The 144179-nt window shown below is 36.2% G+C and overlaps 2 protein-coding genes, 1 long non-coding RNA gene and 1 pseudogene across 30 annotated transcripts; 3 read left to right on the forward strand and 1 right to left on the reverse strand.

Moving 5' to 3' along the window:
- The first annotated feature begins 17471 nt into the window (after positions 1-17471).
- On the forward strand, positions 17472-49770 carry Uqcc1 (Ubiquinol-cytochrome c reductase complex assembly factor 1). Of its 28 annotated transcripts, none has more exons than XR_010852131.1 (8): positions 21685-21771; positions 32913-33209; positions 33941-34013; positions 34412-34578; positions 35865-36059; positions 41275-41401; positions 41539-41587; positions 47750-47886. XR_010852131.1 is itself a non-coding variant. In XM_067098943.1 (7 exons), exons 2-6 carry the CDS (start codon positions 32919-32921, stop codon positions 41365-41367), a joined length of 819 nt encoding a protein of 272 aa, XP_066955044.1. In that variant the 5' UTR covers positions 21393-21474; positions 32913-32918; the 3' UTR covers positions 41368-41401; positions 47175-49770. The 28 variants fall into 28 exon arrangements, 14 of the variants coding, with proteins under 14 accessions (XP_066955044.1, XP_066955036.1, XP_066955031.1 ...); XR_010852142.1 differs by lacking the exon at positions 21685-21771 and adding an exon at positions 21936-22063 and having other exon boundaries at positions 47175-49770; XR_010852138.1 differs by lacking the exon at positions 21685-21771 and adding an exon at positions 17472-17493 and having other exon boundaries at positions 41275-41587; positions 47175-49770.
- LOC136835423 (uncharacterized) lies at positions 34132-71075 on the reverse strand. Its single transcript, XR_010852143.1, has 3 exons — positions 70860-71075; positions 52885-53053; positions 34132-36153 (listed from the first exon to the last, which is right to left on the reverse strand). It is a non-coding gene; the product is annotated as an uncharacterized lncRNA (long non-coding RNA).
- LOC136835974 (5S ribosomal RNA) lies at positions 44511-44626 on the forward strand (annotated as a pseudogene).
- On the forward strand, positions 58424-114174 carry LOC136835419 (clumping factor B-like). The gene is made up of 2 exons (XM_067098928.1): positions 58424-58563; positions 112553-114174. Exon 2 carries the CDS (start codon positions 112561-112563, stop codon positions 114034-114036), a length of 1476 nt encoding a protein of 491 aa, XP_066955029.1. The 5' UTR covers positions 58424-58563; positions 112553-112560; the 3' UTR covers positions 114037-114174.
- The last annotated feature ends 30005 nt before the right edge of the window (positions 114175-144179 follow it).

The following is a 144179-nucleotide window of genomic DNA, read 5'->3' on the forward strand; positions in this document are numbered from 1 at the left end:
GGTCACCGAAGTTGGACTTCACCTCGAGGAGATGCGATTACCAGGATGAAGCAAGTGGTGCCTGAGGTAGTGAAGTCTGCCCGAGAGCGAAGGAGGTACTAAATCGGTTAGTTGCTTGAAGGCAGATAAAAGAAACCAAAAACATAGAAATGTCATGTATGTGAAAGACAAGAAATTATACCCCATCTTTTTCTGGTTTACGTTTGGGTATTACGGAAATCTCGGCGATAATTGCCTACCGTTTGTGATACAGCGCAAGGCAGGACCTCGACCAAGTAAATCACCGTTAATCTTCCCTGTCGGAGAAGAAAGGCCGATTCCAGCAGTGAGCTTCTGGTAAGTATCGATCAGTGACTTTTTAAATGTTAATTTGTCGTAGCCGTAGATAAAGTATGAACCCTTAAAACGATTTTTTAGGAACTGAAAAAACTGCGGCCAATTGTGTTAAGTGACCTAAACTTGACATTGTGTAGTGATCTATTTGGGTCTCATTGGGAAGTAACGGATTGTACAGATTTGTTTCATTTGAAGTAGGAATCGTGAGGTTTACCATCCAGATCAGTGCTTAATTCAGTAAAAATTTTTCATTAAACTTGCGCTTATATATATATACATATATATATAATATTTATATTATATAGCTTAAGTATACATGTATGCGCAATTGAAAGGAAGGCCTTTTATTTCGTGTTTTAATTTAAATTGTTAGTGTTCCGTACCGGTTATTGCCGTGGCTGTATTATTTTCGAGTGATCCTTAGTTTTAAAATGTAAAATATACTGTATTCAGCTCTTTTGAGCACATCTAGCCAATGGCATAAAAAGAGGCTTGGAAATTATTTTTTCTCGGGTTTATCACATTATTGATAGGTATTATGTTGCCTAATAATGATGCACTTGAAGAAAGTAATTTTTTAGATTCGAAACTTTTTCTCAACTAAAATTTAAGTAAATGAGTTAAAATTAATTCGCGAATTGACGACGGTATACTGTACAAACTGCAAAAGTCCTTTCCTCAAACCTATTTTCTTAAACTTTGTACACACCAGGTAATGCATGTAAGTCATAATAGTTGAAAACACCCACACAGGGAGAGTCAGAACAATCCTTGCGCAAGGGAAAAAAAAATTAGGACTTTCATCGATGTCTTTGCACCCTGCCAATCAAGTTGAAAGAAGGTTATATGGGGGGGGGGAGGGTTAGAGGGGGAGAGGTGAGTGTGGGCGTTTGTGTAAGCATGATATCCGAAGAACGAGTGATATATGCCCTGGTTAAAATAAGCAGATATATTCATGAGGGGATGTTCTGCGGTAATGTATCCTTTTCTTAATATGTTTCTCAAAATTCTCGTATTGAATAGCAAGCGTTCGTTTACTGCTAATTGGCCTTAGCAGATGTCGCTGTATTGAGTGGTCTTGTTGTCTGTTTCTGATCCATGTATGTATGACTAACGTAATGAAAGCAAAGGTGGTGGTTTCACCTTTAGGAAGAATGGATAGCCCTTGGCAACCACTGGTTTCCATAGGCTTTGCCAAGGTTTGCGTGCTAAAGCCGTCAGCGTAATGGTCGGTGGTTGTGAGGACAGACGGTAGTAACAGTTCGATCCCGCTGAGGTAATTCTTGTAAACCGCCACCGTATTTACGCTACTCAGCGATCACTTTTGTAAAGCATATTTTGAAAGTGGGCACCTATCACTTTAAACGAGCTTTTGTTAAAAGCTCCCCAATACAAAAAGTGGGAACCCCTGAAGATTTACCATTACAGTGATTATATATATATATATATATATATATATAGTGATATATATATATATATATATATATATATATGTGTGTAATGTGTAATGTGTGTGTGTGTGTGTGAATACCTGCGATAAGAGGGTTGTAGCATGACTAGTGATCAGTATTAGGTTCCGGCAATCGCAGGTAAAGCTGCCTTGGTTATCTGACGAATTGACTTGCATCTGGGTTGTTCAGGAGAGATATGCATGACTGATAAAAATACGAAGCGGTGGTCCGTGACAATACACGCTCGTATGATTACCCCAGAGTAGCAGGTTGAAAGTGAAGCTGTTTGAATATCGCATGGATGAGGAAAAGGGGTATAATTAGCTCGCACGAAAGGTGGTTATCTGACTCGAATAATTATAAGCCATGATGATTGCGCAAGCATTCATTTGACAAGGTTTGGTTGACTAATGGGACTCCGGTACATCAGTATTAATGTTTGCCGGGCGTTCATGGTGGTGTCTATGTGTAATGGGACTCCGGTACATCAGTATTAATGTTTGCCGGCCGTTCATGGTGGTGTCTATGTGGCGCTGATAAAAATTAACAGCATCTTAAATGAGAAATTTGCCATTTAAATTATTAATCACGAGTAGGTATGTTTTAACAGGGATTGTCATATCCTTATCAACCGGCGAGTTGTAAGGGAAACTTTCGCGTGCAAACAAGGCTCGGCAAATAGAAAGGGTTTTAGGAAATTCATAAATTAGAAAAATTCTGTCAACTCCGTAATCCGAAGTCAGCCAGATCATACGCCTATAACGATAGTTAAATACTTCGGATAGACTTTTCTGGTCATCATCCGTAATGGATATTAAAAATGTGAAAGCTCTAGGTTTTTAAGTTTTCCTAAACGTTATTCTGCAGCTTAAATTTCACTTTGCAAACGCAATGTAATCAGACTACTTCTGTTGAAGAAGGGTGGCTTTAGCATTCAAGTTCCCTGTCGACAGAGTCGGGGAACAACCGTTTTCCCTCCGCTTGTGCAATTGCCACGCTTACCTTCTTTATTATTACAGGTATAAAAGTAGTTTACACAACTACAAAGGCACATTGTAAACTCCCATAGGACCCTTGATCAGGAATTTACTGTATTCGTATATGACAAAAAAAATTATGAAACATGGACGGTTAAGAGACTTAGCAAAGGCCCTTTTAATGCTGGCTACGGTAGTCGTTTAAGGCACACCATAAGCAACAACCTGTGTAAGGAAAGAAGGGAGGGTTATAAAAAGGTAACATCAATGGGGCATTACATAAAATGTTGGAAAAATTAACATTTTGAGTATAAGCAGACAAACACGAGACCCCGATGAGGCGTTCTGTTGGTTTAAAGCATCTTCCAAGAAGGAAGTAAAGACCGTATCTTTAAATATTTAGTTAACGTCCCCGAAAGGAAGTTCAGACAACGAGAAGACTAATCATACCTAGAAAATAATCAGCCGGCGGTAAGAAAACAAGCCTTTGAAATTGACAAAAGGATATTTGCCTTTTATTTGGAGAAGAGCCCCGTGACGGCTTCAAACCTTTAAGGCCGCGGACGCACGAAGCCTAAACATCACCCCACAGTGTTAAATTATAGTAGCATGTCAGAAACATGCATCAAAACATGCCGCAAGCAAGTTCGTAAACTTGCCTTAAAAACGGCTTCGCTTACGTTCGAAATATAGTCATCACAGTTCACACTTCACTTATCTCTGGAAAAATGCTTATTCCCACTAATGTTCCCGCCCAGGAAATTTCCACACCAGTCATTCAAGTACGTTGACAGGTTTTGACGTCCAACGGACTTGCTTAGAACAATTACGTAAACATGTCCGGAGCAGTGTTCCGAGCATGATTGAACAAGGCTCAAGTCTCGTGTACTGTACATGAGGCTTGCTTCTCATTACGTAAATAATGTACACTACAAGACGATAATATATCATCTTTATGTAAAACATTTTAGTTATCATTATAAGTATGTGTTTTTTAGAAACTTTAGTTTTTATAGCTGCTAAGTATTTATATTTGTTTTATTCTATCCGTGGAAGGAAAACAGGCGGGGAACGGAGCCCACAAATTGCGAAGCCCTCATCGTGGTCTTCCAGCAATTCACGTGAAAGGTGTCACCCATGGAATGTTTCAGCTCCGCTCATTGACGTCCGTTCAACCGTTATATTGACATCGTTAAACACGTTTGAAACAAAAATCTCCGTAACGGAGAAAATGGAAGGGAGCGATAAAAAAAAAACGTGAAATTAGTGGCATCGGTGGACTTTGCTTCTTCGGTAGCAACCAACTTCATCGAATAATCTGTCAAGGAACACACAGAGTCAGATAACTGCAGATTTTGGAAATTAACACACGCACACACACACACACACACACACACACACACACACACACATATATATATATATATATATATATATATATATATATATATATATATAATAGTCGCATACACTCGTGACATTTTATTTATATATATTCTCGAATATTAAGCCACAATTACTGTTTAATGTCGAAGGCACTGCTGTACCTTAGGAATAACTTGCATGCGAGGGTAATAATTGACGAGTGCTTCTACGCCAGCCAGGAATCGAACCAAGGCCTGGTTTTAGAAACCACGATCGACAGTGACTTTGACCACTTCGCTGGCAAGCGCGGAAGTATTCATAAATAATAATTCTCTTTGGATTGTAAGTTATTCCCAAGGTAAAGTAAACGGTATTTGTGGCGTAATATTTGGGGATTTATAGCTACATGCGCATGTGCTTAGATCTAAGGTAGTTTTCACGGAGATCTTGTAGAATATGAATTATATCTACTGCAACTCTTTCGGTGAGCAATGTTCTTAAGCATTCCGTGCGTGTTGCTGGAATTAGCGGTACCGTGAATGTTGTAAAATCCAGCAAGAAAAAACCCACCATATTTGTAGGTATACCACAGAACCGATGATTCCCACAGGATTGTGTTAGAACACAAAATATTTCGTTGGTTAACGAATGTTCAGTATTTTCGTTTCGGTTTTCCTGTTTTCAGAGGTGGTGTCCTCACGCCTCTATTTGGGCCTCAAGATCATGTTTTTTTCCGAATATCCCCTTTTTATTTATTTTTTAATTCTCGCCATGACGTCCGTTGACGTAGTTAATAAGAATGAAATAACATTCTCTCTCTCTCTCTCTCTCTCTCTCTCTCTCTCTCTCTTTGTTGGTAGCGGAGAGACCTGTTTATTCCCGTTGTTGATTTGGGTTTAGGGATCAGCTTGTGGTTCAGATCCGGGTGTAGGCGTCAGCGCGACAAAAGAATACTTGTTTTTACTGGTTGAATTTAATCAGTTTGGAACCAACGCGTCTCAACCACTGTTTCAGTATATTAATGTCTGCCAAATAAATAGAAATGGTATTATCTACCCGCAAGTAGAAATGTAGTAATTTGTTCCCGCTCGTTGAAGCATTTTCGCACTGATAGGAATGTTTTTATTTCACTTTGGTAAATATTCGTCATAATTGGTGATAGTGAAATGAATTAAAGCAACATACTTTAGTTATCAGTAGTGTTGGTCAGTGAATTGAATTAAAGCAATATACTTTAGTTATCAGTAGAGTTGGTCAGTGTTAGCATGTCCAATATCTTGCCAGCATCCTTGAAGGAGGACGATAGACGAGAACTGAATTTGAAACACTTGACATATGCGAATGATTGGGTATTAACCCAGTATGATCCACCTTTGGCCTATCTACGCGTCACCTACTCCGAGGTGATAGTACTAAACATGGCAGAAGCTCCTTGGGACGCCGTGTTTAGTACTAGCCCCTCGGGGATCAAGTATTATATGCACCCATTTCTATATTGTGTGGTGGACAAATTCTATTAATGAACGATAGCCTCGTGTGGTGGCCGTCTACTTTACTTAGCGTGAGTTTACCCTGGGCATTGACAAAGGTGGATACATACCGGGTTGATTGTATACATATATATATATATATATATATATATATATATATATATATATATATATATATATATATATATATATACAGTATATATATATACAGTATATATATATACAGTATATACAGGTCTATATAATAATAATAATAATACGCGTTTGTTCACTTGTCTGCAAATAGAAAGTCACCGAAAATTACGATTTCAAACGCTGAACATCACTTAACAGTATTTTAGAACTTCGTAAACACCATCCTTAAAGTTTATAATAGCATTAAGAATAGTAAACTAAAAGTCTGCGCGATAGAATAATATCGATTTAAACGTAGGAGCTTCTCAAAATGCTGCAAAGCAATATTGTAGACAACCTCGTGTATCACAGAATTTTAATGTTGCATCGACATTATAGGGATAACTTTTGCAACAGTTAATCAAAGTCTTGTGGAAAAGCCAGTGAATGTATCCCTTAGAGAAAAGGATAGTACACGTATTTGTAAATTGCCCATTAACGACTTTTGACAGAGTGAAAAATTCTATTTGATATTTTATAAGGACAGTATTTCCTTCATCGAAGAAGGAAAATTACTCTTAAAAATTATATCAGATTTTTAAGACCACTTAAAAGTTTACGCACTCCAAACAAAGTTATATATATATATATATATATATATATATATATATATATATATATATATATATATATATATATATATATAATATATAATATATATGTATGTATGTATGTATAAATTATATAGTATATATTTTATATATATATATACATATATATATATATATATATATATATATATATATATATATATATATATATATATATATATATATATATATATATATATATATATATATATATATATATATAAATTATGCCTATGGATATGGCAAAGTAAATTACGACTCTTCAAATTAATATAATCTTGATTTGCGCAGTTAAACAAAATTTCAATCTAGAAGTTCAGAAATCTAATAAAACTAACAATGTCGTAGCAGTAAGATGATTTTTTGTCAAAGGTCTTTTCTTAGAGACCAACAGCCTCACGGTAGGTAAAAAAAAAAAAAAAACAACACTCTGATCGATTTAAAACATACTTTTCCTGGTAGATGTAAACAAGTAAATAATGCGCCGAGGTCTCCTCGGCGCAATCGAGTTTTCTGTACAGCCTCCTAAGCGTATAAACAAGGCCACCGAAAATAGATCTATCTTTCGGTAGTCTCGGTATAATGCTGTATGAGCCGCGGCCCGTGAAACTTTAACCACGGCCCGGTAGTGGCCTATTCTATATCGTTGCCAGAAGGACGATTATAGCAAAATTTAACCTTAAATAAAATAAAAACTACTGAGGCTAGAGATCTGCAATTTGGTGTGTTTGATGATTGGAGGGTGGATGATCAACATAGCAATTTGCAGCTGTCTAGCCTCAGTAGTTTTTAAGGTCTGAGGCGGACAGAAAAAGTGCGGACGGACAGACAAAGCCGGCACAATAGTTTCCTTTTACAGAAAACTAAAACTCATCAGAGGACTAAAACGGTACTTGCGTGCCCGATTCCACGACCTTTTCTCTAAGCCATACCCGAATAAAACTTCATATATTGATATAATCCTGAAGCATGCGATATTACAAGGGATCTGCATGACATGGGTAATAAAGGTATATACAGAATTGAAGAGAATCAGTTGGTACACCAAAGGAAAAGAGAACGAGGTAGACATAAGGCCGTAAATTTTGGCCGATTCAGAGTAGTTACCGCGGAATCTAGCTGCAAAGACCTTACGTAAGGCCAGAGTACGGCTTATAAGTATGCCGGTCGGTCCTTAGGTCTGATTATAAAATGCCTTTTGAGAAATCGGTGAATATTAAAAAAGTTACTAATTAAGGCGAGCAGCAGGAGCGGAACTAGAGGGTTATTTGAATGATTATCCTTTGTAGTGCGGCGTCATTGGCCTCTGTATTTGAGACGAAAGTTTTGAATGTCAAATCCGTGATTATTTGTGGTCGACGAAGGTGAAAGATGCCGCATCGTAAAAAATGCGATGTCAAGGCTGTTGTTGTACCTTCTTTTACCCACCTTGAACGAATCATTATAAGCTCCATATTCGTCAGTTTCACTTGGCTTTATTTTTTCCGAAAGCTCATTTTTATTGATTGATTTATTTTTTAGACTTTGATACACCTCAGTATAACAGCTTTTGCTTGAGCAGATGCAGCCTTGCCATTCCTCGGTCTCCCTTTCCCCTTAGGGAGGGTAGTGTCGTCAGTGCACCTCATGCGGTGCAGTGTAGGCATTACTTAAAGGTTCTTTGCAGCGTGCCTTTGGCCCCTAGCTGCAACCCCTTTCATTCCTTTTACCGTACCTCCGTTCATATTCTCTTTCTTCCATCTGACTGTCCACCCTCTCCTAACAATTGATTCATAGTGCAACTGCGAGGTTTTCCTCCTGTTACACCTTTCAAACCTTTTCACTGTCAATTTCCGTTTCAGCGCCGAATGGCCTTAGTTGCTCCAGTGTTTGGCATTTATGCCTAAAATCTATAAATCAGTCAGTCAATCCATCGGTCTCCCTTAAGACTTAAAAAAGTCTCCTTCGAGCAATACTGCTTCCAGTGTGCTTGAAAGCTGTGTCATCTGACAAGCCTCTCCCTGTACCTCCATTATATCACAACACCACCACAACCACCACCATAACCACAGCCCCCTCTGACCTTCTGTTGGTGTCCTTCTGGCACTGTTTCGAAGGGAAGACTAATTTCGATGTCAAGAGTTGAGCCAATGCTCTACCTGCTGCCATTAGTGTAGCGCTTGCTGCTTACCTTGACGTGTTTGACTTTCAATTTCTCTAATTGCTCCCTAAGTACGCGAACGTAAGAAAAAAAAAATCGGAGAAAATGGGAGTGCTCAACTAATTTCTATATTCTATATATAGTAATATATATATATATATATATATATATATATATATATATATATATATATATATATATATATATATATATATATATATATATATATATATATATATATATATATATATATGTGTGTATATATATGTGTGTGTGTGTGTGTGTTGTGTGTGTATCATGAATTTGTTTGATTCATCGTTGCATATTGAAAATCCAGATGAAATTAGGTGATATGAATCAAGGAAAATTCAGATGTCTGAGTAAAATGTAAGAAAACTCAAACGAGGAGGCAGATTTCTTCGTTAACAGATTTGTTGCATATTTTAGAAAAACCCCATTCTTTATTTATAGAAGTTAATTAAAGTAAACTTTATAGTATGACATGATGAAAGTTTTCCGAAGCGTAAATGATGTGATCATTACACATAAAGGCCCCGTAGGCGGATAGTGCCGTCAGTGCACCTCGTGGTGCACTGTAGGCATTACCTAAGGGTCTTTGCAGCGTCCCTTCGGCCCCTAGCTGCAACTGCTTTCATTCCTTTTACCATACCTGCGTTCATATTCTCTTTCTTCCATCTTGCTGTCCACCCTCCCCTAACAATTAATTCATAGTGCAACTGCGAAGTTTTTCTACTGTTACGCCTTTCGAACTTTTACTGTCAGTTTCCGTTTCAGCGCTGAATGGCCTTAGTTGCCCAAGTGCTTAGTATGTATGCCTAAAATCTCTGCAATCAATCAATCAGTCAATCAATCAATCTATAATCATTACACATAAAGAGAAGCGTGTTTATTTAAAAAAATGTAACAAATGGTTGCCCTTAGAATTCAGCAGAAAACTTGCCCCGGTCAGCTTCTCCCGAAGGTGCATAATAATTAACGCCTTGGAGGGATTCGGTCGTAAGGAGGATACCAACTTGCTAACAGACTTTGGGGAGTGTTGGTACTGGAACCATTTATTTAGTTTCTTGACGTTTTCGCTTGTTAGATATCATGAAGCACCTCGGATAATCTATTCAAGCTGGATGAATTTTATGACGAATTAACTTTTGTATGTCGTACGACAGTTTCATTATACGACTTTCTGTGTTGCCCAAACCCCTTACTGGGTCTGCAGTGAATAACAATCTTTTCCAAAGGGATTCGTCGTTATGCCCAACGCATGGCTCTGTGTAAGTAGGCGTTAGATCAGGAATGCAACTAAGTCTTTGTAATAGATACGTTGTGTTTCTTTGGTCGCAGGGAAATCCCAGATTATACATTTTTTTAGTTGTCGGGCAGTTCCCGCATATGCGTTGTCTGTTGCAGTTGTTGAATTGAACCCTTTTCTATCTACTATATCTCTCGCGACTCTGTACTGTATTTCTAAAGTAGTTGGGTTATTGCCACAAGGGTGGTGTTGGCCTCTGAGGAAAGACACGTAAATGGCGGAGAAATATTCCTTCTTGTAGACAAGAAAGGGACTTGGGATGGGATGTAAAAAGTAATTATTAGTCTAGTTCAGACGATAGGTCGTAGTATCTCTAGACTCAAAGGACATGCGTCGTAGTCTCTCTAGACTCAAAGGACATGCGTCGTAGTATCTCTAGACTCAAAGGACATGCTCTGCAGAAGTTTTTGTTCTTAGTGTGTGGGGCTGGGAGCGATTGGAGAATGGTAGAGCCTAAGAAGATAACACAGCAGAAGGAAGTCGGGAACGAATGAAAAGGAAACAGAAAGCCACGCAACTACAGTAGGGCTGAGGGAACGCTGCATTACAAAGAACCTTCATTACAGTCATCTACAGTACAGCATGCCCATGCAAGTTACAAACCCCCGGGCAACCCCTCTCCCATCCCCTACTACAGGGAGACCATGTGGAGTGAATGGTTATTAGTTTCTGTAGAGCTCTAGTGGGAGAACATTCTCTTTAAATGTGAGGAAGAGTCATGGTAGCATATGACACTGAATAACTGCAGAAGTTAAAGAGAGAAATGATGATGGAGTAGCATAGATTATTGTTAATTCATTTTGAATAGTAATGAAATCGATAACATACAAGTTAATATTTCCTTTTTCACGCCACGTTTTCTTTGGTCTTGCACGTTAGACATACTGACTTACTACTGCTACTTGATGTCATGATCCTGCGAACAGTGTACCAGACAGGACAGTGGTGAATTTAAGAACGGTAACCATTTATATACATCTATTGCAAAAATGAAAATACCTGGTTCGCTCAAGTATATCTAAAAAGGCACAATTTTGTATCGCCGAGTTTCTGTTGATTTGCAAATCAGTTGATTATTCATTGTAAAAATATAGTGAAAAACATCATGAATCATGCTCAGTCTGGTCTGGTATATTTTTTATTACGATTTTCAGATTGAGATTCACTGTTAATAGCAGACAGATTTTGCTTTTTAGATTTTTTTCAAGGTTGAGACAGTTTCGGCAGGGAGGGGGTTGGAGGTGACGTAGAGGTAGTAGTAGTAGTGGTAGTAGTGGGTGGGGGAGGAGGGACTTACCTTTGAAACGGCTCCATCATTGCTGTAAAGTCTGGTTACTTGTTACCACAGTAAAGCAAGTAGTAAAAGTTGCTCGCAGACAGTGGCCAGTTATGTCGAAGTAGGAAATTTAAATGGAATGACCGGTTTTCGGTGAATAGGTAGATTAGAACAATTTTTTTTATCGGTGCAAATGATATATTTTAAACATGGCGCTTGAGATAAAAACTAGAATTAGCAACTTTCTGTAGAATGAGTGAGAATAATGTGTTTTAATTTGAATACTGGGGTATGTCTTCACGTAATCGGATTCAATATCATTTAGCCCTGAAAGATTTTTATTTCCACTAAGTGTTGTAGCCATTAATCATTGCCGTAAGTCGGCCCAGATACAGAAAAAGTTAAGTCGTTGTTCTTAAGACACATCCGTATTAAGAATTATTAGTATGGTATCATCAAAGACTCAGGGGACAAGTAGAAACCAGAATCAAGCTCTCCGTAGGGGGGTAGCGTCGTCAGTGCACCTCATGCGGTGCACTGTAGGCATTACTTAAAGTTCTTTGGGGCGTGCCTTCGGCCCCTAGCTGTAACCCCTTTCGTTCCTTTTACTGTACCTCCTTTCATATTCTCTTCCATCTTACTTTCCATAGTGCAACTGCGAGGTTTTCCTCCTGTTACACCTTTCAAACCTTTTACTGTCAATTTCCGTTTCAACGCTGAATGACCTTATAGGTCCCAGTGCTTGGACTTTGGCATGAATTCTATATTCCGTTCAGAATCAAACTGTACTTTCATTTATTTTTAAAATTAAATAGATATGTATAAAAACTATGCAAATATATCTGCCTTATTGCGCATGGTGGACAGAATTTTTCACATTTCCACTGAAAGCTTTTGTGTGTCTTATAAGTAGGCCTACTCTGACCACAATATAAGTATCATACTCATATAAGGTAAACGAAAACACCCAGTATTCTTTAGCGCACGAACAACCAGACAAACATTTCAGTAATGCCTACTGTAAGAACAAAGTGAAATACGTTTGCGTTTCAGCTGCAATTTGCCCAAAATTCTGATAGAAATATTCATACACTGCGCACCGTTGTGCAAGTAAATCCGGGTCACCGAAAATGCCACTTCATTGTGTATGAAAAGAAAAACTCAGACCCGGTCACGGAGTGTCTTTACCTTTCAGCAGCCCACTTAAAACGCCTCCTTTTACTTGACAGGAAATCGTCAGAAGTACCGTTGCATCTACACCAGAAATTCCAGGGCAGGAGCTCAGCCCTGGGGCCTGTTTACTGACCTCCTGACTTCCACGTTCCCACACATCTTCCCACGCCTCCACAAAGGCTCCCATGCACCGGATATACCGTAAATACTTTGTCGTTCCTATTCTCAGGGGCTTCTCGGCTATGCTCAGATGTCCCGGTAATCTGTCTAAGTGGGTAAGTATGCACGAGGGTAAGGTGGGAGTCTGGGCTTTTGTCTGCGAGTAGTAGGTTCTGTCAGTAATAAGCCATTGCTTAAAGAAAATTAGATTTAGAGACTGTAGCGTTATCTTCGTAACAGTCATCGCAGTTAAATGAAATACTATGAACAAAACAGACACATTAACAAAATTTACTATCATTATTATTTTCCAGAAAGAAGGAAGTTGTTTACACAGGCATTGAGTGGAGTAACCGAGCCGTATTCAGGAAAAAAAAAAATAGAACGACGATGACCGTTAACCATGAAATGTGTTTTTTTTTATGGCGAGGAAATGTTTTGTTTTGATATGACTGAAGTATCACACTATTAAATGTGTAGTGAAGTTTTAGGCCCAAACTGCTACTGAACGTGAAGAGGATCTCTTTAGATTTGCTGTATAAAAAAAGCTTGTAAATAGATATGATAATGCCGTGGTAATAACCTGAAACCAGAGCAGACGAAATTTATAAGACCTTTTGTTACTTTAATTTGCAAATATTTCTCAAGGGTAATTTTTCTTAGATTATTTTGATCAGTACTAGTTAGAAATAATTTGAATTGTTTTATTTTCAAACCGATTCCTTGAGTGATGACTTGCCTTTTGACAGACCAAATTAACCATCAAACTTGAAAGTCTGGCGAAGTTCACTTCTGATAATTCAGCTGATTTAGGACACACCGGTGCGATTTCATTCCCAAGTACGTGACGTTACGGGTTCCCCACATTAACTGCTCGGTATATCATCAACGTCGCCTCCAACGCCGTGTGACGCGAAGGGTCTCTTTAAAATTCCACCACTCGTGTGTTTCCCGTGCTTTGTCTTTACCGTTGAGTAAATAAGCAAATAAAATCTTAAGGAATTGACACCTTGTCTTAAGACTCCTCTGTCATGAGGGGAATTCGATGGACATTTTCGCCGATTTATAAATGACCGTCGCGAATACAGTAGTTTTTCACTCAAAGATTTGCTTGTTAATAATGATTAAATTGTCACCACTGAATTCCGTTGCAAATTTATTTATATGTCTGCAATCATAAATTAAAAAAAAAAAAATTTTCATTAACTGGAAAGCATGACTTAATTCTCCAAGAATAAGCCTTCACCGCAAAGCAAATGAACATTTTGGGAAGCGTCCAATCGTAAAACTTCTTGACGGGGCCTGTCCAGTCGAGTTGAGTCGAACATGATTGTAGCTGTAATTCGTGTTACAGCTCCTGGTAACTTTATGGTCTTATTATTTTCTTGCATTACTTCAAAGTGCTTTTATTTTGTTATTAAAGATAAGTTTTCTAAATGTTTTCGACACTAAGTTGTAGCATTTAATATATTGATTATTATATCGTTGTATGGTGAAAGTTCAGTTTTGTTTCAAATAACGGGTTTAAACCAGTTTCACACTGGGGCACACTCCACTACCATTTCAAGATTTGCATTACCAAGTATCATCTAGCGAGCTAGTTATTGTATGTTGTTCCTCGCGTTGTATTTTGCCTTAATGCGGTTTTGTAAAATACACCAGTAACAATAAGAGAAACGTTTGTCTTCACGCTTAACCCCAATATAAGTCATCCGAATTTCAGAATTACTGAACTATTTATATGATTAAGTGTGGTTTGCTTTGTTCTATAAGTGAAAGAGCTAGATTTTCATAGAACAGTATTTCTGTACGTTGAACCGTCAATTCCCTTGTCAGTTTTTACGTAAGACGTCTTAATTATCACCATGTTAAGGTGTAAAAGAAAAAAAAATTCCGAAGATTTGTATTATCATCATCATCATGCTGCGCTAGTGTGGGTGCAGCTCTTGTCAATACAACTGCAGGGTTGAACTTGGTACCGTTGTCAGCCGAGCTCAAGGCGGTTAGTTCTGAATGCTAATACAAAACCTCAGTTGAACTTAGCGGCAACCTGCCCGTGGCTGAACTGCAAGATCACACGTTCTGAATCTAATCCATCTTCAGCATTTCATTAAATCCTTTCTTGCTTACTCTGTATTTCTGGAGGGTATACGACCATATTTTAAACCGGAATATATTCTAGGCAATAGTAAATATACATTTTTCTTATAACAAAAATGTAGCTAATTTCAAATGTTTAACGTTTAAGTGTGTGGCTTATTTTGAGCAACCCAGTTTCCACTGTTTGAAGGTTTCGGTATTATAATTCCATATTACGCGGCAACCTTAGTTTTTCCTTGCAGGACTGGCCAGTTAAATAACATCATCTTCCATGTAAGTTTTGGAAGCCTGGAATGCATGGACAAATTTTTTTTTTTTCAAAAACCTAAGAATTTGTAGATGGTTTGAACAAAATTTTGCATGTATAATTTACAATAGTTTTGCATATTACTGTAATTCAGTACCTCAAGTCATTTAAACAAATTTGCTGTTATATACAGCTTTCAGCTATATGAACTATAAACTTAATTATAAAAGTATACTTTGTATTTTCTCGACACTTTCTGTATAAATACTTGTAACTTGCCTATTTTTCAGGTCCGAATCTTAGCCTTCAGGTACAGCAAGGCAAAGTTAAGACTGCCGTTCGTTTCAGCACTTGCATCTTTAAACAAAAAAAGTAACTGCTGTGTTTGGAAGCTTTTCTGCCGAATGTGGATTCATGAAGCAATTCAAGTACACATCAGACGTCCTCTGAAGCCGTATAGACAAGTTGTTCGTCTGTGTGCCCGGGACCTCGTTCCGCCAACCTAGTTGAGGAACTGATGGACAATCCTGGGCTGGCGCTGATTTTCTCTTTGGTTATCTAGCTGTATGAGAGTGTTTGGCATCATAAAGCTAGGTTACCAAAGTTAAGAACAGCACCTCTTCTACAGAGAAAAAGACCGAAGGAGCTGCTCTGCAGACAACTGCATCGTCTGGCCTTCTCAATGCTAATGAAAAAATAATGGAGTATACTACGTTGTATTACGTGTTGTAGATTGACCAAAGATTTGGATTATATCTGATATAGTTGTAAATTCCATTTGTTCTTCATCCCACAGCATGAATTACTGTTTTAAGCTTGCACGATCTATAAAAATCTGTTGCATATAAGATGTATCTGTTATACTGCATTATATATTGATTGAAAAATTGAGATTATCTGGAAATGAATGATTAAATATGACATATTAGTGTTAAGATTTTTTTAATATGTTTTGCTACAAACACCTGGAATATTGTTACAAGACGTGAATTATATAATAAAAGCATAATGTTATTTTCTTGATTTGTTTTTATGAGTTTACAGTATGCTGGGTATGATAACGTTAATGTGCATACTCCTGTTAAATTGATTTTTTATAAGTTCACTTCAACAAAACACATAAATTCTCTTAAAAGTCATTTATTGAGAGGTCTTGATGCAGTGCCTTATAGGACAGGCAACCGAACGAAAAAAAAAAAAAAAAAAAACTACTTCGGCTCATCAGGATCGAATGATTGTTACTGCGGCCGACGACCATCACACTGTGAGGCCTTTCGGGTCGCACGCCTAGGCAAGAGTGGAACTAAATGCGAAGGAAATAACTAAACCAGTTATTGAAAGAGGCAGTCGCCGAATTGAGCATTCTGTGGACTTTCGTTCCCCACAAGAAAATGGGAAATGCGAAGGTTTGGCCATGAGCTGCAAGTCTACCTAATTGGGACTTGCTTCATCGTCCCAGGAGAAATACAAACTGAATAATAAACAAGTACTGGAAATGCATACGACAGTGGTGGATCATTTAGAGAAAATGAAGTCTGGGCATGCATCAGAAGACTGAGGATGGGATTAGTCACAGCAGATCGGTTTAACGGAAGGCCGGAAAGCCAAAGGAAGAGCACGACTATCGCAATTTCAGGAAAATACAACCCACCGAAAATTTCTTAGTCATGACAACTGTCAGGTGAAAGTGAATAGGTAAAATTCTGCCAGACGAACTGGGTTAGGCCAAGTCCGAGATCGAGTTTTACAATTACGAAAGTTTAAATGAGCAGAGGAAAAAATGTAGCTGGTGATGTAGAAATACAGCCGCCTCTTTGACCCACTGCTGTTTCATAAGGCGGCAGATGGAAGACAAATAGCCTGGAGTTGGGCTTGCTTAGATACCGGACTAAACACAAGTCTGCACGATAAGACTAAAAGAGAAATTTAGCGAAACTTGCGTTCCGAGCAGTTAGGCAGTGATTACCGTTTGCGGTGAACAAACAACTATGATAGCATAAATGAAACTAATAAACAATACAGCCAAAACGTGAACAAATGTCACGGTACAAGGGAGTAAGGCCTGCTTGATGAGTTAAAAATACCTTGAAATGGAATGAGCAAAATGCTGTAACGTTGACCTTTTTAGGAGGAATAATTTTTGATAAGTGAGAGTAGATTTTCTCAATGGCCCACTAAACAATACTGGAACCAGACCAAGTCAGGGGACAAAGATTTCCAGTAACTTCAATGCTCATAAGTCATATAACTGAAAAGGCTTTGAGAGAAAAAAAAAAAAAAACTCAACTGTCCATGGAAGGGACTACAGAACAACCTTTCGTATCGACATTAAACCCTGTAATGAGGTCATTAAACGTAGTTATTCTGGTTAATCTTAAGCGAAAAAAAAATTTACAGCAATGACTACTATTTGTCAGTAATAATGCAGAGGAACACCAAAAAGATTCAGAAAAAAATCTACCGAACGGATGTCAATTTCTCAGAGACCAATATAAAAAAATATCCTCTAATTCTAGTTAGATTGAAATTTTTAGGGCGCAGAGTGAAAGAGAAAGTAAAAAGAAGCCAACCACAACTGCTGTGTTATTGTGAGATTTAGCGAGTGCGCTTAACCAGTTACAATAGGGATTAGTGAAAACGAAAGAGTGAATATCTGAACAGAAGGAATTCAGATAGCGGAAATAAAAGGTAAGGTACTGTTGTGTATACAGATGTGACATCCGGTGTAGGCAGGTAGGCTAAGCAAAGACATGGCGGACAGTGGTAAACAAGCTATTACTAAACTTGAGTCATAACTACTTCAAAAGGAAGACTGGTCAAACTTTCAGAAAGGCAAAAGAAATATCTTATAGAAAAAGTGTTGACTAATCAAATTTCACCGATAGATATAAGAATATTCAAAGATATGCGAAAGGGAAGACGAAACTAGGCTAGTAGACTTAGATTACCCAAGTCACACGAGTCAACAGGCAAGCAAAGAAGGGTTTGTGGAATAGGAATCAATAAGCCACGTTCACCCCAGAGAACATAGACATTAATGAGACACGTCTGTGTGAAATATGCCATGCTCAGTTAGGCCCAAAGCACGACAGTGCAGGGAGTTTTTTTTGTTCAATGCCTAAATGCAAAACCAGGAATGAATAAGGCATAAATGAAAGAACCATGAAACTATCTGAAAAAAAACATTAAAGGTGAAAAGTGCTATATTGGTTTTTCAGTAGATGATCTGAGGAGGTAAAAGAGAAATTTTAGAGAGTAAAAGTTAATGGTCACAACCAAAATGTAGCATAGAAAAATCAGGAGGATGTATGGAGGATGTAAATACAATAAAAAAGCAGCTTATAGGAAAGTCCAAGATCATCCAGAACCTAGAAAGGACGGTTGCTGATGGTATAAACGCTGGCATATGGCAGATTAAAACAAGGAAAAAAAAAACACTTTGCAGATGTACTGAAAATATCGGAGGTAGTCTACAGATCCTGCAGGGAAAAACATTAGAGGGTATAACTCAATACCTGATCGCAAGAGGTCAGCAGGTAACCATTTGAGTATCATAGATTATTTAAAAGCTTTAAATTAAAAACCCAGTTGTCGAAATGGGAGCAGAACTTTGGAAAAAATTAAGAAAGAAAAAAAGAGCCCATGGAGTTACCAAAAATCAAACCCTGTAGATGACGAAATGGCAGACAGCTCAACCTTGAACAAAACAAGGGTGAGGTTAGTAATACCAGAACGAACCAGAGTCCCAGACAAGAGGATACAAATATTAGAGATTCTATCGCGAAGGAAAGGTCAGGAAAGGAATTTTTTTTATTAAGAATGACTATAACTATACAAGAATTTAATAGTCATGGCAAAAGATTGGTAAAATTAGTCTATGTACTTCTACGAGAGATTATGTAAATTTGGCAAGTATTGTAGACAGAATCACAGAATTAGGTACCAACAAAGAGAATATATAAGGAAAAGAATGGGGCACGGATGTGGAAAACTGGAAGCTGGGTTTGAGAGGCGAATGGAGTAGATACACTAATGAGTCATGAGGAGAAGAAAGACCATCTTATAAATCCATGAGCCAAAATAGAATGAGGAGTGGAAGTGAGGAAAACTGTGTGAAGGTCTACAAAAATAGGAAAGCGTGCCCATTTATTCCTACCGCCTGACGTATCTGGCGTTGCAAAAGAACACAAAACTGGACAGTTATAAGCGCGAGAAGAAAATACTATTAGAAGTGGAACTGATATTTAGGAAAAAGAACATTGAAAGTATTACACCGACAATGAGGAAAAAGGGTTAGCAGTATTAAGAAGAAAAAACCGAATGTTAACTGTGTAATATATTATATAAATGCTAAAGGAATGAAGTCCACATTGGAATCACTGGAACAAATCACTGAAAATATGGACCCAGCAATAATAAACCAGACAGATAATGGAAGTGAATACCTACATCTAGAAATAAACTTGTACAGTGTTTTCCATGATGAAAATGTGAAGATGGAGGAGTATTAATAGGCATTCAAAACAATCAACAAGCTTTTCAGTAAAAATAAAAATAGAACGGGGACATCATGAGTCTTTGGGTCAATACTAACAATGGCAAGAGCAAGGTAAAATTTAAGGTTATATGTGCCCCACAGGAAGTGTAAGTGTAAAAACGAACTAATAAAAATGTAGCCTACTCAATAAAAGGAGAAATGTACAAAGCTGAGGGCAGTGAGGAGAAAGTCATGTCTGTGGGGTACTCTAACTGTAAAGTTGGCAAAGTTATCAGCCACAATGAGGATGAGGTTTCAGTGGGGGGAAAAGCACTATTGAAATCGATCAGGCATAATAAATCAAACTTATCAAAAAATCAAAGAAAGTGTATTGGCACATGCACTAGATTCCAAAATAACGAGTGAGTGAAGAAAGCATAATATAAGGAAGCGTTCTCAATGCTGAAAAAAAAAACAAACAAACAACCTGAAGACCAAACGCACCCTAGACCGACAACATGTAAACAATGTTAATTAAGAGCATGGGTAAAGAAATGGCTGAGAGCTTGGTACTCCTAGTAAGTGACACTCAAAAAGAGCTAAACGACGTTGAAGAATGGAAGATGAGAATGATGTCTGTATAAAAAAGATAACCAATTAGACCTTGAAAACGAAATACGAATATTCGTAACTATCATTGTAAGCAGATTAATTGAAAAGTGAGAATGGATATAACAAAGGAGAAAGCAGATTCCAGTGTGATGGACTGGATGGAAGGCCTACAGTAGATCACATGCTAACTCTCAATGCTTTATTTGATGATAAATGCTGTCTTAGGCACTTCAACATATATACTGTATATGGTTCGGAGGTACATATAAAGGCTTCGATAAACTGGATTTGCAATACTGTTTCAAAGAAATAGGAAAAATGATAGTGTGGAAATATGTGTGGCTTATTTAAAAGATAAAGAAAATGGCAAAGCAGTGACGAAGTGTTCAGCCGGCGAAACAGAAACGTAGGACAGGGAACGATATAATTTTCAAAGACCCGGGGCATATTTACAGACAGTGTGAACGGAATATCCAGAAAGAGCGTAACACTAATAAGAAAGATAGATAGAGAGTTCCTGATGTTTGTTGGTGACATGTTTCGCTACAGCAGAACGGGAGGAATAAACACTGCAGTCGGTAATTGTTGCAGTGCTCGTATAAGATAGAAGGAAGAGAACAGATCACATACGAACAAAAGTAGAAGCCTTTGAATAAGCATTGTAAAAGAATACGTATATCTAGGATAATTGTAGACAGAAAATGGCACAAAGGAAATGACTGTTAAGAAAAGAACTTGAAATGTATAGTGCATGTTTAAGAGAAACTAGAGGGCACGTAGACGTAAAGAAGTAGGAGTCATAGCATTAGAAGTAAGATAAAAGATATATGAAACATTTATGGTCCCAACATTATATTCTAACATGAGTAACATCTCTGAAAAAGACATGGAAAATTTAGAGAAAATACATCGTATTGGGACTTCCAACGGAATCTGGTATATGGCCCGAGGCCTACAGAAATATGTTTTTTTTTCATAACATAAAAAACTCTGAAGAGAAAAGATTAATAAAAGGAGTAATAGGGAATCCACTAAGAGCCCCCTACGGACAGTGTTGGGTAAAAAGCACTGTACCAATATACAGTAAATACAATATAGACATATAAGAAATGACACGATACAACAAAAAAGCATTGGAAATGGAATTAGCAAAGAAAATTAATGATGAAATTGAAATGACTTAGGAACAGAGGAGGAAAAAAATTGCAGAAGCTGAGATCAGTAGAAATTTTTAATAAGTATCAGTATATTAATTAAAGAACTGAAGAAAGGATGCTGGTATTATGATGAAGGCTAGACTTAATATGTTGGACCAGACGGCAAACTTTACTGGAAAATACAAGGATGAGGTGTGTGATCTCTGTGGAGCCGAGGAAAACAACACTAAACATGATTGTCTTGTAATTAATTAAAGAAAATAAAGAATCAGGACATAACCTTCGAGAGCCTAGAATCTCCCAACCGAAAAACTGGTGAATAAACAAGACTAGCAATGAGCGTAAAAAATGATGTTAGCTTAGGAAGTGCTGGCTGTTCAAACTAAGGGCATGGAAGAACCTTAGTAAAAGGGAGGTAAAAAGGTAAACATTATATGGTAAAGTATATACGAATTCGATAGACATACGCACGTAAGAGCTGAAAAACTTCATTCTTCATCCTGATTTTTCAGGGATACAGTTTAATTCAGGAGTCAAACTTAGTTTTTGTGTACCACATTAGTCTTGAGACTCCTTGGTTATACGGGAGCAGGTCGGCTCTTGGTCATCATTACTCCACATAACTCCAGTTAAGTTTGTGGCGGCTGCAGAATACCTCCGTTATTACTTCGTAGATAAAGTTTCTTCGAATGGCATCGACCTTCTGTCTATTTAATGGCTGTAGATAGTTGACTTTGTATTAGATAATTAGTTCGGATTTTTTTGTGTAGTGTTTTGAGCCTGTGTATATTATGTACATCAAGAATCTTTCTTGAGGTTAGGTTCAAAACAAAGTAAAAATAGCCTGTGGTAAGGTTGGTGTTGGTGGTTATCTAATGTTTATATTTTGATTCAACATCCACGACCTGGAGTCAGGATTGCGTAAAGTGTTGGTTGGATAAGTTAGGCCACTTAAATTGGACTTCCTCGAAACAGCGGGTGTTTGTAATACTATCCCTAACAGGTTGGACAGGTATTTATGGTATTTTAAATAGCCAAATTACGTTGTTGGCTGCATACACAAAAGTTTATCAAGAAATAACCCAGGTCTTAGGCTACCGGGATTGAATGCAGAGTAAAGTGTCAGAGCTAGTGTAGGCTTAGAGGGCATTTCTGTAGTAAGCATTTCAGAGGGAATATGACGAAAGGAATAGGCGAGGTCTAGGGAGGTATGGGTTGATTGGCCCGGGGAAGATCACATGGAATCTATGGCCCCTGGGGATATTAGTGGAAGGTAAATGATCAGGCTGTGGCACATTGCGTAATTCCCCCACGCGCTGAACACTTCCAGAAAATGCTTTTGAATGCGCCCCTGTCAGCATCAGTGAGACTTTGTGCCCCCTCTACTCAGCACGCCAAGACCTCTACGATCCTATCAAAGTAACTGTTTTCCGATTAATCTGAGGTTCATTAAGGTTTAGCCATGCACGGTGCTAACTTACCGGCCATGACGCTGTCGAATGTTTTACTTAAAACACCTTAAATGTAGACCAAGTGATGCTGTCTTGATATTTGCTGAGTCACTTGTGTAAACAAACTGCCTACTTCCTGTGTTAAATCTGCATAAAATTTGTACCCATAGACACTGATACCATTTCCTTTACTTCGGTGGTAAACGCTGGTGGCCTTCGGGCCGTGGATGGGGAACTCCAGCAAATTTTCGGGACGCCAGAGTGCTAGACATTTAAATAGTTAGGTAGCTAAACACCAGAATAAGGATATAAAGTTAGTAAATGTATTATGCGTTCATTATAATTCATCTGGAAATATTCGCTGTTGTTGGAACAAACCAGATTCCTGAGACATATTTCAACACTTTTGCTGTGAACATTACAATGTAGCTATTTTTCACGTTTTCCTATCATATTTTCTATTTATTAATATATAGTACATGCAGTGTAATATATATATTACACACATAGTGTAAGTTTTGTCAAATATAATGGAGTTTTAAGTAATAATTTTGGATGTAAAACCTTTACTGTATTTCAGTCCTGTATTTTGACATCATGGCAACTTGACTCTCATACAAATTCTAGATGAGTTGTCATACTCAACTTTCTTGCATTTTTGCCATAGTGGTTATATTCATATGCACACATTACATGTGTGAGAACTTTACATAGTAATATGGACTTAAATCAATGAGAAGTCCTAACAACAAAATACTACATTTTTATCATGAACAATTCACTAATGCGTTGTCCGTCCTCGGATGTTTGTGGCAGCCAGATGTACAATGAGGCTGGAAAATTGTTCCCGCCATAGTTTTGCTACTTTGATGGAGAAAAGTGCTGTAAACAACCATTCTCATATATTTTAAGTGGTATTTTGAGTAAATTAAGAACAAAATTTGTATAATTACGATCAAGTAAGCACTGTGGAGCTTCAGTTGTGATGTCAGTAAGGATTTAAGGTAAAAATGCATTTCAGTTCAACCACATGACAGATGGGGATTCTATGTCTCATACTTTCACTAGTATAGGCAACAAAATGTTGTTTTATCGTGCTGATTACAACTAAAATCATGAGTGATATCGATAAACATTACATATATACGTAATTAGTGTTCAGTACACCATTAAATGAGCGCTGGGAAGGAAGTGTCCAAGTGCCTTTCAGGGTACATCAGCTTTTGGGGGGATGCCATATTGGATTCAAAATTGCTATGAACACTTATTTTATGAGCACTTTACATGCTTATTTTAGTTCATATGGCAGTTTCCTATAACTCATTTTGAACAATATTGAGAAGGGTTTAGGCTATATGATGCAGTGCAGGTGAGACAACCTGAAAAATTTACTGAAATTTGAGAAATTTACAATTTTTGTTTGTTTTTACACAAAATATCCATGGGATGCCTTGTTCAGTACCAACCCCTCGAGGATGAATGTAAAAACAAAGTATGTAAATTTCTCAAGTTATCTCACCTTTACTGCATCATATACACCATTTCTTTATTGTTTAGTCAAAAAATTTCCTAAATAAACAATAATTCCATGCAGAGCTCTCCCATACAATTACCGCACAAGTTATATTACCTGCTCATTTATTCAGTCAGAATTTGGTTACCTTTTGTGTAATTTTTCCAGTCATCACTGATTTCAATGTTATCCAGGGATTGCTTTGTTTTTTAGTTCTATGTATGCCTGCAAAACTGGCTGGCTTGCCGATCACTAAGGGTGTGGTTTAGCTCTTCACAGAGATACGTTAGCCTTGGCTTTCACTGCAGTCCTCAAATGGATATTTCAACGGGTAGGTTACAGCCCCTTCCCCCTGCCAAGTCAGGGCACAGTGCTGTAGGATAGAGCCAATTAGGCTATTGGAAGGTTAGGTTAGGATGCATCCATGTTGAAATAAGCTTTTGATCTAATTTTAAGCAGGTCATGTTATCACACTGGGGGGTCAAGGGAACTGAAGACCCCCTGGTAGCCTCTGCCCCCCAGCCAGTTCAGGTTATGATGCTTTAGGATAGGTTGCAATACATCTTTGAGGTTAATATCGTGTTGAATGAGATTGAAGCCACTGCTGATGCTGGTGTTCAAATGAGCTGGAGTAAGGTTGCATAGTACAATGACAGGTTAGTGTGTGATCTTCCTTGCAGATTGTTGGACAAGTATTTTTTTTTTTTGCGGGTACTTTTTGGTATATATCCATTTCTGTTTTAGCTCATAACTTAAAAAGCAAAGGTATTACTGTTTTTTGTTAAATTTTCATATCTAAACAATACAAAATGATGATTTAACAGTTACTACTCTATTATCTTCTTCAAGCAACACCTGTCTGCTTATTGACATTCATGCCTCAACAGGCAACAGCTTAGGTCTGGGCTAGGCTAGCTTCCAGCAGGAGGAAGGGAAGGTAGTCTATTATAGGCTACATTTCACCAGAACAACTGCAAACAATCTAGGCCATATCTTTCTGTTATGTTCAGTGGTTCATTCTGACTTTTATACTAAATGGTGCACTATTTGAAAATGAGGTGATAGATATGATTTCAGATTCATTATCACCATTGCCTCCAGTGCTGCATGACACTAAGGGTGCCTGTGAAATTCTGTTGCTTGGTCTTTCTGTATGCCATCTTCCAATTCTTCTTGTGCCTACAGGAGCCCAGTTGACAGTGTCATGTGCTGTTCTACTAGGGGTTGTGAGAATAAAATGTCCAAGCCATCTCAGTCTCATTTCATCATTATTTTAAAAATGTCTGAATATAATTTCCCTTCTATAATTTCCCTTATGGTATAATCTCAACTCTCTTTAAATTCCCTTATGGTACCATCTTTAACTTATGTTAATTTTCCTTTTGGTATTATCTGTAACTCAGTTTTGCTATCTGACTCATAGTATTCTTAAGTTTCATTTTCTAGTCGATATAATCTTTTAGATACAGTATAGCCTAGTTTCATTATCATGCCATGATTCATGTCCATATGAAAATATGTCTAAAGATCATATGAGACCCTTGTATGCAGATTGTTAGTTTGATTTCCAAATCTTATTCATCCTGAAAATTGTATTTGCCCCTTTTTGGTCTTTCACAAAATTTTAGCTCATGAGAACTTGTACTGAATATTTTTTTAACTTGAACATATTTGAAAGATTCAGCCTCAACAATTATTTCTCCATATAATGTTATTTTGTCCCTTTGTGCATATCAATCTGCATATTTAAAATCTGTAAACTTCCTATCATTACTCCAATCTAAGTTATCTCTTCCATCACTGACCACAATTTTCATAATAAAATCTATGAGAAGGGCAAAAGACAAAGTTTAAATAACATTGTCTTTTAGCACACCAGTATTTACTGCAAATTCACTTGACAAGATTCCATTGTTGTTAATTTGCATGTATTTACTCATGGATAAGTTCAGTTAACTTTATATTTTTAATAGGATTGTCATAGAGATGGAAGGCCATGTATAAAATTGGTCAGTGGACACTATCAAATACTGTACCTTCTTTTAGTCATCAGTAAAGCTATCAGAAGGGAATTTTTTTTATATTACAGTGCTGTGCATTGTCTTAATGTAAGTAGGCTATTTGATCTTTGCAACTCCTGGCTTTTCTAAAACCAGCTTGTTCATCTCTTATGTTTTTATCAGTTTCTTTCTCCAGCCTATTTAGAGTAAGCCTACTAAATATTTTCTTTTCAACTGATGTAAATGCATTGCCTGTATAGTTACCACATTCTGTCAGGTCACCTTTCTTTGGTACCTTTGCAGTGACTTGCAGTTCCATATCATCAGACGTTTCTTCATTCCATATTTTGCAAAACGGTCTGGTTAGTGTATGAGGTGTCATTTCAGCTTCAACTAAAATCATCTTTGTAATGATTCTGTCATAACTTGATGTTTTCTATCACCAAAATTTCTTTGTTACTGACTCCACCTCAGGTTTCCTTCAATTCCTAGTATGCATATCTATCATATTATCCCCATCACTTTTATCCATGACCTCCTAAAAATGTTCTGTTCAGTATTGCTGTTCTTCTTCTGTTGTCATTATTAATCCATTTCCTCATTTTGACAGGTATTTTCATCTTTTTCTTTTCACCAATAGATGTTTCATCAATGATTATGTAGGCTACTTTAACACCAGTGCCACTCCCTGAATACATGGCTTTGTCAACATCATAAGCCCTTTTATTCAACTATCCACTCTTGTCTCAAGAATGTTTGTCCAGGTATTCTCTCTTGCCTCTTCTTGACCTATAAGTTCACTAAAACATCTAGACATAGCACTTCACATGTTCTACATTGATTCACCTCTTCCCTGAAATTTGTCTTTATGTAACTTTTGCTTATTCTATCTTTTATTGTATCTTAGGTCTCATTCAATATCCAAGGTTTCTCTCTTGTTACCTCTTATCCCAGTACTTTTCCAGTAGATTAATATACATTCTTGATGCCAAACCAATACTCACTCATTGTCTTCTCATCAGGTGTGTTTTCTAGGACTGCAAATCTGTTTTGACATTCAGCTGCAAAAGCTTCCCAACTTTCTTCAAAGTTTTACTGCATTAGACCTAGATACTTTGTTATTTTCGTTTGGTGCTTTTAATTTCATCTTCAGGTGTGGCAAAGACAAGCTGGTGGTCACGGCCAACATGTGCTCTTCTGTATCTCCTAACATTCCTCAATGCTCTTTTTCTCTCTGTTTATGGCTGTGATCTATCTGGTTTCTTTGACTGCCATCATGAGATGTCCAGGTGTATTTGTAGATGTCTTTGTTTTAAGTACCAAATTATTTGTAGTACAAAAATTTACTAATTGCACCCCATTTTTGTTTTTAGTCTCTCCCAGACCTCTTTCTCCCCATAGCATTCCTCCATACCTTTGTTGTTACTGCCAACTTTCACATTCCATATCACCAACAACAGTTCTTATATCTATTTCTAGTAATTCATACATAACATTCTGCACTTCTTGACAAAGTTCAGCTTTTATTTTGCCATAGACATCATTCGTTCCATGTGTTCTTTCTGAGTATACACATTACCTCCATCCATTCCCTTTTCCTATTCCTTCGCACTGTTTCACAAACAGCTAGGAAGTTCAGTCCATTTCTTTCTGAGTTCATTTTTACCATTTTCTATCATTCCAGTTTGATTCAAGGTTCTTAACTTCCAGTATCATATTTTCAGCTTATCCTTAGTTTTTTTTAAACTGAGGTCTTTAGCATCCCCTTATGCTTGGACTGGGCTGTTTTTAAATTGTTCTTTGTAGTTTGCACTTCTAGCTAGCTCAGGCCAGTGACCCCTGCCATTGCCTAAGGGCTTTTAACGAAGGTCATCTGTCAGGTGTTCTGAGTAATACAAAAAGACAAAGCACTCAATGCCTTAGTCCTATCCATCATTCTGCTGCCAATAATTTCTGGTGTTGCTCTTGAGCAAGTCCATACTTTTTGACTATGGTTCTAGCTGTTACCTTAAGAGGTGTTAACTTACAGGGCAGCAAGTACTCATACCCTGAGATCAGGGCCCTAATCCTGGTACTAACAGTTGGGCCAACTGATCATTTATATTCATATTTGCAACAGATTTGTAGGTAATGTAGGAATCATGGAATTTTTCTTTTTTTACTGGTTACTTTGTGCTTTATACATTTATAACTATTATTGTAGGTGCAAACCAACCATTTTTATGTTTTCCCCTTACCCTGTTTCTAACAGTTAAGAGTGACCTTAGTTAGAAACCAAGGTTTTTGGTTGGGGGAAAACCAGATGCCAATGCAATGCATAAGTTGGGAGGGTAGGATACTCATAAATCACATAGGTCATACATGTCAACAGTACCATTCAGCAAGAAGGGTATAAAGCATCAAAATGTAATAAGGACAGGTTCAGGGATGCATCTAACCCCAGCCTTCCTTAACCTAACCACCTAAAGAGGCCAGGTCCTTACCTGGTTGGGGATGCTTCACCCCCTTAGATCCCTTCCACCCCCAAGCCCAACCTGACCTAGAGCACTGTAAAAGTCATAGAATAAAGTATAACTGTGAATCCTATCCTAACCTTCCCTTTGGTGCTGAATCCTTCTTGGCAGGGCTGTGGATCCTCCCATCCAAATCTGACCAAGAGCACCATAATTCATGGCATAGGGCATATTCCTTACCTGGAGTTTGAGATTGCCAGGTAAGCTAGTTTTAGGATTGTTTTCCTACTTAATTGAATTAGCTTAGCCAAAGTAAGTAATTACAGTGCTTATATCTATGCTTGCATAGCTATTAAAACTGTTGCACATAGCCTCACTAGACATAAGCCTTTTATCTAGAAGTGCTTTGATACCAGCACATTCAAGGCTCTTGCCAGGCTGGGAGGGACCAACATAACAGGCAGGTACAACTACTTCATTTGTGAATTCATGAGTACAAACAGTACTTTAGATCAAGAAATCCACTAATCAAGGAATTTGGTGTGAGGATTATACAACAAATAAACCAATTACTGTATACAGTATATTTATAGAATAATATTGCAAAGCACAATCTGTACTGTACTAGACTGTTCTTATAAAAGAATGCATAATATAATTCTTGATTAGGTATGCTGATTGGTGTGCCCCTAGTAGATGAATTGTCTCCCTCTGCATTTTTGCTACATTTCCTGCATCGCAGTGCTGAAAAATGCACTTACTCCACAGTTTGAGAGAAGACGGCACTTAATTATGTGAGACACAGTAAACAGTGAATATGTGGGGGTGTCAAAGTAGAGGAATAACTAAATACGAAAAGAGTGGTTTCAGAATGGTGGGAGATCCTCCTTAACTTTTTGTAAAATCCAAAAACACATTCTTTTAATGTGAAGTGTCACTAATTAGCTTCCATCTAGCCCAGAAATTTGCAGTATTACATAAATTCAGCGGCTATCAAGAAATACAGGGTTTGATGGCAAATTTGGGTCATATTTTGCAAACTATGAATAGTATGAACTTTTCAAGAGGTGAATACAAATAATTTTCATTTTACTGTTTACTGAATTTTTTATGGTTACATTCTTACTAGTAACACACTATGCTTTGTTGTACCCAGATATGAAATATGGTACATAGATTAATGCGGCAAAATGTTAATTAGAAGTATATTGGCTAAAGGCATTAGTTAAAAAGATTTTGCTTCTTAAATAGGTCTAGGTAAAATCTTATTTCTAAAGAAGTCAAGGTAGTTTATTTAATTTTAGATTAGGTAACATTTTTTTAGCATAACTGATAATGTTTTAGCATGTTTATGTATGTTGAAATTATAGCATTGATGGTATCATGAATAGATCACTGTGGCTTTTGATTAGTAAAGAGAAATTCAGTGTTGCAGGATGATTTACAAGGTAACTAGCTGGAATTTGGCAAATGCAGTTAGTCATGGAAGCAGTAAAAAAAAAAAAAAAAAAAAAATAGATCATGGTAAAGCTCTGGGAGCCAGTTGGGATATGCATGAGAGGATTCAGTCATGGTGATAGTCAAGAAAGCAGAATTATGACATAATACGAGCTACATATGTTTAGGGAATGATGCAGCCACAAAAAAGCAGCACTTGATTCATTAGTAATGCAGACAGAGGGCATGCATAACAGGTCACCACTGTACAGTACTAGTGTGTTTTGTGGCAAGCTGTATGCCTGTGATTGTGCACATATTCAAGATGTTCTTGGTTCTTACAAGATTCCAGATGTGTGTGTGTGTGTGTTTGTGTGTGTGTGTGTTCAATATAACACGTGAGCATTTGTCTGTCGCCCTATCAGTTTGACTTTAGCCAACCGTCTGAGAGTCTGCAGGAAAGTTGACCATGGTTTGGAAAGTGCGTGTTCCTCTCACAAATCAACTTTGGCTTGTGGTTCTCTGTTGTCCAGCAGATTGAGCAAGTTACTTTCCTTCTGTTGACACACACAAGTAGTTTTACATACCAAAGGACACAAAGACTACTGTATTACCCTTTGGACTACAGTACTTGTCTGTATGTGGAATGACAAATGACCTCCCTAGGAGAGACTTAAAGAGCTTCAGATGTTAGCAAACTTTCTTACTTGTGGTTCAAGATTTATCAGGTACAGTGACTTAGGCTCCTTCAATCTTGCTTGCATCCCTATGCCAGATTGTATTGGAGGTCACAAGGAGTCATTGATACCATGTTTATTAACGTGGCTGACCCCATTGCATTTCTGAGTGGAGATTCAACTTGCCAATTAGTTGTGGCACTATCCTCCTACCTAAGAAGTGAGACATAAAAGGTGATGGGTCCTATTTCTGTAAGAAAAAATATCAAGTTTTAAAAGTAAATATATTTTTCATAGGTATACAAGCCCAAGATTTTTATCATAATCCCACCTCAGTTACCCCACATAGTCTTTAAAGCTTAAGAAAAAAACGCTGGTTTATGGCAGGTAAGTGGCGAACTCCCTCACTTACCTGCCTACCACCAATTATCCACCATGATTACAATATTTAAGGATCATTTCCAGCTCGTGCAGTCTCTGGCAAGGTCCTGTATGATATTTTTTCTACTCTGGACTTTGTTGCCAAGATTCAGCTCACCTCCTAGGTGATGGTGATCTCTGTCTGGTAAGGGCAAGGTTTAGGCACATGAAATCAGGGCACTGATTACTATGTTACTTTCATCATCCACTGGGCATAGATTTTCCTAGGCAATGTTAATGTTATGCCATGAATTATGTGGTAGCATACCTCCATACTTTTCAGATATTGACATAATACAAAGCTAAATCTCCTTTTCACAAACAGGATTGCAGTCCATCACTCGACTTCTTGTTGATCCTTGGAATAGTGTTTATGACACCTCTGTCATCATTGGCACTTCTCAGTTCTTCCAGGTTGCACAGTGGTGTCTGTGGAGGTACTGGTTCTGCTTCCTCCTGCCTAAGTTGCTGTGTAGAATATGTAGAAGTACTGAGTTTGAAAAGAAACAAATTAAACTCATAACTTTACAATTACTGCACCTTTTGAGCCATACATTTCTGTTACATGGTTTTTGGACAATACAGGTGAGGTGGGTTTTTCTGTAGGACCTTGGAGAGTTTCTGTTTTCTTCTTGGATTGGAGTGCACTAATAGGTTATGTGAAATTAATGGTTTTGTATTGAAGGAAAAATTTATTTTATAAAAAATCAAATTTGGACTTTCATTTCTCTTCTCTCCATTTCACTCTTCCACTTTTAAACATTTCTTGATTTTTACATTCTTCTGCAGTTAATAATAGGTTATCTGTTTATAGCAGCTCTTAGGACCTTCCTTTGTGCCCTCCTTTTTTAGCTTCTTCTATTGCTGTGATGAACAGCAAAGAGCTAAGCAGATCTTTAATGGTTGCCAGCATTAATCTCAAGTTTTTCTGGGACACATGCCACCGTTTTCATTCTAGGGTATTTGATATAATACAGTAATGCCAGTGGCTCTCTGGAGTCTTTCTGGTACCCTCCTCCAACAGTATTTTGTCTAATGTGTTCTCAAGATCCACAAACATATGGTATAATCTCTTCCTCTTCACATATTTTTCCTGCAGTTGCAACTCTGATAAGAACTATGGGTGTTGTAAAGCCAGACTGACAGTTATTCAGTTTAAACTTTTTTTAAGCATTTTCTCAAGCACCTCCTTCAGTATTTTCATAGCAAACTCAAGCAGTCTTGTTCCTGTATTATTTTCACATGGATCATTCCCTTTTCATTACAGTTTGTTCTTATCCCCTTATTTGTGAGGTTTTCATAGTCTGGTCAGCTCGTCAGTAGCCAGTTGTCAGCTGTCCACCTACATATTGAGTGCCTTTTTAATACCGTCAGATGCTATAATCCCTATTGTTCCCTGTTATGATAACAGCCTTTAGCTGGCATTCATAATTGAGATTTTCAAAGTACTGTGTCAGTCATTTTGGTATATATATTTCTTTTCAACTTTGTCATTTCTATCTTTTTTATACTTTGTTCCTATTATCTTTTGTATCTTTTTTTTGTAGCCCTTTTTGCTAACCTTAACAGTCTTTCTTTTTTTTTTCTTTTTGCTGAGTTGAGATTCTTCACATTTTACTGGTACTAAAATTATACTATGGCATTCTTCAAACTTAACTGCTGCCAAATAATCCATTGTAATTCATTTCATAATTTATACATTGCAAAATATTTGGCCAGCAGATGTAATGTTTTCATATTTCTAAGCATATGAAATTGCTGCGAATTTGTTTTAAAATTCATTTTAAAGACAACTTATTCAATTTCATAGCCACTCTTGGCTTATTTATTCAATTTGCAAAATGGATAAAAATTATGGTAAGTTTAATAAATTCTGTATGGTATTTTATATCTTGGTGTTTCTCTTTCAGAAAAGGATGAGCTTCAGCTACGTGAATCGCTTGATAAGGTCCACATATTCACATAATGGGAATTTTAAGAGGCTGTATATTACAAGACAAAAGGAAACCCCATTTAGAAGTCTACATGCTAACAGCATAACAAAGAATTTTAATGAGCAAGAACATAAAAATTTCTTTAATTGCCAAGCAGGCACACCATCATGTCTCTTGAAGAGAAACATAACTACTGTTGTGAATAATGCTGAAGAACCAGGATTTCTTAGACGTATGGTAAAGAAAATGGGATGGCTGGATCATTCTAGAAGTGTAAGTACTTTGTGCAGATATCAAGCAAATTAGCTTATGTTTGTAGTAATGATTGTACTGTGCAAGTTAATCAACACAAGTGGTCAATTTTTAGTGCTGAAAATTATCAGTTTTGTATGTGAAGTTGTCAATACTTTTTCTTACAATTTTCATTTAGCACACTTACGATACAGTATATATTTTCTACATAATATTTATTAAAATGTTTTTGTGTGTGGATGTGGGGTGTTATTTTTTGTGTAGGATCCCATACACTTAATTAACTGTTTCCTGTTGGCATTTATGATCAACAATGAGCCACCATGTGGAAGGATAAGTGTGGTCACCCAGCTCTCCATTGCTTATGGTAGTCCGTCAGAGTCCTTGGTTGTAGTACTGTCTTTTCTGCATGAAAGCAGCAGGCAAAATTGTTATGAATGCATGTGTTGGTGAAGGTGAGTGCTCAGAAGGTTTTAACTCACAACCTGGTCCTAAGTTCAGGTACATGTGAATTTGTGACAGTTTTGACAGTTTCACCCCCTTGCTAACTGTAATTTTGCACTCTGCCTTTTCTGTATCCCTTTTGTATGCTTTAGTAGATTTTAGTTGTTACTAAATTTTAGATTTTAGTTGTTACTAAATTTTTCTTATTTTCTTGTCATTGTCTTATTTTACATGGTTTTACTGTTGGGAGTTAGTGTCTTATATAATTTTTCAAAAGCTATAAATAAAATAGTTTTCTACTTTTGCAGAAACTTAGAAGATCAGGGTTTGTTCTATATGAAACATATGGAGAAAAAGTGTCTGCATTGGAATTCATTAAAGGTAAAGTATTACAATTGGTTTTGCTTTAAAGTTTCTGTAATTAATAGCCACAATCTTTGCTAATATTACTATATGCTCATGTAATTAATTAAAGTTTATGGAAGACTTGAGAAATGAGAAAATGCTCATCACTTTATTTTCCAAATAAAAGGTAGATATTTATTCTTAATTGACAATCAAGATCAGTGACTGAAGTTTAGGTTTTCCTTGTGTGATATGAGACACTGTAATTTAAAAATCAAGTAACATATTATCTATTTGTCTGGTAACGCAGCACCATCTGTTTGCACTAACTGCAAGTTGTGGTTTTTAGTTGTGTTTTTTGTTCTAGCCTTTATTATGAACTAACTGATGTATGTTACACATACAAGCACTTATTGAAAAAATTTTTTTTTCAGTGTGTGACCTCCCCGACACATTCTTCTCTTGGTTTTTGGTAACAGAGTTACACATGTGGATGTTAATGACACGACTTATGGCTGAAGGCGAAGAAGGAAGATATGTACGCAACTGTATGATTGAAGCCTTGTGGGAAGATGTTCAAATGAGAGCCAAAAAACTTGGTGTAAGTTTATATGTATCCTGTACACCAAAATTCCAATCATTTAGCAACTGATTCTTTAGGGAATCTGGTTATTAGGTGGATTTCAGAAACAGTTTTTTCCAAACATGTTGATTGTTGAGAATGAATTCCAGACTGTTTGAATTTACAATAATATATTACAGTACATTATTGAACCCCTTATAGGTAACTAGCAAAACATATTAGGTATTAGTTTGTGGATGAAATGGTCGTGGTGTCCTTTGCAATGCTTGTAATATTAGTTATGCTGGCAATGATATTTACAATAAGAATTGCATATAGTTGACAAATAAAACTTGTTAGGAACTGAGAGATAAAGTACCCTGATTTAAAATGGGTTCAGTGTAGAAAACATAACTGATTGGATATCAATGCAATTTAGCCTTTAACTTCTTTTATATTTAATATTAATATTTGTAATGATTCTTCTTGGTACTTTATTACATAACTTGAATGTCTAAGTGTTATGATAGTATTATTGAGCCTCTTATTGTTACCTAGCTAAACATTGTAAGAACTGGTAGTGTAGGTGTAATGGTTGTGTGTTCTTTTGAATGTTTGTAGTGTTAGTGGTGCTATAAGAATTGCTTATAGGTGACAAATGAAATTTGTTAGGCCCTGAGAAGTTAAGTAACCTGATTTGAAATGGGTTCAGTATAGGAAAAACAAAATTATTGGATTTCAGTATGATTTAGCCCTTAACTTTTTATTTATTAATAATAATGTTTGTGATAGTGCTTCTTGGTACTGTATTACATGAATGAAATGTCTGAGTGTTTCATATAGTCAAACAGTAGTCATATAGAAATAAGGAATGCTATTTTAGCAAATTATAAGTTTTAGAAATTTAAATCTGAACTATAAGCATTCATTAGGAAGAGTACAAATGGCAAAAAGTATTATTTTTAAATGTTGTATTTGGTACAATATTCTTTAGTACCAGTCACAAGCATGGACAAATTTCAGTAATTTTGGAGATTATAAACATTGTGTTCCATGGTTGGTATTTGTTGTTCCATAAGCTTTAATTTAATATATATAGTTAAATCATATGCACTGAAACCCACATCAGGCGGTATCTGATTATTTTTTTTTTTAGTATGAAAATCTTGAATTACCCATTTTAATTTTGAACTTCAAATATACATTAGTATTTATAATTTTTTTTTTTTTGCCTTTTTTTTACAGGTATCACAAAAGTGTTTATAATGGTTGTTAAGTCACCTGAATACTGTACACAAAGTCATGCTTCATATTCACATTTTCAGGATTCATCACCTACTGCCCGCAATGAACAAATTCAAGAGCTTGTATCATCGTTTCAATCTGCATTATTTTCTTATGATGAAGGATTAATGAGTGATGACAAGGTTTTAGCTTCTGCATTGTGGAGACGGCTGTTTTGCAAAGAGTGCAGCGATCCTGAGCGCCTTGAGTGCATAGTGCAGTATGTTAGAAGACAGGTAAAGTTGATTTTTATTGACGTATATCGTATTTTTTTCAATTATTAGTTTTATTTGCTTGTCCCAGAATTTATTTAATTATTCGTGGCTGCACCTGCAAAGTAAACTGCAATTAGAGTGGGTTTAAATGGTGAATGTTAGCAAGTTAGAATAAACTTTTAAACAGTTCTGAAGAATTTTAAACAGTTCCGAAGAATTTTAAGTAAATCAGAGGTAAACTTTTATTTACTACAAAAGTCAGCAAATAAGTATAAAATTCACTCCAGTAATAGAACTACCTTCTCCTTGGAATATGCATAAAATTGTAAACATTTGAAATATGTGTGAAAACTGTATGTATGTAACTCCAGAACATCTTAAACATCATATGAAGTGGATTTGCTGCACTGTCACCTAACAAAACTTACAAATTTTCCTTGCTTAACAGTGCTTCTGTTTTCAAGGTAGCATTATGTGCAGTAGATTGGCCATTTCAATAATTAAATATATACTATCAGAGAAATGTACAATTTTCAGTGTTTCTAGTTACATGTATAATCCAAAAAATGCCCTTGCACAAATTAACTTTCATTTCACATATTATTATGAAGATAATAAAAATGTAGGAATGTATGGGATTCATGCTTATGTAGACGTTAAAATAAAAATTATTTTAATGCCAAAAAGCAGCCAAAGATGCAACTACCATGACAAGATCACAGGTCTTCCCTGCAGTGGGAGAAGTTTCAAGGAGGGATAGCACTCCAACTGAGAAGCCTAGTCATGCCCTCCCCTTGTAGGATGAGGTAGTTGCTGGTATTGATGCACTACTAACTGCTGTCTCGCCTACCAATTCATCTGACCTTCATGTTCCAGGTACCAAGTAGTCTTTGGAGTATGAATAATGTGATGCTTCACATCTTTGATAGTCCCTCTTTTGAAAAGTTTCTGGACAATCTGGTCGGCATGAAGGCACAGTCTATGGATGCTGCTGTTTTTCGCAGCTTCTTTGACTACTGTGCAGGAGGGGGATATCCTGTCACCTTAGTCCTTCTAGTGGCAGATCCTTTGGTTGGTACATTGCCTTCAGTTCCAGCCTTGACCTTCCCTTTGGTGTTGAAGACTGACAAGACTCAGGAGAGGAAAGGGAAGAACCCCTCGTGGCATTCTTCCTCATTGAGTTTGTCTTTGTCGTCCTCGTCTGTGAGTTTTCCACCATGTAGGTGGCAGAGGAAGGGGAAGTCTGAGGCCTTGAGAAAGAAGGGGAGAGTCAACAGGATGTAGCTGTTACCTGAAGGGATAGGATGGGTGCTGACAGACCCACTCTTTCGGAACCCTTACAAGCTGAGCTGGCTCACCATATCCATGAGATTATTGTGCTCATTCATGAGTGTAATAGTCTCCAAGAGGCCACCTTAGCCTCTCATCTGCTGACAATCTTATCAATGCAGTTTTCTGTAAGGAAAGTTTCTAATATGAGACTATGGTCAGTTGCCTTGGTCCCAGCTAGTTCATGGGGTCTTGAACAAAGTAAACAGCCTGATCTGTGGATTAGGGAGTTCCTTAGTATCTAGCAGATTTTGCAAGCTCCCCACTGCTCGTGCATCAGAGTAGGTAATATACACTGGAAAATGCAGAGGTCACTCCTTGGCAGTTGGACTTATCAGTTGATAGTGATGAATGCCATACAGTCCTTGTCCATGGCATCTCTCCAGAATGTCTTCTGGCTCAAACTATAGTTGAATAAAGTCTTGGGATGAGAGGGTGAGTTTCAGGAGGTTGCTGGTGTCAGGATGGAAGATTTTGACGCACTTCAAGCACCAACTTGCCAGCATATGGACTAAACTGGTTTTCAGAAGGAGAGACATGGTTGTCTTTCTCTTCTTTCAGTAGATGTATCGCAAGAGTAGCGTGGAGGTGGCAGTTGAGTTGTAAAGATTGGAGTCCCAAGATTATCTTATCACCCACATGGTATCTTTCAAATCCACTGGGGGGCAAAAGCATCTACAGATAAACTTTTGGGTATATTTTAATCTTCAACGTTTGGGGTTGCAAGGAAGCCTCCTTTCAAGTTCCCGTGCATCAGGATTCTTGGTAGTTCTTGTGCTTTGTATGCAATGGAACCATATTTCAGTTCAAAAAGTTATACTTTGACTGATGGTGGCTTCTCAGGTGTTCACTTGGGTGTTTACCTTTGTGTCAGCTCGGGCCGTCACAAGAGGCATTTGCATACTGTGGTATGTGGATGCTTGGCTTACAGTATCCTGGGGCTTCATAGGCACAGTTGCTCCGGGACAAAGATTGCCTTCTCACCTTTTGCCACAAGTTTGGGATCTGGGTTGGTAAAGACTGATTGATCTCATTTCTAAGCCACAGGTGGAGTATCCAGACATGTTCATAGATTCAGCAATGGTGACAGCCTTCCCAATGAACTCTTAAATGAGCAGTTTCAGAGAGTTTATGGCACAGTTCCTGATGTGGCAGGAACAACCAGCTTGGCTTTGGCAGGCGGTCCTTTGTCATCTGTCATCCTTGGATATGCTTATGGGTGAAGCCAGCTACGCTCTCATCACTGGCAACAGAAGCTCCAATTGTCAGCTTGTCAAGATTCTCCTTCTCAACATGTGCCCTTTGAGTCGAGACATCAGAGAGGATCTAGCATGGTCGAAGGATGGAAGGAGCTTCTTGATGGGGAATACCTTGAAATACCTTCCTCCAGAAATGCTTCTGATTTTAGGCACATCAAAGGAGGGCCGGCCTGGATGTCTGAAAGAAGAGTTTCAGATGCGTGGTTGAAGGACTCATCTTGGATGCACATCAAAGTTCTGAAGATGCAAGCAGTGTGGGTAGTATTGCAAGCATTTCTGGAGCAGTTGATAAGATATTCAGTAGTAGCAGTGGGGGTGTGCATAGTAGAGCTTATTTTGAACCCTTTGCTTGGTAATAGCCAGAATGAGCTGTGTTCCAACACGAGATCCTCGTGGGATGTTGTGGTTCTCCGAGGATTTAACTTATTGAGTACCTCCAGTTTAGTAGGGTTACTCCAGTCCAGGGCCCTTTAGCCATGGTAACCCATTTACTAGACCTGACAGGATGTTATCTACAGAATGTTATATATGTCATGAAATCCCCTGCATGGCATTTCTGGGTAGATTCAACTCGAGTCAGTTGCCAAGGCAACCTGCACCTAAGGAGAAAGTCTCATATAAAAGGTGATGGTTTGTTTATTCATAGGAACAAATAATAAATTTTTGAAAGTAATTGGTATTTTTTATAGGTAGACAGACCAGAGCTTTATATAGATTAAACCCACCTTAACTGCCCTGCTTTCTATCTGCACCAGAAGTGAGTGGTGATGGAGATGAGTAAGGGGTATTCTCCCACTCACTTAGTCTCCACCAATTAACAACCTTGTTACCAAGCTTAACGACCATCCCAGCTTACAGTGAAGAATGCTCTGGTTTGTATATCTGGGAAGATCCAATTACTTTAAAAAATATATATCTCTTCATTCTTTCTGTTTTACAGATATTCATTCCTTTTCCTTTTTCCTTTAAATATTTTCCTGTTTTCCTTTCTACTAAATTATATAATCTGAGAACTAAATCAGTATTACCATAAAGAGAGTAACCTCTTGATTATTTGCACTCCCCCTAACCATACTATGACCTTTTGACACCTTTCTTAAGGCAACCATTTGAGTTTCAAATTGCACTAAATAACAAAATTGTGCATTAACTTGCACAGGTGCAAAAGGATGTGCAGACTTAAGATCAGGTGTGTATCACTACACATTCAAACTGTGTACCACTAGCCAGATGATATACTATCTTACAGTACAGGTGTGTATCACTACCACATTCAAACTGTGTACCACTAGCCAGATGATATACTATCTTACAGTAAGCAAACAGGTGTCCAGTTTTATAAGTCTGAAAGTTACTTTCTTATGGGACTGCCCTGAAAGCCATTAAGGAGCAAGAGAGAGATGAATGTTGTATGGTCCAATCATTTTAGTTTTAAGGTATGTACTCTTGTCTTGTTGCAGGTTTGCTGTTTTTCAACCATTATTCAAGGATAAATTGTGTGGTTGTGGTATTCACCAGCATTGTACTTAGATATGTACGGTACTACCATTCAGATTACTGGTAATCTGGTCTTTTTTGTCATTTTCTTGTTGCATTTAAACATGCAGCATTCATATACTGTACAGTTACATGATTATAGTAGAGCGGTTACTTGATAGTGAATACCTATTTTCAGTTGGGTTCTTGAGTGACTCATTTTGTTTGCTGAGGTGTCAAACCTTTTGGTGATTGTGTGATTATAATACATTTATAAAGAGATTAATAATTCATATTTCTTTTGATACTGTACAATTTTTGGTTAATATTTAGGTAGCCTATAGGTGGTATCCTAACCTATTTACTGTTTCTTTTCTGCACTTTGAATTAGTGCAAGGTGCAAAATGATCAAGGAGTTACTGTATACACCATTTCAGCCACCTCACCATAACACCATTCTAGCAAATGACCATATGCACTGTATGTACATGCTTGGTACAGCACTGTATACTGCAGTAGTGTGTCAAATGTCAAAAGACCTACATTAGTTCTTGGGTAAATAGTAATAAGATGTTTTAAAAATCATTATATGAGCTCTTAAAATGACTTTCTTGTAACAGAAGTAATTAAAATTAATTAAAAGCTGTATTTCATATGAAAGTTAAACTTGTGAATAGAATATGACTTTAGTAAATAGAATATGACTTCATAAAAAAGTGTTTTAAAACCAAGTAGGAAATCAATTATGAAGTATAGTATGCTAGTTAAAAACAAGATTGTCGTTTTGAGGTAATTGTTGGCTGTCATATTGTGTGGAAGTAAATCATCTTAAGGCAATGGTATGTATCTTTGAATCTTAAGTATATTTTAAGTGTATTTTAAAAATTATTTTTTAAGAGTATATTTTGATACAGTATTTGCTTATTTCTATTATCCACTTAAGATTGCTCTTTTATTTGTCCTCCATCCCTTTGACTTTAAAAGCTCTGAAATTCTTTACCATCTATGTCCAGGCTAGATTTTAAAAAAATCTAGCCTGATTTTGGAGTATTTCTTGCTTTACTATGTTGCATTCAGTGTGCAACAAAAACATGAATGAATGATTTTAACTTTTGGTCATTGCGTTTAAAATTACAGCTTAATTTTGCTTACACCTTTTTTCTTCATTTCAGATTGCATATATGGACAGTTTATCAAGAAGTGAATTTTTAGTTAACTGCAAGATGGAATGGCTTCCTTTACTAGAAGAAGACAGCCAGATATAGATCAGAAAAGCATCTCAATAAAGTGCTTATACTGGTTAGTCTGCACGAGTTGTTGCGTCAGTTTTCATCTTCAATAAACAGACAATTATCATTATACCAAGTTGCTAAGGTGTGTTTGTCACCAATGAAAGTTTACATTATTCACATTTTGTTTATCATCACTCACCCCAGGTGCCAGAACAGTGCTGCCTCATTGTTACAATTTACAAAACCTGTTCAGGTAAATACTGTTAACCTTTTAGGTCTGTAAAATGGGGATCTGTTGTTATGTAATAGCGTGTCTCAATCTGAGTTGTACGGCTAAAAACAAATTTAAATACATACTTCTCAGGGAACTTGAAGTTAGGCAACTATCGTTTGTAGTTACCTGCTTGGCAAGAACTGTATTTCCTTACTGTTTTGTGGTCAAGCTTTAAGCTATCAGTATGTGTAACTATTTAATACAGATCTCATATAGAAGCACAGATATGATTTGCATTCCTTTCTTGTAACATGTTAAGTAATTATCACCAGCTCAGTTTTAGCTCAGTACAATCCCCATGCAACAAAAGTTCTTTTACCGTATAGATACATATGGGTACATTTTTGTATTGTTTAGACAGTTAGTTTGTTCCTACATGTATACAAACCAGAGGTCTTTACATATGGGATTTAGTTTCAGCGCAAGCTGGAACCGGCTGTTTTAACTAAGAACAAGGTGATTATTGGTAGTTGGCTACCGACAGTAGGAGAGGAAGCCCCACCATGCATTTGGTACGCATTCTCTTTTCCTTTCGGCCACAGTCTGAGACAGACGTGTGTCTACTGCTGCCTGCCATTCGACTTAATGCTTCTTAATTCTTTTTGTTTTTGAGTATAATTGTTTGTTTTAAGATTTTTGGGAAATACTGCAAACCTAAAATACTGCAATCTTACAATATGTTCGACTATGTTTAGATATTGTTTTATTCACTTTCTTCCTGCATAGTTGCTCCTACACAGTTATGGTGCACAGTTGATATCAACTTGTTTTAGCCCCTGTGAGCCTTTCTGATATTTTCTTTTAACTTATTTTACATTTGATATAACGCAAACCCAGCTCTTGTCTTAGCCTTTGTGTTTGTATTATTCTCTGTTATACTGTATCTTTTTCTATCACGCATCCAAGGGAGAAGAACTGCCTAACTTGCCTCCAAACAATTTAAATGGCTTCTCAACCTCATTTTATTGAACATCCTTGTTCTACATCTTTTCTCTGTTCTGAAGTGTTTTCTCTCAGAAACAAGCAAGGTTTTTATTTTGACTACACAGTTACTTGGAATGTTGTAATATTTTAGACTTTCAGATGTGGTAAAGCTTGAGACAGAGGTAGGTTCTTTTGCTACATTGTGGGGTGTCATAACCCATCATACGAGAGCCACTGCTTGCCTTTGAGCATGGAATCCCTTCTCCCTTGGTACGAGGAGGAAGCAGAGGTTGATGTTGCAGGACTGGTTCCAGCAAGTTGTCTCCAAGACCAGTAGGTGTACCTGTCCTGGTTCCTGTCTACGTCTCCATGGCACTGCGGGGCAGCACCTCCACTCTACGTTCACATGAAGAGTTCCATGGGAAATGGGATTGCTCTTCTGAGAGCGTTTCTAAGTCCACAGTCAGGCGAGGGGCATCGATGGGTCTTCCTGTGGACGTGCAGCCACTGGGTGGGGAGTGTCCCTAGCCTTAAACATCATATTATGGCGGCTGAAACCTGGGTAGTAGAAGTCTGTCATTAGGATATCAACCTCTCTTCGAGTTCCTGCCACTCCTCATCAACCATCCAGTCTGTGTCCACAAATTTGTTCTAGCTTGCTGAAGAATCTTACCCCTGTGGGGAAATTGAAGGCAATGCTGAATGACTTTGCTGTTGAAATTGTAACAGTCTGGCTCTCACTTTCTTCAGCCATCCCTCTCAAAGAGAAAGTGATGGATAATTGGAAACCAGTCGTAGATCTTTCTTCCCTGGCCCACTTTAACAGACTTGAGTCAAGATGTAAACGACTCGCTCTGTACAGTACTTGCAACCATCAGGGAGTCTGACTTGATTCCTTTGTTGGGTTTGAGGGACGAGTATTTCCAATACTCACCTGTCAATCCTACAACAAGTCTCCGCTTCATTTCCCGGGGGAGACTTCATACTCCTTCAGAGCAGATGGCTCCATGCCTATCCATGTGAGCTTCTGATCTTTCCTCAAGTATTCACATGACTTCTTACCTTGGCTTCAACTATGGCACGTTCGTTCAGGGTACCATCTCCTGATGTATATTGACGATCGATTGGTCCTGGTGAGCTCTCTTGCTCAGCATCTTTAGGACAGGACTGACTTGTTGGCTTTGGTCACAGCTTGAAAGTTGCTTGGACTTGAGAAGTCCAAACTCTCACCCAACCAAGAATAAGTAACTGTGACACTAATAGATACAGCAGCGAGGTTGTCCTTGTCTCGATATGGGCAACCAGCTCGGCAGTTGCAAGCTGTTCTTGGTCACTTGTCACCGGGGAGGCCAGTTCTTCATGGGCGGCTTCTCCATTCCTTTCAGTGCAGATTGAAGGGCTCCTGGTCTTTGACAAGGGACTCCCCGTTCCTTCCCTTCCTCTCTCAGAGAAAGATACACAAGACTTAGCCTAATGATTAGATAACAGGTAACCCCTTTGGAGTGTCATTAAACACTTCCCCTCCAGAGATACTTTGGGCCTCAAGGCATTGACCAGAACTGCAGTCACCTACACTTCAATAGGTTAGGTTGGGTATCTAACCAACCTAACCTAGTCTAACTAAACCTAGACTAGCCTAACCTAACCTCCACTTCCATATCCTGGAACTTCTTGCCTCTTCAAAAGCCTCAGGATCCGAGGGTATGCTCGCCATGGTGTTGATAAGCAACGGTACCAAGGTAGTTCCATAGTCAACAAGAAAGGTGGCTAGTGTTCTTTCATCGCCTTAAATTGTTGGTGCAGGTGCACGGGTGGGTGGGCAGTAGCACACTCAGCTCAGCAGTCCACCAGACACATTCCAGGCAAGATGGATGTAATGTCAAACAAGCTCAGTCACCACGGTCAGTGTTAGGGTCAGTTGGTCTCGGCACCTCGACATTCTGGAAGATTGTTTGGCCTTGGACCATCGGCATAAACAGCCAACAGCCATACCACATTGAAAGCACCACTTATCTGGTCAGGGAAGTTAAGCAACTTTGGGTCTGGCCAGTACTTGGATGGGTGACCAACTGAGAACACCAGATGCTGTTGGCGTGTATGAGACGTCTTTTGCTTCCATGGTAATAAGTCTTAAGGCTTACACCTTCCTGACATTCCGTCTGATTTGTTGGGTGATCAACAAGGTATGATCATTCCGAATTTAATGACCCTGGTGGCCACCAAGTGACCGCAGGCCATCTGCGTTACCACCTAAAGGACTTGAAGGTCAAGTCTGAGTGCCAACAACTCGTCGTTAATTCTGGCTTAGCCAGGAAGCAGTATCCAAGAGCACCATTTCTTTTGACTTCACGTGATGATCAAACGGGCATACTCAACAGCCGACATGGTGGACAACAATAAGTCCCGGGCGAGATTCGCAAGGTAAGGGGCATTGGTCTGCCCCTCGCAATTTAGGAAGATCCTGTCGGACAGGTACTAAGGACAGGAATGTGGTCACAACAGACCACATTCACCTTACCTTTTGCCTTCGGGACATTGCCCATAGATCCTTGGACTTTTTTTTTTTTTTCCCTTTTGTTCTTTGGTGGCTGCTCAGCAGTCATGTAGTTCACCCAGCTCCCCTTGAGGGACAGGTGGCATCTTGCCTAAGGTATACGGCTGTACCTTTCTCTTTTAAACATTTCCTCTCCCAGTGGGCAGAGGGACGGTTAGCAAGCCATCACATGCTGGACAGGCGTGCATGCAGGTGTTCTGGATGACTGAATATCCTATCTATAACCTGCTCAGTTTGAATTAATAGATGCAAGTCCTACCCTTTCTCTAGCAAGGGGAGAGGGGGACTGACAAAGAACAAACCCATTGGTTATTTTCAGCTTTACTGTCCCAGATTATGGATTAATCCAAGCCTTTCTTTGAATCAATGATGCTATATCCCATTAATCTGAAAGGCCCAGAAGTTGGGCAGTTGAACATTACACATGTTCAACAGATCAGAGGCATGTGTCTCCTTCCTTTGCTCTTACATGACCAGGAAGAGAGGCCCCCTGGTTAGATGAACCACCAGTCAGTTCAGAGATTTGTTCAGAATCCTCCCATTAACATACAAACCTGAGGTCTTAACAAAACTTGCCCACCTCTAGCCACTCCTCATTCTGCTACCTGGGCCAAAAGGTAAAATGAATGCACACCGGCTGGATGGCGGGGCTTCCCTCCTCTACTGTCAGTAGCTAACTACCAATTTGTTTTTAGTTAAACAGCCGGTTCGAGTTGGCGCTGAAAGTAAATCCCATATGTAAAGACCTCGGGTTTGTATGTTAGGAAAAATACAAATTACTAAAATTTGTCATTTTATATAAATTTGTCATTTTATATAAAGAAAAATCATTCTAATTAAATTTTGGATAAAACATTTGACTTTTAGTTCAGTTTTAAGTATTTTTTATGTACTGTACATTGCTAAGATGTAACTGAACATGGTCAAAATCAAGTGGTAGTGTTTGATGTTAAAGGAATTATTATTGGCTTCTCTTTGTTTAGTTCTGCAAGAAAGAACGAATTATATTCAGTAACTGTGAAACATAAAATATATAAAGCTGCATACTGCAGACTATAAGAAAATAATTAAGCCAGCACTGTGAAACAACAAGAAAAGCAAAAGTAGGATGGATTGGCTAAATGTTGTCATATTTTTATGGTACACTGTGTTTTCTGATGGAAACATTTCTGCAATTTATGCTTCTGAAAGAACAGAAGCACAAATGGTTGTAGGGATCAGGAAAAACAGAAGCAAGTACTGTAGAGTGTGTTTTATGTCGACTGTGAGAACAACAAAAAGTAGTTTTCAGTATGCAGAAGCTATTGGTTTTTACATGCATTGGAGTTAGGTTGTTGTTACATGCTTTGGGGTAATGTCTCTTTGTTTGCTTTGTAATTCTAGAGTTGGGTCAAGAGAATGCATTTGCTTTATAAAGTAAGTACCTTTATTTTGTTTTGAAGGTAAATTGTATCTGAGGTTTCATTGCAAATTATAAGGGGTTTGAGTTTTGAGATATGTTGCAGGGATTGCTCTTACTGTACTTTAACTTGCATAGTGAGAAAAGTGGCCATAAGGTTGTTGTGGGAAAGGTGTTGGGGTGAACTCAGTCTGTGCACTGAATGGAACAGATGATATAAGTGATGCTATTACTAAATATAGGATGAGCAAGAAATTTTTTATTACAAGAGCAAATTGGGCAGAAAGGACATGTAATGGGAAGGGATGATGAATAATTGGTCCAAAAGCAGTCGATATGGAAGTAGCAGGACAAAGGCCTTTAGAAAGACCCAGGAAGCCCTGGAAAAAGGAGTTATTGGAGGACTTAAGTCTCATGGGAGTATGGGAGTTCATACAAAAAGAGAACTGTAGAGAAAACTTATTTCACAAGTTTACCCAAATAAAAGGAAAAGCTGATAAGAAAATATTAAAGATGTTTAATATACTTTCATTTGCATATATTGGTAATTTATGTTTACAATAATTTCATTTGATAAAGTAATATGTTTCTGTATTTTTAGCATAAAAATACAAAGATTTTTGTATGAAATTTCTTATGTGTGATTCATTGTCATTTTCAGAGGTGTCATAAAATGTTTTCTTTTACAGGAATTTGCACGTAGAAGATTTACTAGTGGAATTGATAAGCAGGTTTTTGCTGTACTACATACTCAGACAAAGCTTTACAAATACAAATTATGTAAGAAGAGTTGTAACATGAACAAAAGTTTTATAATATAAAGTATATCGGAGAGATTTGATGTAATGGAGGAGAAATTACAGAAAGTAGGACAAATTTTAGAAAGTGGAAGCTAACACTAGATAAAGTGCAGAAATATTGGAGATGGTTAATCAGTGCAACCGAAGATTTCTGTGCTGTTCATACTGTTGATTATTCAAAATTTTTAACTACTCGAAAAAGTACAGTTCATGTTCCACTTTACTCTTTAATTTGGAAACATTTTAGAACTGTAGGTGCCTTGAAGAAGGGGGCAAGTACTTGAAAGGCATTATTATATGGTCCTAAATCCAGGTCTGCTCATGCCCAGTAGTTTTGATGTGTTTCAGGTGGTGTAAGATTTTGAATATTTAAGTCTACACATTGTTTTGAATGTAGAAATTCTTTAGTACATTTTTTTTTACAGATGTGAATGTAGAAATTCTTTAGTACATTGTTTTTACAGATGTGTGATCTACAGTAACGTAAGCCTCATATTTTACTGATGCACACTGCTCATTGCGAGACAGGTCAGCTGAGAGATGGAAGTTATTAAAGGAAGCTTTACGTCGTCAAGTTGTATTCTGTCCTTGTGGGAAAACCCCTATCAGTGTCATTTTTGTAATTAAGTTAATCTCCCCATAATCAACCTTGGGATAAGGTCAGTATATAATCTTTGATAATGCCATGCAATGGATAAGAAAGAGTTCTTTCAGGCATTCTGTTGAATCTAAATTATCAAAGATAAGTTAGGTCCAAGCTAAAACTTATAGGGCAGTATTGTCTGCTTAGGAACAATTTCAAGCATGAAATGCTTTTATTGGTATTTACAAGAGATTTTGCAAGTTTGTTTTATTTTCGTCACGTGGTTTGCATTTTTAGATAGGGTAAAATCTTCACACACCCTTGACTTAATGCGCCAGCATTACAGTATTTCTCTTGTTTATAAAAGCAGACATTGTGATGCACCCTTTTCCCATCAATAAGGCAGTCCTCTTACTGTCCTGTACTCATTTAAAAAGTCAACAAAATTGTTACGAACATGTTGTGGTGAAGGCAAGTACTTAAAAGGCATCATATGATCCTAAAAGTCCAGGTCTGCTCATGTCTGGCAGTTTTGATGTTTAACTTCCTGTATGGTGTGTACCGCTGATTGTTTTTATACTTCTGTAAATTACTTTTTGCAAATTATTGTGGTGTTTCTCTTGTACTTTTGTCAGCATAATTTTCTTTGGTTAGTTCTTTCATAATTTTACCTCATGTTGTTTCTTTGGCTCTTTAGTATTCTTTACTAATTTTTTCCTCTTTGCCCTTCATATAGTAAACAGTAATTATATTTACCTCAGAACTAACCTGCTGTCTTTTGGAAGACGAGCCATGTAGTAAATCCTGGGCTGAAGTAGAAATTGATTCTTATTCCCCCTGCCAGGAGTGTAGAGGTTGTGATGCAAGAGAGAAGAGATATAATGGGTTTTCTTCTTGCTATGAGGCTACCTGGTTCAGGTATGAGAGTAGGACCACATCCCTCAGCAGGAGGAAAGCTGGGGTTTCAACCAAAGTGAGCATTTGATATCTGTAGCCTCACAGTTGGACAAGTCTTTCTTTTGACCAAGGATTTGAGCCTAAATTATGTCGGAGCTAGGTAGCTGAGATTAAGTCATCAGTGCCTCAGGGTTTTGATCTTGACTCCTTCAAAGGTTAAATCTAAAATCAGGCTGTAATAGCAGAGGCTCCTTGTCACAGCAGTACCTCATAATCAAAGGACAATTAGTGACAGCAGAGGTATATGGTGTTGACAGCGAGTTACAGTATTTGGTTTAAGGATGTGTGACATCACAACAGCTGGTGGAGATAACTATGATTACTTTCATTGCTCTATCATACCATTATTTGATCACAGGTGTGGAAGAGGGATATATAAAGGAATGAAACCTTTACCTGAAGAATATCAGTCACCTGAGGGGCAACAGTTCCACTTTACTTTTATTTTGGTAACCAAAACTGCAATGGCAGATTGAGAACCACTGCTTTTTTATCCTTTGGCCATCCGTATATGGGCAGACAGCCGAGATCCATTGGTCAGACCTCATTAGCCAACTGTATACCATTAGTCAATTAGAACTGAAACATTATTGACTCATCAACCAGCCATTACAGATCCAGTCTACTGAGAACAGCTGGCCCCTGAACTAAGTCTGAACAACAGATAAACTCAGCCTAAAAATACTGAAACTGGGAACCTCAGCTATCCATCAGAACATTGTTACAGGCACAGGGTATGCCCCCATGGTAGAAAACAGGGGGAGAAGACCTAACACTCCTTTCAGGAGTTACTTGTAAGTAATCAAGCAAAAATACATTAGTAAAATAAGAGGTTTATACTTGCAAAACAATTTTATGTAACATTTTTGTATTGTTCAAGAATGCTTGTTGTTTACTGTGTAAAAATGTAAATAAAAGTTTCTGTAAATAAGAATGAATTATTTATATGTTAATTTTTATTTAATCCTTTCCATTTTGAAAATATTCTAACTTCATCCTCATAGGGTAGGTATGTTTTGGCATTAGGAGTTATAAGCTAGAAAATTTATATTTGTGTTTCAATATTTTGTGACCTGTTTTGCACTCATAAAATGCCACCTGTATCAATATGATGTAAATTCCTTGTATGTATCAGCAATTGTAATTTATATTGATTTGCTGATGTCTTAACCAGTTTTTAATAAGAGCAAAACATACATGTTTTCAACTTGTAGTCATGTGCTTTGATCTGGTATCAATACTGTACAGGAAGAAGTAAAAGCACTAAAGACATCAGAGTTGCAAACAATTACTACCAAAGTACCCTAAACTTATGTTTATATGCTTGTAAGTGTAAAAAGTAACATTATTAAATAATGTAAAATGTCAAATTATGAACGGTATAGGACGGTATGGGACAGCAAATAGAAGAGCTAAGAAACAGTGTAAACAATTTAAGTAACACCAAGCATAGAGATACAGAAGATATAGGTCAAGTGAACAAAATGCCACAATCCTACAAGGACCCCTAGACTTAAGACCTGGTAAAGCAGATTACCATATACACTGAAAGAAGGCAAGGTAAAATCCTCAGATCCTAGATAAGTAAATTCCTGGACCTCCCTAACCAGTTTGTATGACAGTCTCATACCACAGGCACCGGATATCAATGGTGAAGCTGGTTCTAGGAAGATGGCATTTTGTAATTCACTTAATTTCAACTCTTTGGGAATTAATTACTTCCTGACGTTGGGTACAAATGAATCTCATCATGGTAGAGCCGAGGAAACTTGGATGGTGGAGAGAAAAAAATCGAAATATGGATATCCTTTACCCATAAAGAGAATGATGCTAGAGAAGAAATCTAAGATTCTTCCTCCCTCTTTTTTGGATGAAAGAAGCAAACACCAGTGAAAAAGAGAACTCTGCTTTCTTCAGGAGCTAGATAACAGGGGAAAGGAAAAAATGGATGATCTCTGATGTCAGGGACAAGAGCATCTCAAGAAAGAAGAGCTGAAAAGAGAGAGGTCGACAGATTTGAACAGATTCAGAGCAGATTATGCCAATTAAAAGCATGTGTAATGTTAACACACACACTGAATTACTAGTTCTATAACACCTAGTGTCTATATTCAGTATAGCATGACATCCATCTGCTAAATGCTGAAGGTTGTGCTGACAAAGTAGGTCCTCGACTTCATATTAGTCTGCTCCAGCACCGTGCTGTGTTGATTTTACCGTGTTGGTGTTTCGCTGTACATGGTTAAGTCCTTCTACTCTGTCATGATGTTAGTAGGCATGTTTAATTTGATTTAACTTTGTCTGAGCTTGTAACTAGTGTTTGCTTATCTACAATGTGAAATAAAAGCCTGTGCTGCTGGTCCCTGTATGATTCATTACATGATTTTGATAAGATTTCTTCTTTTCCTATGTAGGGTAAGAAGCAGGCTGTCACTGGATGCCTATCCACAAGTATCTTCAATGTCATTGTAAGTATTCAAGACTGGCATCCTGCCACTTTTTGCTATGTCCAATATTCCTCTTATTCTTTGACCTGGTTTATCGAGTTTATGATCATGTTTCTGTCCTTTATGTAGGCCATTCTTCGATCACAAACATTTTCACTGCCCAGTCTCTCTCTCTGGTTCTGTCTTTGTTGTCCTGTTCTCTTTCAAGGCTCGGCTGGAATCTTGTCTGTATGGGTGATGACTGTATTCCTGTCTCCATACCTCAGTTACCAGTATATCCTTCCATTCCCAAGAAACCAAGTGTGTATGTAAATATCCTGACCTTGCAGACTGCCCTTTCCAGTGTCTTGATCTTTTCTGGTGATTATCTTTCTTAGGTCTGGTTTAGTGGTCTTAGTTGTCTACCTACTTTCAGAGTTTTACAGGTGACCAAATATATCCAAGTGACCTGTCAGACAGTATGCTTGACATAGGGTTTCTCTTGCTCTTGCTGCTGGTTGAGGCCAACATTCCATAACTTGTAAAATGGTCTTGACATCATGAATCACGTTTGCATATGGTAGGCTTCTGGATTAATCAGGCCTGAAAACACTTCTTGAAGTGACACTTGTATGTTTGTGAAGTTGCAGGATATAAATCTGGCCTGAAGGATAAGAAGAAAGTGGTTCAGTGTTGTGTAGCTGAATTCACAATTTCTGTGACTCAGTAGATGAGGAGATTGTTCCACACTTTTCGTAGTTATAAATTCTCTTTTTAAAATTTTTCAAAATTTTTCCCAAACAAGAAATGTGTGAGCATTTCTTCCCCATGAGAAGAGAACAAGTATGCAGGCTTGCCTCTAGGAGGGCAAAGAGCCTACCCACATGACTTCTCTTCAATTCCTTGGCGGTAAGAAGCATCTTACTAATACGTCAAGACCTATGCTTTTCCTAGAGAATCCAGTGAAAGCTATGAAACAAAACTATAAGCCAAGCAGCATAACTAACCAATAAGTGTGCTTGGTAGATAAGCTGAAAATCAGAAGCTTTAAAAAAATATGAACATCAGAAGCTTTTTGAAGAAAGAGAATGGAAGCAAAGATAAATAAATGCTCAAATTCCAGATTAGACTGACTTTTTAATTTTTATATGAAATCTTAAGATTCCCAGTTATATGCCCTATCTTACCCTAGCCATCAGAAAAAAAAAAAGTACATATGTAGAAAAGTATATTGGAGGTCTATGTACTGTTGTGCATGAGATTTTTGTGTAAATATAATACTATGTGCAATATTCTATGTGGATATGATGAAAACTCAAGTGTTTAAACATTGATGAACATATACTTAAAGGTTATGGATAAATTACAGGAAAAAATTAATGGTAAATGAGACGGTTATAGGTGAACGAGGAACAATATCATAAGATTTAATTTCAGTCAAAATATGTAGCCCCAAACTAAGAATGGAAATAGTATAGACTCATAAAATATTTGTAACAGAGTCTACGCTGGTTAGGAAATACTGTACATTCAAATTAAAACAAAAATTCATCTAAAGACACCATAACTATAAGACAGATTTGTTCAAGCAATCATTGATATGTCTCAATAGCATCTAGGAAAACTGGCATACCTGTAGTGTGGGTCCTTTTAGAATGGAGTTTGGCACTTGCTTTGTATTACTGGTAAAACTCAAAAAAGACAATGTCTGTGGTTATGGACAGTATGGACGAATGCTTCGTAAGTTTTCTTTGATAAACTCTTGAAATTTAAGTACAGCAGATTAGGAAATTTCTGGCACCCTGGAAAAAAAAAAGGATGAATTAAGAAGGTACCTGGCAATAGTAAAACATGAAATAATAGGTGTACAGTAAATGCTTGGATATCATAAGATTATTCATACAAAACACTTGAGAGAGAATATACTTTCAGCAGAAAAATTTCTGGATCAGGAAGGCTTTTTTATATGTATATACAATACCTGCACATAAGAGAATGAGGCGTGAACATCGCACTGAAGATTCATTGGTACTAAAAGCCTTATATGTTGTAATGCAGTGCAAACCTTTATGCTTCAAAAAAGATTGAGGATTCTAGGAATCAAGAAATGTAGGGAAGGCCCCCTACTCCTCTGGCATAGATTTAGCACTAAACTTCAGAATTGATGCTTATTATAAACAAACATTCATATGGAACAAACCTACGAGACCATTTCTTCACAGAACAAGCTTCCACAGAGAAAAATATCCTTATAAAAGAAAAAGGTAGTCAGACTGAAGGAAATCACCGATAAACAAAGGTAGACTGGCAGGCAAGTAAATATTGATACTGAAGCAATAATGCAAGCCAGATAAAAAACAATACTACATGAAAATCTAAAGTATAACAGCACCTCAATAAAAGGAACGAGGGGCTTTTAGCAAACTCTAGAGAACGTGGATGTTGATGCTTCACACAGCGAGTAACATGCATAGCCCTTAGGATGTAGATACCAAAGGCACGAGTGGAAGTTCCTTACTGGATTAGGGTACAGCTTAAAAAAGATGAGCAAGCTGGGTATCTTTTAGTGATGGTTAGTGTGACAAAACAGGAATTGCTTTTTTCAGTTAATCTCCTCAGAAACTACTGCTTAAGCAACCTTGCCTAAGAATCATTCACAAAGCTTCCTAACAGCAAACACTTCAAGCAATATTTTCTAAAAACCATCACTTCAAGCAATCTTGTCCTGAAATTGCCATTTCATTTTATCTTGTCCAAAAGATAGAAACCATAGAAAGCTACTAACAACCAAACGAGATAACTTGAATATATAAATAACATTAAAATAAAATACATGTATCATGGCTTAGACTTCAGGGTGAAGACACCAAAGGCCCTAATAGAAGTTCCTTGCTGAAGTTCAACTTTCTATTGTAAAGTTTGAAGACATGCTTCATAATATACCAATTTTTAAAAATGGATAAAAATAATCCAGTCATGTTTTACAGTAAACAGCCATAAATGTGTGTGTAATTCTTGTGGCGTTAGTTTAAGGTAGGTTCTTCAAATACTAGTATTCTGCCATGGGCTTACTTCCAAAAACTAGCTTCTAACAGAAAATCAGGTCATACTTAGAAACATGACACTGAAGGTACAGATGACCATTCAAATGAATGGAGAAGTCAAGGTATAATACTGCCAAAGAGAGCTAGGGGCATGATACCCAAGCAGCATAAAAGAAAATCATTCAAGGTAAAGTCATTAAAGAAAAATCTGAGCACTAAACTGAATATGAATGTGCTCTCTACCAGTACTGTTTATAATAGTTTGAAAATGTAAAGACCATAAAAAGCAATCTGAAAATTCCAGAGGTAAATAAGGTGGAACCAGTATACCATACCATGTGGGTAAAAACGCCCACAACTGTTACATCAACTGGGGAAAGATAGTTAAGATGAATTTGTTAACAGTAAGCAAAGAGGAAAGTATTCCTGATAATAAATAATCCATCAAGAAAATTTTGATAATTTTTCTGCCTGACACACCTTCTGAGCAAAGGTAAATAGTAAGAGACAGATGATGTGCTTAAGTGTACCCTTAAGCAAAAGTAGTTGCAAAGAATATTATGGATGGCAATGGTACGGAGGCTATGGCGGAACAAAAGGTTTTAGAATTTGGTTATGTGGGTGCCATTCAGCTTAAAGAACTCAGCTTGGTGAAGTATCTGAACTGTTCTAGCTACCCGGCAGCAAAGTGAATGCTCCTCTCAGTCTTGCAAGAGAACAGCGAAAGGAAGGAAAGTTGGACGTCTACCACTAACAAAAAAATGAAAAATATAATTTCTACATTTGCAATTAATAATCTTGGTCAGCTCAAGAAAAAATTTTCATGCACGATACCAACTTAAGTAATTATGAGTTTTAACAGGACACGGGCATTGAAAAAAAAGACTATCAGGTATCCCTTAACTGAGCAATAAAAGTAACCAATTTCTGTTTCAAAATCACTGTCAAGGAGAGCTGCAGCCTAATCTTCAGTGTGTAAAGCTACCTATGAATTATCCTAAGTGGGATATTATCTTTATTTTTTCCTCTTGACAAATCTCTCTCTCATACCCTCGTAGGGGTAGGGGAGGGGGTTGGTAACCTCAGTTAACCTAAAGGCTGTTCGCAGCATCCTGTCGGCCCCTAGTTGCATTAACTTGCTAGCCTTTTGCTTTACCTCCATTCCCTTTTACTCTTGCCTATCTTGCTGTCAAACCATTTCAATTTCCTCTTTTCGCTGTCTTCAGCGCCGAGTAGCTGAGAGTGTCCTGGTACTTAGCATTATAGCCAAATTTTCATGAACCATAAACCTATCCGCCAGATGCCAGTGGAGGAGAGAAGTTTCGCAACAACAAAAGTAAAAGTTAAATTAAGAATGGCACTTTACTTAACAATAATTATAATAAATGTCTGCTGTATTTGAAAACAGAATGATAATAGATTATGACAAATTTCATTCTCTCCTACCGTTCGAGTACTTCGCTAGTTTCACCGAGAAACTGGTACTCACTGAACAACTTAAAAAACTGGAGCTAGAGAAGAATCTTCAGAAAATTACAGAATTTTACTGCTTATCTGATACGGTAATTTGAAACAGGTAAGCAACTGACTTGTCAAGCAAAGAAAAGAGAAATGTGGGAAAAATTCTTATTTGAAAAGAACAGTACCTTATCTCTATTCCTTGGAGTATTTTCTATCAATCTTGCCTACAATTTACAAGTAACATGTTTCTGGATGTTTAATTTTGTTTGACGTTTTTTGTATCGAAACATTGCACAAAAAAACCACAGCCACCTCAGAAATTAATCATGAAAGGCATCCAACATCCAAGAAAACTTTAAAGTATGATCATAATTTATTTTATAGTTAAACCAAAGCTACGAAAAATTTACTTTTGATTCAAACGATTGCCATCGAGTTTGAAGTTGTAAATTCGGAACCCCGTCATTTCTGAAGAAACTTATATTGCCTCGAAGATATGAATTGAAATTGGCGTTTATTTAATAATATTAGCTTCTTAAACACAGCTGAAATATATAATGTATTTCGCCTTGTTCCCTTCCGAAATACGGTCGGTTATGTGGGGTAAATTTTCCCCTTTTCCATCCCCAAACACGACCGATTATTTTAAATATGACTGCGTATATGTAGCAAACATAGCCGATCATGTACTGCAAAACTTTGCCTTATTTGATTCTTAAGTACGACCGATTATACGTGGTAAATGTCGTCTGTCAAGTTCTTAATTTTAGCGTTACACGACTCCCAAACACGACCAGGTATGAGCATCAATTCTTGTATGCTCAGTTCCCAAACACCACCTATCATGTCCACATTTTAAGATTCTAATGTATATCCATAAACCAGGAGCATATAATGAAAGGTTCCGGGTGTTTTAAATCTGTTCTCACTTCGATCGACTTACTTCACAACACGAGACCATCCCTAAGTAGCCAAACCTACTATTTTTGTGCCTTACTCGCCTAGACCGGGCAATGTCTACACCAGTGCCCCATTTTTATGTTTTCCTTCTAGCTGTGCCATGTCATACTCCACTCTTACGCAATGTAGGGCTTTATGTCATCGATTATTATGGACTGTATAACTCCTTGATGTCTAAATTGAAGTACTGTACTATTCAGCAACAATTTGCAAGCAGCAGCGAATCACATAAAAATGTTGCATTGTTGAAAAAAATATCAGGGCATTATTGTCCTGGTACTATGGTTACATTGGAGAAAGTTGACCTTGCCTACGAATTCACGAAGAATGCAGACAACGAATCTGACCTAGATTTATACATAAATGATTAATGAAACTGAACGACAAACACTAAATCCATCAAGGATGGATGCAATAGACATTCCTTTCATTTGGCAAGGTGATAACACGACGTAAATGGGTTTTATTCTGTAACTCTAACAGGTTTGTTGTATTTGAATTATTGTTCTGTTTAAGCAAATGATTTATAATTATTGCTCTGTAACAATCAACTTTATTTCTATTATATAAGTGGAAAAAGAATTTATTTTTTAAAAATTACACATGAACATGCAATTAGAATTTTATTTAGAGGGGGTTACTTTTAGCATATGCAGGATGCTAGAAACTTCAGTACAATATAGCCGTTGCAGAATCGGTACCTTATTGTTTCCAACGCCACTAACTCCTAACTAATTCTTTGCAGAATCGGTACCTCATTGTTTCCAACGCCACTCAACTCCTAATTGTAAGTCTTACGATTTATGTTTAAGTATGAATTCCGCCTTTCCGCAATAAGAATGCCTTAAACTTCAGTCATACTGCCTTGTATTATAAAAATAAACATCTGATATTTAAGCCTCTGTAGTTCCTTACAGGTCACTGAAATTGCATCCCGCACTGATATAATTTCCCTGGCGTCTCATTAACTTCTAATTGTTAGCAAAAGAAAAAAAATGAAGATTGTTCTGGAAGGAACTAATGAAGGAAGGCCACCCTTTACAAGGATGACGTGTTGCCGTTATCGTACAAGTACCCGAAATCTCGGTCAAAGGCAGAAAAATCATTGCACAAATTAGATATAGATGAGAGCCGGGAGAAGCGTACAACAACTTCAGCCCCAGCGTCTGGCAACGCCACACCGAGACGCCCACAGCCTCGACAGGTGGCACCAGTGCCAGAGGTGACGTTGTGACCTGTGAAAGGAAAACCTGACCTCCGGTTCGGAAAAGCATTGTGATAATAGGATAGCTTGAGAAAAAAAATTTAATGAACTGTCCTCTCGTTACATATTTTGGCAACAAAGCTAATCGGTGCGTGAAGGCTGAGCATTTAATAATACAAGTGATGAAATGTCATTTCATCGCGAGAGAAGCCTGATTAGTTTTCATTCCAGTTCTCTAGGCATTTCATACTTCTTACAGATGGCTGTATAGTTGTAATGCCCAGTCATTATTCTCTTGCGAACAGAGGCATTGTGGTCGAAATTATCATTAATAAGAATGAAAAATGTCATTTCTAAGAATGACCTTAACTATGCCTAGGAATGCGAGTTAAACGGAACCAGTTCTTATCAAAGGAAGTTACTACAATGAAACGAAAACTGAAAACGTGAAAGGAGTGAAAATAAAAGTAATCAAGGCTCATAACTGGGGAGACGTGTTTGTTCCCCACAATTCATGGAACCAGAACTGTAATATGAACAACTTCCCGGCAAATATCAAGGGATGGGTCCCCATCCCATTCCCCAGAGGAGTGGGGAAGACGAATTTGTTCCTGACAAGGCACATACATTCTCACTGTTGCAGGTAAGGAGGCTAATTTATTTTCTCGTCTTTCTTTTCTTGGGTGGGCCTACGCTCAGGAATGAGACAAATCGTGCTCAGATTATGTAACTAGTAAGAGAGAGATGAAAAGAATCTATGGTTTTGGGGATGGCGGACAGAAAAAAAGTTTTAGGGATCATAGATAGAAAAAGATTTTAGTATTGGTAGATTTAAAAAAACGAAAATATATCCTAACCAATGAAATGCTAAACTAGGGAAACACAAAACTACACAGACAATATACATGAACTTCGTATCTTTCCTCCTACTGACGTCAATCAATGATACTAATTATACTAATTTAGGTGACAGCGAGCACAGACACAAAATGAAAGAAAAATACAGCAGAAAAAACATTGTATTTTCCTCCATAATTTGAAAACAACTTTGACAAGAATATTAAACATGGCGATAGTAATCACTCTCATAAAAAGAGAGCCAAGAAAGCGCAGCAACAAAAAGAGGAGGCATCGAACTTCCAAGCAAGGAAGCGAAAGCAGACTTCCCGACAGCTTGCATGCATGTGGTGACAAAAAAAAAAAAAGTCACGTATTGTGTACAAGGAACTGTTCCCGGCTGGACGAGGGTATACGCACACACTCACAAATAAGACAATCAATATTCACGACATACCAGAGAGCACACGGGTTTTACGCTCACCCTTTGCTTAAATTACTCACAGGGCTCATAACCAGCGTGACGAAAGGCAAGAAGGAAATGGAGAGGATGATGTATGTTTCGCACTGGCGGGAGAAAAAAGGAGAAATGAAAACTAAGACTGACATGAATGCAACGTACACATCTTGATGTTTAAACATGCTCAATTCTTGCAGGAATTTATTAGGATAAGAAAGACAGGAATACCACTCTATGGAATATGGTTTGTAGTTGTCTTTGTTTTCTACTTTACGCACACACACACACATGTATATATATATATATATATATATATATATATATATATATATATATATATATATACTTTGTTATTCCTCTTATATTTCCTTTCCTTTGATCTCCAAATTCCTCCTCATTTGCTACTTTCCTGCTCCTGTCTCTTTGTTTTGCCGTTCTTACTTTTTAAGTGTGAACCCATATAGTAATCAGAATGTAAACAAATTTACTTTTACCGTGGCATAACAAGCTCTTACAAATTACACAGTTTTTTTTGCACATTTCTATTGGCTGTAAATGTCAGGTTGGAGGTTAATGACTACGAGTTAAGATAAATGAGAATTTTTGTATCATCAATTAAGTACGGTTATGATCGTGATAAAAGAGATTATCAATTTTTTTTTCAAGAAGGTTTTTATGCTTTATCCTTAATTCATTTCAGTGTTCGTGTTACGTTGACCTTCAGAAGTGCAAAAATTGTTATTGCTTATCCAAGCAAGAAGAAAAAAGAAAAAAAATGTGAAAAAATAATCCATTTCCAAGAAAAGATTATAACTCGCCTTTCATGTTAAGGAAGATAAAATTAATCAAGAAAAGCATAAATAAGAAGGGAATTCAGCAGCGTTTGGTTGACCTAAAGAAAAAATAACATCACGCAATCCACAGCTAACCGATGTTTACACGGAACCAAACGTGAGTTATTATGGCCTGGCACTTATTTCGTGGGTACCCTTTGAGAACGCGGGAAGTGGTGGCAGATTCAGCCTCATCTTGAAGTGATCCGGTGACGAAAAACAGCATTCATGAGATACTATTTTCGTCACCGTTCTTCTGAGATGAGAGGAAATAGATAGCAAGGATACGTCATGAACTCAAGAGGCTGAAGCAGTGGAGATTAAACCAATAAGCATGTGAGATATGGGCTGTTGAGGCAAGGGAGAAGCACCATTGAGTCGTTTTAAGAATAGAGACAATACCGTGCGGTTTGCAAAATATCCATCTCAGACAATCATGAATAAGCGGTTTATAAGATTTAAATAAATGAGATAATAGGATAATGGATTTATGAAGGGTTTATAAGATTTAAATAAATGAGATAATGGGATAATGCATTTAACAATTGAAATGTATCTCGTAATTTTCAAGGAAGAAGACATACCCAAGTAAATTGCGTGATATCCCCAAGACAAGTCTGACAGAAGTAGTTGAATATCTATATTCTAAAATGTAACCCGGAGGTGAGGGTTAAACAGAGATAAAAAGAAAGGAAGACCTTCTTAGAGGCAGTAAACTAGATTAAACTACATGCTCGCCATCTTGAAATGCTCGTAAAATTATCATCACCAAGCAGAGAAGTGTAGTTCAAGAACGGAAATGGACAAACTCACTGCATCTCAAAGATATCACGAGTAACGTTTCAAAAATGGTTTCCATCATCAGGATAAATATGATTTTACGAGATAGATTGTAAAAGGCTTTTGATCAGGAAGGATACTTAATGAGAAAACGACTCCACGAGTAACAAATTAGAAATGGGAGTTGGGGAAGTGAAGGAAAGCAGATGTTATGCAATCAAGACCCACAAAGTGAATCGACAATAAGCTAGACACGAGTCCACAGACGGGTATTTGACTAACAGACCCACAAAGCGAATCGACAGTAAGCTAGACACGGATTTATTTACATAGACGGGGCATTTGACAACAGAGCCTTATAAAGTCCTTCATCACGAATGACACCAAAAATTGTTTGAAGTTAAGCGGAAGGAAAGATCAGACATTACAACAAGTGAAGTACCTAGTACCAAATCTTGCCTTGTGGAGGCCAAAGTGACCATCCAAAAAAAAATAAAGATAAGAGCGTTTGATCAAGTAAGGGTTTAGAAGGAAAGAGGATCCAGAAAGTGTTGAAGTAGTAAAATCTGGAGTACTAAAATAATGAAGAGGAAAATGATGTAGGAAACGAAAGCTGAAGGTTTTTTTTTTTTAACCTAGGAAAGAGTGCCTTAGATTTATAGAGTACTTTTAGTCTTTGAGAATTTCATAGTTGAATAAGAGAAAATTTGAAATATAACAATATCTTAACAGCCCCAAAGGACGATAAAAGAAGGAGCAAAGAGTCGCAATCGCTGGTATGGAACTAATTTTTTACAAAAAGCTGAAGAGCAAGAATTGTCTGGACCATTGGTACATAAATAGTGAAAATTTCAATAGAGAAGAAAACGCATCCTCCCTTCTCGAAGGTATAGCCTGAGAAACACGAAGAGATGCTAACAAAGCAGAAATTATCATAAGATGTCCCGTTTGAAATACTCAAAGTGCCATACAAGACATCTGGTAAAATGAATGGAAGGAGAAGTGAAGAAAGAAGTTAGATACGACGGTTAGGATTGTTAAAAAAAATTACGTGATCGGTCATAATGGCCGGAAGCATACACTGCACATTTGATTTAATATTCCAGATCTTCAATAACATAAATCAAGGTCTTGTTAATTACCGTTCCCTCTGTCTAGTATGAACATGAATTAAAGTCTCTAGCCAATGGAATTTGGCTCGCCGATGAGAAGTCGGGTCATGGTCACGAAGAGCATAATACATCCACGATGTTTGTTGCTGAGGGCGGTGTATAAAGTCTGCCACATCATAATGAAGAGTTAAAGAAGGTAGCTATGATGCAAATACGAGTACTGGAATGCTAATGTGATGGGCATGGAGGGAATACAATGACAGGCCATTAAGAGTAGACACAAGCATAGGATAAAGTGGATACCAAGACTTAACTTCAGACTGTATTAACCAATCTTAAATATCTCGGAAACATCTTAAAAGAATCGTTGGCGTTTTGATAAAGGAAATAAACACCAAAAATACTATATATATATATATATATATATATATATATATATATATATATATATATATATATATATATATATATATATATATATATAAAGAAAGGAGTAACAGATGACCACAATTTATTTAAGTACAAAGCTATAGGAACCGTGAATCCTTGAAATCTAGCTACATCAGCCACAATACCACAAGTCTGTGAAGCTGTCTGCAAAATTACAGAAACCACGGATACATCTTCCAACGCTAGACTCACAACCGTAGGAATCAAATTAAGTCAGTAAAGCCAGCGCTTAAGTAGGACATAAGACTGTCTGAATGTCTTCAAACAATTTTCTAATGAATCTACATACATTCTCCCAACATAGCCTACATGCATGCCATGCAAATATAAACTGGACGATAGCAGCACTTAATAAGACCGTGAACAAGAGCTGCAGGAGAAAAGTCAGTAGTGACTGGGCAAGAACTAAATTAAAAATTCCTTACTACAACCCCAGGGCAAGAATGAGAGAGAGAGAGAGAGAGAGAGAGAGAGAGAGAGAGAGAGAGAGAGAGAGAGAGAGAGAGAGAGAGAGAGAGAGGTGTAAAATATCAGGTTACTCTTATCATCAAAAAGGGTACTAGGCCAATTGTAATAACATATCAGGATTATGAAAAGTAAGTGGATCACATCAAAAGCTTCAATTGGTCAATGATTTAGAAATGGAAAGGAACATGCTGGGATATCAAGCGAATGGTGACCAGGATGATGTGAAGTTCCCTCGTCTGATACGACTTTGACTTGTTTTACTTTTCTGGGAGTGACAGGACATAACCTCCGCAATCCTTAAGGTCATTTATAGTCCATATGTCACTAGATATAGCCAAGATACTTACGGGATAATGGTAAACTGCAGTGTGTACCTGGATGGACTTCACCCTAATTGCCTGCTGAGTTCACTGACACCCAGTTTGTTACGACCTAAATAGGTAACACTGATTGCTGGATGTACTGTATAAAGCTTACACAAGAAAGGCTTCATTGTTGAAATTATATAAAAAAAAAAATCCTAGGCAATGTACGTCGGATGCAACACTTGAATTTTCCTGAACGTTTCCTCGATGAATTGTTCTTGACTTGTAAATAGGATTTTTTTTTTTACACAAAGAAGACTTCAAGAGTTCATTTGTTAGACACGGTGTTGTAATCAGATCATGCCTGAGGGGCATATAAGATGTACACGATTGTCATTAAGGAAAGTGTTTTCTAGGAAACCCAGACTTTATATCTATGCCAGGTATAATGACGTCGCATTTATCACTATTAGAAATTATCAAGGCCTTCAGGATCTTGCATCTGATTTCCGTGAAAGCACTTTCTAAATTTCATCATGGACTCATTACTACAAGCCTGCCATAGCTGGAAAATACCAAAATGCTAAACCAAAATACAGTAAGTCCTATAAGCGTTCAGTTGTGCCTTCAAGCATAAATAGGGGGATTCGCTTATTACATGCAGCTGGAAAAGAAAATATTCAGGGACATTTTACCTAATTGGTATCAAGCCTGTATAATAAAAGAGCGCACGTCTAGGAAAGTCGAGAAATTTAATACCCAGACCTAAGCTAATAATATCCAGAGGGTAAATTACGGTTTATAACAGAATGGCTGGCACAAGACGTGGTTTTAAGTGATAAAAAAATGCTAAAAGCATTACTCTCTATGAATTTTTTTAAATCTCTCAAAATCTTCAGAAGCCCTCAAATCTGAATGCTTAGGTATAGTTCTGATAACACAGTTGTGTATATTTAAAACTGTGCAGTCTTGATGAAGTCCCGTTAGGGTTTAGGCAAATTTCTATAAAATGCACAATAGCTTTGGTGAAAAAAAAAAGGAATGGGGTTTGGCAGTTTTTGAATGGGGATCTTTAACTTTTAAACAATGTTTCTATAAAATATTTTATAATTCGGCAAAACAATAATTATCGAGCAAAAATTATGAAAAAAATGTTGAAAACTGAATCATCATTCAGGTAAATACTTAGCGGCATTTAGTGCTGAACAAGTAAAACAAGTGAGAGAGAAAGGCAATTTTTAAACTTTACAAGTACCCTCTACTTTCATTAACCTTGTGTTTTGCCGTCTGAAAAATAAGCCAAGTTTATTTTATGATAAAACTTCTGTTGTTAAAATCTACTTCCAGAAAAAGCTTGGTACTTTACGGTGTATTAGTGTCCCATAGCTTTCACGAAATAGGGTTAAATAACAACTAAAAATTATCTTAAGGGAAGATAGACGCCTTTACCGTTCTGGATTAAAAACCTGATTATATATTCATATATACATTGTGCACCTTACATGAAAATGCCTGAATGAAATAATGCTTCATGGAGCATTACTTTTACGTAGGGAAATTCTAATAAATGGACAATTATATGTTTTCATAGGCTGCGTTCACAGAACACTAAAACATGTCGTACACACACACACACACACCTCGTCGCACACAAATCATAAACTGGCTAAATGCAAGTCAACGACTTAATGGTAATCCTAACCAGTGCTTCAAACGATTATCTAGTATTTGCCAAAGGTCCGTTCTTAACCTAAGGTCGTTGACTTGCTTTTAGCCCGTATGTGATATACATACTGTACACTAAGTTCCTAGCATGTATTCATGATATTTCACTTTAGCGTGGAAATACCCTAAGACATACCAATTTAAACACTCGTATTCGCATTTATGTGTACATTCTTATACGTCAATCTTCATAAATTCAAAACGGTGAGGAATTCTGCCGCGTGTTACCGTAACCATCGACCGTCCAAACTCTGAAGTATCATGACACTGCATCGTGTGTGTGAATTAGTGCGTTGTGACGTCATACAATGATTCTACAAGCACGCGTAAGTCTTTTACTAATAATTTTCTCTTTACGCTACAAAAAGTGTATGATAGACGTCTTTGAACAGATATAAAAAGCAAAATCATTCATACGATTGCACGGGGAAACTGTTGGCGGGTATATACAGTTGAGAGAAAGCAGCAGTCTTAATTACTCTTGTTACATACATGGGGGAAAAAAGAGGCAACATTAACTGAAAGGGTTGGGTGGAAGGGCGGCAAGTAGACAGGAGGAAGATGAGAAACTAAGACTGAGCAGGAAGGAGATGAGTCAAGGATGGGCGGGTTCGAATCAATGGTGAATCAATATACAACATGGCAGTGATCTAATGATGGCCGAATCATTCCTCACTTTGGAGTCTTCGTTATTACCCAGAAGAGATAACTTATAATTTTCCCTTCTGGTCCGATTTTTACTCAACTTCAATGTCATCCATAGCTTCTCCAACAGCCATTATACCCTAACTCTTCAAGAGGCAGTAAAACTGCAGCTAGTATATTAAAGAAAACACGGTTCCTTTTAATTTATTTCCCCATATATCAAAGCAATCTTTTCCTAAAGAAGTGTAGCCTGACAGTCCTTGTCAGTCGGCGCTGAAGTCGAATTGTATGCTCGCCGCCTAACTACCGATGATATGGGAAACATGTTTACCAGGTATTGTAGCAATCATCGCTTCTAATTAGCCACAGTTTCATAGCATTCCTTTCCATTCAGACACCATTAAGTGATATTCACAACGCACAAATGGCGGTTTATTACGTAAGGTAAGCAGCCCTTCATTCCTAATACTGGAACACACGATCCTTTTTATTTATGAAAAATGAGTTATTCCACAATAAAAACAAAGGACATCGTCACAGGAAACAAGGCAAAAAGGCCTTTAGCTTGCCAAGCGAGGTCCCATACATGTTGAAAGAGAAAAGCAAAATAATATATAAATGAAACTGAATAAAGATAAAAATCTACATAAATGGAAGTAGTTAAGAAGACTAATTACAATGTTTTGATGGTGAAGCTTGGCAACGAATTAACATTGCAGTCTCTCCTTTTAAACCAGTATTACAAGCGATTTTTATGGCATTCTTAAGTCACCATGCCACCATTAAGGCACAAAAAAGCGCATTTGCTTACAAATTGCCTTCCCTCACAAGCACTGCTTGTGCATTTAGCATATTTTACAATAATTTCGTAAACATTCAAGATTTTAAACGTTATGTTCAAGAGGCAGTTCCTACTTTTCCGCAGAGATGGCAAGAACATGATTGCCTAAAGCGAAAATTCTAGGTTATTTCTAAAACTGAACACTGCTTAGGTTTATGCATGCAACTGACAGAAACTTCATACCTAGAATACATTAATCAATATAACGCTACTTGTATTAATCATACTTTCAGTGTGCTGATTAAATTTGCATTGCTGTCAGCTGTGGGTCGATATTGGATATCCTTCTATAATATTCCATTGTAAGCGAAGGTGCTAATCTCCGGCTGCGTGATGACGAACGTACACAACTTCAGTTTTGGCACCACTACTGACTTCTTTGTGCAAACTGACGGCAAGACGGTAAGACACAAAAAAAACGTGCGTAGGTGACAAACCTACAGCATTCATAAAACCACCAGTAAGACAGTGTTATTTAAAAGCATATCAGTACTACTAAATCCTCCAGAAACAAAAGGCATATTTATTTACATAGGAAGCTAAAAGTAAAAAAAAGCTAAATGACAACAAATACAACAAGCAAGATTGTCTCAACTCCCCATCATTGAAATTTCTCGAGTCTAATTAAAATGGGCACGAAAAATTAAATTTACTCAAACATTTAGACATTAATCATAGTATTACATACCTAGGAGGCATTTCATTTACCTTTTACTTAAATAAGAAGCCAAAATTTTGGTCATTATGACATTAATTGTGTTTGTGACCAGTTACCAATGCAAACATCTTTAGCCTTCTTACGACAGAATCTGCCTTTTAAATGCTAATTAATTATCAATGGCTATCTATTCTCTCAAGTGTCTTGATTTCCAATAATACGAAGCTACAAAAGAATAAAAAGAATTGTCGTCCATGGAGTGAAAATAACATTCCTCGAGTAGGTTTGTGAATCACTCTGATCCCCAAATGGAAAGAAATGAAATTCATTATTAGTTAAGCCGCACTTATGCCCTCGGAGAGAATAAAAATAGACATGAGTACCTAGCTTAATAGAAAGCACACACACACACACACACACACACACACACACACACACACACACACACACACGCATACGCATATGTTGTATTCATATGGACGCGTTCTTGCCTCCTCATGCATGCGTACCCATAAAAGGTTTCAGGCTCGATATTCATGGAACCTTTCGCTATTCTCTGCACACCCTCTTGATTTTCGAGAACTGGTCGATACAATACACGTGTCTAAACTACTCGGCTACTTTCAGCTAAATTTACTTTTTTATGGACGAGTATGTATAGTATTCAAGTCGACTTATTTATTTATTTATTATTATTATTTTTTTTTTTGCTGATTTACACCAACGAATATGTGTTTTGATTTAGTAATTTTCTAGATTGTTTTCCAGAAAATGATGGCACGAACTAATGTGCGGCTATATTTATAAGGGTATCTGGTCAGAAAGGCATCGTTATTTTCCTGTTGTAGGAGTTTCATTGACACTGAAAAGAACAGAGTAGGTCTTAAGATTTCATTTGAGAAAGCGACACAACATCGCCTTATAAGTTTACAAAATCATCTTATTCTTCACTGGGCTACGAGTATAGGTAGTGATGTACCATTTCCAGCCTATCAGTAGTTGACAGCTCACAGCCAATGACCTAACAAAAGAGCAATTAAAAATAAGGAACAGAAATGCTAGCTGATTCAGTGGAATAAGTAGATGTACTCGGGCTTTACCTATGAACGGTTAAATTCCAGGTAAACTACCCTAGACCCTCATTATCTAACGCTTCTCCTAGGGGAAAACGCCCAAGAAATACTGAAACGTCCCAGGATCACTGTAATTTTGTTAGATGGCCGTGAATAGTTCTTGTTGAAATTTACTGCCCAACCCAACTGTTGCCGTAACGAAACAGTGCTTCTATGATTAATGGAAGTTTTTTTTATGTCTTTTATTAAATGAAAGAACTAGTGAGATCTACATTCGTTTGTGAGATATACATTCGTTTTCGAGACAACGAAATGATCCCTTTCGTTCTTTAGTATATCAATGTCTATCCCAGTGAGGTACCTTTCGAAGAACGATATTCTGCCGACAGAAGGATGGAACATGCATGGCTCTATTCTTTGGATTATACGAATATATGCCATGAAGTATTAGCTGACGAGTGACTGCTTTTCTGTTACATCGAACTGTTACAGTGATGACGCATTCGTTATCATCGGACATTAAAGACGTTTGCATTGAAATACTTTTCTGATTACAATAAAAACAATAATTCTATAAAAGTTTTAAATATTTAAACTTTTCATGCATCTCATCTCACTCTTGTGCCTAGTTAATTCATACTCAGTCACATTTAGGGAAAAGTGCTCTAGGATTATTGATCAACTGGTGAAAATGATGAAACAATCAACATTTTCACCCCATTTACTTATTGTAAGAGCATGATTAAACTTCATGGCCAAATACATAGCTATAATACACTTAATTGCTGCAGTCTAATTCAGCTGGCAGTTTAAGCATTATAACTATTGGGGAACATCACTGTAAACCAAGATCATATCTTACCACACTTCTAAGTACTAGGCAGAATAGCTTGCAAAGCAACGCATCAAGACGAGAATTAATGAGAACGTTAATTCCCAGGAGTTGAGAACCCAATAAGTATTCCGAGAACAATTAATTAACCATATGCCATCAATAACTTCAATCACGGTGTAATCAAAAGTATTTTCATATAACAGCTTTAAACCCCTTTCAAGAAGGGGTCTTAAAAAAATTTCAGGTGAAGATGGTTGATTGTGCCCTGTAATGTTGGAAATTACAGCTGGCCATTGTTATATTGGTTTTACAATTTCCGCCCATAATTGTACGTCCATTAGAAGAACAAGAGTTACTTTCCTGGACTATGGTAATATTATACTGAAATCTTGAAGTAAAAGGATTCGAATGGAATAGCATTATTTATCCTAACAGCCTTAACTCCTCTCAGGTAATAGGTGAGCCTGTGTTCTCCATTCCACAAAAACTGTTACTTGACCCAATACAAGGCCCTTAATTTATCGCAATTTGGTTTCTGTAGATAGAAATAACGATCACCAAACTATGTTTTGCTAGACATAACATTCCAAGACATAATAATGAGTTAATACAAGCCTCGGAAGTCAAATTAAAAATCGGCCGGAGCTACACAGTAAAAAGAGCATGCTGAACTAGCCTGAACATCGAGCTGAAAATGTTTCTACTGTAGATTCAAGAAGGCTCGTCAAATACCAAGTCACTAACTGGAGGCAGTAAACCAGTTAAGCAAGACCTTAGCGACGCCTTTTTCTACAAGAGCGAATGAATGAATGAATAAACTATGAAATCGGCCAATAAATAAATCAAGTGGCTTACGAAGGTTGCAAGATATACTTATGGCAACTACTGAAGTTTGGGGCAACACCGTCTTAGGTTAGGTTTGGTTAGGTTAAATACATATTATACACAGCAATCGGTGTGATAGGCTGGGACATAACATCCTAGTCAGGTAACACAGCCCTTCGATTAGACTAGGCTATATTAGTTCCTTGGTACTTTATAATAATTTTTGGGTGCATTTACACCGCTTTAACTATGTCGGAAGTACATAAATTCTTATGTGAGGAGCTCAGTGGAAACTTGGCCGATACCGCCCATAGGATCACCGATTTATATCGACTGAAAACTTACAGAACTGAATTCAGGACTGATTGATTGATTTATAGATTTTGGGCATACATACCAAGCACTGGGGCAACTAAGGCCATTCGGCGCTGAAACGGATGTTGATAGTAAAAGTTTGAAAGGTGTAACAGGAGGAAAACATCGCAGTGCACTATGAATCAATTGTTAGGAGTGTGTGGACAGTCAGATGGAAGAAAGAGAATATGAACGGAGGTACAGTAAAAGAAATGAAAGAGGTTGCAGCTAGGGGTCGAAGGGACACTGCAAAGACCCTTAAGTAATGCCTACATTACACTGCATGAGGTGCACCGACGGCACTAGCACCCTACGGAGTCTGAATTCAGGAGCATACCAGTGACATTATCCGGAACAATAATCACTAATATTTTGTAACACGAGCAATCCACATTCTGCAACATTTTCCAAGACCACAAGTAAAATTTCATATTTACCAGCTTCCCTTTTAGTAAGGTGATACCTTCCAGAGATTTCTTAAGAACTCCTGTATTTCAGTACTTTAGCATACAACAGTTTGAGAAACATCAGTCTTGCAACAACGACTGGGAACTTCCTAAAACAATAACATGCAATTTTTCCCAACTTTAACTACAGAAACAAGCCTAACCTAGCGTGACTAACATTTCCTAACAACTGGCCACTTCTCGCCTAATAGTGAACGTTAAGGTATCAGCCACAGGTAGTAAAAATTTGAATGACCGCTTTTCGAGATTATATTTTCCTTATTTTACTGACCTTTTTGATGTCAGACTGACAGCCCATTGATGGATAAGATGTGACAGCAGCCTTGGAGTTACGTTTACATGATGTGCGACAAATATTTTCCAAACTACGTCAGATTTCACCCAAGCTTTACGAAGAAAAGAGACTGCTTTCTTGTGCTTACACCGTCGCTGTGGCGTTGTAACTAAAGAACCACAAGATTCGAGGGCCAAACCAAGAAGAAGAATCGAAGCTCGTGAGAGATTTTATGACAAAAAAAGTGTGGAAAGCGTTAACAAAGACTACTAATGACGCATACAAAATCGTATTGAAAAACGAAGTGGTAATCAGTAAATTTTGAAAATGAAAATGAAAAAATGGGAAATAGAAACTGATGTCATGCACAATGAATACCAAGGAAAGCAAATGAGAGCTCGAATAAAGGGGAATAAAATGACAGAAACACAGATTGAGCCCAAGAAATAAGTCATAGATATTGAAATTAAAAGAAAGGAAGGAAGATCCAAAAAAAAAAGGACAACACCACAGGGATCAGTAATTCGAGGAAGACAAAAGGTCGATGAAATAAAAAAGCAAGCAGGAAGTATCGCAGCATAAATACAAAGGACGCCCCATAATTACAGTCTATTTTTCGATCAAGTCGTAATCAAAAACCTTCCAGCTTAAAAAAAAAAAAAAAGGATGGCTGCAATAGAGTTGATTAATCGTATGAAGAACAGTTAGTATTTTTATTTTCATTTAAATTTTTATCCTAATTCTCTATCCTTTCCTTCCAGTTTCATACCTTTTCGTGACTACACAGCGAACACGCAAGTTCTTGAGGTATATTTTACAACATACCTTCATACTATAATCCTTATAATGCGTCATCATGGAAAATATTTTTGAAGGGATACGAGGTTTGTTACTCTCGAAGAATCCTTGCTGTGGCTGGTGTTGATAATACGGCTTAGATCATAAATCATAGTATTCCGTGTAAATGATTTTTTTAAATGCATATGTATATACGCATTTGGAATTATAATATTTGGTTCACCACCAAGATCCTGATTCTAAGCATAACTTCATTTTACCTTCTTAACGAAAGGTGAAATAACATTTCCTTCCGTTCCTGTGTACGTGTTTTTGCTATATCTTGAGAAGGAAGAACTGGATTTGATTAAGCTTTGTGAAAATATTCATTGAATGACCTCCCAACATCCCCCAGGTCATTAAAACGCGTGGTTTGGTGGAGATATGTGTTATACTGAATGAATAAACAGATGGGAAATCGGTCGATAAGGTTAAGGTTGCAAGACATACGTAAGACAACTACTGAAGGATGGAACAACATCGTTCCTGGTCAGGTTAGATACACTGATGGCAATCGGTGTGGCGAGAGAGGACTAAGCATCCTGCTCAGGGACCACAGTCCTATGGTTAGGTTAGGTTTTACTAGTTCCTTTCTACATCATATTTTTCAATGATCCGCTGGTGAAAATTATGAAACTCAGATCACATCTCTGTCCCCATTTAATTGTATGTGGATGGAGAAACTTCATGGGGAAATACGAAGCTATTATATACACATTTAATTGCTGCAAGCCAAGTCAGCATTAAGTCTAAACTAAACACTATAACTGGAGAATATCACTATACACCAGTATCCTATCTTACCAACTTCTACCCTCAATTACTAGGCATTACTTCATAAATTATTAAGAAAAAGTTAATTCCCCGGTACTGAGGACTTCATGAATATTCCGAGAACAGTTTACTAACCATTTGCCATTATAACTCATCCGAAACTGATTTCTAGAACTGTCTTTGAGAAGTTTATCAGTTAACTGCTGGAAAATATGCCATAGGCTGGAAATGGCTCTTCATTTACATTAAGACTTCCCATTTGTTACCAGGTGAACTGCGAATTTAATTGTTATGAACTTTTTAATCTTCAGTTTTTAGCTATGATGACGTTAAGTAATTTTAGTTTATTGTAATTCCAATAGCCTATCAGAAAATAATGCATATAATTCTTTCGACCTTAACACTTCTTTTGTTTTCTGTGGTGACCTCCGGGACTAAAATCAGGGTAATACTCAAGATTGGCAGGTCGGCTCTGGAATTCTGGTAATTTTATCATTGGTTAAGAAACAAACTCGTATTTTTGGTAATGTAATAAATCTGGTATATATTGGCACATTAGACATCGATCACGGAGCCATGGCTACCTCGGTCGATCAGATTAGTACAATACCGCAATTATAAAATCCGTATAGCCTAACTGAATTCGCGTGTCCCCGGAGAGCGTCAGAACGTAACTGTACTGCCCCACACACGTCTGAATTGAGTACTTACCCTCATTATCTCAATTATTTCAAGTATAAAAGTCAGTCTCAAGTACTGTAAAAAATTTAGACAAATAATCAACTTGCGTCTGACGGTTCATGTAGACAGGCACACCATGATACAAAAATCAAGTTCAACATATGACGAGGTAATAAATGCCAGTTAAATTAATTGTTTTGAAAACCATCGTGCAGCAAAGAATCAACTGATTTGATAATAAAGTTGGAATAATAACTGGAAACTGCAAAATATCATTTATCTTTATCTTTTTTGAACAAATCTGAAACCCTCCGTCTTAGGATGTACACCATCGATATTCCCTCTGAACTGGCCAAAGATGGAAAACTGTTAACCACCACTAAGAATTAATCAAAGCCACTACACACGGGTTTTGTATCTGGGCAATCTTCAAGTTGACGTTTCACTTCCTGATAACTGTCATCCAATTTTGTTCTTCGGATACAAAAATTAGAGTAAACCCAGTTGGCTGAGGCTAAGATTCAAATGGTGAGAGCCCCACTATGAATCTTAACCTCAGCCAACTGGGTTTACTGGGTTTACACTAACTTGTTTAGCATCCATAGAACAAAAGGTTAAGTTAGCAGTGCCTCTGGACGACAGGTATCAGAAAGTGAAACGTCAACTGGAGATTGCCTAGCCTCAAAAACCATGTATTGGCTTTGATTAATTCTTAGTGTTGGTTAACGGTTATCCATCTCTGGCCAGTTAAGAAGGAATAATTGATGGTATGCACATGCAAAGATGGAGGGTTTCAGATTGGTACAAAAAAGATGAAGTTAACTTGTATTTGTCAGTTTCCAGTTATTATATTAATTTTTCTCAGAAAACCAATTGATTCTTTGCCGCACGACGGTTTTCAAAATAGCTCGTAATTTAGCCGGGACTGATTACGTTTTTATCTGTTGAACTTAAATTTCTTATAATGGTGTACCTGTCTACATGAACCGTCAGTTGATTATTTGTCTTGACAGTACTTGAGAATGACTTTTATACTCGAAATAATTGACATAATCAGCTTAAGTACTCATTTCAGACGTTTCTGAAGCAGCACGGTTACGCTTCCTCGCTCTTAGGTGGCACGCGAGTTTAGTTCTACGGATTTCATAATTGCGGTACTAAACTATTCTAAGCAACGAGAGAACCATCGCTTCGTGATCGTGGTCAGATATGCCAATAAACCTACTGTAATTGGCCTCAATCTTGGCAGAAAATTCAGAGCTATGATAAGAAATGTATACACAAATACAAATAAGATTCAGTTAAAATAAAGACCTAAAGATATTTTACACAGTTTCGAAGAATATTGTATTTTATTGTTAAAAAAAAAAGTTTCCCAGAGGAGCGGAAACTGCAGACTCTGTGGCTGTTGAAAAGTTGTTCTTTGGGCCACTGTATCAGTAACTTGAATATAGACACGTGCTTTTTGATAGCTATTATGCTTTAGGGTACCTGTGACGTCCTTCCAGGTCAAACTGTGACCTTTACAACAGACTTACGGATATTGATAGTCTAAGGTTTCAGGGAGCTGCAAGTCCTTTTGCCCTAATTTTCCTTCTTATTATTTATCATTGGCTATTCATTCGAATAGCTATTTGTTAGGTCTTTATTTTAACTGAATCTTATTTGTATTTGTGTATACATTTCTCATCGTAGCTCTGAATTTTCGCTTTTCACATGTGGGCAATCTGTCACACATTTCCACAGCAAGTTAGTGTTATTCATTGGCTACTCCATATTTCTTTTCAAATTAGTCCATTTATAATGGCACTGATCTTTAAAAGAATGGCACTGATCTTTAAAAGAAAAGGATTACTCCAAAGAGTTGCAAGATTGCTCTGACTTCAGTAGTTTAAGAAATATCACTCGAAAACTAATATTTGACCCCACGAAACGAACAGTCACGCAATACTGTGAAAAAACCAATCATTACTGAATCATCCATTTTTCTTCTCAGTAAAACATACTTTCCTTTTAAATGGCTTTGCAATCAGAGGTAATAATAGAATGTGGCCGACATAAACACTCGAATAAAGACACCCTAGTTTCTTTCTTTGGAAGGCAATCACAGAACCCCCTGGGGATTAATTAGAGTCGGAGGTTAATTTCTAAATCAATGGTTCATTATCCCGTGAAAGAAATGAAGGTCTTACTTTAATCTATCCTGGACTGGGAATAACAGATGGAGCCTTGAAAGAGTAATGGATGGCAATTCAGCGATCTTATGGGGGCCATGAACTTGAGTTTATGCCAAGATTGGGAACCACTTTAGGGTCTTTTCTTATTAAATTTGCCTTTATGACTAATATATATATATATATATATATATATATATATATATATATATATATATATATATATATATATATATGTGTGTGTGTGTGTGTGTGTATACATACATATATGTATATGTATATGTATATGTATATATATATATATATATATATATATATATATATATATATATATATATATATATATATATATATATATATATATATATATATATATATATATATTCTACATTGAGCTGTTCCTGTTTATCAGAGGGTGATTCTAGAGAAAACAAGCTAACAGTCACTACCATATTCATACTTTAACTAGTAAATCATGAATGAGCCTCTGTGAAGAAAACTTACACAACTTTAGTAGCTTTATACACTTACACACAAGGTTCAGCCACCGCTTTCCCATTCCCATTCAACATTCATACTTTACTTTCAAAAACCAGAGATGATGACACATTCCTTTTTTATGCATTCAGGCCTCGGCTTCCATAGGCACTCAAGCTTCTTTTTCGTCTTTTACATCCACCCTGCTACCTTCCTTGCTTTTCCTGGTCCGCAATTTACTTCTTTCATTGTACCATTATTATTATTGAAAGAGAAACCCACAAGATTCTTGTGTATAACTTGTTTACTGATAAATATTTACATATTACTTTGATCCGAGCAAAGGTGTTCTACTCAGACCCTTTTTCAAGAGATGAGGCAGTCAGGCCTGACTACCTCATCTCTTGAAAAAGGGTCACAGTTAGACCTGAAAAATGCTCGAGATCAAAGTAATATGTAAATATTTATCAGTAAACAAGTTATACACAAGAATCTTGTGGGTTTCTCTTTCCATCTTCAGAAGAAACCTGAAAGAAGTTTTTGTTTAGTTCATTATTATTATTATTATTATTATTATTATTATTATTATTATTATTATTATTATTATTATTATTATAACTGGTCATTCGATCATGGATTTAATATCTACAGAAATCATAAGAAATGGACAACAAATAGAACGAGAATCATAAAAGTTACGAAGAAAAAATAATACGAGCGTAAAACCAAAGAAGGAAAAAAGTTCTCGTTTGTTCAGAAAGAATAATTGGGCTTCTAATTTACCATGGTGCAATGACGTCACGGATTTCATGTCGAATTATGTTTTTTGCAGCCATTATTGCATTTGCCAGTTCACAAAAGGCCTGGGCTTAGAAAGGGAGAGTGCAGTCGTTTTACATAAAAATATTATTATAAGTAATATCATTATATACAATATTGTAAAACGATATTGCAATAACTTAATTGGTTTAATTTGAATTTACAAAAACAATACAAGAATAATAAATGATAATAATAAATAATAATAAATGCTGCTATTTTAAATAGTATTCTGTTAAAGCCTTATCTGTGTTCTAAGCCCGGCATGAAGCTTATGTACGTACATGTTCTCTCTTTATTTTCATGTTTATCGTATCATCCCTCGCCAGTAACAGCACTGTAAAATTATTATTATTAATCTATTTTTTCAGTTTTAAATAAACCTGCAATGAAAGGTACGGAATAATTCTTCATGTGCTAAGACTCGTTCACCGTCAACAAATATCGATTAATCAGTCGATTCTACAGAAAGACCTTTCGCTTTCATGACACTGAATCTATAACCTAACTGGCGGGTAAAGGTGAAACTTTAATTGTAAGTATGTATGTATACAGTATGCTGACTTAACAAATTAAGGCAATGTATTAGAGAGAGCGGTGATCATTGCGTAACTGAGAGGGTAATAACTTTCTTTAGTCGCCTCTAAGTACACTTAATTATCCGGCAATTATAGCGTTATATGTCTCTCGCCAGGGACGCAAGGTTATTCCCGTGTTCGAGTACTTGAATATTACATGATTTTACAGGACGATCTCTCTCTCTCTCTCTACTAAGATAAATATATATGTATGTATGTATGTATATATATACACACACACATATATATATATGTATATATATAATATATATACACACATATATATTTATACACATATATATATAAATATATATATATATATATGTATATATAGTATGTATGGATATGCACATGTCTATTAATGTGCTGATCTGCATTGGGCATCAACTCTAATTCAAAATTGTGCATTTCCATTAAAGAATGAGGAATATGCGTATTTTCAGGTGGTTATAAACTTCCGATTAATTCATTCTTGTTAAGTATACATTATAATTTCATTACAGCATTGAATGTCTTTGCTTGTGTCATTGTATTGTCCTAGAACTTAATTCTATATATCATCATTGATTAAAGACTATGATATGGTTTGTTCTTGTTTTCTCATGTTTACGCCATCGTTTCCTTAAAAAGCCAGTTCTAAACATAATCAATCCCATACATATTTAGCACTGTGTTATTAAGCACCATCTACATAATTATTAATTCTATCAGCTACATTATACCATTTGTACAGTTTAGTCCGAAATGAATGCTTTCCTTAGTGACACAATCAGACTGTAAGATGATATTTCATCAATACTTCAGTATATTATACTGTATAATCAAGTGTGATTTATATGGAGTATGTGAATAAACTCTACGGGGAAACACATCAACATTTAATTTACTCCAAATTATGTGACATAATTATGCAGTGCATAGTACGGATAGCATGCTGTTGTTGTTGTGGATAATTGGTAAATATAGCAACTCGAGTACAGTGGCTAGCCATTACCCAACTTTAAAGGTAATAATACTGGTAATTTGGGCCATTACCATCCCTCTGTGCATGTGAGGGCTAGGGGAAGAGGGACAAGTGTCAAGGAGAGATTGTGTATTCAAGGTGTACCAGAAGTAAAACGCCATTTCTTAAATTTCCCATTTTGAACCAGAACAATATTTTTGCAGATTTTATATCTTGAAGTTTCAAGCAGGCAGCTGATGATGTCAGCGAAAGCAGAATGAAGGTAAACAGGAAAAGGAAACTAATCTGCAGACGACGCCTGATAACTTAAATCATTCATTCATTCCTTAAATAGCAGATAAAAATATGTCTTCGCTCTATCAATCCTCTATTCATACAATAAATTAAAAGTAGGAAGACATAGCAATGAATGTTGATATGGACGATAAAAGATCGGAAGCGGTTGATTTCTATAAATATTTAAAAGTAAATTTTGAAGTAAATATAACTGATGTTGATAGGATGAAACAACTAGGGAGTCACAGAACAGGCGAAGCAAGTAAGATAGCAGCGTGAGTGCCAAAGATTTGGAAGAGAATTGGAGTGTCTATAAAAGCCAAGGTTGCAATTTATAAAGTGGTTACTTACTCAAACTCTCCTTTATGGAAGTGAAGTGTGATTGTAGAATGCGGAGTACATGTGACGTAAGAAGCAATGAACTGGTTAAAATGAAGAGATACGAACGAGAAGAGGTAAAAAGCTTAGCATAGGTTAAGGACTGATCAGAATGTTTTGGGATACGGTTCAGTCATGTGGAATGAATAAAGATCTATGGGTTGGTGGATTGACTGTAAAATTCAGCAGCGTTAGGAAGAGACAAAAAATAAGTTTCATTTTGGCTACAACTAAAATTTGGGGTAGTTTGTTTAAGCGATTAACAAATTCATTCCTGCTTTCTTCTGACGTCTCCTGGATTCATGTGAATACGCCTCATTTTCATTCCTTATTTAGTCATTTATCACCTTTTCTTGTAACTTGTCTCTCTTTGCAGGCTGATTTTTCTTTGGGAAAATCTGTGGGCTCTGTCCAAAAGGGTTTTCAGCTGAAGATTTAAAGGAAGATATGAAAGAGAGAAAGGACTTAGAAAGTGCTGGATAGGTAAAGAGAAGAGAGTAAGTGCATGAAAAAAAGTGAATGGTGCTTAGCGTCTCTGAGGCCTGACGAGCTGCCTTCCGTGTGAATGCACGAAACTGCTAAACTTGTGGGAACTCTCGCCACATTGCAATTTAACAATAAAAATATGAATGTATCGGCGACTTTCGCGTTGTGTTTTCTTTGAACTCATCCCCTACTATGGGTGACATCTTTATTTTGATATATACGTATAATCTGTATGTACAGTATGCATGTATGGATAGAAATTAAACTCTACATACACACACACACACACACACACACACACACATATATATATATATATATATATATATATATATATATATATATATATATATATATATATATATATATATATATATATATATATATATATATATATATATATATATATATATATATATATATATATCTATCCATGGTTATTCCAAATACATATAAAGTTTCTTGACAAATAAATGGCTGCTATAAAACAAGGCAAGATGTATGCCTGTTCAACAATTACAATTTGATTTAATTTTAGGAAATCAGACATTTATGATAAAAAGAAGATTAAACTTTTTTTATACCAGTCTCAAGAAATAACTTTCGTTTATCATTTTATTATTGTCATTCAATAATTCATTGGAAAATTGTAATGCTTAGTTTAACCTCTTTTTGACAAAGCATAAGAAAATAGATTTCACAAAGTACAAAAATCAGAATTCAGACTTCTATAATCTTACAAAATCTCTTATATTCGTCTTTGCGCGACAATAAGATGAAAATTATATCTGATGCGGTTACCCAAAGTTTAACTTTATTACAAAATTTGGAGATTTTTTATTATGGTTTCTTAAACAGAAACACCTCTACTCACACACACACACACACAGAAAGAGAAAAATGGGGTCACATGCCATGATTACGTGTCCCCCTACAATTGTTTTCCCACTATACGTCTTGTTTACGACTCGTCAATCATGTTTTAAAACACGAGATTGTATCCCGGTTGCCGAAATTGGGTTATTCACGTCAGCTGAGATGTGTACTGTGGAAGGTATTCGACTCATTGATTCGGGCCTTCCTCAAAGCGTGAAGTGAACAGAGAATTACTTGATTCCCTCAAGGATGCGTGACAACAAAATGAGTGAACAGCGTGGTTTTACATACATACATACATATATACACTATGATATATATATATATATATATATATATATATATATATATATATATATATATATATATATATACTATCTATCTATATATACATATAAACAGCATATATATATATATACATATACATACATATGTATAAAGGATTTATAAAATTACACTGGCCAAATGAAGGTGATAGTCAGAGAGAAAGGATGAAGAGTCTAAAGGATTTCTAGGACCCCATAAAAAGTTCAAATAAAGAATACTCATGTAAGAAACATAACAGCACAAAAACAGTTCTTTAGATGAATGAAACAGTTGTTGATTTCGATTCATTTGTAATTTTATAAAGTTCATCAAAGTTTTATGGACATTTACCTTTTCTCTAGCTATTATAGTTCAGTCATAAATTTATTTAGCCCTTTATTCTATATGAAGTATTTACTAACTTTTTCAGTTATTTACCCGATTCCTTTATTCCTCATTACTTTTACGAAGATGTGAATCACAGCGTCTACGACCAAAGTCGATGCGACGCCAGATTACATAACTCTGCTAAACAGAAATCAGATATTAATCATTAGGGAGACAAAGCATTTTCCGCCCTAACTCACGCCCCCCCGCCCTCCCTCAGCCCTACCACTGCGATAATAATGCCTTTTTGTTAATCCTGAAACTACTCCCCTAAATCCACCCTCACCGCCCCCCCAACAACCTACTCCATCAACTTCCCATCCCCATGCCATAAAGGCATCCGAAATTGAGCAATTGCACACGGAAGGTGAGTCAGGCGAGGTCACAGGTGGTGACCTTGAGGAAGCAATATAGTGATGAATCTCTTTTGCCACACACTTGACTCTGAGAGACTTCTGCTCTTAAAAGAATTTCCTTTTTATTTTTTCTTTCCCACTGTTAACTGTTAGGTAATTGGGGATAGACATACACGCACGCACACACACACACACACACACACACACACACACACATATATATATATATATATATATATATATATATATATATATAAATCTAACATGAATCTGTGAAAAGAAAAAAGTAATGCAACTTCCATCGTCACATTCATAATTTAAACTGTGATGATCCAAGTACAGAGAAAACTTCTGAAATATTCACTGTTTCATATATCTGCACAGACGCCTCATCAACAGGTCGTCTAAAGTCCACATAACGCAGAATATATATTTAGAGGCTGCTTAAAATGGGAACTTTTTATTTTTCACAGATTACCCATGGGAGATGTAATCCCGAAATATGTAGAATGTAAATTAGCCATTAAACAGCCCTAAGTTCTCGAGAGCAATCACTGATATAGTCCTTACTGAAACACATGAATGAAAATGTATATCAACTGTGCTGGTAAGATGGAGGGGCCTAGATCCAACACCTTTAAGAAATATACGGGGCAAAAGCCTCATGTCTAAAGTGCTATTTAAAAGCAAGAAAAATTTAGGAAAAAAAGTTTGGAATATGGTTTATTATACTGGAAACTAAAAACAAAATAAAGTACATTTGGCAAGAAGTGATGAAGGGCCAATTTCCAAGTTATAAGTAACAAGAAGAAATTGTACAAGGAGACGGGAAGTACAATGTGCTTATTCGAAGGTTTTGTATTCATATTTGCTCGCGTGTTCCTATAGAATCACTCATAAACAATTTGAGACTATGGAAGGAGCATGACACGCAAACCCTTTCGTTGTTTAATTAATATATTGGTGCCTTGCATGCTATAGTTACTTAAAAATATCTATAAAAAACATCAGCGTAACAGCGTAAGAGTTTTTATGGATCAGAATGTTAGGTGAACCGTGGAAGTTCAATATTTGGTGGCACTGTACAAATGTCTTTAAGCTCATGCCGTCTGTGGGAAGTTGTGCTTAATATAATGGTACCATTAATAGGCAGATTCTGTAACATGAACAATATGCATAAGCTAATATCAAAATTATTTACTTTCAAAAATATAAAAATGGTTGTGTGTAACTAAACATCACAGAGGTGTTTAAAGAAAATACAAAATAATGTTTTGGTGTCCTATCTCCTGACCTTACTGTACAATTGATCTCGATTCTTTGTGACCTTGTTTCTCTCGTTAAGAATCAAATGTTCTTGGTCGTTATGATTCATGGACCCTCTCCTCTTCGATTTCCCTTATCAGTATTTGTAATTTACTTAGTTATTTTATTGATTTACTCTCTTGTGCATCACATAAGTCACGTGAGAGTATTTCTAAACATTAAGAGCATGTTTTTTGTATTTAAACATGTTTTGTGATGCTGCCGTGAATTTCTCTATCAGGTTAAACACTTTCGAAACACAAACACACGTAAGAGAGAGAGAGAGAGAGAGAGAGAGAGAGAGAGAGAGAGAGAGAGAGAGAGAGAGAGAGAGAGAGAGAGAGAGAGGACGGGGGCACACATGTATATATTTTATTAACTCAAGCTATCTCCCTTAACAACTTTAGCTCCACAGAAAAACAAGAGAATTTTCACCACTATGCAATTAAATACCTCAGTTTTCTCTAGATATATATATATATATATATATATATATATATATATATATATATATATATATATATATATATAAAATATGTATATACATACATACATACATACATACATACATACATACATATATATATATATATATATATATATATTACGAGTATATATATATATATATATATATATATATATATATATATATATATATATATATATATATATATATATATATATATGTAATATGTGTGTGTGTGTGTGTGTGTGTAACATTCTTAAAATGAACAAACTATTGTCCAGTCTCTCACGACGTGAAAAGGCAACAAACTACCTGAATTACGCAAGCATTCAAAATGCAAATGAGTTCAACATCTGCATTGGAAAAGGTCAACAACCACAGAGAGAAAGTATGACCTTAACTTATTGTTTATCAATCCCTTATAAACTGCCACGAGAAATTAATTCTGTCCTAAATTCCAGACTGATTTCGTTTACACACACTCGCGCTCATACGTACACACAAACACACACACACACACACACACATTCTTTTTCAGGCCATGGCTTCATACATAGGGGATTGGATTGTGCATATCACGCGATATTCTTTAATCCCGAAGGAACTCTCATGAGATTTACGAGGACCTTATTCTTTTTATTACCATAGCTAATAATTCACCCATAAAATAGTATCATTATAGGGGACAGCGCAAAAGTTTTTATCGCCGAGACTGTTAACTTGAATCAAGGTATAAGGACGGAGGAAAAATGCATAAATTTGGATGTTAATTGTACTTATATCTGGGTGAACGTTTTGCTTAAAGACAGTCAGTAAATATACCCAAGTAAGCGTACACAGGAAAAGAAGGAGAGTAAATATATCCAAGTAAGGGTACACAGGAAAAGAAGGACCATTAAATTTCTGTTTAATTGTCGTCTTCAGGTGTTCTGAAATGCCACCTTTTTTTTTGTATTTTAAAAGGCTCGTTGTTTCTCTCACAGTCATAGCTTGTTGGGAACATGTAACCCTTGCCTGCCTACTAACAGTTCCCTACACGTACAAACCCTCTCCATATTTGCAGTCAGAATTTTTCCTCTTCTCTATAATTTGCAGCTATTGGGTGAGTGTTTATGTTTTGTCCATGAGCACCTTTCAGTCACGAAAGGATCATCACTTATGTAAACATTAACCACTTAAGTTTTCATGATGAGTAGAATCATATTAAAGAATAGTATCCAGAGATATAAATACAAGAAATATACACATACACATATATGTATATACACACATATATATATATATACACACACACACACACACACATATATATATATATATATATATATATATATATATATATATATATATATATATATATATATAGAGAGAGAGAGAGAGAGAGAGAGAGAGAGAGAGAGAGAGAGAGAGAGAATCCCAAGAAACGTGAAATAGAGCTATAGGTACCTGGGCCATTTGTGTAATTTTGGATTCCGAAATGTTTTTTTTTAGGAACAAGATGATAATAGGAAGCAAAAGCAAAGATTTTTATTTATAGTGAGCTATTAATTGTCTCATGCCATGGTTCGGGTTGCTTCATTAGCATTTTAGAGACATCACACTTCTTTAAAGCTGAACATTTTATTTTAAGAATATCAGTTTTATTTAAAGATGTTTGTACATCATGCTTCTGCTTAAAAACTATCAATTTTCCACATTTTCCCTTAAAAGGTTTAATTCTCCTTTCATTTCTAAAGGTTTCTGTTCTGAAAATTTTACTTTTTACCCGGTTTTCATTGAAGAACTGCTTCTATAAGATGCCATTAAAAGACTTTTCACCTTCTAAAACTTTCCAATTATGAACTATTTTCTATACGTTTCTGTTTAAAAACGTCGATTTTTTTTACTGTCTTTTCAATGGGAAAAATCCCATTTCTACAGGTCTCTGTCTCAAAGCGCTCTGTCATCTACAACTTCCCATTTAAAATTTTAATTTTAAACGAGTTTCTCTTTGGATACTTTTCATATTCTGCAATTTTCGCATCTGTGCTTTAAGGACGCAAATGAAGGCGTTAGTCATATGAACCAGAATTCTAAATAGGACAGAAATTTCGGCTACCAAATAACCATAATAAAACTCGAACGCATTTAACCATTCATTTGATTAATTGATTATAATTATATCAAACAATATTTCCGGTAAAAATCGCGAACACTGGCTTTTCGAGAAATAAACATTAGCAATGCCAACTATCTCTCACGAAAGGTCACTCATTTTTCCACTACTCCAATACTCAGAGAACGTAAAAAGGAACGTCCTTCACAAATCGATGAGTGAAATCACGGAATGATAAACCAAAGACCTTATGTTGAGATGCAGTCTTTTCGCACGCGACATATGACATGTTAACGCTGACGCTTTGCTTCTCGAGCACGTCTTAGAAAATTGTTTGCAGACGTAATTACAATTCAAATATTGCCTTTCAGAAAATGCGTCTGGAGTTTTGATGCGACGATATTTTAGCGTGAGAATTTCATGCTTCCTGTAGCGCCATTTAAACACATTACTGATGTATGAGATTCTTTTATGTTGTACGTGTTCTAATATTGGAATTTCTTGTTTTTCGTTTTTGAAAAACTCTTCTAAAATCACAGTGCTTTATGTGACCTCTTACGGTAATTTCTAGAGTTTCCATAAAACCTTTTAGTAACCAGACGAGAAATCAAGAATTCTGTCCCTCTACGTCTTCGATTTTCAGAATATCTTTTGTTCTATTGCGCCTTTGACCTTGTTGGTGGTATCCTTGGAATTACACGAGAGCAACGGAAGGTTAGCTCGGATGAATTAATCATTAGGGCATTCAGTAGGGGAGGAAGGGCAGGTAGGGACCAGGCGGCAGGCACAACACGCAAAATTAGGGTAATTTTGTGGTGTCAGTTACTACGAGATCAATGACAGTAAATAACCCTTTGTTTCACAAGAGCTGCGACCTTTCCGTCGGGCTTCTGAAGTTTCGCTAATTTCCAGTTCTATTTATACTGCAGCTCAGTCACGATTAGAGTTTTTTTTATTAGACTTCCGGTAGAAAAAGGCCTTAAGTTACCTCAAAAGAATGGCAGTATTTCGTCTAATTCGAGGACACTACATCGACACAAATACTTGTTATTCGTACGACCCTCTCTTCTTAATTAAAATTTCATATCGCCAGTCGTGGCATAACGATGCCTCTCGGATCGTAATGAAGTGAAAATTTGGGTTTCCGCCGTTATTGGATACTTTGCGTGTCATAGCTGAAGGACTGAGGCAACAGAATCATTACGCAAATATAGCCTAATTCAACCTCTCTCCCACCCCCTCTCTTTCTTTTTTTTTCTCTCTCTCTCTCACTCTCTCTACACACACACACACACACACACGTATATATATGTATAAACGAAAAACGAAAATATGGAACGTGATGAATATGTATAAATAAAAGCAAATGCCACGACGGACAGTGAAACAACGGAGTGGTGCTAGGCCTTTCGATTCACTGTCCTTTATATAGCTCGTGGCATTTGCCTTTATTTATACATACACATACACACACACACACACACACACACACACATATATATATATATATATATATATATATATATATATATATATATATATATATATATATATATATATATATAGTGTGTGTGTACACACACACATATATATATATATATATATATATATATATATATATATATATATATATATATATATATATATATATATATATATATATATATATATATATATATTTTTCTACGAGCATATAACAAAAAACTGCCTTCACACCTACAAACATGCATGCACACTCCCTTGCCCTTTTACATACATACGCATAAATCTAAGATACGGTTACACAAGCACATGAAAATATGGATACACTTTTGCATATATAGATAAAATCTAGCATAAAGCCAAGGAATGTTTAGGCATGCTACATTCCACGATCTCATTTTGTATAGTTAAATGAAATATATTGGTTATCGTTGACTAACCAATGAGCCTTTTGAAATTTTTTTCTTATTACATCACCAGATCACGAGCTGCCTTGATAGATCCACTTGAAAAAGAAAGGTCGGTTAATACCATGCCAAAGGCATCAAGTCACATCGGCTGTTAGCCATTCCGTGTAAAAATGATGGACTCAGGAAGTGTTTATTTGCGAAATACAGACTTCCTAAAATACTGAAACTCTCTCTCTCTCTCTCTCTCTCATATGCACACACACGCAAATACCAGATAACGAACGAACAATCATGGTCTAATATGCAATAATTCCGAACATGCCTCAGTGTTGTCTGACAGTTACTTGAATTATTGTTACCCAACCTATAGTGTCAGAGTAGTTTCCATCACTATTAGTCTCCACAGATATGTCACTATCCCTGCAACTTCCAGCCCTCATTGTGCTAAGCAGATTGGAATAAAAGAATGATATTTCGAAAAATTAACGAGCCGGGGTTAAAAACGATCAACTGAACGGTTCCATCGGCTACCAATACTCATGGTTTGAGCACAACATACTCGTCTCAGCAAGATTGAGTGGTTGTTTTTGTCCTTCTTTCAAACAAACAGCCTCGACAATGATGCCTGTGGCTTGTACACCTACTGTAGATAATAGTTCATGACGGGTCTGAGAAAGTCTCAATTACCAAAATGAGTAGGGAATTCCATGAGTCTTAGGTTAACGTGAGTGATAAAAGTATGCTACATAATGAAAATGTGATCGAGTTAGCGTGAGTACGGAAGCTAAATATATAAAAAAAGTAAAAAATGCGCCGAAGTTTCTTCGGAGCAATCGAGTTTTCTGTACAGCGTATAATCAAGGCCACCGAAAATAGATCTATCTTTCGGTGGTCTCGGTATAATGCTGTATGAGCCGCGGCCCGTGAAACTTTAACCACGGTCCGGTGGTGGCCTGTCCTATATCGTTGCCAGACGCACGATTATGGCTAACCTTGAATAAAATAAAAACTACTAAGGCTAGAGTGCTGCAATTTGGTATGTTTGGTGACTGGAGGGTGGATGATCAACATACCAATTTGCAGCCCTCTAGTCTCAGTAGTTTTCAAGACCTGAGGCGGACAGAAAAAGTGCGGACGGACAGACAAAGCCAACACAATAATTTTCTTTTACAGAAAACTCAAATATGCACAGAGTGAATTAAAGTAGGGCAATACTCTTCTTCAATAATTCAAAAGAAAGCTTAGCTGTTGATTATACTGGTAAAAGGGAAGCAGTAGATTTAGAAATGCGGGTAACGCGTGTTTAAATGGTGAAAGAGTGCTTCTGGTCTTCTTTGGAATGCATAATGTTACTCAGTTTATGTGTGATTTGTCATATACACTGTTCCACCTATATCTTAAGACAGGACGTCGCACCTGATAAGATAGTGATAAGACATCTCATTCCTTTCTGTACAGTTTGTATTTACCATACAAGCATCAGATATGAATGTCTTTAAAGGTAATAATAAGCGATATCGATGGGATCAAGGAAAGGTTCTCCAATTCTTAAGGTGATTTATAAGATTTATGACGCCGTAACAGAACGATTTTGTTCAATTAAAACTGAAATGCCACCAGTGAAATGTATTATCGCAACTGTAGCTTAGAAGAGGGTTATAGAGGGATTTGGGACTGAGGGGTGCTGACTTTTGCAGAGGCCATCGAGGTCATAATGAAAAGAGCGCCATAACATCTCTTCCATATTTGAGGAATGTTTCGAAGATGAACGAAATACCAGATGGAATCTGAAACAGATTAATCATTTTCTAATTTCATTCGTTTTATTTTTCTTAAAAGGTAACCAACCCTTAATAATCCGAACTGCCATTTCTTTGGGGTAAGCCAATAGTTACTCTTGCTTTGGATACTTGAGTATCCTGACATAGGTCCTGCATCTTCTTTTGAAACCCCTTTCAGAATACTGTTCCAAAAAACCTCGCCATTTTCAATTATAATGGGCGCTTCAAAGCTACCCGGTACGTCATCTTTCCTTACTATGATCTAAATGCCTTAGTATTCCATCCAGCACAGTTACACTCTGGCCAGAAAATTCTGTCTTCCTCACAGTTTCCAATGTCTAAACAGTATACAGTAACTATGACAACTTTTCCCCCAACTAAACTCCAAGTTTCTATCACACACAGGAACGAATTCACGTTCCTAAAAGTCTTCTTAAAGTCGCAATAGTTAGGTCTAGTTCTCATTCTGTCCTTCGCAGTTCACGATTGCAATCATACATGGCTAAACATCGAATTCCTTTTAAGTGGTCTTACAACACTAATGGCATATGAAATTTCAGACAGCACGCTGCCACTACTTAAGTGACATACCAGTAGAACGCATTGAAAGCTACGATTTTAATTCCCAAACTCCTACGGGAGCAACAGAATGAATTATCTTGGTTCCGGAATGCGATTTATCCGCCATTTATGGGGTATTTGATTCCAAGGGTTTATGGCCTTTTTTAAAGTAATGTTCTGCCTTAGGTTACATTTAAATGTGAATATACAGCGCATGTTTGCGCATGTGATTTACACATCTGTAGTATATAAAAATCTGATCACAGTACGTAAGTTTCTGTGTGTGCCAAAGTGCAAACATTCAGAGAGAGAGAGAGAGAGAGAGAGAGAGAGAGAGAGAGAGAGAGAGAGAGAGAGAGTGCAGACATATTGTATGAGGGTAAAAGAATTTAACCACAAAAGAAAGGGAAAGATAAAAAATTAAAGCTGAAGGAAGTTTATGATGTGGTAGGCCTTCCAAAAAGTTCAATAAGTAATAAATGAACGCTAATGCCGGGTTATCGGGTAATTAATCTTCTTATATGGATTATCACTCCTGCAATTTACGCCATGAGATTGCATGGTGAGAGGAGGGAATTGTTAATATGACGCTCTTCTTTCAGTTATATGATATCAAAGGGAAGGGAGAGAGAGAGAGAGAGAGAGAGAGAGACTTGTAAATACGCTAATACTCCCTATTATTAATATTTTTTGCATTACGGAAAGCTTACTGACTCTTCATGGAGCTTCCAAGGTCTTTATTTTATGGTCTTATTACCTAACCATACTTTACAACTCCTCTGATGTAAACATCTTTGTTGCAAATATCTACGTAAGCTTCATTTCGCCAGCTTTAACGTATTTCTTATTTTTACATTAACTACTTTAAACTACATTTTCTTCTTCATCTGAAAATCTCAAAACTTCTACAAGTTAAATATCAACAGTACAGTATTTGCAGGTGGACACCTAAGGCTTTCCTCATCCTCTCGTCACTTTAAGGGTTACAAATGTTAACTAGCTTAAAGCAATTTCCTAAAAGACCATCCGACTTTTGTTAAATCGTAAGATGCATTATTGATGTATAGGACTTTTCCTTATTATTCTGCCAGGAAGGAATTCCTCCTATAACTATCCACCTTTCAAATGTTAAATTATTTGATATATTTTAGTATTTGTCAGCTAATTATAGGTCTCGAAAAGACAGACAGACCAACAAAAGTACTGACAAAAAGAAATGCAGAAATAAGCAAAATTTTTTTAAGCTATTTATAAGAACAGGAGCCGTCTGTAACTGAGCGAAAACCTTAACTTTCACTACTGAATTGTCTGTGTTACTCATTCATTGATGATCTGACTCTGACATTAGTTCTAGGAGCATTTCCTTGCCATGATTCATCTTCGGGGTTCCCTTTACTAGTCTGTCTAGTTACCAGATGCCCAACCTGTTTTATAACGCTCGTCGGTTTATTTTTTGAAGGAAATAACACAATTATTCGCAAAAGGGATACTCTACACAAAAATGTCCTTATGATATGGTATGGCGAAGATTTTTGGCAATACTGTGCCAAAAATGTCTGAAGAATACTGTATGCAATCATGTCTTCGGAGTACTCGGGATACAATATACCAGTTATCTTTGGGGTACTGCACCATAAAAATGTCTTTGGGATACTATATGCTAAGAAATCTTAGGGATACTGTATGCTAAGAATATCTTTAAGTTACTATATGCTGACTGTGTCTTTGGATCTCCCTAGGCCTATGCTGAGAATTTCATAATTATCTCAGGACATCCGTATCGTCGAAGGGGAGCCGTGTATCAAACCTTTGTAAGGTGTCTCAATGATAAAAAGAAAGCCTCGTGATTCGCTTTCTCTAAAAGTATCGTCTTCAAAACCTGTCTTGGAGATGAAAAACGCTTTATCGATCTGCGAATATAATAAACGCAACTTCATTCTGAGCAGACGATACAATGATCATACGCAATATGGCCTTTCCCTCACTGCCAGAGATCACTCTGGATCAAACTGGTCTTCTGGAACTGTCAATTTGTGTTAACGATTCGTCTAGGTTCCACCATTTGCACCCTTTTTTATGAAATACCATTGCTCCTTGAATCAATTTAGCTTGCCTATTAAAGGATAATATTTAGCCGACCATTTTTAACCAATAAATTTGACACCCCAAATAATGTGTAGCAGTCAAGGGAATATTTTGTCCTCCATGCTCTAGCCTAGTCTGGGGCTGTGTGGAGGCACATGCATTTTTTAATTTCCACATTTCTCGGTATAGGTCACAGTGATATTCACTCGCATCCAGTGACTTCAGGAGCTATATTTAACTCGGGGTCACTGTCTTTGTGTGTATATATATACATATATATATATACATATATATATATATATATATATATATATATATATATATATATATATATACTGTATATATATGTATGTATATGTGTGTGTGTATATATATATATATATATATATATATATATATATATATATATATATTCTAGCGTGAACCCCTGTAGGAAGATAAGGAATATGGTAATTACAAACACACACAACACATATATATAATTATATGTCTGTATATATATACACACATACATACATACATACAAGCATATAAGTGCCACAAGGAATAAATCAACAAAAGCCTTGATCCAGGCCACTTTTGTCTAATCTGATATCTTCAAGAAATTTACCTGTATAATACACATGCTACGGCAAGACAGTTAAAAAAGTCAACAGACATTTAAAGCTGTCAATAGTAGGAAGGGTGCCTGGGGTGAGTCTTCTTCTGTCCCAAGGGAAGAGTGCCACTTCGTCTTGAAAAAGGACAACTCCCTCCCCTTTTCCCTAATGCTAACAGTTTAAGAGGATTTTTGGTTTCTTTATGCTGTACTTTAGTCTTGGCATATACCTTGTACAATAAAATTATTCTTATTAAGTACCAATCCTCTTGAAGTGTCTCAACAGACGAAACCGGTCAGGATCAATGCTTTTGTTTTATATTTCTTGTCCATCACTACTTCTGCAAGTCCGGTACACAAACACACATTATATATATATATATATATATATATATATATATATATATATATATATATATATATATATATATATATATATATATATATATATATATATATATATACTGCATATACAGACTATATGGTTATGAGAGAAAAGGAGCTTTCTATAAATAAAAATATAAATATATATACAGTATATGTATATATATATATATATATATATATATATATATATATATATATATATATATATATATATATATATATATGTATATATGTGTATATACACACACATATGTAAGTACATATACATATACATACAGTATATATACATAGTATATACAAGTTTACTTAATGCGCTTTTTTACTGTCCTCTTTTTCTTGAATTCTATTCCACCTTCTGACATCACTGTAGAAAAGGTATTTCCTTCTCAATGATTACTAAATCATGAGCAAACATCTGCTTAGCAAGAATCATGCCTCCGCTTGAATTTGAAACGCCAACGTGGCGCTATAATACCTGTCAGTGGTATTAAGTGTCCGCAAATAATAAACAAAACAGGAGTAATATCAACGTGCAAATAAGAGACGTCTTTTAATAAAATACTGATAGCTAAGAATAATTCAAAGGTCAGTAACACAGAAAAGCTGAAAAATAGAAATGTCTGAATCCCATTACTATGACTTCAGCTATACTTATTTCTTGTTCAGTTACACTGCTTTACATCATTGCGTGCTATTCTTTTACACACACACAAAACACACACACACACACACACACACACACACACACACACATATATATATATATATATATATATATATATATATATATATATATATATATATATATATATATATATATATATATATATATATATATGTAATTATAAAGCGTACTAATATCGCTGCCAAACGTACGGTACAGGTTACTCTTCTCCGATTATTAACTGTTTATTGGGATCGATAAAGCATCCAAATCCCTATTGATCCTAACTCTCAGTACTGTCATTCCATACTCCGGTTACCGTCTCATATACATATATACTTATATTCCGGCTGTAGTTATTTCTCTAATATCTATAGAGGGCAAATATGCTTCTTCATTCCCTTGAAGCATATGTGATGAAATTATGGAAATGCTGACTACAAGCTGACGTTGCCCAAGATTATGTATCGAAAATGGCGGCAAGGTATTGGTCATAAACATCGCGCACAAAAGGTTCGGGAAAAACGGAAGCTGAGGAACTTAGGTTTCGTGGAATAAAACAAAGATAAATTTAAGCCGCCTTTGATAATCAGAACCAAATGATGATAGCTATTCATTATGAAATCTAAAATTAATCTCCAACTAATCAAAAAAAAAAAAGAAAAAAAATAGTCGTTGAGTAACTTGACGGAACATGAGATTTTGACTAAGAAATACGAAGGATATTCAAGTAAAATTGTATCTTGAAAAGTGCATTTTTGCATCTAATATTTTAGTCAAACCACAAAATTTCCTTCAGTTTATAAAGTCACAGATATTCTTGTTTTAATGTAAAAAACGGAGTCTTTTGGGAAAAAATGTGCTTTAAATGAAAAAAGACAGAGCTAATACTGCAATTATTTTCAACTACTGTAAGTAATGACGAATAACACAACACTGCACTGTCGAAAGGCTTATCATGGTGCCTATATAGGCCTGTCAGGCTGTGCGCCAATCTGCCACTGTATTTGTCGACTGAATTTTTAAACATGTTAGTTGAAGATAATACCTTTCATAGGCACATGCATGATGAAACTGCTTCGATTTTCGCTCTGCATGGTATAACTGTTCTAAGGAAATTGAGATATGCTTTTTATTCACAAAGATGGAAAAATATCAACAAACGTAAATGTACGTAGTTTCTCCAGTGAAACTGGTAATAAAATTCCATCTAACGCAATCTAAAATGATCAGAGGCAGCATGTCACGCCATGTTTGGTCAAGGTAGAATCCCTTATATTTAGCGAAAAACGTTCTTACCAACTTTGATCAAATTGTGCGATGCACAAGCTATCTATTTCGAACTGTCTTTAACTCAAACATTCCCAAACCAAAAACTTGGCCCTCTTTTCAAGCTGAAGAGTTGTTCCAACGACCCCACGAGTAAATAAAAGGTCGAGTTGTTACGGAAAACAACAGAAACGGTTAAGGCAATGATGCAGGGTGAGTTGGCAGTAAAAAAACTCCCTAAGTATTTTTAGTGCGAGACAAAATGAATCGTTATATTTACTCACCACCTGTTTTATCATATTATTAGTATGATGCTTTGTTCAACTCACATTTCTAAGATTTTCTATGGCAAGAAAACAACATTCACACTATATCTATTTCCCACATTATTTTATCATCTTTGTTGAACATTGTGTTTTTTCAAGCTTACTTTTCTCTTCATTCCAACTACCTCAAGAGAGAGAGAGAGAGAGAGAGAGAGAGAGAGAGAGAGAGAGAGAGAGAGAGAGAGAGAGAGAGATTTATGGTAGGACTAGATCGAGTCAGACCGACAGACACATAAAGAATGCGATCTCTAAGGTTGAAGAACGAGCGTTCGAAGGCAACGAAATTATTTATGACAAGTTTCGTGGAACAGATGAAACTGTCACTCTGGGAACTTGTGTCATCAGGTCCTTCGATCAACTTTATAAAGATACCATACTAAAGGAGAAGAGTTTAAATGTTTTTTTTTCTGCCATTATTGATGAGTTTAAAGAGATCACTGTGTCACGCTGCTAGACTCTTCTAAGGATTCCTCGGAAAGATTTATTCTTGAATGAGGTGAAAATAAGAGCAAAATAAAGTTAAAGAAGTTGGACAGCTAACTGAGGCAAAAGGCAGAAAGCAACCCCATTGTGCTGAAAGGACGTCGCAAAGAACCTCTCTTAACCGTCTACAGTATGCCAGGCAAAGCAGTGTAATTGCTAACCCTGCCTCCGAGATACTGGATTCTTCTACAACAATGAAAACTTGCCAGTTCCTCTCTTAATTGCTATTTTCGAGTACCAGTCATGTGGGATGTGTCCGTTTTGTACGGTTCTTAAAACTGTAATTCTCATTATTCGGGGCTTGTAGCGGGAAAAGTATCAGTAGGAGCATTAAAAGTATTAATATATAGTATTAGTTGCAGCTGTTGTTTTATTTCAGCACTTATAGTGAAAGTGGTCGTTAGTCACGAACTTCCAAAAAAAAAAAGGGAAAATGTGGTTGAACCCATCCGGAAGATTTGAAAACTAAAATTTAATTACCTTGTAATGAAGAAGAAGAAGATGTAATGGTTCAGATGTAGTATAATTTTATCATTCTATCTATCTATCTATCTATCAAGAGAGAGAGAGAGAGAGAGAGAGAGAGAGAGAGAGAGAGAGAGAACTCCTATTAACCGATTTAACAAGTTTATAGATTCCATGGAAAAGCTCTTAGAGCCATTATCATCATAAAACTATTATTGATCTGCAAATTCCCTCGTGAAACCATGTTACCACGAGCATTTTGTTGTTATAGTGACGACAACAGACCTTACATACATCGCGTGTGACACGCGTCACCTTTGTATAGGAATGTCAAACGTAGCACTCACCTGACAGATGCTATCAATAATTAAAGCAAAAATGTTATTAGTATACCATCTGGCTAAATGCTTTTGCTAAAGCATAACTTTTTTAGAATTTCTCCTCTCAACATTAATAAACCGTTGCCCCTAACAAGGATGACTCCCAGGAGAACACCATGCACAGTTCATTGCTACATTCATGCGTAAACTGCTGTATTGTGAGTGTATCCCATGTGCAAAAAACTTCCAAGACGCTAACTGCTCAATAAACCTACAAATAAGGGTGTGGTTGCTGACCACCCGACCACTCTCAGCGGACGCTGGAGTCGAGCGCTGCACCACTTCACCACTTTGGCTGATTGCACCATACAAAGCTGAGTGGTGAGGTTATATATATATATATATATATATATATATATATATATATATATATATATATATATATATATATATATATATGTATAACTGAATCAAAAATATGGAACGTGATGAATATATAGATAAAGATAAAATCCACGAAGAGAAATGGAACACTGGAGTGCTGAGGGCCTTTCGACACTAGTCCTGCTAAGCAGGACTAGTGTCGAAAGGCCTAGCAGCACTCCAGTGTTTCCTGTTTCCTTCGTGGATTTTTTATCTTTATTTATATATATACATACGTGTGTTGTGTAATTATATATATATATATATATATATATATATATATATATATATATCTATCTATCTATCTATCTATCTATCTATCTATCTATATATATATATATATATATATATATATATATATATATATATATATATATATATATATATATATATATAATATTAATGTCTGTGGTTGACACGCAAACACACACACTCCCACTGAAAATCGCAAACAAGGGAGCCCATTTATAAGATATATTTTCCCAAGATTACTCAGCAAAATAATGATTGTATACCATAACCATAACACATATATATATACTTATCACGCTCGTAAAAATAATAGAATCACATCCTTTCTATCAACTAAACTGCCACAGTAAACAAAGAAATATCCGGAAAATTCTTTCTTGGCGAAGCGTGAAACACGACAACTCAGCACAAGAAAATTAGCTTAAAAGCAAACTCCAGAGAAATGCACATTCAAGATTTCCAGGACACTGTCAATTTGAGCAAAAAGAAAGAGAAAATGGAAGTTGGAATTCATTGATTGTTATCCTTGTGTCCGGCTGATTGAGAAAGAACTCGTGCGGCGAGGAACGAAAGGGAAAATTCCCGCCTGACCTCTAAAGAGCGATGTGTCCTTGACCCATTCGTGTGACCTGGTTGTAAATCCATATTCCTTCTCGGTATTTCCTTAAGGTGAGACATTGCAACACGCCGTTCGTCATCCCTACCGAAGGCTAAGCGTATATCTTTCTAACAGAGAACTGCTACTTATCCGATTTTTCGGTTTAGCATTACCTCTCTGCACGACAGGCGTGCATTGTCTTTGTGTCTAGGTTTCACATTTGAATTCTTTTTAAAGTTAGCAACCGTCTGTTCTATTAGACGAGGTCATGAGAAACATTTGAAACGTATCGGTTAGAATAATAATTTCCTTCTCTTAACATGGCATGTTTCTTCAAAAATGGCATGTTTGGTTGGATATGTCGTGTTTACTTAATACCTGCAGAGGTATGAAAACAACATACCTCTACAAGGTTGCATGCATTCTTGCTGGGACAGAATGCGACACACGACGAAATAAATTCGTATTCGTGACTTTTAAGGCCTGTCTTCCAGACATTTTTTCCTTCATGTGCGAAGGAAATCAGAAAAGGGCGAAACCACGACAGAAATGCTGTCAATAAAGGATTTCAATCTAGCGATTAAGAGTTAATCTCACAGCAAAGAGACCTTGCAGGATTTTGAGAGCCAAAATATAGAAAGAGGTTTAAATTTATACTTGATGACATAACATTCGTTACGTTAATTGTACTTGATTTGAATTTATATTTGATCACATTGAACATCTTAATTCCATTTTTACTTGAGCAGTTGGAAAACTGGAGTAAAACACCTAATTGTACTCTTAATATCATCGTCCAGAATTCTCTTCAGTAATTTCTACGAGATGATGTAAATTCACATATTACCAGTTCTCATTGAATTCGCGTCCTTGGGTGACATGGCTCTCAATTATTCAGGACAGCCGTCCTCTTCAGCCACCCCGTTTCTCGCTGTTCGATGAACCTTCAAGCTCGGTTTGGCGTCAAAACTCAAGTAGCGTTGCAATTTCAGGTCCTCGCGAAAAAGGTCAGTTTCCGAGTGTTTGCGGCCGACTCGGGACACTAAATGCAGTGCTGAAAGAGTCATTTCTGGACTTCTCTTAATTACAGCTGATTATTTTTTACTTGCTGTAAAGGTGTCATTGAAAACTCCCGGATAAAGCTGAAGACGCGATGGACAACAGGTTTCGGAAACAGTTTTAATCTAAATCTATTTTTTTTATTGTTTGCCCGGTTAATTCAAAACATTTTACTTTAAAATATGGTATTAATTGTATGAAAATTTGCTCATGGGTTTTCCGGCGCAAGATTTAACCAGACACAAAGTCGTCGACGACCTTAATTATTGGGATGTCATTTGATACAATTAAAACAAACAAATAACCAGATGACAGATAACTGAAAGTGAATCTTCAGAGCTCTGGTTAAGGACTTTTGATCCTGGTATCAGAGTTCCCACAATCAAGATGGAAGCCAGTGACACCGCTACGAGTTACTGTAAGTAAATCTTCCCTTTCAAGGATAAAGGTTACACTTTTTCATTATAACTGTAGAACTCCTGATTAGAAGCTTAGATTTCAAGTCAAAAGCTTCGGAGATCTGGACTGAGGTTTGGAATTTCAAAATTAGATCCTTAGGGTTCAAGGATCTAATCCGTTTGGCATTAGACCTTCTCAGCTGACTGTTAAATTTCAGAAACAAGTTTTGAATTTTGCAACCCAAGAGCTCTATAGCCTGCAGTAAAAATAAAATCCACAGATTTGGAATTAGAACATTAGACACTAGAGCACTAAGTGCCAAAGGTCAGGATTCGATTTTGTTAGCCGTCAGTCAGTACTGATGAGTTTAGAAGTAGAATATTTTTGCTCAAGGTGAGAACCCCATTTCTCCCATATAAAACTTGAGGGCCTATAGCTATTCTTAACACAAAAACTAAAGATTTAGATATCGGTATTAAACTTCACAGTCTTTAAGCAAAGGAAGTCATTTCTTAAAGTTGGAACAATTAGAGACCATGCGTACATTCGTAAACAGTTATAAATGTCAATTTTGTCCTGTGATCTGTTGTTCAGTGAATAATACCGTTCGTGAATTTAATGGCACTAATACAAAAATTTTTATTCCAGTTTAAAAAACTTGGGAGAAAAAATTCTTTTACAGTTTTTCTCACAACCAACTTCTTGTTTATAAACGCATTATGTTTAAAATCAAACAGCTAAAGGTATGGGTGACAGGCTTGATAAAAAACTAAATGATAATATTTCTGTCTTTCATAATTCCTCTGTGAAGAAAAGTGATATATATATATATATATATATATATATATATATATATATATATATATATATATATATATATATATAATTTTTAATAATTTTAATTATATATGAATGAGGAACCCCTTTCAGAGCCTCAAGAGCTCCTTTGTGACATGACCGATGTCATTATAGCTACGTGATGAATGCGTTACCTTCCCATTAATATAACGGGCCGCCAATACTGAACACTACTTTGTCATTCAGAACATCTCTCTCTCTCTCTCTCTCTCTCTCTCTCTCTCTCTCTCTCTCTCTCTCTCTCTCTCTATATATATATATATATATATATATATATATATATATATATATATATGAAACGTATATGTGATATAAATAATATATATATACCTATATATATATCTAATTTATCTTTCTCTTATCAAGGCGTTAAAATAAATTTTCTTAACTGAATTTAAAAATTATCTGATTGAACATGTAATGTTCTATTTTTACATAAAGGAGCTTTCCTTCATTCATATGATAAAAACTGAAACGGAAAAAATGCTTTATGAGCAACTTTTCATCAGTGCTCTTATGTATTACGAAATAATTCACAATATAAATCTTGCAGCTTATTTGAATTAATAATTTGATTTACAAACAAATGATTAATAATCATTGCTTATTTCTTTATGCTCAAAGAAAAATAATTTCATATTTTTTTTATCTGTAAAGCATATATCATTATTTCTTTTATAGTTTTAAAATGGTAGTGTTGATTAAATATTGCTGTGGGAACTCACGGTCTGGATGAAGTTTTTTTAAATATCCGCCTATTTCATAAACCAAGAGTAAATCACGCCCATATTTCACCAAATATAGAATGTGGTTTTTCCCAATTGCGATAATTTATAAGCATCAGTAATTAGTGAACATTTATTCAGTCACTATTTCTGAACGACAGTAACTAATAATCCAAGATAGTAGCGATGATTACACTAGCGTTATTTCTGTATATCTTCGCTAAACTCCATTCTGTATCGCACTAAGAAATCTCACCCTTATTGCGTAGTGTCAAGTGTTAACTCCCCCCGAACCCCGCCTTTTTTTCAAGCATAATTTCCTAGTTTTCTGCATGGATACGCACTTTGTGTTAATGCGTCTGAATCTCTGTCTTCTTAGCTTTGCGTAACTCTTTCGTGGAGCCTTGTTTGCCCTAACAACAAATAATATCACCATAAGTAACTTTTCTTTGCAAGGAATATTATTTGTTGTTAGGGCAAACAAGATTCCACAAAACTGAGGTTGCAAAACTAAGAAGCTTTTTCGGAGTATTTTGCGAAAGACCTTGGTAATACAGTTCCTTCGTCAGACTTCGGAATTACCGCGTCAGAAGTAGATAAGGTCCAGGAATCTATATCTATTTTTAGTATAAAGCACATCGCTTTCTGATCTTAGTGCGTATCGAGATTTAGCATGAATCTACGTGATCCTTTACAGTTTTTACAGTCTTCTGAAACGTCCATGATAGAACTGTTGAAAGATTTTGCTTCAAATTTGAGGATAGTGAAATTACCTTTGTATTAAAAGCATCGAATTAACATTACTTTTGGTTATCATAGTTAAGTACACTTTTTGTAAGTGTAGCTAGCGTTAAACTTTCGAAATGAAGCATTTCAATGTGAACAGATGCATATAACTCGTACTGACCTTTTAGTTTAGAAAGAATGGGAATTCTTTCTTGATGAAATCGACAAAGAGAGAGAGAGAGAGAGAGAGAGAGAGAGAGAGAGAGAGAGAGAGAGAGAGAGAGAGAGAGAGAGAGGATGACGTTGATACGTTAGTTATAGAATATCGATAACCATTAGATTATAATATATATTATAATTCTAAGCGTATGCAATGCATATTGTGAATTGCATTGGTCAAGGCAAGGAAATTCGACCCCTGGAACAAAATTACTTAGCATTCCTGCCATAGAAGAAGAATCAAAACTGATCCTTACTCGTGACAGACAGAGACATCCAAAGACAAAGACAGACAAAATAATGGCTGAGGAAGGGATACTTAAAATGAAGACAGTCCATGGGACCAGAAACAGGCAAGCAGACTAAAAGACAAGAAAACAGGAGGCGAGTTAGTTCATTCTATGGGAAAACACCAGAGAGGTAAAAAAGGTCACATGGATACATGAAGGTACTGTATTCCAGAGGACTCCATAAGCCAGGCAGATGCACACACGGTAAAGATCCTAATTAATCCGATTTACGTCTATCAGAGAGAGAGAGAGAGAGAGAGAGAGAGAGAGAGAGAGAGAGAGAGAGAGAGAGAGAGAGACCGCGTTAGTTCGCTAAGACTGTGTGGAAATGTCAGCTGAAGGTAGCCATTGATCTTCTGTACTTGAGAAGGATATGAATAATGAAGTGTTAATACGTCTCATTCTGCAGACTGAGTTTTATGTGATGGTTTTATTACAGGAATATTGATTATATGAGCTTTATTTAGTTCGCTTCAATATATTCCACCAGTCAGTTTCCTTAAATATCCCAGGTCCATCAAAACTTAAAACGATGAGATCTTGTATTTACTGATGAAAATTCAGGCGTTTTGTAAAAATAAAAAATGAAATTCAAGATTATTTTGCTGTGAAGAAGTAGATGCTCTAAATTCATCATGTAGAGGTATGGCTTCCCATATTTCTGTAATTCTTTAGTAAAGATAACATAGCTATAACGACTATTCAGGTAAAATGAAAATCATTGGCAACCTCGCTTTCGTATCTCATTGAATGGGGTCAAAACGTACAATACACTTTACCACTGGCCATACAGCTTTTTTGTTTTCCCGAACATGAAAATTTTAACAGACAAAATGCCAAATTTCTAAATCCACTGGATCGATACACATATGCCAAAACACTAACATACACACATACACACGCTCGATTGTATGTATGATGTATGTGTATATATATATTATATATATGTATATATATATATATATATATATATATATATATATATATATATATATATATATATATATATATATATATACACACACACACACTCATATAAAAGGAAATATTTGCAAAGGCAACTAAAAGCGACTAAATCCTACTCACATTCTTCTCCTACGAACTAAACACTTGGTCGAATTTACGTATATATTTAAGACAGGTGATCAAAAAAGATTCCCAGTATATTCCTACACCGTAGAAGAATCTCACAAGAATCGATAAGAATTTCGGATTAGGCTTCCCGCACGTTCAAAAATCGTTCAGCCCCCTAAACCACACCATAGAAAGATTTCTCTGATCTCCGGTCCCACAACTTAATTTGGGCTTATCTTGAAAGGAAGGAACTTTGTAGTCACTGTTACGCAACTTTTTCCACTGATACATTTATTCATATGATTTTACCACGGCGATAGATACCCCAAGTATCCGAGAGAATTCTTTTAATAAAATTCCTGTAAGACTGTACCCAGACTGGACGAAAGATTATGTTAATCCTGAATACCGGGTAAGGGATTTCTTGAAACCCCAGTAATGGCATAGCATTCTCTATCAAAAATGTAGTTATACATGCGTTTTTATTGCTTTTTATTGTATACTTATATATATATATATATATATATATATATATATATATATATATATATATATATATACGTATAGATATGTCATTTGACCGGAGACTGTAGGGGTCCTTCTTAGTTAATTAATTGTCTTAATGTGTGTATATATACATACATATATATAATAATAATAAATCTATATCTGTATAATTAATATATAATATTTTTTATTTATATATATATATATATATATATATATATATATATACATACATATATATAAAACTTAGCCGCAACAATGGTGTACAGTGAAATCTAAAGGTATGTTTTCGTGAAGCACTCAAGTTTTTTTCAGCAACGTAAGACAACCTCTTCCATAACTGCATACTTAAAACGATTTCCAACTATTCTAATCCTTATTTACATTCCAGATTATTGGGATTAATAAGCCATTTAGTTTTCTTCCACTGAACCATAAACTAGAGGATTTTCTTTCCCGTGATCACAGAGAAGCCAAGATGGCTTTACTCGGAACTAACTGATTAGATCCAGGTCACGTGTGCCACAGTGGCTGTTTGTATGTTTGTAATGTTCCCCTGAGACCGATATGGTGAGTCAGTCCTTCGTGAAATTAAAGAATATACAATGTTCTGTGTGGATGAGTAATGCCACGGTTTTATGTCTGTGATTGTTAAAGTGTGTTATGGCATGTGCAATTTCTGGTTGAAATAAAAATGTTTTTAGTTTCTCTTCTTGCGTGACTTTCTGTAAACGTGAGATTATTTGTTTGCACTTGTGCTGCTGCGCGCATTTCTTGTCCATTTCATACATATAAATAGAGGAAAAACGCTTGGGAAAAGACCAGCCACAGCAGATCGCGTGGGCGTTTGTTTTGCGAGATAGACCCGGTTAATGATCAAAGCTCAAAGGCCAATGACCCGTGATTGCAAGGGAGAAAAGGGACCGAGCGGAAATCAGGTGAACGGCTTTCAGAATCATAAGCCTTTAAGCTCTGATTACCGAAGGCTTTCCTTTTTCTCGAAAATCATGCAATTCTTTCATATGCTCAGGTATCTGTGTCACTGAAGCACAGATCTGCTGACGAACTGTACGAGTTGGTATTGCAGGAAATCTATACAGATTCCCATTTTCTTCCAGTCGGCGTTCTCTTAACCAGGTCATGTCTACAGTTAGAGAATACTCAGTGACATTTGGAACCATTTGGTGGAAATCCAGTTCGTTTAGATGAAACTAGTGAGCAGTTCTTAACTTAAAACTGTTAACACTATTACAAGTAAAGTTAGCCAATGATCTGTAATTTCCAATCAAAATTGATTGACAGTAATACTGGCTATGATTACCGTGTTTATATTTACTATCCTTATGAAAGAATATCGATACAGAAAAATAACTCAGCATATACATCTCAGATACGCTACAATTATAATGTCCTGTCTTTTGATGACCCATACGTTTTCTTGCTTTTAAAACTGTGATGTTCCACATTCTTCTCTGAAATAATTGTTCTCCCATCTTTGTGAAACTGCTAAGTCTGGTATCATGTGTAAGGATACTAAGAAGAAGATATGCCCTCATACAGGAACCTTAACGAATTTTGGCATGTTTCAAATTCTTGCTTCACAGTGCTTAAGTCCATCATCCTCTATACTCATGTAACCAAGAAACGCAATAGATCTCAACGAACTCACGCAAGATTCTTTTTTTTTTTATGCAATCTTTCTTTGGTCATACATATTATCATCAACCACTTCCGTGCGCAGTGTCCTTATGCAAGCTTTTCCTGGTATCCCAAGTTCACTTTGTTCCTGTGGTATTCAGCTTGGGGTATCTGGTGCCAAAAGCACAATAATCTTTAAAACATATTCTATAACTTTCCACATTGCCAATATAATGTAATTATCAATATAGGTGGGGCTCTCAGTCATTCTTATAACATATAATAATTATAATATACTGATGCTATTTAATACCCAAGATGCTTCTAAAATTTTTGTTCTTGAAGGATAGGTTCCTTGCATTTGTATTACTCATCTTGGTATAACGAAAACATTATTCTGGCATAAATCAGAGTTGGAATTTGATCCCATCTCGCATTCATTATACGTATGGCCTATTTTGCTTATACACTTCTTTCTTGGATCTTGAGGGCTAGTCTGCCAATGTTGCTCATGATGTTCAGAAGATACTGCCATGAATTACGGCTTAGAGCAACAACTTCCTATTCATTACCAGCCTGTCAATCATTACTTGCCTGTCACTCAGTACCTTGTTGTGTCATTAATACAATATCACCTGTAAAGCCCAGATGTCATGAGTTCTGTCCATTCCATGAGAAAATTCCAAAAGTTCTTTCTTATTTTTCTTTATCACATCATCAGTGACCAAGTGCTCCTTGGGGAAACTTGGGTTTGTCATCATAGGGCTCTGATAGTATGTCAGTGACCATTCCCAAGGAAAAGTTCCGACATTCAGACTACTGCGATGTCAACAATCGTTTATGGGATGTCATAATTTTTTTTTATCTTCCGAATTCTGTACAGAAGAGAGAATTAAGACTCTTAAACTCTGAAAAATATAACTTTAATAGGGCTCTCAAGTTAGTGGAGTGCAGAGCAACATTCTTAAAGAGAAAATGTAATCATTATGTAAAAAAGTAATTACACGTCGCTTGAAAACCTTTACACTGAAGGCTTTGAAGAAGGAATGTAAAATGTGGCTTGACATTCACATATTCGTAAGCAATGATATGTTTGACAGCTAAATATAAGGTTACAGTGAAAAGATCTTAAATGCCATTACCGACCAAATCAACCCCAATTACTTCAAGAAATATATGAGTTGAGAAGCTTCTTTCCTTAGGCGATGAGAAACCCGACTACCTAAAAGGACGTAGGAAACACGGAAGGCAGAGTTTCACAGTTCGGCCACCAATGGAATGTAGTTCGCACTGGCTTACACTTGAGTTCGTAACTTCCACACAATATGTGTGACTGCAAACCTTGGCGTTCATAGCAAGAGCAGAGGCGCTGTACAGTATATTATGATACGCAAGGACGAAAAGAACTAAGTCTTATTCAGATGGAAAGCCTTCCATTCGATTTTGCCAAAAAGAATGGTATGTGAAGAGTTCCCACATGTAGCAGCTAATGAAAGCACTTAGATTCCTTGTAACAGACGTAGGTAGGTCCGTTTTGTGATCCGGACTATTAATGGAAAAACTACCTGGCCTGTGAAAACTGTTAATTTTCGTTGTTCTGAAATGTGAAATTTTTATTAAATTTTCACTTCAGATTCTAGTTTTTCAATCAGCTTTGGCTGCACTCACGTATATATTGGACTGTAGTTCCGTTGTAAATCTAGTATAGCACTGAAGAAGGACAAATTATGTTAAAGGCTGAAACAGGTGTCAACTTTGGGATAAATAAATCGAGCAACACAGCAGCAGTTTTTGTTTGTCCCTTGAAGACATCAATCTTGAGGACTGGAGGAAGTGCTAAAACATTGGGATAGTTTCCAGAAAGATGCCTCGTACACTAGCATTTGATTTATATATATATATATATATATATATATATATATATATATATATATATATATATATATATATATGTGTGTGTGTGTGTGTGTGTGTGTGTGTGTGTGTGTGTGTGTATGCGTATGACTGTGAAATATCTTCTGTTAAAAGAGAATTCCATCAAATACAAGGAGTCCATAAAAACGCCAAATGCACCCTGCTCTCAGGCAAATAGTAGCCTGAGGAGAGAGTCAGCTTATCTCTGAAATATAGCCTTATTTCATATATCTTGACTTTTTATGGGCTCCTTATATTGATAATATATATATATATATATATATATATATATATATATATATATATATATATATATATATGTATATGTATATATAGTATATATAATGTATGTATGTATATATACATATATATATATATATATATATATATATTATTATTATATATATATATATATATATATATATATATATATATCACAATGAATGGCTAATCTCTCTCTTACTCACTCCATTTCTCTTTCTGTGTTCAGTGCGAATGGGAAAACATCACGCACGCCACCCGCAATGGCTAAACATTTCCACGAAACGTGTTTGCGCCACACACAATAAATTATTCGTTTAATTAATGCAAGCTCACACTCTTCACTCGCTGACCATGGCTCCGAAAAAAAAAAAGAAAAATGGATATCCGTGGCTATATCGATTCTCTTTCCATGATGGATCTTTCCTAAACAATGTTGGTACTAACGGGAAACCAAACAGACGATGAAATTAGATACTGAATATTTTATAACTCCATTTTTTTTGTTGTTTCTAGAATCTGGGAAATGTCAGAGTAGAACAGAAGAGCGTTATGTTTCTGGTAATATTAGTATTATTTCTGTTCTTTTCCAAACGAGAATGATTTGGTGGTATGCTGGGGCTTTATTTTCACAAGAGGGAACTTCTAAATGTCGAGCAATTGGAGGGTATACAGTCCAGTAGGATCCAGTTAAACCAGAGGAATAAGGAATGTTAACGTCATTACAACAGGATAAAAAAAGACTATGGTTAATCATAGTTGGTTTCATGACATTTTGGTTTTGTTTAAGTTGTTATCTTTTTTACACTGAGTAGCTTCAAGTATTTTGCCTCTGAAAAGACATAATCCCTCTTTGAAAATATTTAATGCATCCCTGTTTATACTATGGTTGGTACTGAAGTTTTTATATCATTAAATAAGAGAACTTGATATAAGTATCTTACAGAGTGCTTTTTTTTGTTACAAGCCTTTTGAAAGGTATCATGCATAAGAAAATAAATCTGGATGTATGTATGTATGTATGTATGTATGTCTTTTGTTACAAGCCCTTTCCAGTTAAATATACTTAGGATTTTGTACACCTTTGCATTCGCAAATACCTCTAGGTGTATGTATGGATTTATGTATGTATGTCTGATGAAATGATAAATTTATGGATACACGAATGCATATATAAATAACTATAAAAGCCAAAAGCGCACGCGCGAGCTGGTTCTAAGGGCTGACAGCGAAATGACGCTTTTTCTCATTCCAGTACAATCAAAGATGGCTTTATGGAAATTTACGAAGGTAAAATGCCGTTTCTTATGGACCTTTTAGTTTTCTGTAAAAGAAAACTATTGCGCCGGCTTTGTCTGTCCGTCCGCACTTTTTTCTGTCCGCGCTCAGATCTCAAAACCTACTGAGGCTAGAGGGCTGCAAATTGGTATGTTGATCATCCACCCTCCAATCATCAAACATACCAAATTGCAACCCTCTAGCCTGAGTAGTTTTTATTTTAATTAAGGTTAAAGTTAGCCATAATCGCGCATCTGGCAACGATATAGGATAGGGCAGCACCGAGCCGTGGTTAAAGTTTCATGAGCCGCGGCCCTTACAGCATTATACCGAGACCACCGAAAGATAGATCTATTTTCTGTGGCCTTGATTGTACGATGTAGCGGCTGTACAGAAAACTCGATTGCGCCGAAGAAACTTCGGCGCATCTTTTACTTGTTTTATATAGTCTACAACAGTCTCCTCTCGCTACGGAATGCCACGTGCTTTAATGCAACAAAGGCATGTAAGCAGTACAAGCAAATACAGCATGATTACAGTATATTTTGCACTGTCATATTAACACAAATTTATATTCATTAACTTTTAAAACTAAGAAGCATATATAGTAGGAAGTGTTTGATATATTAAGTAACTTTTCTTACATAATGTTCCAACAACTACGGACCATAGCCAGTAGGAACTGAAAGAGCTCTTGACCGCTTCACCGAAGGTCTTTAGAATATGTATCAAGGAAAACCTCTATATGAAAACTCAAAGTAAATATAAATGCCTGAATATCATAAAATCCGTAGTTTATAACTGGTTCAAGAAAAACTGAAGGCGATTTACCATATTAAATAACAATCAGATCACTACATAAAAAGAAAATCTAATAATTGCCGTAGATTAAGACTTACTACATGCTAAATACCAAAGCAACACTTTCAATAATGTACTGGAATATTTGGAACAGAACGTATCACATTAAATTCGTTTGATTTATCATTCCCCATTTTTCCAAATAGGTGGTAATCCTATTACGAGTTCTCATATCCTTGCTACATTTATAATCAATTGCACGATGAAGTATTACAGTGTGCATATACATACATACATACATACATACATACATACATACATACATACATATATATATATATATATATATATATATATATATATATATATATATATATATATATATATATATATATATATATATATATATATATATATATATAGAGAGAGAGAGAGAGAGAGAGAGAGAGAGAGAGAGAGAGAGAGAGATTCTTACCTGTATCTTCGATACACAGAATTTTTGCTTTTAAAACTACTTTTCCTTTCGGAAGGCCATAAATAATCATTTTAAACGTTTTGTTTGATATCCACTTCAATGAAAATGCTTTACCTCTCCAATTAGAATCCTTTTATTTAAAAAATAAAGTGTAGTATACTTCGTTATTGTTCCTTGTGTTTTTCTCAAACCCCTCTTTCGTAACATCTCATACCACTTGCACGCAAGCAATTTTTCTTATACTGGATAACTACCATTATTAATGGCTCTTTCTAACACGCGTGTAATTATGCAGTATAACTCGAGATAAATGAATCCATCATAATTGCTACCACAAAATGTTTATCAGAATAATAAGTGGGTGTATACTCTAGGTGACACTGGCGTTAATATATGAGACACTTATAGTGTCAGGTATAAGGAATTACTAGTTGTCTTTCGAACCGAGGTATTTGTGAAACCAAATACATTCATCCATACGATGCAAAAACTGGCATATATATATATACATACATATATATATATATATATATATATATATATATATATATATATATATATATATATATATATATCTGTGTGTGTGTGTGTAATGAATATATATTTCAATATATATAATATACATACATATATACATATATATGTGATAAATATATATTTTAATACATATAATATACATATATATGTGTGTGTGTGCTTAGTTTATTCTTGAATATCGTCATATAGGCTACTCACTCCGGATCCCAAGCCGAAGCTTACTGAACAATTTTCATGTTACAAACTTGAAGGCTACAGACAAAGTGCTTCTTGTGTTTTATATATATATATATATATATATATATATATATATATATATATATATATATATACAGATATATATGTATGCATACATATATACATATGTATAACTGAATCACTAAAATATGGAACGTGATGAATATATAAATAAAGGCAACGCATACGAAGGAAACAGAAACGACGTGGAATTTTATTTACATATATGTATATATATATATATATATATATATATATATATATATATATATATATATATATATATATATATATATATATATATATATATATATATATATATATATATATATATATCAGTAAGCTCATGCGTGCATGGATGCACACGCATCAAAAAGAAATTATTCTTTTCCCAGCTTCATGAACGTGGTTTCATAAATACCTCAGTTCGAAAGACAATTAATAATTCCTTATACCCGACGCTATAAATGTCTCTTACATTAATGTCAGGGTCACATGTCTGTCCGACTGTTTGTCTGTCTGTCTTTCTGTCTGTTTTTGGACCTGCTTTACTGTTTTTGGAATTGTCCCAAAAAAGAAATATCTTAAAAAAGAAATATAGCTTCTATTACCAGTCTGGAGTTACGGCGGAATAATGATTTAATAAGCTGTCACATTATTCAAATTAACGTCATATAATGAGCTAAGTTTTTTTTTTATTTTTGTACAAATAAATTAGCTTGAATTCCAAAACAAATGACATCCAGAGTTTGTTTTTGGCCATTGGTATTTGCTGCATTAAAATGCACTGAATCATGTTATTGGGTGAGTATCACTGGATACTAAATTTCACTGTAATATTAAAACAATGGATTTTAGAAGCAGTTATTCGCAAATCCTATTACGTACCCTAGATTAGTTTATATCTTTAGGAGACTGCAAGAACCGGCAATTTTCAACCTAATTTAGACAATGAGTTGCCGACAAACTCTTAAAATATAACCTGTCCCACCCTAACGTTAAAATACATTGGGTGATTGCCCCAAATATCCAAAACGACCTTTTAAAAAAATATCCACAATGACGTTTCAATAAATAGCCTCAATGACTTTTTAGTTTCTCGATTTACACAAACTTTTCAGGATACGTCTGTCACTAAAAACTAGCTGGATCCAGAGGAGATATAAATGAAGGGCCTTTACCGACTGTGGTAGGATTCGAACCTGCGCACGGTAGTAAGCGAGGTTACCACTTGTCCACTACACCATGGTCCAAATAATTATAAGACCTGTTTATTCCAAAACTGATAACGAGATACCCCATGCTATAAAAGGGTAGTTAGATGCTATTAAAGAATAGATATGTAAAAGTGAAGCTGTTGTTTCTTTTAGTAAATGATGCCTGTTTCTTAGTATAAACGTCATTTCATGGAGAATGAAATAACCGCATATGGTAAATTTTTTTAATTATGCTGTAAGGTTTAGGCCCATGAGTAATGCTCTTTTCACCTGAGTTAGATTTTCAGAAGGCCATGGTCATGTGACCATAAATAACATTTCCTTCCGATACCATTAATAACCCTTGTTCTTTTCACCATTAATAATTCCTTAAACGTGGCCTGGGTATGGCTATTATTTCTGGCAATGTGGCATTAGGGACTTATTATAGACGCCCATGATGACAATCAGATGGTGTACAGCTGGTATTTACTTCCCTAGCATCCGCCATCTCATTTTCCCCTTACGGGACTCTTGGTTTATTGATTTCTGACCAGCTTTTGGCTAAATACACTTAGGCCTAACCAACAAACTATGAATCAGGTATTATCATGCATATGATTTTGTGGGATTTCACACTCTCTGTCTATCTATGGCTTGAAAGACTGCTTTTTGATGAGCATGAGCCATAGGGTGATACCTGAGGGTCACAATCAGCGAAGAACTGGGTGTGTCACCAAGAGCCAACCCGCTACCCACATGCCTCCCTTCTGAAAAACGACACAGGTTGAACAAGATGCCCATGGGCCCCAGCACTTACACAGTCAACTTTGCTGCGCTTATAAGCATATGATTAAATCCCACTGCAGAAACTAAAAGTGATCGGATTATCTTGATCTAAATCAATGTGAATTCGAAAGGGAAAAACAGGAGAGAATATAGTGAGGAGAACGAGAACGAAGGGTTTATTACTGGATATTTACGGATGGGCTGAATTTCATTTTTTGAAGTAACTGTAACATTGTCCTTGTTAAGTTTTTTTATGAACTTACATCATAATGTTAATTATTATCACAAGAACAATATTTTTTGTAAACGCCCGGACCTGCTATGCAAGCCATCACTGTCATTTATCTAATATGATTTTTATTTTTCAGATCAAGTGATGAGGACGATGAGCCGAGGCTCTGACTCTCGCTGGTATGAGCCTCCTGCACCAAGAAGCTGGAAGACGAATCCCACATCCCTCCAACGCATCGAATCTGCCGAAAACCTTCGGAGGTCCTTACTCGACTCAGCTGCCAAAACCCCCGGTGCCCTTCCTTACAGACAGAACTTACGACCTGGGACGAGAACCATGAATCGCAGTTTTGATTATGACAAAACTAGATCCATGGCCAGTTTACCCTCCACGCCACTGGTCCTCCGGGGCTCTCTTTCAGGCAGTGCCAAATATAATAATGATGCCAGTCGTATTGTTCCTCCGAGTTATACTAGGCAACTATCAGGTTCTGTTAAAGACCTGAGTTCGTCGTCGACAGGGTTTCTGAACAAGCTCAAAACACAAGAAAATGCCGAGAAAATTTTAAACACCCCTCCGTCGAGGCCTAGAACGACAACGTTAACCAAGTTCCGTCCATTACCAGCGATTAAGCACAGCGCTGGAAGTACCAGAAGTGATCCCTCGACCGATAATAACAATACAGGTGGGGGAAAAAATCCCCCTCCGTTACTTCGAAGTAGAACATTCGATGTCATTGACACGAACATCGACAACCTGCCAGTGGTTGGCGATGAGGAGGACGATGAAAGGTCCTACACTGAGTATTCTGATTATTATGATGATGGTGAGGGTGATGATGATGAGGGGGAGGAAGACGAGTCAGACAGCAGTAGTGACAGCGGTAGCGGAAGTGATTCCGGGAAGAACAGCGAATCCGACGCATCGGATAGTGGAGTGGTTAGCGCCGAATCAAATCGGAATGAGGTAGCAAAAGCGAAAAAAGAACAGAATGAAGCCATATTTGAGAGGGGTATGATTAACAGTGCCGTTCCCGTGCAAACCGTGACAGTGACTATCGAGGGGAAACTCATATCGGAATACGTTTCGCAGACTAAGCTGGGCGCCTTAAACCGCCTGCACACGCGCTATGGTTTCTCATTTTTTGGAAATAGTGACGAAGAATTGGGTGAAGGTGAAAATTCTAATGGTGAAAATGAAGAAGAAGAAGATGGAGAGGAAGAAGAAGAAGAAGGGGAAGGTGAAGAGGAAGGGGAGGAAGACGAAGGGGAAGGTGACGATGAGGGGGGAGGGGAAGAGGAGGAGGAGGAAGAAGACGAGACGATGAGGGTCGGCGCGACTTTACCCGACATCTCCGAGGATGAGGAAATGTTCGCCCTCGACGGAGGGATCGAAGAAGACATCATTGTTTACGTCAAGATGCCGGATGACACGCTCATGCTGTCGTCCAGCCCCAGAGAAAGAACTCTGAGGGAACTTCTGACCATCGTGAAGGACACTCATTTGCATGGGAGCTGCCTGGTCATATCTCGTAAAGGATTAAGTTCGAGCGACCTCGATAAATCATTAGGAGAGTTGGGGATTCACGATAACACAACTCTCCATCTCATAGCAGAATGACCCGAAGAAACGGGTCTAAGAAAAGTTTGTTAGTCTTGAAACAGTTGGTGACTGTATTTAACTTCGTGTGGCTGTTGGACATTCGTTTAACTGACAGATATTGTTCTAATGAAAATAAACAGCTATGCAATGATATGGTGAAACTTTCAGAAATATTGTCTACTAAAAGTGAAACTATCAGTTCATCTTGTTTATCAAGCAGCAATCAGAAACCAAATGCGACGACGTTTCAAATCCTTTTTTGATTTGCTTGGTTCGTCTCTCATTTAGAGAGAGAATTTAAGACTCCTTTCTAATAAAACAAATCAGAGACACGTGTATATGACAGGTGTAGCATGCTCTGATTAAACCATAAGTTAAATTCCTAACATACGATAAACATGCAATGTTAACTAAATAGACTTTTAACAAAAATTTAGAATTTACTAAAAAGACTCTATTTTTCCCCAAGCAGTCTCCGAATATAAGATAATGATTCTACATTCTTGAAGAGAATCATTGAAAAAAATAATCAAACCGGTTTTCTATACAATACTTGACTTCCACACATTATATATATGAGATTAAGAACCCTTTTGTTATAGTTTTCACCTCCATTCAGAGGTATTTAATTCGAGGTTTATGACCACCTTCCGCTGTGTTAGATATGTTAATTATGTACTTTTTTAAAAGTATTTTGCATTGTCATTCTAACTACTCTAAAATGTGTACACTGTGCATGCAAATGACACTTCCAGGAATAAAAACAGATATAAATTTTAACAACAAACACACAAACTATATATATATATATATATATATATATATATATATATATATATATATATATATATATATATATATATATATATATATATATATATATATATATATATATGTATATGTATGAATAACACCACACACACACACACATATATATATGTGTATATATATATATATATATATATATATATATATATATATATATATATATATATATATATATATATATATATATATATATATATTTATTGAAGAATTTGATTGTGTTAATATAAACCATCTTTAGAAAAAAAATAGCAATTGTGATATGCCATGGTTAATTTCTGTATCAATATTCACTAAAATCGTGATTTATTGCTTTTATGAATAGTTTATTAGCGTCTCCTCTCTCTCTCTCTCTCTCTCTCTCTCTCTCTCTCTTCGAAGTACCTAGAAAAAGACAATAGATTCATATACATTAGTTTATGTAACTTACGTTTTCTTTTATGACTGACTATAGAAAACGTTGATTCAACTGTTAAATTTTTATGGGGGACTACTTTGAATCGTTCCTCTCTTTCTTATTGTCGTTCCTTTCTCTTTTTTGTCTATACACATTTTAGATATTTAAATTGTCAGTATACGATTAGAAATATGAATCCTCTTGGAATTATCAATGATAAAAATTTTATTGCTAAAATATGTTATCTCAACTGTTTGGTACGTGTTTTTGATTTACAAACTAAACGTTGGTGTTACTCGTGAACTAAAATGACAGTGGGGAGAATATATATAAAAATATTTGCATATCTGGTGAAACTCACTCCATGTCCTTGGAACATATGTTTAACAAAGCATGTTACCTGGAAATTATGTTTGCGTTTCTTTTCCTTAAACTGATCCTTATTACTATTGATTGATACTATTGATATATAGCCTAAACATTTAAATGTAAGGACCATGGTAATGAGTATTTATTCCGTTTCTAACAAACCATGGCTAGTTTTTTTATAACAAACAAATGTACTCTCTCTCTCTCTCTCTCTCTCTCTCTCTCTCTCTCTCTCTCTCTCTCTCTCTCTCTCTCTCTTTGTCTGTCTGTCTCTGTTCGTCTGTGTGCGTGCATTTAAGTGAATCTTTATAATTCCAATCTGATACTGTAAAGGTGGTTCATTGTAATTATAAACCTCTTATAAACATTTATTTTCTAATCAAATGTTTTTTTATTAATAAATGAAAATAAATAATCTAATGAGTAATTAGAAATGAAGTACTTCTTCGTACGACCGAGTGTTTCTTGTATACTGATGAATAGTTGTATTTATGTACATTGCTTTATCATATAAGCTTCCTATCGATTTCCAAGTCGTAAATGTTTCCTTATAAAACGAGAAAGGAAGACATCCCATTTATATCCAAAGTCTGCATACCAAACTAAATACATTCGGGGTTGAGAGCGAAAATACTTTACTGACCTTTTCTAAAAATACATTAACCTTCATAGTTTTAGACGGCTGAAGAGAACTGAAGTTAGCTTTAACATAACACAACTGAGATTTTCCTCTTCTAAAACATTTGCTAAACGCTAAAATATATTAATAAAATATCTTCAAAGTTGCTAAAATATTGCATGTGGCTAAGAAACCGCAAGTGCCCGGCATTTAATCAGCTCCCATAAGAAAGCAAGTTGTTCTTAGCCACTTTTTCTCTATCCAATACTGGTCCTCTTAACGCGACTAAGTGTACATATGTCGATTTCTCCGTCGCAATTTTGTATATTATTTCCACGTTTAGAATCCATTGTACATAAAGAAAACAAAATGTATTTATTGATTTATGTAAGTACCTGGGCATCACAAAAAGGAATTTCTAAACATTGTAGTGCAATGGTTGAACTCACCATAGGTGTTCTAAAACTTCGAAAGCATACTTTGTTAAAACTGTGCTGAGATATAAACCGATCAAAACGTGCCACGTATTGAATAATCACATGTTGAACTGTGATCTGTGTATCAAATTGCAATAAATATGTTTATTGAAAGCGCCTTTTCATTCTATACAATGACCTTCATCATTAAGTCTCATCAGTATTAACACATCCTTCATTTCGCCAAACTTTCTCATTGGGTCGCACACAAGTTGTTCCACTTAACAATTTTCTATATTTCATAGAAATAATTTTCTATGATTTATATTAAATAAATAATAATTTTAATAATTAGTAATTTTCTATATTTTATATGAGATAAATCATTAATCCCACCATGATTTTAGGTGGATTACATTGTAGAGAATGTATATCACTCAAAAGTATTGAAACTATAACTTATTACCATTTTTTATGTTTAATCCGAAATAGTTCGTGTAGAGGTTATAAGACCATTAATTTCTTTACAAAGTCAGCTTTAAATGAAAGTAACAGAAATCAGTTGAAAGGAGTAAATAATTGGATAATATTCAACTGGTTTTCCTAAACTCCACACATCCGTTGTGAACGGAGCAAATGTCCATTAACTTGCCAAGCTAAGCAACCTTCTACAGAACAATAAAACCATATATGCATTTAAAAAATAAGTTAATTAATTACTCATTACTTATTCAATAATCATTATTATAATGATATCCACAATGTAAGCCTCAGAGGCAATTAGTGAAATAAACTTCAACCTAACAAAATACCCACTCTGGAAAAAAAGAGAAAAGCAGGGCACTGAGAGGTGTAACAACTTGCAAATGAAAAAATATAAGCAAATAAGTAAATGGACAAAGAATTGAAAGCTGCTGAGTGACAACAAATAAAACTGGCAAAAATAACAGTGTCCTTGAAGGAAGCCTAACTTCAAAAATAACGACAATCCTGATCTGTTATAGTGCAAGAGGATTTCCTTGACAGTGAAAACTAAAAACTTCTGCAGCTGGGAAGTGATCTGTTGACACCACAGCAGTATACGGTTGCTGACTCTGCAAAACGAGCAGCACTTTACTAAATCATGGGGTATTGGCACTAAAGACTAATTGGCACTAAAGTCTATAGGGATATGCTCACCTACTGTAATAACGCCCACGGAAGAAGGGTGACCAATATATCGTCAAAAGATGGTGAAAAAAATTCTAAGTTAAGAATGTTCGCAACAAGAGTTTTTTGGTGAACCAAGTCCGAGATAGCAATAAGCCCTTTTAGGCAAGTACAGACTCACATTTATTATTATTATTATTATTATTATTATTATTATTATTATTATTACAGGCCAATATGCAATCGTAGTTGGAAAAGCCCCAGAGGAACTCCAATAGACAAAGCAATCCAGTACAGAAAAGGACTAAAGAATAAATCACGTAAGGAAATAAAGAAAACCAAATAAATCAAATAATAAATAAACAAGATAAATACCAAAGTAAAACTAATAAGACAGATAACAAAGAAACTATGAAGTAAAACTCATGTCAGCCTGCTAAACAAAATGGCATTGCACCAAATCTGAATTTCAGAAGTTCCAACGATTTAAAGTACAGGCTTGGAAAGATCATTTCACAGGTTAGTCACAAAAGGAACAAAACTTCGATAAAACAGTGCGGTACTGAATTTCATAAAAGAGAAGGAAGACTGTTAACACTAAATTTATATATCTAGTAATATATGGTGATGATATAGTCTGAATATATATATATATGTATATATATATATATATATATATATATATATATATATATATATATATATAGTATACTGTATATATATGTACACATATATACATATCTATATACATACATATATATATATATATGAATATATATAGTATATATATATATATATATATATATATATATATATATATATATATATATATATATATATATATATATATATATATATATATATATATGCACACATTACATACGAGTGCCTTGTTAGGGTATTGTGAATGTCTTGAGGAAGGACATGATGATCTATGTTATGAGAACATCTCTATTAAGGCCAAAGGAGAACCACAAAAGTAATCTCGGTCTACCTGCGGAGTCCTGGCCCACGATGGCGGTAAGGTAGTAAGTGTAGTAACATACACTGCTGCCCTTATGAAGTACCAACGGCTTAACATGGAGATATAATGTACCCCATGGCAGGGAAGCGCCCAATAAAGATTTGTGAACCCCTTGGTGGGAGGAAATACACTTTAAAAGGATGATACATTCAAAAAAGAACAAAAGTATGTTGTTACACAAAACCATTTACTGCAACTGGTAAATGGATGGGGACCGACTGACTGGCCAAATGAGGACCTCCAAAAATGATAAACAAGATCCCTTAAGGTGCATGGAAGAAAGTATTCTGCAGGAAGACCCTTCAGGAGACAGATGGAAAGAACACACCCGCCTGCACAGTCTCCTACTGGATTGAGATATCGCTAAATAGTGACACAGAGGGTCATCTGCGAAAGGAGATGGATCACAGTGTGGCAAGTAGGCCTATCGAGTGAGTAGCACTACAGCAAGTCTCCGAGGTCAACCTTGAAGTGCAACTTATTACTCTGTTTTTTCAAGAATTATCGACTGTTTATTCTTTATTATTTAGTACCCTTTTTATAAGGAAACGAAATTTTTGCCGGATTATTACTTGTATTTATGTAACCAGTTTACGACAAAAATTCTAAGAAACTCAAAGAAAGGTGGGGACCGGGCTGAAACTTGTTTCGATTACGTTTCAGTAATGGCAACCTCTGGTGCGACCTAAAAACCCGTCAAGTTAATGCCTTGTTCATCGAAAATGATTTTGCTTTGCTTTTCTGCTTCTACCTTACCGGTGGTGGCATAAGTAAAAATTTACAACCTACCGGCACCGTCTCTTTTAGTAGGAATGAAAGCTCTGATATCAATGCATTACCTTGTTGTCGCATTCAAGGATTCATGCATGAGAGAGAGAGAGAGAGAGAGAGAGAGAGAGAGAGAGAGAGAGAGAGAGAGAGAGAGAGAGAGAGGATTCATGCATGAGAGAGAGAGCGAGAGAGAGAGAGAGAGAGAGAGAGAAAATTACCCTTCAAATATTGAGTGAAATCAAGAGCAGTGTAAATGACACGTTTACAGTCTTGCATGGCGGACAATGCGACTGACGAAAGCTGGCAAAATTGAAAGCCTACGAACTCATGAATACGTCCGAATGTGCTGAGATTTAGTTCATAACGTGAGACGGGAGGCTAAGCGGAAATATCATGTTCAAACAGCACGAAGAAGAATGCATCATCGTGAAGCATTAACTTTTTATTGTCCTTTTTTATGGGCGTGGCTTTGTTGAGGCGATTTTCGTGTACCGACTAAACATATATGAGCTTTGTAGAGCCGTTCAGGTAGGAATGTGACCTTAACAGTTTTAGATTTCTGATTAAACTGTAATAGATACGCATGTATGTATGTATGTATGTATATATATATATATATATATATATATATATATATATATATATATATATGTATGTATATGTATATATATATATATATATATATATATATATATATATATATATATATATATATATATATATATATATATATTCCCAGACACACACACACACACACAACGCAGATGAACTCCATGTCCTGAAAATTTCCACTGAATTTAAAGGTTTTAATGCGTACGTAAAATGCTCATTAGTAGTGAGTCGACCCGCTCTATAAAGACAGCACAATGCGCTTCTATCTTACATGCACCTTTACACCTAAAATTTCAGAGAACCATCTATTCAGCATGTTCTAAGAGGACTTCAGTTCCTCCTTAACACATCTGAACGATGCTTTTTTCATCAAAATATTTTCCTCTATTCTTTTAACATGACCGAAACATATCAACAGTACTCTGATCCATACTTTTATAAATACTAACCTTTTTACCACTTCTGCGTGCCTCAGAATTTCTTCTTATGCCACATTTGCACGCTAACAAGACATTTCAGCATCTTTAACCGTCATATCTCTTCCCCGTCCTTTGCGCGCGCGCGCTCACACACACACACACACACACACACACACACACACACACACACACACACACACACACACACCTTGCTACTTCCCTTACATCACCTAATCTGTGACTCACCTCTCTCATCCTACTTTCATTCGTGATGGTTAATCACAATTTTCCGTAGAAATCAACTGCTTCCATTGTTCTGTCATTCATATCAACAATCAATGCTTTATTTTCTCCTTACTCTTTTGTTACATTCACTCAAAATGTTTTCATCTTGCAGACTCTCAAACTTTGTCCAAAGTTTAAGGAGTCCCTTCACTCTCCTCAGTCAGTCCTGACCCTCTGCAAGCATCAGCCTCTGTTCATGACTCATTTTCTTTTCCCATTACTTTGTTCCTACCCCTATATACTACCCTTTCTGGACATTCTCACATCCCTCCATGCAAGGAGATTTTTTATATACTACATATCCTCACTACCATTTATAAACATTACCTCTGTAGATTCTATCATAAAATTTTTTTTTTTTATGTCCATGTATGCTACATGCATCTTTTTCCTCTTTATTTTGTAAACTTATAAAATATTTATTTCATAACAAATACTTGGTGTTCATAACTTTTTAGTCTAAATTCCTTGCTTATAGTCCCTTAAACCCTTCTTGCTGCCCCCAAGAGCCCATCACATCATGATTTACAATGTAAATTATGATATACGTAAGTAACCTAACAATGAAACTGAATATCAGTCATAAATTTTCTGAATATGAGGGATAATCCACATAGAGATGTACATAAATATGTAATATATATATATTTGTACGAAATATTTATACAGGTGTGTGGGAGTGCTCTTAAATAATGGTGCAATACACAAAAATTCAGCTCTTGATATCAGATATGTTCAATACTTAGGACGTAAAGTGATACTATCAGTTTCTTTAATGAAGGTTTTTTCTTGCATTCTGAGGAGGGGCGGAAATTCGGATTTATTCATGTTTACATCATATAACGTAATCTTAGAGAACACTACAGTGGATAACACAGCCTGACGTCTCTCTCTCTCTCTCTCTCTCTCTCTCTCTCTCTCTCTCTCTCTCTCTCTCTCTTTCTCCATTTCGTAAAAAAAAATTCCCATTCTTTCTAAATTCTAAAAGGTCAGTAAGACTTATATAATCTGTTCGCATTAAAATGCTTCATTTCGAAAGTTTAACGCTAGCTACACCTAGAAAAAAAAACGTAAACTATGATAATTAAAATCACGGTTAATCTGACTTTCAACTACATAAACTAAACCTTTTTCTTAAATAGAATAAGCCATCTAAAACTGGCGCGAATCATGACGGGCAGGCAGGAGAAAAGCACATGCGCGGTGGAGCCCTTTCACGCAACTTCCGGATTCCATTAGCCACTGGAACACTGCCTGGAACACTGTCGTGCCAGACACCTGCCTCAACGCTCCTGCCAGTCCCGCAGCTGGAATATTCTTCTTCTGCCTTTTCGTTGGATAGACCGCAAAGATGGATTCACCAATTATGATGACCTCTGAGATAACTGAAGGTAAGTGTTGGTATGTGTGTGTGTGTGTTCGTCTGAATATATGGAATGAGCTCTAGTAAATGGTTATCCGTGCCTCAGGGAATCCCTTCGCTCGGTGAAGTTTGATATCATTCGAAAAGAACATGAAAAGTTTTGAGAGTTCATGTAGTTACTAATATTAATGATTTCGCTGAAGTCATCTTTACCCGGCAAAGCTGAGGTGGCACTTTAGGCTGAATTAAAGTCCTTTGTTCAACTCCGAAGTCTTCACTGTAATATTGCCATTTGGACTGACGTAAACGCTGACAATTATTCACCCGTTTAGAAACTTTCCCATAACAAGCGACAACTGCATTAGACATCCACAAGAACTACTGCGTTTTATCTTGGCGAATCAAGATATTTCAATCAATTGGAATCGATACAGAAAGTAACGTCACTAACTTTCTACCGTTCAACAACTGTTGCAGTGTTGCTATGGATCCATGAAGTGTGGCCCGGCCTGGCGTTACCCGAATCGAGTGCGTGACGTCATGAATAGTAAGACTTTCTAAGACGTAGAAAGAAAATGGTCGGTAAATAAATGAGAAAATAGTTTAATATCGAGCAGGTAGTTTGGAATGAAAATACGACCATGAATTTCTTATGGCAATTACGTTACCTGTCGCCGAAAAGCGAAACTACCTAAAAAGGTTTTTGCGGTTGAGACCTCCGGAAAGAAAAAATACATAAAAAAACATTTGTATAACAAATTTAATCGTCTCTTTATACATGCCATAACAAAGAGCTCGTGTGTGTTTGTGGAATACACCTTCGCGGAATCGATAATGCGTCACAATAACCATTTGTCAGACGCTGAGCAGTGGCGGTGTGGAATGCTTTTATCGATGCAAATAACAATTCATCAGGTCAAATACGAACAGTTACCACACCGCGTCACGCTCCGCTCCCTTCGCTTCAGTTTCCCTTCAGGATAGAATGTCTTGGCTGCGTCACACTTCGAAGATATAATGTCTATGATGCGTTTTAATTTTAGGAAAGGACTTCTTGGATATCATATTTTAATTATTGGATTTAAGTACGCCATCTATCAAAGGATAAAATATCTCGGAATGCATTACATTTTATGACAGTATGTCGTCATTATTTCATATTTTATTGTTGTCTTAAACGAGTAGCGTTTTAGGGAAAAATTGTCCTGGATATGTCATGTTCCGCAATAGAATGTCTCGAAAAGGTCATACTTTTGGAGTAAAATTCTCAGATTGCACCTTATACTAAAGCCAGACTTCCCCGAATACATGTTATATGATAAAACCAATTGAATGAGTTATACCCTATGCACAGAATGTCTTGAATGCTTCATATCTTGAGGATAAAATGTTTTGAATGCATCTTATTTCAAAGGTAGAATGTCAGGAAAATGATCTATTTCATGGAAAGAATGCCCTAAATACTTGGAAGTTTTAAAGAGAGAATGTCCCGCAGGCGCCATAATTAAAGCCACTTCGACTCAGATATTTCGTCCGGAAAGATTTAACAATCTTTAGACACGAATTCAATGAAAGCAGACCCATGTTTCCCCATAGCTGGTTTTATTGTTGATTAATCGATAAACAAAGTTCGTATACAAAAATAAATACCACCGATTCAACACTTTTAACATGAAAATATTATTGCACAATTTTTAAATCAGTTTCTAAATATTCCTCTAATAATTTTAATTGTATATAAAATTCAAGAATATTTCCATTTTGGTTGCATGTATCTAAAGTGTGTATGTAGGTAAACATGCATCATTATGTACGCATCTACAAACACTCGCATGGTGTATATAAGGTATAAATGCATAGCAACACATATAGGAATGTGTCAAAGCAGCCATGACTGTATAATATGTAACTATGTGACCATACAGGCGCAGTCATAAAAATGTGGTTACAAGTATGAATGCATGTATAAATGCATAAGTTTAAGAGCATGTCAGAAAATACATGAAAATGAATGTACACTATAGTAAGAAAGTGTCGACACAAATGGCAGTGCCACAGTATGCAATATATCAGCCATGGATGAAAGCCCGTGTGATTTACTGAGAACAATAATATGCCGTCCAGACTTAGGGTAATTCCACACTACTGTAAAGCATGTCATATACACACGTCGGAAACTTATCGCATACATAAAACAAACATATTGACAACAAGTCAACAACCTGAAGTGGAAAATGGATCTTAGGCCATTGCTATATCATAGTATTAACCACTGATTAGAACTTCCAAAAAGTTGTTGACTTGTGTTCAACTTGTTAATGACATGGTGGTATAAGTTGCCGACATGTATTATTGAAATCTTTTACTGTAGTGTGGACAAATCCTAATCCTCTCTCACTGACTTGTATGACGAAGATACATAAGACCCAAATGCGTGACAAAGATCTATATATTGGCGATGTCCGTTTCCTTGATTTATTCACATTCATTCTTTTCCTGGAAGACCCTGGGATGAGCCACATCGCATGAATGCAAAGGTATTTGTCACACACTTGATATGTGATAATGTTAATATACAAAAAATACTCGTGTACCTGAATGAATCTATGTCACGAATAATATACAAGTTATCATAAATACATGGGTGCCTACTGGAGTATCATACATGCGTTTGCTAATATATACACACACATACACACATATATATATGTGCGTGTGTTTGTGTGTTTAAAATTTTGATTAGGAAGAGACTTAGAATGTTTTTGGAAGCCCAAGTTGGAATGAATGAGGGGAATGTTGAGCCAACATCCCTTTATGGAAAAGAAGTGTGGGTGCTGGATATCAAATAAACGGGAGAAGATTTATGTTTTTCAAATATAATTTTTGCATATTATGAAGCGTGAGGAGAACTGAAAATTTAATAAATGTTGTAATTCGTAGAAAAGATGAAAGACAGATTAGGAGTGTCTTGAGGTGGTTTTGTCATGGGGAGAGAATGGAGGACGAAAGTTTGGCGGAAAAAAAGAAATATTAGAAGATGGGGGAAGAATACTTAGAAAGAGTGAAAAAGATATTGGAAAGGAAGGGCTTCAATATCCAAGGAGCAACAGACTGCGCGCTCCAAATAGATGAGTGACGCAATGTGTAAAGGAGACTTCGGTGCTACACATACAAACACACACACACACACACACACATATATTATATATGTGTGTGTATGTGTCTGTATGTGTGTGTTTGTGCGTACGCACGTACAAGTGTCTTATGCAAGACTGACATTTATTGCCGTCAGCAAATGATGAGGAGTATAGATGCTATATGAAGTCATGAATAAAACTATAAACTAAAACCTCTCTCTCTCTCATCTCAAAATTCCTGGGATGGCGTGACCACGGCTCTGTCCTTGTAAGAACTGTACAAATAGACATACACATTCCGCTATGAGACGAACCCTTATCTCAAAATCAACAAATGACCAAGTACATGGAAACGTCCTTCCTACATGAAGCAACAGTTCTCATATGAGACTCAGAAATCGTCATTTGTTTTCTTTATCTGAATCTTATCTCATTCATGTCTGTACAGGCAGATAGTGACACACACACATACACACACATTCCTTTCGGTTATGGCTCTGTTTACTTCCTCTTTTTGCGAATACCAAATTATGATCTAAATTGTTCTTTGGTTTTCGTTAATGCCTATGAGATCTTATATATTCGGGACAGGTTTTTTCAGATTAAGCATAGATTAATATTTTTATTTTTTAGAATTGATCGACTGAATTTATCTTAACGGCTCTTTCATACATACGTTCAGGGTCATTCATTGCTTTGCTGATTAGTTTCAGGTGTTTACAAGCTTAAGCGGTGCGCATGAAGCCTTATACTCTACGCATATTATTTATATCTACAATTGCAAATGATTGTACACACACACACACATATATGCATATATATATATATATATATATATATATATATATATATATAATATATATATATATATATATATATATATATATATATATATATATATATATATATATATATATATATATATATATATATATATATATATATATATATACTTTGTCTAGTATGATCTGTATCGCTATGTGGACATGAATCATGGTATGACAATGGAATTATGCCTTAAAAATTTTGCTGATTTAGGAATACATCTTTAAGAGGAATATTAGGAATCACACTTGCATGATGGAATGGTCGATAATACCAAAGGGGAAACTACGGAACGCCTATAGGTAAATGTGATAATGATGTACGGAAGATGTAGATGGGTTGGTGAGAATAGTACACGATACTATAACTTGGGCTCATTCAGGCACCAGAGTCGGGAGGCTAAAGATGACTGGATATTTGCGAAAGTGAAAGCGCGGGAAAGATGCGATAGGCGTAATTTCACAAAGACCCTTGGCCTGGCGCAGAACTGCAAGCGATTACGTATATATATATATATATATATATATATATATATATATATATATATATATATATATATATATATATATATATATATATATAAAGCTAAAGAGCAAAACTGCTGAAAAGCACAGCGGAAGTTGCTAAAATCAACAGTAACTATTTTCACACTTACCTTTTACGTGATGGCGACCCAACCCTTAAGCACTGGAATTTCTGAGATTAATAGCACAGAGAACAAGTTGTGAAAAAAAAATCTGTGCCCGGAGATCCTTGGTTCAATGTCTGGTTCCTGGGAGCACAATCTACAACAAAGTTGGGAAGGCAATGCGGACTGTCAGTTCTGATTTAATGCCTCTGCTGAAGACGCACCTGAAAGAATAATTTCTGCATGAATTATTTATAGAAAATACTCACAGAAAAAGCTAATAGACAATAACAGACTTAAAAAGAAGTCTCGAGGTTTGGATCCTAAAATACGTAACTCCATATGATATTACTTCACATCCTCACATCATTCCAAAGATGTAAAAGGACATAAAAAGGAAATGAGGACGACTAAATCCAGAGACGACAGGTGGCATCAAGTGATATCATAACTTGTTAAAGCTTTCATTAGGATCGATAATCATTACTCTACTATATAAAACCCGATATTCATCCATATTACTCGTTTTTAATGTGTGCACCACAGTCTACGGATAATAGACTGCTGGTTTAACTGTCATAATATCTTGAAATTACATGCCATAAAAAGCTAGATGTATCATCAACACATCGCAATTGGAATATTACTTAAGTATTGCTGTCACCTAAGATGGGAAAGTTACATTAGTTACAAATAACGCTCTATCATAGTGCTTCAGAAGGAGGGTAGTCACTATAACCATATTGGATTTCATGAAATATGTTATTTTTAGGAATTTCCCACTTTCTCTTGTGCCTAGAAGGAGCTATTCTCTTCCACCTGTAAGGTGGGTCTTTAATAGCGATAACAAAATTTATTGATTGGCTTTCCAGTAATGAATTCCGAAGCAAATCAGAGTGGTGCCCACACCATGTGGGTGTTCTTGTCAATACATATGCGCATATGAGTGATGCATACGAAATACATGATTAGAAACAGTCAAGTGGCAATAGTTCGCTAATCAGCACTTAATAATTACTAATACTGATGTTTTCTCAGGCCTGAAATTTGTAGAAATGAAGTGGAATACATAATAAATATTTATTATATTAGCTATTCATTCCTTCATTTATACAATTTTCAATAAAAATTGCTTTACTTGCAGTGAAGACCAAAACCTCCGAAGCAACGTGTACTGTAAAGCGACGTATATTTTTATCACTCCATTTGAACTACTGTATTAACACCCCAATTCAACAATATGTATTATCAAGAGTCTTTCCAATTGGAATCGATCTCCCCTTGAATTGCCTGATAAATATGAAAATGAAAAGAATCAATCAGATAGAGACTAGGAAAAGCTGAAATCCTTCGATTATTTGTACATTATATCATTGATAATTAGTACAATTGAAGGTTCTCTATAGTCAAGGCCTTAATCTATAAAAAGATGAGTAAGAACAACATAACACTTGAAAAATCCTTCTCCATTTCATTTTTTATATTTCTCTATGTTAACTATCTTTTCTGTGATTTACGTTTTATCTGGTTATTCGTGTTTAACTCACCAGGTAATCTAAATTCTGATTATTTGGTACACAAAAATTTCAAAGCGTCTGAGCGAAAATGTCAAATCTGCCACAGCGAATTTTCCTTAAATGTACATCTTTGTACTAAACTATTCTTACAGATTTTATTTTTAAACATACACCTCTCTCTGTGTCTCTCACACAATAATTGCAAGTCTCTCTCTCTCTCTCTCTCTCTCTCTCTCTCTCTCTCTCTCTCTCTCTCTCTCTCTCTCTCTCTGAAACATATAAAACAAATTAATAATTAGAGGTTCATTCCAGACGGTTTCATCAATAAATGAAAAACGGCCTGTGAAAACACGTACCTCTCTCTCTCTCTAACTTGTAAAACAAATTGATAATTAAAGGTTCATTCCAGACGGTTTCATCAGCAAATGAAAAATGACCTGTGAAAACGCCTCTCTCTCTCTCTCTCTCTCTCTCTCTCTCTCTCTCTCTCTCTCTCTCTCTCTCTCTCACACATGCAAGCATAGACAAACGTACATGTACAAAGAAGCTCACATTTCAAACACGCTTACATAGGTATAATTATGTGTTCGGCTGTTCGCCAGTGCAGATGAGTTTGCATGACAGTATCTCGTGACACTTAGCCTGATGGTGTTGTCAGGCTATTAAATATATCTTTACTTAGTCATCACGCCCTTTTGACTAAAAGTCATCAAATGAAACCAACACCTCTACAAAACACCGCCTTAATATGGAAATGCGTTCGGATGAGCTCATTAAGCATAGCTACTGCAGCGTGTGGGAGTGCGTGTTCTCTCAACGCACTGTTATAGACAAAGGGGTCCATTTTGGCTACTCTCATTACGTCACGAAAAAAAAACACTGTAAACCGCCCCCCTGCCCCTCTCTCTCTCTCAAACATGTAAAACGAATTGACAAGCAGGGGCTCATTGCAGGCGGTCTCATCAACAAATGTACTACACCCTGTGAAAACACCCACCACCCTCCCCATCTCTCTCTCTCTCTCTCTCTCTCTCTCTCTCTCTCTCTCTCTCTCTCTCTCTCTCATACGGGTAAAATGAAGTGAGAGAATTACTGGGTGGGGAAACATGCTAATGTCAACGACACGGTGCTCGGAAAGGGTGTGGTTTGTAACAAAATATTTAAAATAATTAGTGATGATCTCACGAATATTTACACCTCCATGGATGGTAGTACCATATGCCTACAAGTACCTGTCTCAACGCACTTCACATCATTTGTACGCGTTTGGAATATATTATATATTAACTTAGGAGGTTAATAACTTACATTAGGTTTTAAAAATAAGTATTTCGTAAAAAAAAATATACACTCAACCCCTACTTAAGTCTTGAAAACCAAGAATGTTTCTTTGAGCCTCTTTTGATAAAATCAATATAACAATTAGATTTTCCAGTTACTGGTAACTACAACTGTGATTAAAGCTTTATCAGAGAAAGTACAACTTTTTAGCACGTTTTAATAAGTCACAAGAATGACACATTATCCTGAAAATCAGAGTGATCCGGACAGAACTTTCGTATTTTATTTCCACTTTCTGCGCCTCTCTTGAGATCCTTTTAACATGCAGACACTGATTAAGTAGCCAGGAATCTCTTATCTATTTCCACTTCTTTGCTCTCCTTCGTTTGATATTAGCATTCCGTGATCCTTATTACTGGAACTGGAATTGGAATGAAATGAGAATATAAAATTCATGGCAAAAGTCAAGCGCTGGAACCTATGAGGTCACTCAGAGCTGAAAGGTATATCGAGAGTAGGGAAGGTTTTATGATACAATTGTTCGGAGAGGTTGAAAAGTAAGATGGAAGAAAGTGAATACGAATGGAGGTACTGTTCCAGCTAGGGGCTGATGGGGCGCTGCAAAGAACCTTACGTAATGCCTACAGTGCACCGCATGAGGTGCACTAACGACACTATCCCCCTACAGGAGTGATCTTAATTACTGTCCCATTGCAAACCGAATTTTGATGGACAGCTTCAGAAATCGACCTAAATAGGTATCCACCTAAATATGGTGCCACACGAGACGGACAATTATCGCCTTCGATGATTTCTTATAATATCTTGGCTGCACTGGCTAAATGCACGGCATATACTTGTTCAGCTAAAATGGTCATCTAATTTACTTTAAATATATTCTATATTTTGTACCGTACAAACATGATCTTTTATAAAAGCATATTAATGGTTACAGCTATCTAGGGATAACAGCTATCGTATTGATGGTTCTCCCGTTGCTGATGCTGCTATAGTTGGTTAAGCAACCGGAGGTTTTTAACAAAGTTTCTGAATAATGAAATTTTACTGACATCTACAAACATTCCTATGTGTGCGAAAAGCACTGCAACTGCTGTTGGGCAAGGCGCGCCAGACAACAGAGTTATTGCAGTCCCAGCCTTAGCCAAGGTTAATGAGGTGTATCCACAAAAGCACTCGCAAGGATTGCAAGAAGTCAATACGAATACAAATGATACGATTTTCAATTACCTTGGTTCAAGGAAGGAAAAAATGCAGGCAAGGTCATGCAAAGACCCCCCCCTCATTATCAGTCTGCAAAGTCTACCTGGAATTTCCAATGAACGTTTGAAGCTGTGACGCATTTAAATGATCACTTAAGCTGTTCTAGAGCATGAAGTTTTGACGATAAACAAATTTACTTCGTAATTTCCAATTTGCTTTTGTTAAATGAAATACTTGGACACTTTATATTATAAATCAAGCTTTAGGTATGTTACGTTATCCAATAAATCTCCCGAATCCAAATTTAACAGGAATTGTTATTTGTATATGCTAAGAAAGTTTTCACTCAGTAAAACACCCATATACAAAAAAAGAAACAACAGAGCCAATAGTACGGAAGCACACTGTAGTATAGGTACAAATAAAAATTAGGCAGATAAACAAACAAACAAACAAACTAACAAAATATAGTATACATGAGAAAACAGCAGTTAAGCAAAAATGCTGAAAAGTTAAGACTGGATGACACGTTGCCGTCCAAGTTTGGCTTCCTGGGTAGAATCCCTACAAGTATGCTGAGTGAGTCCTTCGACTTACTAAAAAACAAATGTCAAGGCAGCACCCCTATTCCTTCAGGGCTTGATCCCTCTACAGTGTGAAGGATGGAAGGGAGGTGTCGAAAAAAAAAATACAACATGAAGGGAAATTATCGCCTCCCAATCCTACTGGTCTTCAATGTTAATCGTAACCGCGAGATTAAAGAACGCCATGATTTGAAAGACTTTTATGATTCCAAAGCATGCATGTTTTTACTAACTAGCTCCTGAAAGTATATATAGTGACTGTATTATGCATGCAGGTTAGCACAAAAGCAATTTTATATATTTAGAGATTCTAAATAGAAATGCAACAGGAGTCGGTTTTCACAACTTGGACCTAAGGATCTTTTTAAACTACCCCGTTATTGAAGAGACTTTTAACATATGAATTTATATCAGCAAGGTAGAAATCAAAGAAATTCCCCAAAGGGTAGTTTTGAACGATACAGCAATATAAAAGCAGGTGGGAGTTGTAACAAAAACAGCATATGAAAACGTGCCAAGTTCCACATTAACAACATGCCGGACTACCATTATCAAATACCTCTACGTAGATTCATTTATTTTAACGGTTTTCCTTGTCTTTAGCTCTTAAAATGTGTTGCCTAGCTCAAGTCGTTTAGTTATACTAAGTTTGAATGACAGAACAAAATGCAAGAGGCAAAGGAAAGCTAAGAATGGAGAGGAGAATAAAGTAGAAAATTATTATTATTATTATTATTATTATTATTATTATTATTATTATTATTATTATTATTATTATTGTGTATTATTATCGTACTTCAAAGTGGTTTCACTGTATGGAAAACAGAAGAGACTAGAGAAGGGAATGGTGAAAAGGAATGGAAGAGGAAAGATTAAATAGTGAGGAAAGCGGCGAGGGGAGGGGAAGATTGATTGATTGATTAATTGTGGGTTATCTGGCGTCACAACTACCAGGGTCACCGACGCCGAGGGGGGGGGGAGAGAAATGATTAAATGGCGAAGGCAGTGGGAGACGGATAAAAGAGAATATGGAATTGTTGAAAGGAACGCACATGAGAAGGATAAGAAGGAAAAATTAAATTCCGATATTTTTTGGCAATGAATGGCTGAATAACTAATTACCTCAATCGGGGCATTGCAGTTCCAGCTGCGTGCGCTACCACGAGCAGTAATGCTTGATGGAGACATTCTTTCGTTAATTATCGACAACATATTTGAAGGACAAAGACGAAATTCCAAAGCAGTTTCGACGATGAAGACATCAAACAAAAATTATTCAAGGTTCAGTCTCTCGCCATTTCACCATTAGACAAAACGCAGTAATGAAGTCAAAACTTAACGTTGCTAAGAGTACCTACTGCAATTAACACATATGGTAATAGAAGCTATAAGCCGGGTGTTTTTGTTTATAACCTTGGCAGTATAACGGGCAATATAATGAATTATGCAACGGGTATTATCCATAGGGATATAATTTTGACATAACTGGCGACATGTTCTGCTTTCATCCCGTTTTCACCTTATAAATAAATCGCTTCTCACATTGTGTCGGCAACTTGTCCCATTGATCTCATTTTCATTATGATGTTTAATCTGAATCTTCTTTTCCATGCAATGCTAATAGGAGACAGTAAGTGAAGAGTTGTTCTAACTAATCTGCTGCAAGTGACCTTGCAATCCCTTGCAACGGGTCACTCGTATTGCATCTCCGCACTTGACTCTTCACTCCACAGAATGTAACTAGAGTTTGAATCCTTCTTGAAAATGACAGCTAATTCGTGCCCCACATCTTAAACTGATTTTCTGATGTTCTGTGAGATCATGACTACACATCTGAGGCACTTGTTCAGCACTTGCAAATTTCCATACATGTCATTACGTTTCATCATTCATTGCTTTTTTCAATTTACAGGTCATTTCATCTGTAATCATTCATAAAAGTTCATTTTTCTTATAGTAAGATTTCGCATTTTGCTTAACATAAGGATTTATTTCTTTGATTTACCAGCCACAGATAAAGAGTCACCTCGTTCAGTTCTATGTGAAAGTTTAATATATAACCAAACATTTGACCTGAGTATGTCTCCAAAAACAGGATAAGAGAAAATCTGTGATAAAGAAATTACGAGATATTATAAATTCCAGGGATACAAGATATTTGTTTGGCTTTTGGCCAAAATGACCTCACGTAAGTTTATGCTCATTTATTCATTCTTTTAAATTGTCGAAATTTTTGCTCGAGTTTTTTTTTATTCCAGTAACTTTTGAGTGATTGATGGAACTTCACCTCTTTCTCCGTCTGTCTGTCTCTCTTTCTGTATATGCAAACATAAACATGCACAAAAAACATGATATTTAAGTGTGTGCATTTAATAAACGATAAGCCTTAAAATTTTCATTAACGTAATGATTACCTAATTATACACTTTCAGCCAAATGCAATCTTTTTCCTCCTAAGAAGGAACATTTTCTCTTGACCGGCTTCATCTTAAGTTACAGCTCACATCTAATCCACATTCTTAAGTCACGCAAACAGTACTTACTGCAAACGGAATCTATTACTGTATTACCTATTTGATATGGCTGTATTTAATATTTTTAGAAGTTTCATTAGTTGAGGAACCGAGACAGCATGATCTAAATGTTGTACTTTGTCATAATAAGCTAATTCTTTTTTCCTTTCAAAGCTTTCCATTGTATTCTATATAGTATACTTATAACAGACTGAAATGTTACTGATACGCCTTCAAGGACACATTAAAATGTTTCTAAAGATTTCAAGCCAAGAATCCTCAATCCGTTTTATGAAGCTGCGGCCCTTTCCCAATTTTAACAATACAATTTTTGAGGTTGCTTCTGAAGAACTTAATGTCTTTCTTACCTCAATTTTCATTTCCTGCTACAACCGTTATTGATATGTTGAAATGTATTCTTTTCTTTTTATGGTTAGTGAATCACTTGTCTTTCTTGTCCTAGAAGCCATAAATTCCGCAAGAGTACTTTTTAGAATTAAAGTATTAAAAATATAAGTTGCTGATATGAACATAACTTGCCAGCTTTCATACTCAATTTGACTAGTATGCTACTTTCCATCTCTGCTTAATATCCCTCTAAGGCATCCTAAAATGATTTGAAGATATGGATATTAATTCAACACCCGGGAATTATCAAAGCTTAGAATTATACAATGTCTTTTAACAGTTATATGAACAGACCATTCAAAGCTTCCTTCTGGAAGCTAGATTTGTTATTTAGTTGTACTTTTATCATAGAAGCTCCCCAACCTCTTCTGTGAGGCCTAAATGAAATCGTATTCTCCCATATGGGAAGGTCATCGTTTTAACTGTTCCCATCACAGACTATAATAAAATCCTTCCATTCTAATCAGGTCATGCTTTAGCTTGTATTCACGCGTGTCTGCATAACTATTACATTCTCTTGCCTTTTCTACAGATATCAATTTAAACATTAGTATCAAAAGGCGTTTAACTTTCTTCATGATGTAGAAACCATTTTCTTGACCGAAGGGGAATGTGTCAGGCTTCATCCCTTGACCAGTTCATGTTACTCTCGTCCTCCATTTCCCAGGTGTCCTTTCTTAAACTAGGCAGAAAGTTTAATTAATACACTGGTATTAGTTCCATTTTCTACGACTCGAATATGAAGCAAACAGTTCACAGGTGTACTAATAACACCCATAGTAACTAAACAACAAGAAATACCCCTGTCTAAGCTTTAAGTGAACACGCTAAAATTCTCGATTTTTGGCTGAGGGAATTTTTCTAAACAACAAGAAATACCCCTGTCTAAGCTTTAAGTGAACACGTTAAAATCCTCAGTTTTTGGCTGTGGGAATTTTTCTCACCTTCTCTAAGATCATTTAAAACAATTTTAACAGTGCACATGAGTCCAAACATGAACAAAATTGACAGCAATGCTGCCTTTTGTTTGGTTCCCCACAAGACTCATGTAAATAAGTCACAAATTAGGCATAGCTGGTTATTTACTTCTCTTTCATAGTTTTCTTTTATAGCTGGCAACACAGTGTCGTTGTTGGGTAAGTGTTTTTTTTTTATAAGATACAACATATCAGGAATCGTGTCCCTCAGAGTAGAATTCTTTTTTGATTTTGTTATATTGAGCTTTTACTAACAATTTGACTGTTACTAATGAAGGCAATACAGTATACAAAGGCATATTTCTTGGCATTCATTACTTCCTCCGTATGGGAATGGATCCCGAACTTTCGGTGTTACAGGCGGCTGTAAACTTCTTTCCCCTCAGTTAATAAAAAAATGATCAGCCATTGTTATCAAAGAGATACGTATTGTTCGTAATGTTTCTCATATTTACAAAGACTGACACTATTGACGTCGCGTGCTTCAGATTTTGTCCTCCAGTGTTGAAAGGCAATCTTTCCAATCGTTAAGGATTAACTCTGAGAAGAGGAAGAACAAAAAACGAAAAAAATGCGAGATTGATGGTGGATTTTCTGAAAATTATTTAAAGTCCTCAAGGCAGTTCATTCGCAAGATTTTAATACATATCTGTAAGAATCTCTACTGTAATCAGTGTATACCCACATATCTATTTTTTCTTTATGTATACGCCATACATACATCTCCACATTTATACTTGCCGCCGTCGAGCCCAACGGCAGACACTCTTACCACTGGCCACATCACCAGTAAGCCTCGCGAAGAACACAAAAGTTATTACCCAAAGCCTACTTTTCCACCACGCACGCGTTACTTCCTAATTAAACATTAACAAGTGTCCAAACGCTGACATGTAAAACATATCATTACCGGCATTACGACACGCCCATATACACCTACACTAGCAAACAATACAGTAACTTCCAAATGTAGACATGTGCACACCACTCGACATGGACAGACATATGAGTGTGTGCCTGAATCATCGCCGAGTTGCCGGTTAGTTATTTTCCGTTAACAAGCTCGATCCATTCCCAGGAATTCATTTAAGACTCCGATTATTTATGACGTCACTAACATTCCTGACATTTTTACAGGTGGAGTGAATCACTCTTTTCGTATGAGGACAATATCACTGTGAGGGACATTGCTGAGCGAATGGTTTGATATAGCGAGAAGAAAAGGGAAAATTACAAGCCTGTACAAAAATGTAGCTCGGAAGATTAACAAAGGAAATGAATCACATGAAATATTCCATATATATATATATATATATATATATATATATATATATATATATATATATATATATATATATATATATATATATATTCGTTGGAAGCAATTGCCTTAGTGGCATCAATAAGTTTCTTGCAGGCATCTTCGTACCGTTTGAGCTTTTTCTGATTCTCGTTCGTCAATCTCTGGTGAAAATTACGCAGACTTCCTTCTTCCATTTATTGATTTTTGCTGCGTATTTTTCGCCAGAAACTGACGAATGAGAATCGGAAAAAACTCAGGCGGTTTGAAGACACCTGCAAGAAACTTATTGATGCCACTTAGGCAATTGCTTTCAACGAAAATTGTATAAGATAAAAAATATGTCCCGCTCCCAAAAAAAAAAAAATATATATATATATATGCATGTGTGTGTGTGTGTGTGTGTGTGCGCGCGCGGTGGAAGTTATGAAATTATATCAGTCATGTAATATGACACTGCGAAGCAAAGAAAAACTGTGCCATCTTATATACAAAATCTGAATGTAAATCTACCGATAAGGTAAGGCCTATGAATATTCAGAAAACAAAGCAACCACAAAAAAAGAAATAACCTCCGTAAACAGAGAAGAAAAATATAGCCACCAGAAATCCATATATTACCAAATGTATTAATAAACAGCCCGTATTCACGTAACAAACCAGAAATGATATGCATACGAGCTGGCACACAATCACACGAAACCTGTCACAGGTAAGTTGATTGATCCCTTATTTCCTCGGATACGCACACACACACCCACACACACAAACACACCCACACACACAAAGAGAAAGAAAGAAGAGGAGGAGAAGAAATTGGTGGAGGAAACGTCTCCTGTCTGTAATTGCTTTCAAACAACGAACCTTTTATCTATTTTGGATCAATGGCGGCTAAAAGTCTGGAACACGCCAAAACTCCCTTCAATATGCATGATAGATCAATGGCATAACTTCTCTCCCTTTTATGTCCCAGGTTTGCCGTCCGGGGTCATCTAGTAATTTACGTCTCTGTCTGTCTGGCTGTCTGTCCGTCTATCACAAAGAACTAAAACTGTAATCTCTTTGAAGATAAAGACTTCAAATGTCTTTCATATCATCTATGGGTGATGAGGATTCAACTGATTACGTGATGGATTCAGGAAGCATCGTCAGGGTTATGCTTACTGGTCAAAGGTCACATCAAATTTCAACCTCAGCCTTAACTTTTGAACTGTAAGACATACTTTGTATATGGGAAGAATACTCGACTAATAAGACCCGACGTGCAAAGCGAGGTCAAAGGTCGAACAGGAATGTCTCACCGGTGAGGTCATTCTGTTTCACAAACACATCTTGTTCACGTGAGCTTTGGCCCACGAGACATTTCCTGTAAACAGAATTCAGGACGACCGGAATCGCCTTTCATGACTTGGAATGGTCAGTTTATTGGTGAATAATTCTCATTTATGTTTAGGGAGACTAGTAATGTTCCTCACTAATGAATAACTATTTCCAATTCTAAGTGTTCTAAAATGTTGCCAATCTTATTGGACTTTTGAAAATGGAAGGACTAAACAGAAGAAAAATGACTGCTCTCTTTCGCGCGTGTTACTGGGTTATAGGACAACAAAACTGCAAAATATCCGTTTACAACGTACTAAAAAAAAAAAAAAAAGATTGATCAGTGTTGCTTGGGGACACCGGTCGATCCCTGATTCAGGCATCAAAGAACTGTAAAGATTTCAAAAGTTTTCGCTCACTCGACAGAATCTGACCGTCGCATATCTGAAATGAGTGGTCTTTGCTGAACTAACATAGAATCTGCTGTCTCCTGTCATGAACATAACTTGAATTTGAGTGGACTGACTGGATGAGCCGCTTCTACGACCGTAATCAGCAATATCATCATAGCCATGGCGTGTATTGTTCTTAATCATATGGATAAGATCAAATATATCCGGTTACCAAGTTCGGCTAAAGGATAGGATGAGGTTGCTTTTATTGCAGACCCTTCCAGGACGCCCCTAAGCAAAGTATGCAACGTGGAAGACTCCACTGCCTTGTGGAAGGCTATTTATTCATGACCTCAGGACGTCCCCTCGAATGAAAAGGCCCAGCTATGGACGCCTCAGGCGGACAGTGAGAATACCAAATCTGTCTTGGCAGAAGTTGAACTATTTGCCGGTCCTGACTAATTCTGCCACAAACGCGTAGACTCCAAAGGCCTCAAAGAGAAGACCGTTGCTTTGGAAGAGAGACAACAATAATCGTTCGGTCCTGCAGAGGAGAACAAGTTGTACACACCTCATGAGTAGTAATGCTTGATGAATACATTCATGTGCAAGCTTTATATATATATATATATATATATAATATATATATATATATATATATATATATATATATATATATATATATATATATATATATATATACACTCTACTCTTCTTCCGTAGAGATGGTTGATCAAAAGGTGGCACCACTTGATCTTTCAACGTAATGTTGGAATGAGGTTTGGTAGCGACGAACCACTATTTATTCCAGACGTTCTTACCAGGACCAATTTTGCTTTAATCTTCTATATCAAATAAAAGAAAGATTGAAATATTCCAAACAAACACATCCGACAACGACGGGAATAAGGATTATCCTAAGGCCATAAGAACTCGTTAAGACATGCTGTCAGATAACCGTAAATGATACATAGAGGATAAGAGCTAGTAGTGTCTCGCTATTAAATGGACTTTTTATATGTCTTTCGTTGCAAGCTAATTGCTGGAAAAATACCGACACGCGATGGCCGCCCTGTGTCCCGATTAATTGCAAGATTGCAGACCAGGAAGTTGTCTTAATATTTTTGGTTTACCATAATAATAATAATAATAATAATAATAATAATAATAATATAATAATAATAATAATAATAATAATAATAATAATAACAACAACAATAATAATAATAATAATAATAATAATAATAATAATAATAATAATAATAATAAAGAAAAGGTGGAAGGAGGATGATAGCCTACCATTTCGGTACTGAGTCCACCAACCTAAATCAATATCGTGTCCTTTTTTCTTAATGCACTGAGAATGACAAAACACACCTAATTCAGGCGAGTCCCTGGTTTCCTGTGTATGCTACACCTAGTGTCAGAAATTCCAGGCAAGAATATCAGAGAATGTTTAAGCAAGCCTTCTGCCATAATCAGTTCTCAGAATTAAGTCGCTTATTTCTTCAGTCAAAAGGTTTGAAACCGTAAACTAAACCTTTGGAGAAATTACGATAAGAAGCTCGTCCTTCCAAGTTCCTGTTAATTGCTCCCAGTTTTGCAAAAGCATATAACTTCATAGTCTGTAACCAAGGTGTATTTAATGAAATATCACAGACTTTCTAGGCAAATGTGAATGTCCAAAATCTAACCATATTTGAAACATTTAAAAGGGACTTTAGGTATCCAAGTCCTGGCAATTCTGTGCCTATGTATGAGGGACTCATACATGGGTAAGTTTCAAGGCGACCATGGAAACTCAAGCTCAGGCCATTTTTGGCAATATTCAAGGGTGGAGTTCGGTCCACGAACACTCGATATTTTGGTCGAAGGTTACTGCGACTTTGAGTACGAAAACCGTATTTACTTCGATTCAAAGGCAAAGAAGTCCTAGATATTTTGGGCAAATTATGGACATTTACAGCAATTTTAAAAGAAATATGAGTGCCCAAGCTGTCTACTCTGACCATATTTCCTGTGAATTTTCGATGCATAGGCTGTCTGTTCCGAGAGGTCGTTGTCCCTTTAGGTAAAATGTCAAGGGGACTTTGGTAATCGATATTCTTGATAATTTTTAAACCACATTTCAAGGAACTTTAGGTACCCAAACCATGAAAATTTGGAAGACTAAACTCTGGATATTATGAGCATAATTCAAGAGAATTTTAGGTGTCCAAACTTTGGACACCTTGTACAATTCGTAAGGGACTTTGAGCGGATAATAATTATATTTTGGCTGAGCTATAAGAGAACTTTCGGTTTGCGAACTCTCGTTCGTTTTGAGCCCATTTCAAGGAGTCTTTGAATTCCTGACTCTAGATATTTTGCCGAAATTTTCAGGCGACTTTATGCGGCCACCCTAGTCCAGTTTGCCATAAGTTATATAAAAACAGAGAAAGTATTGTAATGTACTTCTCTCCTTTCTTCAGTTTTTCCAACACTTCCCTGCCTCTCTCTCTCTCTCTCTCTCTCTCTCTCTCTCTCTCTCTCTCTCTCTCTCTCTCTCTCTCTATGGTGTGTAATTGTTGATTTCAACCTACTACCTACATGATATGTCCACCTAGGTACTGTGGCAATAAAACTGATGATGAGTAATGGCCTCAATAAACATTTAGGAGGACAATAAAATTATAAAAAGACCTAAATATTGGTTTATATACCTATTTTATTATGCTAGACGACTTGATGACAATCCACAGGAGTACACTAGTTTATTTTCGACACCTGTCTTTCCATCATACTTATTCAGTAACTCTCTCTCTCTCTCTCTCTCTCTCTCTCTCTCTCTCTCTCTCTCTCTCTCTCTCTCTCTCTCTTCTCTCTTTCCCATCATATTTTATTCAGTAACTCTCTCTCTCTCTCCTCTCTAACTCTCTCTCTCTCTCTCTCTCTCTCCTCTCTCTTCTCTCTCTCTCTCTCTCTCTCTTTCATCATATTTATTCAGTAACTCTCTCTCTCATACTTATTCTAACTCTCTTTCCATCATACTTATTCAGTAACTCTCTCTCTTTCTCTCATCATATTTGTCCAGTAACTCTCTCTCTCTCTCTCTCTCTCTCTCTCTCTCTCTCTCTCTCTCTCTCTCTCTCTCTCTCTCTCAAGAAAACATTACGAATTTATGAGTCTATCTAAAGTGACCGTTTCCCCTAAATTACCCTAATGTTTTTTTTTCTGTAATTCCATAATTCCTGTCAGTCACGGAACAAAAATCTTTATTGAACTTTCCCTAACTCAGTGTATTATCCTTCAAGAGTTGGAGCAGCAGAGTTAACTTTCTTATATTAGTTAGATAAAAGATATATTTGAATAAATATATATTTTTCTAAACAAAGGAAACCTGCATGGTGTCCAAAATACCATGAAATTCCAAAGGAGAAAGTCGATAAAGTTATCAGAGAGAATGTCAACCAATCCCGCGTGCGTCTGTTTGGTACCGTAACCATGGCAACGGGAAGCTGGTTGTTAACGTCACGCAGAATGGTCGATAGTCACTTTGGGTTGATTTTGAATGTCAGCGGGGTCTTTCATCTTCGATTTATTATTCATAAACCGTAGAGGACAATGAAAGACAGTGGCCAAGGACTCTGAAGCCCTCTTTCTGAATCGATAACGCCTAATTGCTGAATAGTTTTGTTTTAAAGCGTGTGTCTGTTATGAGCTGCAAGCTACCACACTCCCACATCCAGCGAGGAGGTATTTCAGATGAAGGGACCTTGGGTATTTTTATGTGACTTCTTTCAAACGCTCGCCAGTCTTTATGCCCTCTTTCCCTTCGGTAATTATCTCATGAGACGACCTGATATCTAACCTATCGACTGAGAGCACAAGGGATTATCACAATGAAAAATTAAATGAACTCTCTTATGATCACTTGCAAGATGAGTTCAAATTTTGGAGCAAGGAATCATTTCAATGGAATGTATATTAAACCTTCTTAGAAGAAAAAATGTAATGTTAGAATAGTAATCCTTATTATTTACCCATAAATCTACTGGTCATATTCACCAAACACACGTATCATTAATAGCTGCAATAAATTTTAATTTACTATAGCAAAAAATGAATATGCTCTCGCTCCCTTGTTGGGATTCGAACCCACGCTCAGTAGAAAGAGCGTCTTTACCGTTAGCGCACCGCGCCGAGATGATAGTTCGATAGCCTAACCGACTCATACCCCCGAGAAAGGCTGCATTCTTATTCTCTGATCTGAAACATTTACACTTGGCTTAAACAAAGAAATGTATTCCTTTCAAACGAAAAACTTAAGGATATTTAAGTCAGGAAACTGTTTACGTTGGTGTGTCTAACGTTTAACTCATGGAATCCGTAATATATTTCAAAGAACTGAGACTCAACATTTCCTAAAGGTGTTTTCGACAAAGTTTTTACCGGGGATAAAGTACAATTTAAAACTATATTGATAATCCGTTCCAATAAAAAACATTCTTTCTATTTATAGATTACTTGCCCTTTTCTGTGTGACGTTCAATAACCTCTAAAGTTTACTTCGATTCGTTTTGGAGGCGTCTGAATATTTTCGAAATTATAATAGCAATAATTAAACAGCCTTTATATACTTAAGAATAATCTAAGAATTTTATCGATTACTTAAGAAAGAGAGACATGAAGACAAAGGCTTTTTAAACACCGGATACAGTTCCATTTTTAGCCACTGTTCAAAATGTCAAAAAAAAAAAAAAAAGTCAGTTTTCGCTGTTCTTTACAAACACTTCACTCATTTACATTCTAAAGTAACGATGTCTCTGTGAAATGATGACGAACATGCGATTCAAGTCTAAGATAAACAGTGAAGAGTAAAGGATTTCCAAGTTACTTTCTTTTCATGCTTTGAAATGACTGTAAATTCTTAGCAATTATCATTTTTTCTTTGATATATAGTTCCACTCTTTCGCTGACAATATTACATTCTCTCTCTCTCTCTCTCTCTCTCTCTCTCTCTCTCTCTCTCTCTCTCTCTCTCTCTCTCTCTCTCTCTCTCACGCGCGCACACACACATTTGACGTTAATCAGTGCACAGTAATTTCTTTATCCCTTGCTTCATCGTAATAATATTTCAGGGCCCTTAGTCTCTTCTCTGTTTGAAAAGTCCAGCTATATCGCTTCCTCCACTAAGTATTTCTAGCTACGCGCATAAAACTGTTTTTTTAAAAAGTTACCTTTTTGCCGAATAGAGGGGGTAATAGATAAATTTTGTGCCCGCAATTTGATATTCGAATCGCACCCACATACTTTTTATTCTAAGCTCGACCATTAGCCACGTCTCGAAGATATATATTTAAAAAAAATACCCTGCTCGGTTGTAGGTCGTGTCTCTGCTACAAGCGAGACACAGTGACCTTTTTGACCCAAATTCCTGTACAGAGCTAAATTGATCTTGTAATTACGGTATAAAATACACGTCATTCGTTAACGGTTTCAGTCGTGACTACTCAGAAAAAAGTAATTAAACTCTCGAAGACATTCGATTCGAATAATTTCATCATTATTAATTACGCAAAAATGCTACAAATCTTAAAGTGTCCTCAACAGCGTGTAAAAGTTCGCATGTCACTCAAGTGTGCAGCTTCTAAACTTGGATGGAAATAGCGGAGCTTCATTTTGGGCTCGAATGTCACGACATTTGATGCGTGTTTTTGCAGTCATTTCGCACCAGTTCTCGGAATTGCGAAAAATTGTGCAGCCAGAACACCAGTGCGCTGTTACGTAAAGTCCCTCGTTTTTTCTTTTCTTTTTTTTCGTTGTGATT

This window comes from Macrobrachium rosenbergii, chromosome 55, assembly GCF_040412425.1.
Source record: "Macrobrachium rosenbergii isolate ZJJX-2024 chromosome 55, ASM4041242v1, whole genome shotgun sequence".
Taxonomy (NCBI): domain Eukaryota; kingdom Metazoa; phylum Arthropoda; class Malacostraca; order Decapoda; family Palaemonidae; genus Macrobrachium; species Macrobrachium rosenbergii.

Excerpts from the sequence above, each read along its gene's own strand:
- Uqcc1 (XM_067098930.1), top strand. Across the intron at positions 34,014-34,411 it reads TGCATTGGAATTCATTAAAG|TGTGTGACCTCCCCGACACA; the intron begins GTAAAGTATTAC and ends TTTTTTTTTCAG. Across the intron at positions 36,060-41,274 it reads TGCAGTATGTTAGAAGACAG|ATTGCATATATGGACAGTTT; the intron begins GTAAAGTTGATT and ends TCTTCATTTCAG.
- LOC136835419 (XM_067098928.1), top strand. The coding sequence starts at position 112,561 with ATGAGGACGATGAGCCGAGGCTCTGACTCTCGCTGGTATGAGCCTCCT.